We start from the raw sequence: 122,745 nt of genomic DNA, 5'->3' as shown, positions 1-122,745 counted from the left end.
TAAAACATGACGTTAAAATCCTAATAAATGAATACTTAAATGTGCTTAATTTATATATATATATATATATATAAAAAAAGATCATACAAAACATGGATTGTGTCTGTTCAAATACATATGAAGATGAAGACATACTGTATTTACTATAACTACTATAACTATTACTATAACTACAAAAGCAATTTACAATACATGGTCTGTGAAAGAATACACATTTAAACTAAATAGCTCAGGTTTTTTGTAAAACCATTACTATTTATTTAAGAGGGTGTTGTGGACATGGTGCTCAATAATCACAGGTGATTTGTTCATTAGGGTTGGATTCACTGGGTTTGATTTTGGCCTCCACTCCAGTCTGCACTGGCGCCCTCTCCAGAGTGTATTCCTGTCTTGTGCCAGTTGTTTCGGGACCCACCGCGACCCTGAATTGTGTGGAAAATTACATTTACGTTTTCAGCATTTAGCAGACGCTTTTATCCAAAGCGACTTACAGTTGTGACAGTATACAGTCTAAGCAATTGAGGGTTAAGGGCCCAACAGTTGCAACCTGGCAGAGGTGAGGCTTGAACCGACAACCCTCTTATATACTTTATGTGTATCTAGTCCAGTACCTTAACCACTAGGCTATAGCTGCCACAGCTGCCACAAATTAGATGAACATGACAAATAAAGATAACTTTATTAATCCCATAGGGAAAGTCAGTTATTACAGCAGCTCCAGTACATTTACATTTTCAGCAGACACCTTTATCCAAAGCGACTTACATTACAGTATACAGTCTGAGCAATTGAGGGTTAAGGGCCTTGCTCAAGGGCCCAACAGCAGCAACCTGGCAGTGGTGAGGCTTTCTGGTTACTAGTCCAGTACCTTAACCACTAGGCTACTAGTCCAGTACCTTAACCACTAGGCTACGGCTTGCCTTTGGAGTGTGTCTGTGAGGATTTGTGCTTGTTCAGTCCTTTGGAGTGTCTGTGGAGTGTCCAGTACATTAAAGCAAAAAGTATTAAAGTACAGAGAATTAAAGTACAAAAGTATATAAGTACAAAAATATGCATTTGAAATGCTTCAAATATTTCCCACTGCCGGTTAGGGTACTGGACTAGTAAGTAGAAGGTCACTGGTTCAAACCCCACCACTGCCAGGTTGCCACTGTTGGGCCCTTGAGCAACCCTCAATTGCTTAGACTATATACTGTAAGTCGCTTTGGATAACAGCGTCTGCTAAATGCCGAAAATGTAAATGTAAATGTAAATGTAAATGCACGTGCCTGTTTACTAGTGGAACTGGACTGGTTGGCAGCAGGGAGCGCGCGCCACACGTACCCGCCGCCGCCGCGCTCGCCCCTAGCGCGAGTTCTCGCAGGGTACCGGGCGCGCGCTTCAGCGGGGGCGGGGGGCAGCGCGCACCTCTGCAGATGCATACTACTGAATCTGTACAGCCGACCGTGCCTATTGTACTAGAGGCAAAAACAGTGAATGTCCAAATGTGGCTGACAAATCTACACAAATCAGTGATTCTTACCTTCGATTTGCATCGATTCGGATCGTTACTGTAAGCGCGTGGTTCCATGAGCAGAATGGAGATTCACAAAAGCGTGCTATGGGTTAGCCAGTCCAGCTAGCTGTTGTGTCTGAATGGTCTGATCTGATGCGAGCAATAATAGACCTGCTGTGTGTATCCGTGAACGGCGGCCTGATGAGATGAACTGAGATATATTTAGATGACCCGGGCTTAATTATGCCAAGGTAAGCCAGAAATGCAGCATGTTATTGTGCGTTTTAAATGCCTTTCAGTGTATTGCTTATCAAGCCTAGACAGTGATATTTTGTTAGGTTAAATATATGGCAGGCGGGTGATATAAATACTATGCTGTTGCATTTTAGAAATGCATGTTTTGTATTATGCAGGATTGGCATCGCTTGCTTTATATGTTGGCTTGTCTTGCCAGTTCTGGTTGAATGGCTGGATAGATAGAGGGCCTGTGTGCTGCTTTCTAGGTAGACAGCCAGCCTATTGCTCATGCACATAGTAACACAGCTTTATCTTATTCACTAGCTTATCTTTTCATGTTTTGTTTCCCTATTTTCTATTTATCTGTTCGAACATGTTGCACGGTGAATGTTGTATTTAAATGAGCCATATTTATGTGGACTGGTACCTCAGTGTGAATGTGCTGTGTTTATGTGCTCAGCTATGTGACAGACCGAGCGGCCCGCTATCACACCTACTGCTTCATAGAAATACATTTCTCTAGTACCAAGCGGCTCTTTAGCTAAATTTAAACAAGAATATATCAATAATAACAGTGTGTTGTTCTACAAGACGAATTATTTTCGTTTTTACTCGTTTGGCATTTGGCATGACCGCACAATTGTCGCTAGCTATCAGGCTAAATAAATAAATCTGATCTGCTATTCTGATCTGTTTTCTGCCCTGCAGGTAGAAATGAACGCGTGTATAATTCTGTTTAATTTTAATGCACCACATCGTATATAAATGCACACAGTGTTTTCCAGATGATTTAGCTGCTTTTACATGTCTGCCAAGATGAATGCCCGACAGGCTGCCATTTGACTGGGTTTTCTCAACCCACCGTCACTTCCGTTCATTACCAGTTCTTATATATAGATACACAGACTGGTCTACAGATCTAGGTACAATTTTCCAAAACATACATACACTTGATATTTTTTTATTTATTTTTAATGATTCCTGCAATTATTTTTCAATGACTGAATGATTACAACAATAACAATAATATAATAATTTGTGTCTGTTGATGCATGCTCAATGATCCAGGTACACAAATCCACAAAGTTGAATCAGTTCATCTGGACACAAGTTTGTTGTAGTTCTCTAGACATGGGGAGAACATGCAAACTTCACACAGAAAGGACTCAGACCACCCCACCTGGGGATCGAACCCAGGACCTTCTTGCTGTGAGGCAGCAGTGTTACCCACTGAGCCACCGAAAAAAAGCAGGGCCATTTCACTTTTTTCCCCCTACAAGTCAGCATTTAAATCCATGGTATTGTAAAGTTGGTTTAACAGTATGTTAAGTGTGTAATTCATGGCAGACCTATTTTTTGGTGGTTTATGTTTGACTATTCTAGCACAATTGCCATAATTGTACAGCACAACATTAATACTAAGTTGCTTTATGTATATTTTGACCCAGCATATTTTAGAAACCCCACAAAGCAATAAAAAAAAACTCAAAATATATTTTTTCCACCAATCATTCAGTCAGAGAAAGTAGCAGTAAAGTCAGTAGTACAAATATGTATTAACTCCAGTTAGTAATTCAACATATACATATACATTAGAAACCCATAAACCATTCACAATAGAGTATTCCATATTGCTATGGGATAATCATTTAAATAGAAAGGTAACATAGGCCACTATAACGCACTGTTAAAATTCACAACCTAAGTTAGATCTTTGTGGGATTTAATGCATGAACAGCCCTACACAGGTCGTTCCATAGCTTCTCAGTTGGGTTGGTATTCAACCAATGTTTCTTCTATTTAAACCAGCCTAGTGTCTGTAAAGTTGCTATCAGAGAGTGTCCATAGTAAAAAGCACTATAGAAATACATTTGACAAGACTAGTATTGATCAAACCTTGTGTTTTGAGTTGTTGCCTTATTGCATAATAAAACTTCTATTAATGTAGTTAATGTATTCCTTAATGACTGCAAGCGGTTTAGGCAGATTGGCAGATTTTTCTTTAATTGGGCTGATAGATGAGTGCCTCATACACACAGAGCACAGACACTGTGTGTCAGTTGAGAAAACGTAACAAACACCAACACAAATAGCATCCCAACTTTAGTACTGTGTTTACTATATTGAAAAAAAAAATGTGGAGCAGATTATCATGATTCAAATACATTTCTGTTTGAGCTGAATGGTAATAAAATCCTGGTTTAAATCAGACAAAGTGAATGTGTTTATTGATCTCATGAATAGCTGGTCCTCATACTTAATGAGACAGTGGTAGCGTAGTGGGTAGAGCTTTGGGCTATCAACTGGAAGATTGGTGGTTCAAATCCAGGCTCTGCTATGCAGCCACTGTTTGGTCCTCGAGCAAGGCCTGCTTCCAAACAAGCTGGGATATGTGAAGAAAGAATTTCATTGTACTGTATATGTACAGGGGTTGGACAAAATAACTGAAACACCTGTCATTTTAGTGTGGTAGGTTTCATGGCTAAATTGGACCAGTCTGGTGGCCAATCTTCATTAATTGCACATTGCACCAGTAAGAGCAGAGTGTGAAGGTTCAATTAGCAGGGTAAGAGCACAGTTTTGCTCAAAATATTGCAATGCACACAACATTATGGGTGACATACCAGAGTTCAAAAGAGGACAAATTGTTGGTGCACGTCTTGCTGGCGCATCTGTGACCAAGACAGCAAGTCTTTGTGATGTATGAAGAGCCACGGTATCCAGGGTAATGTCAGCATACCACCAAGAAGGACAAACCACATCCAACAGGATTAACTGTGGACGCAAGAGGAAGCTGTCTGAAAGGGATGTTCGGGTGCTAACCTGGATTGTATCCAAAAAACATAAAACCACGGCTGCCCAAATCACGGCAGAATTAAATGTGCACCTCAACTCTCCTGTTTCCACCAGAACTGTCCGTCGGGAGCTCCACAGGGTCAATATACACGGCCGGGCTGCAATAGCCAAACCTTTGGTCACTCGTGCCAATGCCAAACGTCGGTTTCAATGGTGCAAGGAGCGCAAATCTTGGGAACATGTATTGTTCTCTGATGAGTCCACCTTTACTGTTTTCCCCACATCCGGGAGAGTTACGGTGTGGAGAAGCCCCAAAGAAGCGTACCACCCAGACTGTTGCATGCCCAGAGTGAAGCATGGGGGTGGATCAGTGATGGTTTGGGCTGCCATATCATGGCATTCCCTTGGCCCAATACTTGTGCTAGATGGGCGCGTCACTGCCAAGGACTACCGAACCATTCTGGAGGACCATGTGCATCCAATGGCGGTGCCGTGTATCAGGATGACAATGCACCAATACACACAGCAAGACTCGTGAAAGATTGGTTTGATGAACATGAAAGTGAAGTTGAACATCTCCCATGGCCTGTACAGTCACCAGATCTAAATATTATTGAGCCACTTTGGGGTGTTTTGGAGAAGCGAGTCAGGAAACGTTTTCCTCCACCAGCATCACGTAGTGACCTGGCCACTATCCTGCAAGAAGAATGGCTTAAAATCCCTCTGACCACTGTGCAGGACTTGTATATGTCATTTCCAAGACGAATTGACGCTGTATTGGCCGCAAAAGGAGGCCCTACACCATACTAATAAATTATTGTGGTCTAAAACCAGGTGTTTCAGTTATTTTGTCCAACCCCTGTATATATGACAAATAAAGTATATCTTCATCTTATCTTAATTTATTTTAAAATCCTGTTCAAGAATGGTCAAGCAACAGTAGTTATTACAAACAAAAAAGCTAATAGACCAAAAATAACCAAAAATATAGAGAATCATACAGGATCAATCACAGCAAAACTACTTTTAAACACAAGTGATAGTTAAAGATAAGTTTTTTTAAATCTATTTTGGGCATTAGAGAAACAAGAGTTGCTTTTTTCATAATTTACCTCCCAATCTAGTTCTATCCAAATACCCACCACTCCTGACCAAGGATGGCAGTGACTAACACACGCCCCCAACTGCTTCTTTTTACCTGTACGAGGTGAGCTAATATGGAGATCAGTATTGGGTACAGAGAGTCACACACTGATCTTCATTATCTCCTGTATCTGCAGTTATGAGGTATCCACTCCAGCATTCCCACTCTTAGAACAAGCCAATTGTTGTCTGCATAGGCACCCAACCTACCAGTAGAAGTGCTGAAATTCAAACTTTAGATGTTTGAGATGTCAGTTGTGGTATTCTAGCATATTTTACTGCTGTGCCACCTAAGCGGCCACAACATTAGAGTTGCTTAATTCACTACTAGTTTCAGATTGTCTTGGTATAACCTGTGATTCTGTCTCTGATGTGTTCCCAGGTTATTGTCATTATGACATTTGAAGCTGGTTGGAGATTGTTTCTCTGATGAGATACTATGGAGGACGCCCCTTGCTGTGTGAATTTTTCTGATGGTCATCACCTTCTCATAAGACTTTCTCATGTACAAAGCTATGGTTTTGCTAAACGTTAAGCAAATCCATAGTTTCAGCACCAAACTCAACAGCTGGACATCAGCCTGGTAAAGCTTATTTCAGTTATTACTACTGAACATAACACACAAACTGTTTCCTTTTTAATAATCATTTTGTTTTCAGGCTCGACATGATCCTTTCAGCCACACTGAAACCTGCAGGCCCACAGATGGGTTGATGCCTGGTGAGTTTCATAAACCCTATTTCAGCCTGATTTAGTCATTGCCATTTCACGTTTTCCCTCCTAATAGCCTCAACTTTAGTGTTTTACCAAGACTCTTAAAGCCTCCTATTTCATGTGATGTCGTTGGGAAAAGTAGGGTTGAAATGATGATTTGAGCATTCCCATACAGACTTAAAAACCTCATTTTGTTAATTATCATTATTTCGAGTTATCAATAGTGCTAGTTTGGTATTTTTCAAATGGTAAAAAACACTTTGTGTAATTCTTATGTAGGTTTTCCTTGTTAGTTGGGGAACGACTGTAGACCTAAGGAAAGGCTATAGACCTTTAGTCTGTCTTCGTTTAAATGTGAGGTTATGTAGTGTCACTTATATTTTATATCAGCTTCACACCAAGACTGTTAAGGGACCCAAAGTGTTTAATGAATTTCTAAAAAATAATCTGAGGCAGTAGTTGTTGATACAGCGTGGAAAAGTTAAAAAGCTAATTCTAATGCTTTAGGATTTCATTGAACCCCAGTCCGAGTCATTTTCAAATGAAGTAACCTAAATCGGCTGTCCCCAACCTTTTTTGCACCACCTACCGGTTTCATATAAGATCTAATTTCACGGACTGGCGGGGGCAGGAGGATTTAAAATCATTATACGACGAGCATAATAAAATACATAAAGTGCATAACAATACTACTCGCCAATGATAGAAAATCAGTGGAAGCACTGAGCTTTTTTCGCTGCAATGAGACGCTCCCACCTAGGGGTGATAGGAGACAATAACACTCGTAGTGCGTTCCTTATGTCCAGCCTAAATGATTTATTCTTTCTGTACGGCATGGTAATAAATGACCCACGGACTGGTACCTGTCTGTGGCCCAGTGGTTGGGGACCACTGACCTAGATAACACATCCACAGATCTGCAGCTGTCTCAGGCCAGTTGAACTTTTGAGTCTTGAAACTCATTAGACAACAAGGGTGCGGGATTGGGGGGGGGGGGGGGGGGGGGTGTTCCAGCTGCATTAGGACATAGATGATGTGCCATTATTAAGGGAATGGTAAATTTTACTGTTTAAGGACAATTCTTGAGGATAAGTCATGTCCTTGCATTTGCATGTGATTTGTAATCCTTGTTTTCCACAGAAACCAGTTATTGGCAGCTCTGCCCTTCCTCAAAGTCTGATGTGCAAGGCACCCTGAGATCCAGCTCTCCCCCCATCCCGGTGCCTCTGGGCCCCTCTGCTGCTCACCTGCCGGAGGGGGACAACCTGAACTGTCCGCTCGCCCCAAGCACCTCTGTGACGGAACTGTCTTTTCCCGGGCCACCGCCTCCCCCCCCGCCACCCCCCAAACGCCACTGTCGTTCGCTGTCTGTGCCGGAGGACCTCTCGCATTGCCGGTACACCTGGCGGCCAAGTGCCTCCAAGGTCTGGACACCAGTGAACCGCCGATGCCACAGTGGAGGGGGCGCGGGGGGGCCGTGTCCGCTGCGTGCCCCGAGTTCCTCTCTGAATTCCTCTCTGCATTCTTCCTCGAGCCCCACTTTCTTCAGCTTGGCCCTTTCCCCAGATTCCCCGCTGCCATGGAGTTTCCCCTGGGATCCGAGTGACACTGCCGGAGGCGGTGCCTGTTGCTGCTTTTTCCCTTCAGCTTCCTCATGCTCTTCCTCTCCATCCCCTCTTCACCCTCCTCCTCCCCCGCAGCGGCGCTTCTCACTCTCTCCAGTGCTCATTCGCGAAGCTGCAGCCCACTTTCTCCCGCCACCCCAAGTGCCCCTCCAACCTGCTTCCCAGCCTCCAGCTGTGCCCCCTTCACCGTCATCCGCCTGCAGCACTCCATCCTCTGTGCGTCGGGCTCTTCCACCGCAGCTTCCACGCTGTCACTCTCAACCGTGTGACCTGCTCCTGCTCAAGCCTGGTCTGAAGCGGCGCAGGGACCCGGACAGACCATGTGCAAGGCCTGTGCTAGACTTTGCAAAAATGACACAGGTAACTGGTAGATTTATTTTATTTGGTATTGTGTAATAAAAAAATAGGTGGTGCAGTGTGTAGCACTGTCACCTCACAACAAGAAGAGCCTGGGTTTGAGGGCCTGAGGTTTGTATGTTCTCCCTGTGTCTGTGTGGGTTTCCTCTGGGTGCTTTGGTTTTCTCCAACAAGTCCAAAGACATGCAGCAACTGGAGCTACTAAAACTGCCCTAAGTGTGAGGGTATAAGTGGGTTTGAATGTGTGTGTGTCTGCTCTGTGTTGGATTGGTGACCTGTCCAGGGTGTTTTTTTTTTTTACTTTTTACCCAATGAATCAGACCCATCGCGACCCTGACCAGGATAAAGCAGTGGTAAAACAGACAATGAATGAATTAAAATACACCGATCAGCCATAACAGTAAAACCACCTCATTGTTTCTACACTCACTGTCCATTTTATCAGCTCCACTTACCATATAAAAGCACTTTGTAGTTCTACAATTACTGACTGTAGTCCACCTGTTTCTCTGCATGCTTTGTTAGCCCCCTTTCATGCTGTTCTTCAATGGTCAGGACTCTCCCAGGACCACCACAGAGCAGGTATTATTTAGGTGGTGGATCATTCTCAGCACATGGTGGTGGTGTGTTAGTGTGTGTTGTGCTGCTATAAGTGGATCAGACACAGACGCGCTGATGGAGTATTTAAACACCTCACTGTCCCTGCTGGACTGAGAATAGTCCATCAGCCAACAGCGCCCTGTGGGCAGCGTCCTGTGACCACTGATGAAGGTCTAGAAGATGACCAACTCAAACAGCAGCAATAGATGAGCGATCGTCTCTGACTTTACATCTACAAGGTGGAACAACTAGGTAGGAGTGTCTAATAGAGTGGACAGTGAGTGGACAATGTATTTAAAAACTCCAGCAGCGCTGCTGTGTCTGATTAAGAACAGGGTGAAAGCAGGCTAAAAAGGTATGTAGAGAAACAGATGGACTACAGTCAGTAATTGTAGAACTTCAAAGTGCTTCTATATGGTAAGTGGAGCTGATGAAATGGACAGTGAGTGTAGAAACAGGGAGGTGGTTTTAATGTTATGGCTGATCAGTGTATAAAGACTTTATAAAGACATGGTTTAACAAGTTTTGTGTGGAGGAATCTCATTGAGCACCCTTAGGATAAATTAGTCAGTTAACTACAAGCCATTTTCCAACATCAGTGGCTGACCCAGACAGAATGTGCACAAATGCCCACAGCCACACTTCAAAATTTTGTTTAAAGTCTTCTCAGAAGAGTTGCGTCTGTTATTGCTAACTTCATATCAATGAACATTGTTTTGGAACGGGATGTACAACAAGCTCATGGTCAGGCATCCATATACTTCTGACAAGATTGTGTGTGATGGAGAGTTTTGGCCCTGTTGCGCATCCCTCGCTTAACCTCATTATACATTTTAGATTGAAGCACATCAAAGCTAGTATTTCATACCTTGACTTTATCTAACGATATGTTGATATTTCTTTGTAGACCCGAAGCACAGATCCCCTGAGTTGTTTGGACCGTGGTCGACTTGCATGTGGAGGGGACGTCTGCATGGGCCTCGAACCCTTTTTTGGAGACTATAGAGGGTCATGTTCACCCGCCGAAGGCTTAGGAAGGACCAGTATTGGGCCGCTGAGTGAAAGTGATGAGGAAGAGGAGGAGGAGGAGGAGGAGGAACGAGAGGAGGTAGACTCGTCTCGCGACGGTGGACAACAAAGTGTTTTTGAGAGGGATTGTACAGAATTAGACATTACCCTCATCGAGGAGAATTAAACACTGACTAAAAGATGCTTTTTCCCTCACCTGGTTGCCAGCATTCAACACTTTTGTTCACCACCTGCTACCCGACTCTGGCAGGCCTCTCAGGAACACTGCTGCTCTCTCACGAGGTGTGCAGGTGTATAAAATCTCATCCATGCATTATTGAAGACATGTTGACTACTAGCAGTTATTACAGGTGATGCAGTTGGTTGTGGATGTTGAACCAATATCACGTAACATTCCAGAATCACTTGCAAAGAAACTGGTAAGAATGTGAATAGTAGGAATCGTTACGTGCTCACTGAAAAACAAATCACTGGCAGATAGAACTCGAGGGGAACTAATCTTTGGCTTCTTGCTGTCTTTCCTTTTTCATGTTGTTTTCTTTCAACATGTTTCTTAGTAAGGTTAGTCTTTTGTGGATGATAGTTATGAATAACAGTGTTTTTGTTTAGTTTGAATTGAAAAAAAATGGTCAACACGAGAGCTTTACTCTTCAGGCCTTTCTGCTTCCTGAGAAAAGTCCATCTAATTCAGAATTCAGCATAAGCCTTAAGATGCCTTTTCTTTCTCAAAAGACTCTTGAAGGAACTAAATTGTGTATCTGTTGTCCTTCCTATTGTTACTTTTTTGCTGTCTCTTTTTTATCTTAAACTGTACAATGCATTCCTCGAAAACTGAATACATTGAGTGTACATTGAGTTATGCACTGTATTTGAGACAGAAAATGGAAAATAACCCAACCACTGTATTCTGAAGGCACATTGTAATGCTGAATATGTCATATTGTACAGTATTTGTTTGAAACACATTGACTGAAGATGGTACCTTGAAGGGTTAAAGTTTTTTTCCCTGTCTTTTCTGTTATATGTGTAATAAGATTGAAAGTTTTGACTCAGTTTATGCATAAATAAAGTTTATTTGAAATTATTTTACAAAGAAAGAAAAATGCCAGGTGTCTAGTGTGTTCCAGAAGGAAGCTCTGGCATTACACAGTCTTTTCTGTTACAGTTTATTATTATTTTTTTGACTGCACACACGAGTGGATCATTCTGGTCTGCCTACCTGATTCGGCACAGTTTTTATTTTTATCCAGGCTTGGGACTGACACTGAGAGCGCACTTATGAGCGCACCTCCCAAAGGCTAGACTGGTAATTTTTTTCTATATATAGTGACATTTCTTTTGGAATTTTAGCATTAATAGAAACTGCTGAGTTCTACAAAATGATAAAGGAACATGTCCAGCCTAAACCAGCAAGTGTACACTACACAGCAACATGGATCCTGAGATGCTGGGCTCCATCCTAACTTCTTTTCATTGTCTGTAAGGTGCTTCAGCTTAGACATAAACCAAGCCCAGACCAGATTAGACCAGCAGACTATTTTAGGATGTTTTTTATTTCTCATGTATGTGCTGGTTTACCACTTGAAAGTGGCCCAGGTGGAAATAAGTGAATAAATGGGTAAGCATACTTACAAACTTCCTGTCTAGGGTGTGTATCTGATTTATGTCTATTGATTGGTGGCATCTCAATCACCGCGACCATAACCAGGATAGAGTGGTAAGTAACAATGATTTAACGTACAGTATGTTATGTTTAAGCTTGAGTAACGCCCAGTTTTAGGGTAAATATCGCCATCAAGCGGCAATACACGTTTATTACACCACACGAGTAATCAAAACGGTCGCAAATGATTTATTTACTGAAATGTAACAACCAAAATAAGAAATGTAAATTGTGTTCTTAAAAGGGTAAGTAAGTAATTTAATTAAGAACCGACGGTTAGACTTTTGTTTATCTGTTTGTAATTGTGAGCAAATGCTACGTTCAGACTTTAAGCTACTATTTCAACTTTTTGTCGCTAATGGCTGCATCGTTTGTTACTTTACTTTTATTATTGTTACATCAGAAGATAAAGTAGGCTAATTTAAAACACATATGTACCATAAATGACTTAAAAACGTTCTTGTTTATGTTAAACACAAACTAAAAGTACCAAACACGTAACCCCGACAGCACCATACAAGTGACAAGGTCGAGTGTGTTTCTCCCTCTGACGCCACAATAGCTTAAGGTGAGCTGAAGTACTCATGAATTGTATATATTACTTAATTTAAATTAGCAAGATAACTTTACTGTTCCTAAATGGAAATTTATGAAATATTTTGACCCCGACGTGATTTGAACACGCAACCTTCTGATCTGGAGTCAGACGCGCTACCGTTGCGCCACGAGGTCTGTTGTTGTGGTGGTCTTTAGACTATGAAAATAACAGCCTTTTAAGATGTTACTTCTTTTCCAAAAAAGTAAGTATGAATTTAACACATCGTTTAAAGCTCACACAGTTACACCTCTGCTTATCTTACTAATTCCATACAGCAGTTTAGCCCACCCTGTTTGCTCAGTTAAGCAGATGCAGTTTTGTGTTAATCCTTAGGATCACTTACAGCTTGGTGGGAAATGTTTACCTTTTTTGCAGATCTTAGGACTGCAAACTATTACTGTCTTTAAATTTAAAATGAAAACACATGTTCGACCTGGTCTATTGACAGTATGTTAATAAATATACCATTTATTATTTGTTATTGTTAGTTGTTAACTACATGTGTTCATAGGTTTCTACTTTATTGTTTTAGAGTAACTAAGTATTAGTTTTTCAATTGCAATGAACAAATAAGATGAGACAGTTTGTGTATTTATTTATTTATTTATTATTTTACTGACCTGCATATAATTAATATAAAAATAACAATACATGTCAGCTGATTGAAAAACTGAGGCACTCTGAGCACTGTATAACAAATCATTACATTACATTAAGGCAGCAGTTCTTAATTTTGTAGTCATAGAAGACAAAGTTCTCGGCAGATAAATCTAACTTAGGGAGTATACATGTGCAAAACACAATGTGCAAACAATGCAGATCAAAAATATTAATAACATGGTAAGCTATGAAAAACTGATTTTCATTTTCTGTTCGGGGAAGAAAGATAAGTTTTCACTGGTAGTTCTTTTATTTGTTTTTTAGATAGACATAAACAAAACTTGATGCTGACGTTCAGCTTTATTGCACACAGTGACTTGCATTCATTCACAATAATTGTTTTATCCTGGGAAATGATTAAACATTGGTCTTTAAAACCTATGTTATGAATAATATGTTTATTTTAGTTAGTTTTTTTTTTTTTTTTATATGCTGGATCAGATATATACATACACCAACTTAGATCATTTATTTGATTGTGTGGAAAGTGATTTAATGTCAACTCTGTGGCATTAGACCATTAGACTTTTCATTAGTAATTAATTGACTTTGCCTGGTGACTTCTCTTTGTCCATATAAATCAGGCTAGTTTAACTGGACTGTATAAAAAGTTATAGAACAGTGGTCTCTTGCCAGAGTCAAGAACCTGAATTGTTATGTTATGCTAAGACTTTTTTTTAATAGTCCTTTAATCCAAGAACTCCCAAAAAGTGGTGTGCCCTAATTTAGAAGCATCTGATGCTGTTTACAGTTAAGTAATAGTAATATTGCCTTGGGCCTATGGGCTGCCTGGAGAAAAAAGCCACATGCTCCAGCTTTTTAATCAGATTGACCCCATGATGGAAAGGTGTGCAGCACAACTGATGTTACTTTTCTGCAAGATTGATATGTTTTATAGATTTTTAATGAAGCAAATTTATCAAAATGCGTTATTTAGCTTTAGACATAATATATAACATTGGATGTTACATGTAATGTGCGTGTCCCCCTAATGTCGTACTATTGAATTAAACAAATGATATATCATAAGCCTCCTCTTGTGGTGTCTCCACAGGCATGTTTGAATGGAAGACGATGTTAAGCTGGTGTCTGTTTTCCTGTACACTGCTGTTTCCATATTTCCGTCTCAGTTCTAAGAGCAGAGCAAGGAAAATACTTTAGTGCATAGCAAGCAAAGCAACTCATGACTGATCTTTTTCACTTCCACTTTTCCAGAGAGACAGTGTCTGATAGCTAAATTTAGCCTAAAACATTGCACAAGGAATTGTGGCAATTTCCACACAGTTCATCCTGATGAGTGTGGTCAACACAACTCCAGACAAGTGAATTTTCTCCAGTGTAGATTTGTTTGGTTGTATGAAAATATGAGTACCCAGACTGGAAAGGTAACTTGTATAATTTTCCTAAAAGTGCATTAATATAGGCTAGCACTTCCTTGATCTCAGCTGTGCCATTAGTGTATTTGGCTGTTTGAGAGGCCACACAGACATGATGATGGGGGGGACGACCTAGCCATCAAAAGGTGCACTTGTATGTGTGCTCTCAGCGCTGATCCCAAGCCTGGATAAAATCAGGAGGGTTTCAGTAAAACTGTGCCAAAAAAGGTGTGCAGAATGAATGATCCACTGTGGTGACCGCTAAAATTATGAGAGCAGCCGAAAGTAAAAAAATATAGACTAGGATCAATTAGGGATGTGATGTTATTAGCCACTTGTTTTAAAACTAGATGATCCTCTGAAGCTCTACATTTGGTTTTAAGACATTTCTGACATCAGTGTATTGCAATTTAAGGCATATCTAAATATTTGGGGGGGGGGGGGGGGGGGGCCTTGCATTTCATTGTTTATTCAAGTCTCTTAAAAATCTGAATGATGCAATATACTTACTCCATACAAGTGCGATGATTAACCCAGGGATGAATATGACTGCTCCCGCTCGCACTGTTGTTAGGATAAATGTTTCCATGTTATCCTGAAATAAACAAGAGCAACAATAAGTTTTGTTGTATGATGAACTGCTGACCTGTACAGGGTGATTCCTGGACAGATAAAGCAGTGGGAAAACAGACAATGACAAAAATAATGAATGTTGAATTTTAATTTATTAAAAGTGTCGTATGTTTTGAATTATTAAATTCAGTAAAGAAAAAGATATTCATGCAAACCTCGGTATGTAGCAGCTGTGTCACTGAACCAAGTCTGGGCTTCCCAGTGAAATCTGAAATTAGTGCTGAACACATTACTACACACAAATGAATTTATTCACTGCTATTCTATATAAGTTATTCTACATAACATTACTATTAATAGAGCTACCACCAGATCCACAATGTCCATTTCTACTAAAACAGGCCTGCATATTTATTTATTCATTGGTAATCACTGGCCAGCATCACGCTATGTTCAGAGCTTATCATGGGGGAATTATTTCCAGTATAGAAACTCACGCCCACATATTATTCAGTTAAATGTTTCTATGTGGTTCCTAATCATTTCTAGCCAATGTTGGGAAGAAAGTTTAAACTTTTGCATCATACTGAGAGAAAATTTGTCCATGACGATGTTATGTTTCCTATTAGTCTGTGTTTTTTAGAATACATTCAGGCCCATTTGTAGCATAAGGTTAAGACTAATATTAAGGAAATGATATTTAAGACTAAGGTTAAAGTAAATCATATTTATAAGTGCAATTTTAAAAGACAGTTTATGTAAATCTGAAGTAAAGAAATGAAACAGAAGTACATTAAATAGCAAAATCAAAATTGGTTGAATATATTTAAAACTTGGTTTGTCTAGTACACTTATGTTAGGATGGTACCGATAGTGACCTTGTCACTGACCTTGTTCTTTCATCTCTGCAGCAGTGGGGGAAACGTTTGTGTCTGTAACAGTGCTGAATAGGTGTAGTCCTATGTAAAGAAAAAATAGTTTTTTACTTTTTTATTTTATTTTTTATTTTTATTTTTTTACAAACTTTACAATCTGTCATTAGATAATAATTGTTCATGAGCCATAAATCCAATATTATGTTTTTATATTATAACAAGAAAATGTAAAAGAATTTAATGTTTTAAAATGATGTTATAAGTTTAATTACTTGTGTATAATGGCATAGACAGTGACATCACTAACCTTGTGTTTGAATCTCTGCAGAAGTGGGGGAAACATTCTTCTCTGTAAAAATGTTGATTTGGTGTAGGCCTTCATATACTAAAATAAGGAAGTTACACAATTGCAGTAAATTATTTAAATTACTTTTAACTTAATTATTTAAACAGAGGGATATTTGTGGATGACTAAATAAATACATTATGTATTAACTGTGTTAAAACTGTCCACCTTCACCAGTGTGTAGTGTAGGCAAAGGTTCCACTGTGACCTACTTAATAATTATTTAAGCACACTCACCAGTGCTTAGATGATCACACAGCTGAAGACGAAGTTAATTATTCTCCCAACCAGTACATCATTAGCCAAAGGTTAAATAAAATAGAGCAACTCTGACTATTAATTTAATGGAGTAGAAAAATCAACAATGTTATATAACTTTGAGTCCTATTCTCCTGATACATCTTAGTGATTAGGACTGTGACTTCTCTGTGCCCATATAAACATACAAACATTTTCGGCATGTAGCAGACACTTTTATCCAAAGCGACTTACAATTATGACAGAACACAATTTTGAGCAATTGACGGTTAAAGGCCTTGCTCAGGGGCCCAACAATGGCAACTTGGCAGTGGTGGAGCTTGAACTGGCAACCTTCTGATTACTAGTCCAGTACCTAAACCACTGAGCTATCACTGCCCTAAACAGAGTTGGTTAGACTACCCTCTTAAAAAGTACATGGAACACTGGTGTCCATCCATGATCATTTTATTGTGGATGGTGACACCTGCGTTTATGCAGCTTTTAATTCATGGTGGACCTGTTTTTCTGTGGTTCTGACAATCCAGACACTTTACAGCATAATCTTAAAATTAAGGTAAATCATATATTAGTACAAAGTCAGAAGACATTGTGTGTACATTGGAAGTACATTGAACAAAAAAGTATTTGAGTACTTCTCTGCACGTAGGACACTGTGTGTTATGATGGTACTGAGTGACTAACCTGGTGTTTGTGTCTCTGCAGCAGTTGGGGTAACAGTAGTAAACGTAGTAATGTTGAATAGCTGTAGTCCTATGTCAAAACGTACAAAATTTCAAAATTTATCTTAAAAATTATGTTCAATATTTTACAAAATATTTAATGCTGTATATGTTGCATATGTGCTCACCATTTATAATAATCAGGTAAACAGACAAGCTGATGTCATTGAATAATCCAGGTATCTCAACACGGCATATATAAAATCCAGTGTCCTCACTTTGTGCCTGCTTAATGGTGAGTGAAACGTCACCCATGTGGACCTGCCTGGATAAACTGTATCTGTGAGACTTTCTGAAGTTTACACTCAGTCCTTCAGTGGTGATGAGGGTATATTCACAGCTAAACAAAGATTGATCTCTCCCCCAACAAACATTTGATATTCCGAGAGCTGCTACATCATATGTACATGGTAAAGTCACTGTATGACCAACACGTCCAACCACTGTCCGAACAGATCCACAAACTAACCAAACACACAAGGAGAAATTAGTTTGATCATCATGAAAAAATTTATTATACAGTTTGTACATGTAAAAATACAGTACTTACATCCAACCAGTGCACCTGACGTGATTATAAGAATAAAAATAAGCATTCTCAGCTTGAGTTCTATGTCTTAGATGAGCTGCTTGGGTATGAATAGATCAGTGGATAGAAATGTTTTACTACTTCTGTTTTTCATGAGTGTAAATCTTACCAACAGGAAACAGAAGATTTTCCTTAATCACTCGCTGTAAAATAAGACAGATCCAATTTAATAAATTTTCTGAGATAAAAAATAACTCATGGAAAAAACATTATTCATAACTAAACCATGTACCACAATTATTGGCACCCTGCGTGACAACAGTGTTCCACGTTGCCTTGATTTTGTGTTCAGTAAGCAATGTCTTTGTTGATCTGGATATTCAGTGTACCAATTTTTTGTTTCTTTAAGAGGCAGACTTATATTGTCCTGGTTTATCCTAATACCATGTACCCAACAAGATTCCCAGAGCAACTGAAGGAAAACAGTGGACATAAGCTTTTTGTCAGTGTGATCTTTTTACACCAAACCCTTGAAACCTTGAAACAAAAGGCTCAATTTTCATTTCATCTGACCATAGAACCTGGTTCTAGTCAAAGTCCCAGTGATGTTTAGCAAACTCCAGGCACTTATGTTTGTGGTTAGATAACAGGAAAAATACCTGGCAAGACTTCCAAGTAATCTGTTAACATGAAGGAGGTGTCTGATAGTAGCTTTGGAGACTTGGTGCCCCCAAAATGTATTTTTCTTTAACTTGTATTATTAGTATTGTTCTAATGATTTAGTCATAAAAGAAATTACAGTTGCAAAAATCATCAAAACTCCAGTAAAATATACGTACCTCACAAGTATACATAAAAGTTTTACTTCAAGTGTGCAGCATTTTCTTTAACTAAATACAAGCAGCAGAATATAATTTGCATTACGTTCCACTAGGTGGTGCTGCTGGACCCTCAGCACACCCTTATGCAAGTGCGTTATTATTAGAAACCTTGACCAAACCAGACTGTTTAGAGTTGATATATTTCAGAATGAAAAGAGCACTGAACACTGCTAAAACAGCTATTAGTTCTTTTAAACACTTCAATCGTATTCGTTTTATTTGGGAGATTAATTTCCTTCAAGTCATTTATCTCAGACTTCTGTAGGAATTCCTGCAGTTTCTGATGTAACATTTGGTTTGTTTAGTTCAAGGTTTTTAGTGACTGTTTTTGTGACAAAACATAGTTTGGAGACCAGACAGACTCATCAGCGATTTCTTCTGGTGAAAGATCATGTAATGTGTGACCCCCTATCGCTCATGCATAGCACTTTAGGCAAATGCTAACATTGTCATTGTATGGGTGACTTGCATATGTGTGTAGGTAATATCAATGCGTTGGCATATATTAGGATTTTAGTGAGATGTATGCTACCCTTGGCAATGTCTTTTTCAAAGACAATGGACAGTCCATGTTTGCATATGCCACCAACAGCATGGCTTCCCAAAGGGCATGTGCAGGTGGTGAAAATGTGTTACGCAACGTAATAAATGTATTATGTTGTCCCAACTTTAATGGAAATGGGGTTATTTTACAGATATAATGAACAGTGATGCAGAACAGTTTAATTTTGGTACTGTACTTCTATGATAACTTATTGTTTGGCAATAAAAGTACATTAAATGCAGCCAAATATGAATGATACTGTCAAACACATTGATGTCCATAATAGAAGTAAATGCTGAATAAGGTTGGAGTTTTGTGTACAAAATGTACAAAACCAAAATAGCTGGATAACCTTTTCTCATTTTCCTCTCTTCTTTCTAATATTAGGATACTTCACGTAATAAAATAAAGTTCCTAGCATCCTTCTAAATGAGTCACGGATATGATTGAATGCACTCTCAGACAGACCTTTGTATTTTCAATGCTACCGTCACATGCTTTGTTGTCCCTGTTTAAAATTCTTAACAGTAACCCAGTTGCACTACATTTATTTTATTAAAAAGCACCTTGAATTGTAAATATCTTGTCTTTGCCAAATAGTGGATTTGTTGCTGTTGGCACATGTAATCAGCTCTGGAATTATTTGCACCCTGCGTAAAGATGAGGTAAAAAAGTGAGCAAAAGTCTCTGTGGTCAGTGAGCTCAGTCTTATATTAAAAATACACTATATGGCCAAAAGTGTGTGGACACAAATACTAAATGAATGGGTATTAATATGAAGTTGGCACATATGGCAAACCATGTGTAACAATGAGATCCCCTGCAATGTCTCAATAAACAGAATTGTTTAGTGTTTATGAACTTTTAAGCTGTCACCCAAGAGTTCCTGTTTTACTAGTGTATAAATAAAAGGTTTGCAGATTTTCTGCTACATTAGGTGCCACATTCATGCAAACAGCCTATTTGTAGTAAATGCCCAAAGAATGACTTGTCTTAAATGTAAATGCCTGGAGTTAAATAGATGCAAGTGCAATTTCACTATAAACCAGGATTATTGTCAGTTTTATAGCAACAAACAAAACTGATCTGGTGTTAAAAGAGGATTTCTAAATCCCAGTGTTTAGTGTGGTGGAGGATCTGTAATGGTTTTGATCTGTATATTTGATACAAATATAGTACATAGCATCATAGACACTAAAGTACAGGGAGATTTTGCTGTCAGTTTGCTGTCTTGGTGAAATGTTAGTTTACTAAAGATGTCTGAGTTCTTTGGATGTTTCTTCTGGGTAGATTTACCACATTTTAGGTTTTCTTCTAATGGTTCTCACTGTGCTTTGGTGAAGTCATCAGGCCTTAAAATGGATTTGTGGATATTTCCTGACTACTATATTAGCTTTTTTAAATTAGATCATGACATAGTGCTTCTGTAAAAAGATGACTTATTGATTTTTATTTAAATTAGCTTAATTACTTTTTAATTGGAATTTTGTAAAATGCTTTGTTCATGTTAATGTTTTTGCGATGTGCTTCAGACCCACAGTAACCCTGATTAGAATAAATCAGTTACTAAAAGTGACTGAATACATTCATTAATTGATATGTGAATGAGTAAGTAAAATTGTCACCTACGCTTCATTATCGTAACCTTTGCTTTAGTATGTGATTATTAAACATGCAGTGTCAGTGCTCATGTGACACAATGTTCTGTTCCACCTCTTACAAATCTTATTCTTTTTTAAACGATTTTGTGTCACTATCTGTCTGGTACATCATACAGTGGGGCCAAAAAGTATTTAGTCAGCCACTGATTGTGCAAGTTCTCCTACTTAAAAAGATGAGAGAGGTCTGTAATTTTCATCATAGGTACACTTCAACTATCAGAGACAAAATGAGAAAAAAAATCCAGGAAATCACATTGTAGGATTTTTAAAGAATTTATTTGTAAATTATGGTGGAAAATAAGTATTTGGTCAATAACAAACAAGCAAGATTTCTGGCTCTCACAGACCTGTAACTTCTTCTTTAAGAAGCTCTTCTGTCCTCCACTCGTTACCTGTATTAATGGCACCTGTTTGACATTGTTATCTGTATAAAAAACACCTGTCCACAGCCTCAAACAGTCAGACTCCAAACTCAACCATAGCCAAGACCAAAGAGCTGTTGAAGGACACCAGGAAGAAAATTGTAGACCTGCACCAGGCTGGGAAGAGTGAATCTACAATAGGCAAGCAGGTTGGTGTGAATAAATCAACTGTGGGAGCAATTGTAAGAAAATGAAAGACATACAAGACCATTGATAATCTTCCTTGGGGTCAAGATCTCATCCCGTGGGGTCAAAATGATCATGAGAACGGTGAGCAAAAATCCCAGAACTACACGGAGGGACCTGATGAATAACCTGCAGAGAGCTGGGGCAAAAGTAACAAAGGGACCATCAGTATACACACTACGCCGAGAGGGACTCAAATCCTGCAGTGCCAGGCGTGTCCCCCTGCTTAAGCCAGTACATGTCCAGGCTCGTCTGAAGTTTGCCAGAGAGCATATGGATGATCCAGAAGAGGATTGGGAGAATATCATGTGGTCAGATGAAACCAAAATGGAACTTTTTGGTAAAAACTCAACTCGTCGTGTTTGGAGGAAGAAGAACATCCCAAGAACACCATACCTACTGTGAAGCATGGGGGTGGAAACATCATGCTTTGGGGCTGTTTTTCTGCAAAGGGGACAGGACGACTGATCTGTGTTAAGGGAAGAATGAACGGGGCCATGTATCGTGAGATTTTAAGCCAAAACCTCCTTCCATCAGTGAGAGCATTGAAGATGGAACATGGCTGACTTTTTAGCGCGTGCAATTGCCAGATTGCGTCACACTTCCTCTCCACTAATGCTGACCCCCGCTCTGATTTGAGGAGAACGAAGCTAACCCACGCCCCCTCCGACACGTGGGCAGCATCCGTATGCATTTTGTCACCCACACTAGGCGAGTGCATATGTGCGAATTAGCCTTGTGTATGGAGAGACACACCCTGATCAACGCACTCTTTCCCCGCCTCTGTGCAGACGCCATCAATCAGCCAGCAGAGGTTGTAGTGTATCAGTTACGAAGAGTCGCTATCCGGCTCAATACCCCATCCCTATATAAACAACAGGCTAATCATTGTTCATGTGGCCGCTCAGCCCAGCCGGATGGCAGAGCTGAGATTTGATACAATGTATTCAGAATCCCAGCTCTGGTGCGCTATCGTGTGTTTTTACCGCTGCACCACCTAAGCGGCCCTTAATGTGTTAATTAATGTTACAAATCATTACATTTATTTTTGGGCTAGCAAGATTCACACTTAATAGCTGTGTTCTATACTGTAAATTACTTTAGAACTATAACACGCACAATGTACATTTAGTACAGTGTTCCCTGTAATCGTAGTAATGCATGGTTCTGATGCAGTTGACTGCTGTAGTAGTATTGTTGTGATATGAGTGACTGATCACATGATCACTATGGTGATACATTTTTATCCTGTTGGGAGTGACAGTCACAAAACCCTCATCCATGAGGCACTGTGAGTCACTGAATGGATTAATAATGTAAATCATATTATATTACCTTCACAGTCAGCAGATCCAAACCCATTTCATCACCTAGGGAGGATTTAGGTAGATGTGTTAGACTGACTCACTACCATAATAATCAAAACACCAACCACAGGTAAATCATCTAGAAAATCATGCTTTATCGTTTCAGGTTAGTTTCCTAGACATGCTAAGGCACATGTAAACTGTTCTGGCAGCTTGTGGAGGCTCAACTCTTAACTAAGATATGTCATGACATTTTTTTGTATGTCACATATAATAGTGATTTAAACTGAGACACTCCAACATTCTTTCTCAGAAGATCCCCTTTAATGTAAGAGATCATCTTTTAATATTCAATTAAGTTTATCTGACATTCCAGGACCAACAGCAGAATACCTGTTAAGGAAGAAAAAGCTTGGTAACAGCCTGGTCTTCTACAGACAAGAGAAAAGATTAGTGGAGCTGACAGGCAAAATGAAACTAATCTGCTCAAGGGGCTATTCAACTGTCCTGCCAATTGTATTAGAATGCATTAATGTGTGTGTGTGTGTGTGTGTGTGTGTGTGTGTGTGTGTGTGTGTGTTGGGGTGTGTGAGTGTTTAGGGTATGGCTTTGGCAGAAAATTGACTTGATTATTCTCTTAAAGTGAATTTATTATTACATTGATATAACTCCAAACTATTTTATGTACTGTTTAACCTTTAGATGATGTGTGCTTTTACATTTATCCTAGTTTTAGTTTTTTCATGTTTTACCTTCAATTTATTCTTTGTCAGAGTCAGATATATTTTTACTAACTGATTGCTAACTGAATTGCCGTAGGTTTGCTAGGATCGCCTCATAGGGCAATTTAACCAGTAAACGTAAGGCACTTGAATGCTACGCAAATGAAAAATGTTAAATCAATAAACACAATAGTGATAACAATAAATGTGAAATTTTACAGCAACTTGCATATTACATGGGAAAAGGCTCATTTCACAGTTTGTGAAATAAATTAGACCGTGAATTAGGTAGGGCCTTAAGTATAAGGAGTGGTTAGTGTCTTTACACTACATCTTATTTACTATCGAGGCTAGCCATTCCCATGTCCATGAATCTCTTGGTATCTCTTGACATGGCAATGCATACTAATTCTGTTTGCATAAAAAGACATTGAAACAGAATGGAAGTGAAGTGTTCTTTACTGGAAGCAGAATGAGGCTGAATTAATAGGCAGTTAAAATAATGAATAGTTATTGATTCAACAAGGTTATGTTTACTCTCTGAGGTGACCTTGAGCACACAGGCGCAGAAACCTCGCCTTAAGGATGTCTATAATCATCTCAGTCCTAATTCTACTCCTGCAGTGGGCCAGATTTAGGCTTAGGGGCTCAGGAGAGAGGGATACTATCTGTCAAGAAGGAGGTCAATAAATTACTTTATACATACAGGAGAGGGACAGTTTATTTGTAAAATCAAAATAAAAATGTGTTTATCTATCTATATATCCATCCATCCATTTAAACATTTATCTATTTATCTAACTATATAAAATTCCAGTTTTACATAGGTGTAGTGTTTTATACATTTGTTACTACTACAAATCAAATTTGAAAAAGTTGGAAGAGAGTGTAATTAAAACAGTACAAAGACAAGACATTTCATCACTCAGCTTTTCAACTTTGTTTTTGAATATATGTGCTCATTCAGAATTTGATGGCTGCAACATGTTCCAACTGATTTCCACACTTTACCACTGTTACATCACATTTTCTTTAACTATAGACACCAAATTGTAGTTAAGAAAGTAAATTATTTTTCATTCCTGCTCAAAGATGTGCCAGCATGAGGTGTATAAAATTATAACAACACTTCAGTCCATGTTCAAATCAGTACGAGAAAAGTGTAATCTGGGAACATTTGACAGTAGTATGACTGTTAGTGCCAGACAGGCTGGATTAAGACTTTTCTGAGATGAGTAGAAAAGCTCATGTGAAAACCTGTGTAAACCTTGAGAAGGTTGGGTATTTTCCCCATTTCTTTGTCTGGACATTTCTAACTCCTTGAGAAAAATTAAATTTTCTGTACACTGACCAAACCAGGTTTCAAAGCTTCCAGCACTGAGCAGCACCCACACTATCTGCTGGTTTACTGTTCCCTTTATAGCTCACCAGTATACATAAAAATTCAATATGGTACAATATTCAACATTTGATGATTAGAATCTTATTGGTAAGTTTCTGGATTTCTGGATTCAGTATTTTTATCACTGAGTGTGATATTGAGCTTCTGAAGCTGCTGATGTGCTGACCACTGGGCAGTCTGGCATAAATTCAGTTCCCATTAATGTCTGCCTTAAGAATGGAGAAAAGGAGAAAGCTAATTTATTACTGTTCATCTGAAAGACTCAGTACCTTTGATCTAATTAAGGTAATATTTAGAACACAGCGGGGTAAAGCTTTTCTTCATTATTGATGGAGCACGGGTCCATCAAGTACATTGTTTTGTGTTTGGTTCATTTATGTGTTTCTGATTTTCACAGTTCTTCTCCTGTTTGCATTTGATGAGACATGTTGTTTATGGAACATGTTTTAACCACATCAGCAGTCTAAAGTCTAATTAAATTACTAAACCCAATTTAACAGACTGTTCTCTGAGGCCCTGATTGTGTGCATTATGCACTCTCATGTACCTGAATTAATTACCCCATTCTTGAGAATGAGCACCTACTGTGTCCACCTGAATAACATGCTGAAAAGGTTTTTGACTAGTAATTTTCCAGACAGATTACTTATTTAAAGCATAGAGAAAACCATAGAAAATATTTCTCACTTGGGTTTGCATGACTTGGGTTTGCATCTATCCATGCTGCAAAACTAATAAGCCCTATGTTATACTGTGCCCTAAAAAGTATTAACATTAGTAGTATTTAGCCCCTTTAGTTTTGAAGGTCTTTAAACTTAATGACATGTGGTCCAAAACCATTTTCAGTATTTATATTCACCAATACTTTAACCTAACTGTGTCAGTATACACTATATGGCCAATTTTTTTTTTCAATTTTTCTCTCAATCTAGTGGTATCCAATTACCCGATTGCATTGAGCTTCCTCTCTACTGATGCTGCACAAGGCGAGTTCATATGTGGATCAGCTTTGTGTATGGAGAGCCACACCCTGATCAACACATTTTTCCCCGACTCTGTGCAGGCACCATCAATCAGCCAGCAGAGGTCGTAATTGCATCAGTTATGAAGTCCCTTTCCGGCTCCCACCCTGTATGAACAACAAGCCAATCGTTGTTCATGTAGCCGTCCAGCCCAGTTGGATGGCAGAGCTGAGTTTCAAACTGACGAGTTTGAAATGGCAGCTCTGGTGTGCTAGCGTGTTTTACCGTTGCGGCACCTGAGTGGCTCAAAGTTTTTAGACACTTCTTTTAACTCCTAAACCTTTGGGATGAATTAAAATGTCCAGTGTAAGCCAGGCCTCGTCCACCCACCATTAGTGCCTGACCTCACAAATGCTCTAATGACTAAATCGGCATCAATTCCCTGTAAACACACTTCAGGATATAGTGGCCTTTGGGATGAAGAATCCAGAAGAGTGGAAGCTGTTAAAGCTGCAAGTGCATACCAGTGTAATATTAATGCCAGTAAGGAATAAGATGTCCTTATCGTCATTAAGCTTATGGTTAGGCGTCCACATACTTTTGGCAATATAGTGTAAGCTGGGCTAGATTGTCTGCACCCATTGCCAAAGTTAGAAAAACAAACTGTCAACTTTTGCTGAGAGGAAATTGTTTGATTGGTCAGATTAAATCCTGAATGTCATGAACTAAAAGCTGGCGAAACATGAGCTTAAAATTACTCTAGGGTTGAGACCACAATGCACTTTATAAAACTATTGTATCTGTAAACATGGTAGTCAGTTACTTTTTGCAGTTATCTGATTATTCATGTAAACACTTACTTACGAATTACTAATTATGCTGATGAATAAATATTATGCTGACGAATAACTACATTTCTAAGAACATGGTATCAGAAACTAGCAGGTGCATGATTCATGCAACAACAGACTTAAATTCATCTCCTTCTTTCTCCATGCTCTATTTCTCTATAGTTTCTAAATAGTTTACAAGTTTAATATTTTAAGTGGAATTAAAAATCAAAGCATCCATCTACTGTATTTCTCTACATATTTTTAGCCTGCTTTCACCCTGTTCTTCAATGGTTAGGACCCCCACAAAGCAGGTATTATTTAGGTGGTGGATGATTCTCAGCACTGCAGTGACACTGACATGGTGGTGGTGTGTTAGTGTGTGTTGTGCTGGTATGAGTGGATCAGACACAGCAGTGCTGCTGGAGTTTTTAAATACTTTGTCCCCTTGCTGTCCACTCTATTAGACACTCCTACTAGTTGGTCCACCTTGTAGATGTAAAGTCAGAGACGATCACTCATCTATTGCTGGTTATTGAGTTGGTCATCTTCTAGACCTTCATCAGTGGTCACAGTGGACTATTCTCAGTCCAGCAGTGACAGTGAGGTGTTTAAAAACTCCATCAGCATTTCTGTCTTATCCATTCATACCAGCACAACACACACTAACACACCACCACCATGTCAGCGTCACCGCAGTGCTGAGAATTACCCACCACCCAAATAATACCTGCTATGTGGTGATCATGGGAGAGTCCTGATCATTGAAGAACAGCATGAAAGGGTGCTAACAAAGCATGCAGAGAAACAGATGGACTACAGTCAGTAATTGTAGAACTACAGAGTGCTTCTCTATGGTAAGTGGGCTGATAAAATGGACAGTGAGTGTAGAAACAAGGAGGTGGTCATAATCTTATGCCTGATAGGTGTATATGTTCCAAAATTAGCGTTTGAAAACATTTGTTATTGGAAAAGACTTTCCATTCTAATGTTTATTGGCTTTATTCTTCAGCTGCATTAGAGCTAAAATAAGCTGCTTTAATAGCTTCATTAGCACCACTTTAAACCCCTCTCACTCCGTGAACAGGGATGAGTGTGGAGAAACTACAAACCCTCATAAAATATCCCACACTGTCCCACAGGCTCATAACCATAAAGCAGGCAGATTACAAAGTGATGAACAGAAAATGTTTTGTGTCATTTTACCAATAATTATTATTTTGCAGCGATTATTCGGCCTTTTCTAGTTTATTGGTCATTATCTGATGGCAGGAGTTTAAAAAATGTCTAAGCAGACCACAACAGTAAGACATTTTGTTAGGTCTTAAAAGATTTCCCTTTTTAAATCTGATTTAACATTACATAATAAATCTCAAGTAGTCAGCTTTTGATCAATTGTTTAATAAAGTGCTTCCATAAACATCATATGGTTAGATACATCATAAAGCATTTTATTCAGTTTGTGTTCAAGATGCTGTACAAAGCAATTCTAGAGCAATTTAGCAAGACCATTTTAGCTTCATGTCTACATAGAACACAACACACAAAATCTTCTTTACCTTCACATTAGAATTTCCAACCTATTAAACTGGCCTGAGGACTCAACTAGCTTCAGGCATTAAATGGAACACATGAGTCGATTTCAATAATATTGGACACGACTACAAAAAACTTTCTGTGTTTATCATAGTCTGTTGTTTAAACCAGCTGTGTGTGTATTTGATAAACCATTATACATCCTAATGTAAAAGATTCATGGTGAAAATAAAAAATTTAAACTCGCTGTAACTAAAATATGCAGCATACACAGCTCCACTTACCATATAGAAGCACTTTGAAGTTCTACAATTACTGATTATAGTCCATCTGTTTTTCTACATGCTTTTTTAGCCCCCTTTCATGCTGTTCTTCAATGGTCAGGACCCCCACAGGACCACCACAGAGCAGGTATTATTTATTTCTATAAATACCTTGTCCCCTCACTGTCCACTGTTATTAGACACTCCTACCTAGTTGGTCCACCTTGTAGATGTAAAGTCAGAGACGATTGCTCATCTATTGCTGCTGTTTGAGTTGGTCATCTTCTAGACCTTCATTGGTGGTCACAGGACGCTGCCCACAGGGCACTGTTGGCTGGATATATTTTTGGTTGGTGGACTGTTCTCAGTCCAGCAGGGACAATAAAGTGTTTAAAAACTCCATCAGTGCTGCTGTGTCTGATCTACTCATACCAGCACAACACACACTAACACACCACCACAATGTCATTGTCACTGCAGTGCTAAGAATCATCCACCACCTAAATAATACCTGCTCTGTAGTGGTCAAGTGGGAATCCTGACCATGAAAGGGGGCTAACAAAGCATGCAGAGAAATAGATGGACTACAGTCAGTAATTGTAGAACTACTTCTATATGGTAAGTGTAGCTGATAACATGGACAGTGAGTGTAGAAACAAGGAGGTGGTTTTAATGTTATGGCTGATCGGTGTATATGTTCCACCAACAGTGTCTACAGCTCTGTAATACAGTCAGTAATGTTTAATATCACCTCTACAAGTGAGATTCTCTACTGTTCCTCAGCACCACACTGTATGAGGTGGTGTTTAATGTGCATCATCTCTGTAAAGTTTGCTGACACACTGGGATGTATAATTCAGGAACTTTGTGACTGACAGTAAGTCAATATCCTCACCATGAAGCATTATGTTTGGCCTTTAACGACTTTCAAATTTACATCTGTTACAGGATACTGAAATAAATTACAAATAGGCTAGATTGCTGCCAGTTATATTGTATGGCCAAAAGTATGTGGACACCTTGTTAAAATATTGAGTTCAGGTCTTTCAGCCAAACCCATTGCCAACAGATCAATCAATTATTTAATTTTAATGTGTACTAATTGGGGCTGCTTTTTTGTAAGATGGGTTGGCACAGTGTGCCACACAGCAATTTGGGTCCTATGGAGATGGGTTAGACCCATGTCTCCACTCACTGTCTCAGAGACTTGTGTCTGTGTAGGTTTCCTGTGATGTTTTTAATAATTACACTCAATATATGCTATAATCCATGTCACAATCCTTGTGTAGATATTGGACACCCAAGCTCAGACAATTCTGTAGTTTCGAATCAGAAAGGGTGATGAAAGGAGTTTGTCTGTCAGGTTTTTTGTTTATCAGTGCTAGAAATGAATAACAGTGCTGACTGGAGATGCTTGAAGGACGTGCAGGTCTGATTTTGTCTGGCAACAGTGTCGGTTGCCACGCTGATGATTAAACCCCATAACATGCACCTGCATTTTAATGAAGAATTCTGCTTCAGTGAAGAGCCATTCCAATTACAGTCAGATTTCAAACACATACTCAGTGGAAACAAAGGATTTTAGCTTTATCTTTTTTTGCCTGCAATACAGACCAGATAAGGAAAATTGTATGTGCTTGATTGAGAATGAACTTGATCAGCTCAATCACACAAATTCAAACTCGAAATTTAAATAAGTAGCTTTTTCAAAGCTAAAAGTAAAAAATGATTGTCAGTTGCAAAGCTTGGGATATTTTCACCTACGACTATCAGCAAACGTGTTTTGTTGAGGTAGAAAGGAAACCAGAGAACCTCTTCAAACCCACTTGGACATGGCAAAAATATGCCAGACTCACTGTTCCAAGGCAAGGTTTGAACCCAGGTCCCCAGTTCCCATGCTACCTGCTGCATTACTGTACCACCAAATTTTGCATATAGAAATCAAATGGACCATTTATAATTTGTATGCAGTTTTAATGGATTTTAATAAATGATGACTGTTATATATTAACACGCATTATAAATAATACTACTAATAATAATAGTAATAATAAAAGTAATCATAATTTGTAACACTATTTTTATGTAAACCACTTGAGACTGAACTCAACAGAAAAATGCTACTATTTTACTACATCGATAATAATAATAACAAGACCATGGTTCTTTGTCCAAAATTTTTTTTACAAATTTTAAAAAACAAAACCTGCTCGGTACTAGGTTAAACATTAATTTGGTGAAGTAAAAACGTCTGTCATTTAACTTTGTGGCATATCCTCCTAATTCCTTAGTGATTAAGATTGACTAGAGCTGTTGACTTTTCTGTGCCTATGAAAACAGAACTAGTTTGACTGCACTTATTACAGGAAACAGTGGTCGTCTGTCAAGATCTGGGCTTTTTTTCTTGCATGGCATCCTCTAAACCAGGGTTGCCAAACTCATTTTCCCCGAGGGCCACATCTGCATAATGGTGGCCCTCAAAGAGCCGATTGTTACGTATCCTGCTGTGATTGCAGTCTGTCTTTTAAGTCTTGGATAATTTGTTGTTTTTCTTGGAGGCTAAATTCTGTTTGGTGTCAAAATGGCAAATTTATACTGTATATTTATAATGTATATCTGCATTTATATTGTTTTCCTTTACCACTGACACAGCCTCATAACACAAGAGACGTACTGGTTTTTCTTCTTGAAGTACAAACTTGTTTTCACTTTCCCATCTTTCATTAAATTTCCTCCTTCTGCTTCAATTTTCTCTTCTTCTACATTTTGGGATTATTTGTAAATATTTTTCAACATCACTTGTGGGAAAACTGAGTCTCAGTTAAACGCTGATGTGGAAACACTGCCATCTAGTGGTCTCTTTGCGGGTCACAAAATCTGCATGCATTGTGGGAGATGCAGTTTATGTACGATTTTACAGTGTATTTTAAGACAATCATACGTCTTTTAAGCTCTTGTGGGCCACATAAAATGACGTGGGTGGATTTGGCCCGCGGGCCCTGAGTTTGACACATGCTCTAAATTTATGGCAATGTAAAGCTTGCCTGGTTATATGTACTGTATATGTATATTGTTATGTATCAATTGCCTGATTATATTATTATGTATAACTTGCATGACAGTTTTTTATGTTTCAGCAGCTTCAGGTTCTTGTCAAATCTGTTTATGTCGGTTTTTTAATTGCCTCTGAAGATCTGGACAAATTTCCCTTCAGTGTAAGTTTCTGTCTTTGTTAGGAGACCACTGTTCTACAAACTATTTAACTGGTGCAGCCAAACTAGTATTTGTAACTAATTTAAAAGCCCTGCCACAAAATTAAATGATAATGATAAAACTTTCCACACCAAAAGGTGAATCATCTGGTATGCTGCATTTATAATTAACACTGCATTTTTTAGAAGACCAGTAGTTTTTTAAGCAGTAGTAAACTCTTGTCTGTAGAAGATTTACTGTGATTACTGACCCAACACCAGCCCACCACTTATAATGTCTATTAGTATTGGGATTAAATCCAGTTAGAAATTTTGTAAGTGTAAATGCATCCTGCAGCCAAACTGTATGTGAGTCTAAATACTTTTGTGTTTAATGCACATCTGAGAATCAAAACCCTTCCAATAAATTAAATAATTAAAACTCTTTACAAAACATGTAATTACAATAATGCTCAGGTTAATGCATGTAAAAATTCGAACATTCTTACACATAAACAACTGTAAACAAGAAAAAAGAAATAGAACCTGAAATTAGTCTGAGGTGCAGAAATCTATTCTTTTAAATAATGCCTTTAGCAGAACTCTAACAAATATGTGGCTACATTTAAAATGTTTTCACTTGCTAATATAGCAGTTTTACAGTCCACACAGACTTCAGAAAAATGCTAGGAAGGAAAAAGAGGGTTGTATTATTTATATCTGTCGGGGAAGAAGACTAGGTGAAATATATTTAGAGCCCTGAGATGTTCATCAGTAATGTAAACAGAGTAATTAGGGTGCCCATGTTTCTTTTACATAAGTTGCTTCTGGTTCCACCTGGATGAGAGCCAATACATTGTTGATGTCATGGGAATTAAAAGAGTCTCCTTGGCCTGTCTGCACTTGGCCTCCCTGTGGTCTCATTCTCATGGTAACACTTGGTCACAGTGGTCCGTCAGCTGTCAACATTTCCTGTATAAGAACCATTTTCTTATCCCAATGAATAACAGTCATTTATGAATGCATTTATCAAGATCTTGATTCTTACGGAAACTGATTTATTACAACAATGAAAGAGATTCTAAGTACAGATTGTGCTTGTGTGGGTTTGTTCCAGCTGGAATACGTATTAACTCTGTGTATATTTTAATATAGAAATAGTAAAGTGTGGGAGGCAGAAGTAAACGCATAAAGCATCATGATCATATTGTTATAATATTTTTCATTATACTTTGTACTTTATTACTCTTTAGGAAAACACCAAACCAAACCTAGTTGCTTTAGTAGTATCTAAACTAAAAGTCCTTGTTAAAACATCATAAAGGTTTTTATAACCAACAGTATTTAAAAATACCTATTGTAAACAGAATTCAATTGCTTGCATGGTTTATTCATTTTATTAAGTCATCTTTTATGCATACATACTGTATATTGTCTCATATCTCTAACTGGAAATTATTTTTAAATAATTCTTGGATTATTTGACCTATTTCTAGACATTTGTTACAAATTTTGTGGATATAAAAATGCTGGCAAAAGTTTCTAGTGTGTTTGGTGTATTTTTACCCTGGTAAATGTAATGTTCAGTATGTTTATTTCTTTTAATGTATAAAATATTAGAACATTGTCTGTTTTACCACTGCTGTATCTTGGTCAGGGTTGCGGTGGGTCTGATTCATTGGTCGAAGGGTAGGAAAAACCAAGTCACCAGTCTATTTATACACATACACTCACAATGGATCTAGTTTATAGTAGCTGCAATTACTTTGACTGCATGGCCACCAGTCCAGGGAATCAAACCCAGGCTGTAAGCCACTGTGCCACCGTACCACCCTTGATACGTAACACCCTTTTTTTTTTACATTTACTCCTTTTCTCTGAGTTTAGTCATCTGAGCTTAGTTACAATTCTGGCTGAGAAGGGTGACAGGGTAGCACCTTCCCCGTTCAGCATGTCTGAAGTCTCCAAAATAGCACTTTAATACCAAGCATGTTTGTATAAAGAGTCTAATATGTCTTTATGTAAAACTGCACAACATTTCTGGTCCTAAATTGTCCCCTCTAATCTCACTTAAATTGCTCCATCTCTAAATTTTAGAACATATGTCTACAGTAAAACATGTGCACTGTCTTAGTTTAAATACAGGTTATATGGTAAATTTTTAATCCAAAATAAAAGGAAAGAGTGATAATAAACCTGACATTAAATAACATAAACAACAAACAACACAAATACAAGACACTCTCAAAGGCATATAAACCTTTATACAGATAATCATTATTTACTAACCTCAAGTTTTAGATACATAGCTGGATGAACCAAACAATCCCAATTCAGATCCTTCTGTTTTCCTGCCTGCGGCTTTTATTGATGTTCTGATGTCCTTCATCGGGTTTAACGTTTGTAGTTGTTGATAAGTATATGCGGTGGGTTCTTGGACCCCTAGTACTGAGATCTTTAATTGTTTTTGTGCCCAAAGCACACTTGAGTCCTTTCAGTGACCCAGACACGTTTTCACTGCACACTGTGCCTGAGTCATCAGCCAATGCTTCTTTGGTCTAAAGTAATCAGGCCAAGTACAGCAGCCTTTTTCTTTTTTATATGACAGATTACTTGATAAATTATCATTCTTAAAGCAGCTCACACTGTAGGCATTATGACGTCATGTCTGTGGTAAGTAGAGCACTTGTAAGATATATATATATATATATACAGCCATTAATTTCTAAACCACCGGCAACAAAAGTGAGTACACCCCTTAGTGAAAGTTCCTGAAGTGTCAATATTTTGTGTGGCCACCATTATTTCCCAGAACTGCCTTAACTCTCCTGGGCATGGAGTTTACCAGAGCTTCACAGGTTGCCACTGGAATGCTTTTCCACTCCTCCATGACGATATCACGGAGCTGGCGGATATTCGAGACTTTGCGCTCCTCCACCTTCCGCTTGAGGATGCCCCAAAGATGTTCTATTGGGTTTAGGTCTGGAGACATGCTTGGCCAGTCCATCACCTTTACCCTCAGCCTCTTCAATAAAGCAGTGGTCGTCTTAGAGGTGTGTTTGGGGTCATTATCATGCTGGAACACTGCCCTGCGACCCAGTTTCCGGAGGGAGGGGATCATGCTCTGCTTCAGTATTTCACAGTACATATTGGAGTTCATGTGTCCCTCAGTGAAATGTAACTCCCCAACACCTGCTGCACTCATGCAGCCCCAGACCATGGCATTCCCACCACCATGCTTGACTGTAGGCATGACACACTTATCTTTGTACTCCTCACCTGATTGCCGCCACACATGCTTAAGACCATCTGAACCAAACAAATTAATCTTGGTCTCATCAGACCATAGGACATGGTTCCAGTAATCCATGTCCTTTGTTGACATGTCTTCAGCAAACTGTTTGCGGGCTTTCTTGTGTAGAGACTTCAGAAGAGGCTTCCTTCTGGGGTGACAGCCATGCAGACCAATTTGATGTAGTGTGCGGCGTATGGTCTGAGCACTCACAGGCTGACCCCCCACCTTTTCAATCTCTGCAGCAATGCTGACAGCACTCCTGCGCCTATCTTTCAAAGACAGCAGTTGGATGTGACGCTGAGCACGTGCACTCAGCTTCTTTGGACGACCAACGCGAGGTCTGTTCTGAGTGGACCCTGCTCTTTTAAAATGCTGGATGATCTTGGCCACTGTGCTGCAGCTCAGTTTCAGGGTGTTGGCAATCTTCTTGCAGCCTTGGCCATCGTCATGTAGCGCAACAATTCGTCTTTTAAGATCCTCAGAGAGTTCTTTGCCATGAGGTGCCATGTTGGAACTTTCAGTGACCAGTATGAGAGCGTGTGAGAGCTGTACTACTAAATTGAACACGCCTGCTCCCTATGCACACCTGAGACCTAGTAACACTAACGAGTCACATGACATTTTGGAGGGAAAATTACAAGCAGTGCTCAATTTGGACATTTAGGGGTGTAGTCTCTTAGGGGTGTACTCACTTTTGTTGCCGGTGGTTTAGACATTAATGGCTGTATATTGAGTTATTTTGAGGGAAGAATAAATGTACACTGTTATATAAGCTGCACACAGACTACTTTTCATTGTGTCAAAGTGTCATTTTGTCAGTGTTGTCCCATGAAAAGATATACTTAAATATCTGCAGAAATGTGAGGGGTGTACTCACTTTTGTGATACACTGTATGTATATATATATATTAGGGCTGTCAAACGATTAAAAATTTTAATCGCGATTAATCTCAGAATTTCATATAGTTAATCGCGATTAATCGCATTAAATAAAATCTGTGTAAATGTTATAGAAAACAAGGTTTTTTAAGTGAAATGTGAAAAGTGGACGTTTCTACACGAAGTGAGTGTGTTTTGACCCTTTTGGGGCTTCCATAGTTCATGGACTAGCGTGCTTGACTCCGGTATTCAGTGCCGTAACAGATTAAGTTAATAAAGTGTTTTGCTCCCGACAACTTGTGAATATACCGTGTATTTATTTCTTTATTATGCAAGTGCATCCCTACGACGCTCGGTTATATTATTTTAACAAACCGCAAATGAACAACGGTGGCAAGTCCGACATTAAAACGTTGGTTCTACCAGTCAAGTCTCAACATGAACTAGAATTTGAGTTAACGGCACTATTTTTTTTAATCGCGTTAAATTGAGATTGCGTTAATGCGTTATTATCGCGTTAACTTCGACAGCCCTAATATATACAGTGTATCACAAAAGTGAGTGCACCCCTCACATTTCTGCAAATATTTTATTATATCTTTTCATGGGACAACACTATAGACATGAAACTTGGATATAACTTAGAGTAGTCAGTGTACAGCTTGTATAGCAGTGTAGATTTACTGTCTTCTGAAAATAACTCAACACACAGCCATTAATGTCTAAATAGCTGGCAACATAAGTGAGTACACCCCACAGTGAACATGTCCAAATTGTGCCCAAATGTGTCGTCGTCCCTCCCTGGTGTCATGTGTCAAGGTCCCAGGTGTAAATGGGGAGCAGGGCTGTTAAATTTGGTGTTTTGGGTACAATTCTCTCATACTGGCCACTGGATATTCAACATGGCACCTCATGGCAAAGAACTCTCTGAGGATGTGAGTAATAGAATTGTTGCTCTCCACAAAGATGGCCTGGGCTATAAGAAGATTGCTAACACCCTGAAACTGAGCTACAGCATGGTGGCCAAGGTCATACAGCGGTTTTCCAGGACAGGTTCCACTCGGAACAGGCTTCGCCAGGGTCGACCGAAGAAGTCGAGTCCACGTGTTCGGCGTCATATCCAGAGGTTGGCTTTAAAAAATAGACACATGAGTGCTGCCAGCATTGCTGCAGAGGTTGAAGACGTGGGAGGTCGGCCTGTCAGTGCTCAGACCATACACCGCACACTGCATCGACTCGGTCTGCATGGTCGTCATCCCAGAAGGAAGCTGACGCACAAGAAAGCCCGCAAACAGTTTGCTGAAGACAAGCAGTCCAAGAACATGGATTACTGGAACGCCCTGTGGTCTGACGAGACCAAGATAAACTTGTTTGGCTCAGATGGTGTCCAGCATGTGTGGCGGCGCCCTGGTGAGAAGTACCAAGACAACTGTATCTTGCCTACAGTCAAGCATGGTGGTGGTAGCATCATGGTCTTGAGCTGCATGAGTGTTGCTGGCACTGGGGAGCTGCAGTTCATTGAGGGAAACATGAATTCCAACATGTACTGTGACATTCTGAAACAGAGCATGATCCCCTCCCTTCGAAAACTGGGCCTCATGGCAGTTTTCCAACAGGATAACGACCCCAAACACAACCTCCAAGATGACAACTGCCTTGCTGAGGAAGCTGAAGGTAAAGGTGATGGACTAAACCCAATTGAGCACCTGTGGCACATCCTCAAGTGGAAGGTGGAGGAGTTCAAGGTGTCTAACATCCACCAGCTCCGTGATGTCATCATGGAGGAGTGGAAGAGGATTCCAGTAGCAACCTGTGCAGCTCTGGTGAATTCCATGCCCAGGAGGGTTAAGGCAGTGCTGGATAATAATGGTGCTCACACAAAATATTGACACTTGGGGCACAATTTGGACATGTTCACTGTGGGGTGTACTCACTTATGTTGCCAGCTATTTAGACATTAATGGCTGTGTGTTGAGTTATTTTCAGAAGACAGTAAATCTACACTGCTATACAAGTTGTACACTGACTACTCTAAGTTATATCCAAGTTTTATTTCTATAGTGTTGTCCCATGAAAAGATATAATAAAATATTTGCAGAAATGTGAGGGGTGTACTCACTTTTGTGATACACTGTATATATCTGTCTGTGGTGAAGTGATAAATAAGCTTGCTCCAAAGGATCATTGTGATATGAAACATGACATTATTAAGATAATGAATGACCAAAATTAAGCGATGATTAGCTCTGGAGGCAGTTCATTCTAGACTGTGTTAAGACTAAAATGTAAATGCTTACTGTCAAAATGTTTTGCAGAAAACAGTAAACTTAAAGATTATTGGCAGTCTTGTAAAAATTTGTTATCGTGGTAAATCAGCTCAAGCTTACATTTAAATGCATTTAGGTACCTTGTGCAACCTGATTTTGCAATAAATCTGGGAGCACTTAATCGTACCAGATACTACATGCTCCTAGGTCCTCTTTTGTGGAGTCTTCTCTTTAGCTAGCCCCACAAATTCTTAATAAAGTTTAGGTCAAGTGACAGGGATGGTCATGCTCAAACCTCCAGGTCTCAGGGTCTCTTGTTGTGAATTTCACCTTCAGAATTTTTTATTTTTTGATATATTATTGATAAGAATCTTGGAACTAAACTCTGTTCTATGAACTAATTAAAAGCATGTTTTTGTGTTCTTTTGTTACGTAATGTGAAAGCCATCAAACATTTAGAAAAAAAAAACACACAAAGAAGTGTCACATTGTAGATTTATGACAGGATTTTCATTATTACATCAGACGAAGAAGCCATCAAAGTGTCAGCTGTATTGTTGATCATTCATTTTTAATGAATGGTGAGAAACTTGACAAGTAATTGGCTGGTTTTGAACAAATCAAACAAATCATGTTAATAATGTATGTTTTTTTTTTTTATCTCTTCTTTATTATCCTGGATCCTTTTTGAATAATAAGTAATTATGTTTTTTTACAAAGCACTGTTAAAATCAGTACATCAGGAATACATCAGATGCTTTGGTTTAAACAATGAAGATAACACAAACTGTTACAGTCAATGGTGAAAAGCTGACAGGTATGTGTAAGTTGCATTAAAACAGAGAAACCAAGAGACTGTGTGTTGTTTTGTGGAAAAGCAATCAGAAAAACTGTTTTCTTCTTTTAAGTAGCAGTAAAACAAATTATATACGTTTCCTTTTTAAGCTAGCTAAGCACAATTAGAGTTGTTTTCTGTGCCAACATCTAGTTTAATTTACTGAGGTTACATAATAAATCTAAATCAAAGAAATGACAAGTTTTCAAGTTGCCACTGAGTTAGCATTTAAAGATGCTCTTCAGCTCCTAAACATACATACTAAATAGCATGGTGCTCACCCAGTAGTGTCATTGCTATTTTGACAGACTCTTTGGAACTGTCTTATTCTGTTTGCAACATGCCAACATTTCAGTTTTTACATTAGAAAATATAATGCTTTTGAAATAAGCATGAGAGATATACAATGTCCAAAAGAAATATCAGATACATAAATTAATTTCTGAAATCACTAAAAATAAAGAGAACAAACACTACCCCAATGTTTCATGGTGTTTTTATCACCTCCTTATTTGCCTCTGGTTTTGCATTATTTACCACACTGAATAATTTTATGGCAATACAAAAGAGGTTAGCAAGAAAGAAACATTTGTTCGATTTGCAGAAAGCACCTAGAGGGGTTCTAGGAACCTCTTCTGAAGCAAATAGAGCATTTTAAAGTCAAAACAAGGCATTTATAGTGTGACAATATGTGGCTTATTTCCTGCATCTGGTCCTGGACAGTTGTATGTTATTGTGGGTTTGACCTTCAGAATTTCACCTTTAGATTTCAGAATTTCACCTCCTTATTTTTTATACAGTGGTACCTTGTAACTCAACGACCCCTAAACTCAAAATCTTTGAAACTCCATGGCCTTCATCAAGAAATTTGTACCCTTAAACTCAACGTGTTTTTTTTGTTTTTTAAAAAATGTATTCATTTAATTTTAAATTAACAATAAACAGTCACTTTGTTCAGCGCTCAGCTTGAGCGGTGTGGTAAATTGCCATCACGTGTGCATATGAGACGAATCTGCATTTGTGTGAAATGACTGTCAAATCCACTCTGGATCTGGATTTATCCGGATTTTCCTCACTGTTTCACTTTTAAACTTGTGTTACAGCTCTGGGTTCTGAGAATTGTAAGAAGCTTTTTATTTCAGTGTTTTTATATTATATTTGTGTTATTTATATAAGTGTCAAAAACAACCTTATTATTTTACATAAGACTAAAATATATGCATGTCCACTGGACCATAGAACACATTAACAGGTTTCCCCATACATTCTTATGGGAAAAAATACCTTGAAACTCAACGTCTTTTAAACTCAATGCCACTTCCAGAACCAATTGACGTTGAGTTTCAAGGTACCGCTGTATGTTGTTATACTATTTATATTATATATATATTATTCATATTATATTCTATATGGTCTTACTTGGTAACCGGTAGGCATGTGTATGCCGGGAGGTGTGTATGTCAAAATTGAGTTAGTCTTCTTAGCTAATTTCAGAACGTTAAACTAAATTTACAAAAAAATCCCTCTCAAATTCAACATTAGCCATAGCTAACCAGCTAAATCAGGCCTAAATTGCTCACTGGACTATAATAGAGCACTACTTATGTCCTCAGTAGTTATTCCAGCTTGTATGTGTGTATCCTGCTGTGTTGAATCTTTGTGTCTCCCGGTGCTTAATACAAAATTTACTGTGGTGTTTTGAAACACATTTTCCAAATGGATAATAAAAGCACATGAATGAAAATGACAAAATATTAGCCTCCCTGTGCAGTGCGCAAAAAACTTAAATGATTAAATTTAATTTCATGCTATTGCTGTTTGACCTGTGTGTGTGTGTGTGTGTTTGAGTGTGTGTGTGTGTGTGCATGTTTTTTCCATCTTTTTTTCCATCTTGTTTACACTTCAACCACAAATTACATGATACACCATCCCCACTAAAAAGCCCAAAAGCAAAAGTCTGTATACATATTCAGTGCTTTCTTTCTTCTCAGATGAAAGCGTTATACCTTTAGGGCCTACAAAATACAAATGGTCACACAGCGGGTAGCAAAAAAAAAAGAACCATGTACTGTGCTTAACTTTTCTGTGCTCAGATGTGAGAAAAAGTGTTTCTTAACCCTTTGATGCACAACCTGGGTCAAAAGTGACCCAACTGAGTTTTTATTTTCTATATCTTTGCAATTAATTAATTTCGTCATTCAAGCTTCCATGAATTTTTCAATTAACTTGTTTTTGATCATCACAAATCATCACACTACCCTCCTAATGCACAACATGGGTCAAAAATGACCCTTATGTATTTACTATGGAATTTGACAGAAACTACTGACATTTGTAAGTGTTTGTAGTCAAAAACATATTTACTGATCTTTTGAAAGACAACCAAAGATTAGGCTCTTGAATCTCGAATATGTCCAATACTATTTGCTTGCTAGCTGTTTACATATTCTAGTATAGATAGCTTTTATTAGCTAAGACAGCAAATACATGAATAACTGACAAATGTGCATATGAAAATATTCTTGAATGGATGAATATGGGTCATTTTTGACCCATGTTGTACATAAGAAGGGGTTTGCTTAGCTTGTGCATTAAAGGGTTAAGTGCATTTGTGCTTTGTTGCTTAAACCATAGTACATTTCCAAAACATGACTGCTTTCATTACAGGCTTTAAATTATTAAACCTTTTGTTCAGTTTATTATCTTAGAAATTTTACTGTAGTTGCCAACTGATATTAAAAATCTACATTTATTTTGGCTTTTACACTTTAGTCTTGTGCAGTATGGGTCTTTGTCTTGAGTGAGATGGTCTTGAATATATACTGCTATGTATGATCAGATTAAGCTTAACATACTAACTAATACACAAGCAGAGCATATTGCCTAACCTCCACTGTATAAAACATTGTGTACATGTCAGAAATGATTTGGCCACCCTAGTTAATTTCATTATGTTAAACTGTGTCAAACAATTAATTCTCTGTTGTAAAGTTGGATGTGTGCAAAATGTATCTCTATGATATATGACAAATAGTTGCAGTGGTAGCTCAGCATTTAGGATACTGGATTATTGACTGTAAGGTCCTAGGTTCAAGCCTCACAACCCCCAATTGCACCTGCTGGTCCCCTGAGCAAGGCCATTGACCTCGATTACTTGCACTGCATTCGGTCACATTTAGCTCATTTTTTTCTTGTCATGTTGATTCAGAACTAGATTTGCTCAGTTTTGTATTCATGCTATTAAACAGGGTAGATGAAAATTGGTTTATTGTAATATGCAGCACATCTGTCAGGAAGCATCAGCACTTATCAGGAAGCATTACTTCTCATTTATTCCTTTTGTTTGTACTGAACTGTGTATTCACAATACAAATATGTTTTGCAGTCAGTCCAAGGTACATTGTACTTCATTCAGCCATATGCACATAGTCACAGAGCAGCTCTTTTTCCTACGTCACTTAGCTGTCAAATGCTTTTTTGATCTGTTATTTAAAGGTTGGATGTTCTGCTTATATGAGATGATTTTTTTTTTGCAATATACACACATACATTTGGTTCTTTTGTCATATAACCTTTCATTTCATTTCATGTTCATGTTTTACGACTGCTTTATCCTGATCAGGATCACAGTGGGTCTGGTTTCTCTGTACTGGGCATAATGCAGAAACACATCCTAAAAAGGATGCCAATCCATCACAGGGCCACTGGCATCCCATCCAAACATATCCAATCAAGCCTGTATGTAGATGCCTGAGTGGCTGATAGCACTGGATTAAACCCTGGATTCCAGCGTTAGTGGGTTAGTGTAGTTTTCTGTTGCACAACCTGAGCACTTTTGTATAAATATAATGTGCCAAAATATAAATGAATGTATGATGTTGTTGGTCTGTGAACTGGTCTACTAAATCTAATTTATGACAGTATTTTTTAATAACTATAATAACAGATTTATTTAAGATAGATAAATTATTTGATATTACTTGTAAACTGGCCTTGTTTTATGGACCATTGCACATTTTGTGCTTTTTTAAAGGTTACTGCCAAAATTTTACAGCCTTTCCAATTCCAAGCATTCTGTGATGCATTTATTATGTTCTGTAATGTGCCACTCATATTTCATCTCATAAACAATTTAACATTAATGTTTTTGTAATTTATTATCCCTCTTTTGGTCATCCTAACACCATGCCATGTTCTCTGTTGATGGGAAATCTCAGTCAGCTCTCAAGTGAAACTTGGCTCCTTTCATTCCACTTTCATTTATCACATTACCAGTTAAAATAAGTTCAGTATAATAAAGTTTTACAGTGCAGTTTAAGTTTGTTGACACAAATGCACTGTTCCTCCCTGGACCCTTTAGACCCCTCCATCCTCCAAAGTCTATTTTAAATCTATAGTGAATAAAACACTTACGTTATTTATCATAATTAAATATCTTACAAAATATAATGATTGTGTATTTAGTATTAGATTTAGCATTAATTACTTTTATGTATTTTGTCCAGACATGTTTACCTCTGTTATGAATCAGGATTCTTTAAATCACTGTAAATAATGAACCATGTGGGTTATCAGAGACAGTCTTTATTTAGCAACATGCTCTGCATACTGATCTGTGGATAAAGTTCAGCCAGTTACATTAGCAGTTTAAGGTTTCGATGCTGAGTTTATTCAGGATGTTTTTTTTAGAAAAGGTCAGTGTGGAACTTCTTGCACTAGAATATCAGCAAGCATAACATTTACTATACAGTACATTGTTTACTATTGAAGCTGAAATATTCAGTATCCTCAATGCTCCTTAAACTGAAATGAACAGCTTTGATATTCGCTTGCACTAGCATGTTAGCTTAGCTCAGCTGTTCTTAACATTTTTTTTCTTGCTAAGCAAAACAGTGGCTAAAAGCAAGTCTTGCAAGTTACAAACAATCATTAATCATCCGTCTATGTTAAGTTACTTGGTCAGGGACTAGGACTGTCACAGGGACCTGTCACAGGGCATCACACACTTACACCTATAGTGTGTGAGCAAAAGTACAGAGACACCTGAACATGAGCTTGTCGGACAACCGGACTAGGTATTAATATGTACACTTATTTAGCTATAACAGTCTCTACTCATTTGGAAATACTTTTGTAACATGTATGTTGGAAGTTGTGCCCAATCAGTGAAAAGAGCATTAGTGTGGTAAGACACTGACGTATGATGTATGACTAGGTCTTGCTCGCAATCAACATTCCAGTTTATTCCACATGAGTTCAATAGAGTTAAAATCAGGTCTCTGTACAAGCCACACCAAACCCACCCAAGTCAGGTTAAAATCAGAAGGACCTGCCTCAAACTGTTGCCACAGTTAGACACATACTGTATTATTTTTTATCAATTTTATACACCTGTTAGCAATGGGTGTGGCTACTGCACCTAAGATCAATAATTAGAAGTGGCGTCCATATACTTCTGACCATTTAGTTTACAACACATTACAGGAAGTTTTTTCTGATGGAGGCATTTGCCAAATTATGTAACTATGAGGACATTATTCAAATCTTTAATTCATATAAACCTACTTTTGCGCAGTCAACATGTGCAAATGGTATTAGATACATCGAACATAGAACACATATCCCAAATCTAAAATGTATTATGAAGGTCCAGATGGCTGTTGGCTGTATTTGTGAATTCTCTGGACTGAGAGCTGCCAGCAACTGGGAACAGCAAACAGACCCTCATGACATTTAATTTTTTCTCCACAAATATTTCTCATGCCTTTCTCCCACGGCGATTTAGGATTATCCTCAAAGCCCCAGTAATAAAATTACTAATTGAATTGCTTTGGAACAATAACATTTGTAAATCACAAAACAAGGAAATGTACTTGCCCTTTCAAAGTGAAAATATGAAAAGATCTTTTACAACTCGGCTGTAAGACATGTGAAGACAGCCAATCGTCTTTGGATAGGAATATTGGTATTTATTCATCTATCTTTGGTAGCCACTTGGTGAGGGCTGCACTTGACCTGTCCTGAAAACACTGGGTAAAATAAAATGGAAATACACTTTGAATAGGAAAATCCACAGACACATACATCTATCTATATACATATCAGTGGCGGCTGCTGGTCTTTCAAAGAGGGGAAGCTCATTGTCGGCTTACATCATAAAATTTGTCAATTTATTTACACATAAATTCTGCCCTCTGTTCCTTTTACAAGAAAATGGCCTGAAATGGGTTGCAGTTTGTCTTTCGACTTCACTCGCAAAATCCGCGATGGGACTGAAGCTCCTAGTGATTAAGTGACTAATGAAGTGTATTGCTTTGGCAATACGAATGTCCCTATTTGTCATGCCAATAAAGCTTCTTTTGAGTTTGAGTTTGAGAAGTGACGGTGTAGCGCTCAAACGAGCTGTCAATCAAAACGGGATTCAGCCTTTCCACTGATCCTCCAATCATCTTGCAGAAGCTCAGCGTCCACACTTAACTATATACACAGTGTACACTATATACACAGCTCCATTCACCCCCAGAGACGCTCAGCGTCCAGGGGCGGGACAAAATCGAGGCATTTATCCAATGACCGGCGAGTTTCGGAGCATTTAAAAAAAAAACCTCAACGCAGTCCCATAGAAGTGAAGAGACGCTCAGCTTCTGCGGGCAAATGCATTGACGCTACGGGAATGTATGAGTTAAGTTAAGAAAATCGAGTCGATTTGTGATAATTAGCTGATTCTGAACGAACTCGTCTTCGAGATATACGTGTTCTAACGCATTTGTAGTCAATGAAATGTTAACACAACTGTACATATTTGACCATTTAATTTTGGACATTTTAGGGGAAGCTGAGCTTCTCTTGCAGTCTTAGAGAAATCGCCACTGATACATATGTATTTAATGGTAAACTATAACTTAATAATAATAACTTAATAATATTAACTTAAGTCTATGATCAGTCCTTCAATAGTAACATTTTTTGGGCTTTGGGTTCTGTATATGTTCAGATTTCACATATTAAAATTTATTTAATCATCCCTTTTATAAAAACAGTGACATTCCAAGGCTATGCAACACTTTAGTTAGTCATAAACTAATGATGTATCTTTCTTCAAGTTTTAGCAGATAAGTAAACCTGACAACCATTTAATTACACCATGGTTCCTATCTGTTCTCTCTTCCAATAACAAATGTGCTGAAGCTGTTGTTTTTTTACCTCTTGTTTTGATTAATTATATATTATCACCCTGGTAAAAGAATAAGAAAATTAAAGAATGCAGTCATCAGTGAGGAAAGGCCATAAATCCTGAAAAGCAATAGTGGTATATTTTACATGATCCAACGCTTGGCATGGGTTCCCTTGTTTCCCTTGCTTCCCTTGCTTGCTGAATGTGTGTGGTATTAATGAGAATTGATACTTTATTATCACCCAGGCACAGTCTTGGCAACACCGTTTATACTGCTGAGACCAGAAGATTACAATCCAGGCTCGTAATGAGCAAACCAAAGGTATTAGTGGCAAGTTAACACTCTCTAAAAAATAAATCCTAATTGAAACCTGACCTAAATAGAAAGCTTTATTGTTCTGGGCAACACTGGACAACAGGGATTAAATATTTAGATCATGGTGACAGTATAATAATGTCTTCCAGTTCTGACTGTGTTAAAAATAAGTTAGAGGTGAATTATTAGCATTAATAATGATTTTCATCACTGCTTACTAATGCTATGAAAACAGCTAATGAAATAACATGACAAGGTCTAATGTTGCTGCTTTCTGCGAATAATCTGGATTTACAGAGATGGCACTACTCCACTGCTGTGAAGAATTGGAACAGCAGAGTTAGATACTAACCACAGTTAGACAGCCAATGGAGCCTGAGCTCAGGTGCATTGGAGCTTAACAGCTTTGTGAGTCTGCATTTTTCTTTATTAGTTGAGCCACAAATGGAGTGTCCTAAGTTATACTTGGTGTATCGCTGAAATTTCTTTGGGGCATCCCTGACATTTATCTAAAAATGAAACATTTCTAAAGGTGCTGGGTTATAATTAACATAAGTTAGAGTCAGAAAGGTTTATACATAACATAGACACTGTGATAGGATACCATCTTATCAAGAAGGAAGTTATTTCTGCTCTGCTAGAGCTGCCCGAGTGCTGTTTTTGTAAATTTTATACAAAAAGACCCATATAACAAACAAATAGTCTGGCTTATTTGAACACTGAGTTTCAAATTGCACCTTGAAGCAAGTCAGCAAAAAGAAGTTATCTAGAATTGTATGGATCGTATTTTCTAGCTCAGCAGCCTAAGCCTAAGATTATCACACACATTGACAAATGTTGACCTTTGTGGTCTTCTTCGATCTGTTTAAATTCAACATCACTGGACTCAGTAGTGGAAACGTACCAACTTGAAATAGTGCCACATGCTCTCTGTACTGTGCCAACTGAAGAAATTGGCAGTAATGTAATGGTTTAACGGTATAATGGTAGAAAGTTTTGGGTGACTGCTTGACTTTGATGAGAAGTGAGACTTTTATTTCACATGACTGGCTAAAATCAAGCCTGGCTGTTTTCAATGAGCTTAATTTACCGTTAACATTGCTTATGGCTCATTTATTTATAATGTCCTGAGGAACAAGCTTGTTATTTTGAGGGCATCAGAGTAATTAATTTAATTAATTCTTTTGGATTGGGGAAGAATTGTAGGTTAGATTGGCCTCTGTGTAGTAAAGAGAGCTGAGAATCATTGTAGGAAAAATGAATACTTCAAATAAAAACTCCACTTCTATGCAAACTGAAGATTAACTGCCATTAGAGGACTGTCTGATGGCAGTTCATCTTCAATTCTCGACTGGCTTATTTGAAGTGTGAGTATAATCATTATTTTTTAAGGCTAATTTTTTCCATTATTCCAGTTATTTTTATTACTGAGGCAAGAATTTTATATTCTATCTCTGACAAGTGTTCTAAGAATTTTGGGTTAAATCTAAAATCAGATGCATTTTATGCATTTTCTCCCCATTTTCCTCTCGATTTAGCGCACTCAATTTTGTTTTCCGCTGCTGAGAGATACCAGATTGCATCCAAGGAGAGCACGTCGCTGTACACGCCTCTTCTGACACATGTACAGCCCTTTTCTTCTCGCCCCTGCATTCTGCACAGGAGTCTCTTCCGCCAATCAGGGTCCTTACACAGCATATAAAGACCCACACACACACCCACACACACACACACACACCCACACACACACACACACACACACCCACACACACACACACACACACACCCACACACACACACACACACACACACACACACACACACACACACACCCACACACCCACACATAATCCGGCCCCCACCCTGCAGATACCGTGGCCAATTAGTATCTGCTGCACACACTGCCAATTATGCCCGCCAGATGGCACCCAGCCGACCGGTGGCAACACCGAGTTTCGAATTGAGGGGTTCAGAATCTCGGTGCTGGTGTGCTACAGGAATATCCCACTGCGCCACCTGGGTGCCTCATGAACTCTGTTTTTAATCAGACATAATTGTTCATAATAATAAGCAAAAGTCAGAAACTACTGTTATACTTAAATTGTTTGTAACAGGTAAATAATTGTAATCTTAATCTGAAGGGTTTATAAGTATTTAACCCAGCTAATGTAGTACTTTGTTTAGCTTTGGCAGCTGTTAGTCTTTTTAAACAAATGATTAAGCATTATTCTTTTACTATTGTGTGTAAACGTTTGACTGTATGTCTTGCTAAATGAGAGGCTATTTAATTTATTTTAAACTAAGACCAGCAGTGCTTCACAAAAGAAAAGGTTTATGGCAGCATACAGTAGGACCTTTTATGGGAAACATATTAAGTGATGTTTAAATCACTGTCCATAAACTAAGCTACATTCAGCCGCAGTGAAGGAGGAATTTACTATTAACTGCATTTAAATCATGATTTTCCCATGCATTTCCAAGAGCGGACGTTTGCCAGAGGGAGAATTTAAAAAACCATCATCAAGCACAAGCTCAGTGAAGAGAATAAAACCAATCATAGCAGATCAGCAGCAAAATCCCTCCATATTAGGTCGACTGTTTAGCTTACTGTAGAATCTTCATTAGAGTATATTGCTGCTGTACCCCTGGCACCAGTCCAGTCAGATAAATTATGATGACTTTTATCTAGATTCCATTACAGGGGAATCTTAGAAAGCTAAAAATACTATAAAATTCCATAACAGTCACATGAATATTTTTAGAAAAGATTTGCCGCTCTGAACTTAGTTATTCAGTTATAAATTATGCATGATTGGTTGTTAATTTCATGTTATATTAATGTAAATGGCAAATATAGGTGTTAAAATTATTGCTAATACCAAAACTACTTAGTTTTACAGAAGTACTTTAGAATCTCCTTGTAGATATACATAATATGGCCAAAAGTATGTGGACACATATTTCAGGGGGGGCGGCACGGTGGCTCGGTGGCTCGGTGGGTAGCACTGTCGCCTCACAGAAGCGGGTCCTGTGTTCGATACCCAGGTGGGGCGGTCCGGGTTCTTTCTGTGTGGAGTTTGCATGTTCTTCCCGTGTCTGTGTGGGTTTCCTCCGGGAGCTCCGGTTTCCTCCCACAGTCCAAAGACATGCAAGTGAGGTGAATTGGAGATATAAAATTGTCCTGGACTGTGTTTGATATAACCTTGTAAACTGATGAACCTTGTGTAATGAGTAACTACCGTTCCTGTCATGAATGTAATCAAAGTGTGAAACATGACGTTAAAGTCCTAATAAACAAACAAGTATTTTAGGTATTCCCGCCACATTGATTTCTACCAGCTGTATTTTTATTAGTTATAAAATATAAAGAATATGCTATGAGTGTATGCACAAAGCAAGGTACATGTAGGAATACAGATGTAATGTGAAGAAACTATAACCTATCTGCACAAAACCATAAATATGGTACAATTAAACACGTTTGGAATGAGCTGAACATCAGGTCTGAGCCAGGCACACTTCAAAATCGTGTGTAAAGCCTTCTTAGAGGGCAAAGGGGAAACCTACTCTATGTTAATGCTTATAGTTTTGGAATAAGATGTCCAACAAGCTTATGGTCAGTTGTCCACATACTTTTGGCCATACAGTGTACAATAGATACTTTTCAGGCTTATTTGTGCACATATTGAACTCTACAACAGATCCCTGATTGCTTTCATGTCAAGATGAACATTTTAACATGTTTGGTAGAGTGGGTGTAGTACAGCAACACTGGTTCATGGGTTCACAACTTTTGTTTTGTGGAGTTTCATCAGAGTATACCCACCACCTTCCAAAAATATACAAAAGTTGTTCTGCCATGAGCTAGAAGCTAGAGGCTTTACACCTCCATTGGATTGATGACTAATATGCAGAAACAAAACTTCTTTTCCAAAATCATCACCTTTAAACTCAGCTAAGAATTGTTGCTCATCACATGAACAAAGAAAAGCAGAAGCAAGAGTTTTATACGGCATCGTAGTTTTTAAGCCCATGCTGATTAAAAGCTCACTTGGCTGTGAACAGTGTCACATGTGTTTCTAATTAATGGCATAAATCAATGGATTGATCTTCCATGACATACATAACACATGTTTGTAAAGTTTTAACTTCAATTGTATACTTTTATAGAAGGCACACTACCACAAGGCTGGGTGCCACACAGTAACATGGGTTTTAGGGACCTGGGTTTAATCCTTCTCCTTGGTTGTTGTCAGTGAGGAGCTTTCACATTTCCTTCCATGACTATGTAAGTTTCCCAGGGTGCTTAGTTTCCTTCCACCTCCCATACAGAGAGTGGACGGACTGCTCTAATTTGGCCCTTGGGTGTGAGAGAGGAAGGGAGGAAGTGAAAAAGTGAGTGAAGGATGGACAGAGGGAGTAATTATTTGTAAGTGTGTGATGCCCAGTAACAGATCGATAGCATCCAGGGGAAAGATTCACTGCTACCCAGATCCAGAAGCAGTTGAAAATGAATAAATGCGTAAAATTTATGTGATGTCAGTAAAAGAAAATTGTAGTTTTAAAAAGCAATAAAAAGTGCAAGTCTAATAAAATCACCTGTAATAGAACAGCATGTGTTAAAGCTTTTTAATTTGATTTGCATCCATAAGATGTGTTCTGGGTGACTGTTTTTGAGCATGGAACTCAACATTTGCATCTCCAGCTATACTGCACAACTGCTGGCACAAATCTACTACTGTGTTTTCTTAATTGATTTAGAAAGGAAAATTAACAGATGTTTTACAGTATTATGAATGTTATATTTATTTTACCTAGGCAGTAATTAACCTGCTCTTCTGTTGAAATGCTGAAATGTGGTGTATTCTTTTAAAAAATTAATAGACAAAACACAATTACTTACAACCAAATCTGCCTAATGTGCAATAGCTGTCAAATTTATCATTGGAGTATCTTTAGGTTTAAATTCATGACTGATCTAAGTGCATGTATAATTGTATTAGTTCAATAACCCAGAAAAGCTTTATTTGTATTAAACAGTAGTGAACCCTGACTCTTAAACCTCTGCTGTCTAAAAAACACAGCCTAGTTTACTGTCTTCTTCTGCAAAGTACTGCAAAAGTTAAAAAAACAAAAATTAAAAATTAAGATGACAGTTTAGCCTTAGAAATGAACTGAGCAAACAGCACAGAGAGGGTTAATCACCTAAACATAACAGTGCATTCCTTAAGTAAAATAAAAATCCTCCTTTTATATAATTGTATAAATATTCAAGCTCCATGTGCAGTGCGCCTGTGTACCTACAGTGGGCAGAACCTGTCATAAAGTTACATACATAACAAAGTCACATTTGGGGAAGTGGATATGACTAGAAAAATATGGACATCAAATAAGAACATCAAGAGGAAGCTACATCACTGCCCTGTAAAAATTGCTGGATGTCTCGTTATCAAACAACCACCTGAATCTTTTGTAATGCTGGACAGTGTTCTTTGAACAGATCAGGGTTGCAGTGGGTCCTGTGTTACCTGGAATGCACCATGAGCAACAGTGACTGCAAAGCAATAATATACTCTGGATAGGTGCCAGTCTATCACAAGGCAACACTCACTCCCTCCCTCACTCACACACTCACTCACACTCTCACTCACTCACTCTCTCACTTACACACTCTCTGACTCACTCTCTTACTCACTCTCTTACTCTCTCACACACTCTCTTACTTATTCATTCACTCTCTTACTCTCTCACACACTCTCTGACTCACTCACTTTCTTACTTTCTCACTCACTCACTCTCTCACTCACTTCCTCCCTCACTCACTCACTCTATTACTCACAGTCTCACTCACACACTCACACACACTCACACACTTACTCTCGCCCATTCACTCACTCACTCACTCACACATTCACTCACTCACTCTCTTACTCTCTCATTCTTACACACTCCCTCACTCATTCACTCTCTGACTCACTCTCTTACTCACTCAGTCACTCACTCGCTCACTTACTCACTACTCTCTCACATCTAGAGGCAATTCAAACAGCCAAAAATTTCCTGAATGTTTTTTTTTTTTGGTTGGACAAAATTCCTTATAGACAGTGAATTAAGGTAAAGATGGCACTCAGGACCCTAAAGACTATGTTGCCTAAATAAAGTAATACTTTTTGGCAACTTGTTTGTCTGATAATTCAGAAAAAGAACCTCCTTAAATAAGCGTAGTTCAATGACATAGGAAACATTACCTTAACAGCCGTATCTAACAGCAAATATATATTATTTTTTATGTTCTCAAATTAGCTGCTCTTAATTCAGCGGTAATATAGAAATCCTTCAAGCTGCTCAGACAAATTCTCTCTTATCTGTCCTGCGTGTGACAAATGTACAGTGGTTCCGGATGCAAAACTCCTGGTTGAGTACCTTATATATCTCCCAGCACATTTCCTCCATTCATTAGTCCTATCAGGGCGAGCTGCAAGCACTTCAATTTACCTAAAGTGTAGAGTGGAGATTAGAGTTGACTGGATTTTGTTTATGTGTGTAGTGACTGTGTCGTGTGTGTGTGTGAGAGACGGTGTGCAAGCGGTTGTGTGCATTTGTGTGAAATGTATTTATTGGGACTATCCAAAACAGTGCTATAAATCTTTGTTCTGCTAAGCTCGTCCACCATCTGTTATGTCAAAATGTACCAGTGGTGCTGGCAGCCAGGCATTCGGCCACAACTGATTTAACCTTCCACTCTAATCACATGCCCAGCTATCTCAAATTACTCTCACACAGTCAGGTAATAATAATAATAATCCTTATTTATATAGTGCTTTTTATTTTGAGACCAAAATCTTAACATAAATTTTCATTTACAGTGAATGCAAATAATTATGCATGTTAATTAAACAATTCACTATGATATATGATAAATAGTGTGTTTAATGATGGGTTATAATTGTGCCATGTTGAACATGTATGTTTTATCTAGATTTAAAGGGAGTTATGAAGCTTGTGTTCCTGATGACCAGCTGTAAATGGGCCATGTTGATTGCCATTTCATCTGGAACACTGATCCCACTATAATGAGAAAAACACCTTCCACCAGATAAGCTCTAACCTGAACGAAGTGATCGTGATGGGCTATTCCGCTTAAGGAGATTAGCAATATATTCAGAAGCTAAACTGTTTAGAGCTTCAAAGGTCATCAGCTGGACTTTGTGGTCAATGTGGGATTTTAAAGGCAGCCAGTTAAACAGAATAAGACCGGGCCAATATGATTAGATGCTCTTTTTCTTGAAAGAACATGAGCTCTGGAATTCCAAACAAACAAAACCAGTCAGAAACACATTTATGCTATGTTTAATAAATGATAATAGACTGTTTTAGAAATGGTACTTATTTAAAATCAGATAATAAAGTAGGATTGCCTTGAACTGCTGTAAAAACTCACTAAGCTGTAGGAGCTTAGCATTTAGTATCTAAAATTGCACAGTTGGCAGTAAGTATGTAAGAGTGTTAAAGTGTATTTTTAAAATGTATATTAGAACTGGTTGTAACAGCACATAGAATAAAATTTTGACTTCAATGCTTACCAGGTGATCTACAGCAGCAGATTGTGATTTACCCTGCAATTACTTTCATAGAGATTTTAGCAATTTAACATGGAAGTTTGCCATGGAAATCTGCCAGATGTGGTGAATTTAAGGGCATTCTGACTGGAACTGGACTGAAATTTTCCAGATGATGGTTCCTCAATTTCAATCTTTCATCACATTGTTTAAACGTTTGTGTTTTACAGAGTGCTTCAGATATTTCCACCATGTTTAATATAGTTAAAACAAATACATTATTTAACTGTTCAAAATACTGGTCAATAATATGTCTATATTAATATTTCTTTATTCATTATATTCATGTTTTATTATATTAATTCCTTTTGTAATATTAATTATATTCATTTATTTTTATATTCATTTTTACCAACGGTTTCATGCCAGTCAGGTTCAAAGTGAGCCCCTGAGTGCCAATCTATCACAGGGTACCCAAAAAGGAAAGTGAGCCTAGCAACTCAGGACCTCAGGAACTGATACTTTGTAGTACCCACTATACCATCTGTGCCACTGTGCTGTCTATTGATCAGAAAAGGTAGCAATATCTTTTAAATTAAAATAACCTAAATATGTGTTAAAACTCTTAACTTATACTAAATTATTATACCATGGTTTAAAAATGACTTTGTGTTATCTATGTCCGGATATTTGGATGATATTGAACTTCAGCAGCACAGTCCGCCCAGGCTCTGCCACTCATTTTCTAATTTGGCATGTCAGTTTAACAAACCCATCTGTCAAAAAATGCTGCATACAATCCATAACATATTCCATATTTGATTCCTTTCCTCCTTTTGTGTAAAAACAGATTTTAATTATTTTCTCACTGCAATCAGTGTGGCAGTTAAGAGGTTTAATATGAGTCTTCAACAGTTCTTTCTGTGATCGAGCTTTTGGAAAATATGCTAAAAAAAAATCCAACAAACATGAATTTAAATTTGATACTGAAATCTCAATTGTTTAAACTCATGATCAGTGCTAGTAGCATTTAGTTTGCTGGCTTTTAGTAATCTGTTTTTGCTTTCCAATGAGGCTGAATGAAGGCAGAAATATGGAAAAAGATTCTGGAAACTTTAGCCACTGATTCATATTTTCGACATCCTCTCGGCCTTAACAAAATATTTTGTTCCTCTTGAAAATGTGCAAATGACATGCACTCTTTCCTCTAAGCCTCAGTCAGTATTGGAATAGATTTGAAAAATGATTCACTGCCTGCATTTTTTAACTAAATGTTTTATGAGGACAAGTTAAATTGAAGCTATGCCTGACATCAAACTAATTACAATTTTATGAAGGGGTCGGCACGGTGGCTAAGTGTTTAGCACTGCCGCCTCACAGCAAGAAGGTCCTGGGTTTGACCCCCAGGTGTGGCGGTCCGGGTCCTTTCTGTTTGGAGTTTGCATGTTCTCCCCGTGTCTGTGTGGGTTTCCTCCGGGTGCTTTGGTTTCCTCCCACAGTCCAAAGACATGCAAGTGAGGTGAATTGGAGATACAAAATTGTCTATGACTGTGTTCAATATAAACTTGTGAACTGATGAATCTTGTGTAATGAGTAACTATCGTTCCTGTTATGAATGTAACCAAAAGTGTAAAACATGATGTTAAAATCCTAATAAACATTATAAACAAACAAACAATTTTATGAAATGCAAAAAATAAGCATTTCATGTAAATGCTTGTCCAAGATTAATGATCTCCACTATTTCAAAAAAAAAATTAAGAAATTAGACTGTGTAATTGTTTGAACTGTGTGACTTTTTGAGCTGTGTGAATGAGTGAGTAAATGTGTGATGCACGGCAATATGGAGCCACTTTGTCCTAGGTGTATTCCTGCTTTACGGGACCCTGATTAGGATAAAGTGGGTGTAGACATCATCTTGCAGATGAAGTTTAGACAAACAATTGCTGGCACCGACATCATCCTCCAAAAAACATCCATCAAGCACCCCCACCCCATGATCCCTGCCAAAATTCTTTGCCACCCCTTTGAAACTATATATAAAACAAGGTCTGCTACAGCCTGTACAACTGAGCCTTTTTATGTAGTTTAGGTCCTACCTGTGAATGAAGTGCTTGTAGGAAAGAAGGTCGTAGAATTAGTCAGAACTGCGCTGTAATCACTGCATAAAGCTATGCCCAGTAAAAAAGCACCTTATGATGTCATTTGTAACTGTGTTTGTATGGATCTGTGGAAATCGGATTTGATGCGAGTGCTTGTGTAACTCGCACGTCAGTCTCAACATAAGAACTCAACAGGGGGGTTATTGTTCTTGTGTCCGTAAGCTAAAGCGAAAATGGATCTAAGAATAGTGCCGTTGACAGACATATTTGCAGAGTTTGCAGTTGTATTAGATTACCATTAAGCATACCATGGGGCAAAAGCAGACAGCCTCTGGGTGACAGTATGAGCTCTTGCCATAATAATCCTAACAAATGAGTATAGCAGGAAAAAAAATGACTGAGCAGAGTCTGCTGACATTCTGTATTCACCCACAGTTTGGAGCAACTCCAAACCAGAAGCTCTGCTTTTAATAGAGAGAATATTGGAAAAGGAGGACAGTTAGACTTTATTACACCATATGGCTGATAGTGACACTCCTCCTAATGATCGAGTTCAAGTGTTTTAGCCTGATTCTTCACTAACAGGTGTATAAAGCAGTCCTTTAAAATGAATTATATACTTTCAGCTTTGTGGCCATAGTAAGGCTCTTTTTCATTCCAGTGACTTATTTCGTTTCAGTGCGGACAGTCATGCGGTTGGTGTGTTGCTGGTGGTTTTTGTATTACATCAGACAGTCCAGACCATTTTCCTCTCAGCATAAAGTGATTTAACAATTTACAAACCCCATTTTCAGAAAAGCTGGGACATTTTGTAAACTGCATTAAATTGAATCTGTGTTTTGCTTTTTCTATTCTAACTTTTTTAGGAAATAGGAGTGAAAGTAAACAAAATTTTATTTTTTCACAATACGCTTGTGAACTGGTAACAGGTGAGGGATCATGAATAGGAGTATAATAGGAGAATCCCACAAAAACTGATTGTACCCTACCTCATTTGAAAATTGTCAATCAGTTTTATATGAAATTTAGGTCTTTTATCATCTACTGTACATAACATTGTGAAAAGACTCAGCGAATCCCAATTTAATCTCAGATGGACTGAAAGACAGTGGAAATGTGTGCTGTGGTTAGATGAGTCCATACTTTAGATTATTTTGAGGAAAAACGGATGTGGTCTTCTCCATGCAAAGACAACATGGACCATCATTATCAGTGATGCAAAAGCCAACATCTGTCATTAATTCCATTTCTGTTGCAGGCATCAAATTCTAAATTTTTTTATATTAAAAAAAAAAAATACAATTCAGTTGGTCTTTAAAAATAGAAGAAATCTTTTGTTTGTGCTTTTGTTAGTTTAATGAATAAAAAAAAAAATTCACAACTTTTCTGGAAAAGGTGCACTTCCCAACCTTGACCAAAAGACCATTGTTTGTACAAACATATGCTACTGAATCTGTTCAGCTTCACTGAACCCATTGTCATGGCAATGGACACAGTTTGGGATGACTGTGTGTTATTATACATGGTGCACCATCATATTGGAAATAGTATGATAATGATAATAAGATCAGTAAATTGTTGTCATGAAGTAATGCACAAAGTCAGCAACAATAGTTATATGAAATGGTTTATAGTCTGTATTTGTGTATTTGTATTTGTGTGTCAGGAAAAAAAATCCCTACACCATTTCACCACAAGACAGGCCAATGGTTAATACAAGGCAGGTTGTATCTACAGATTTGTATGTTCACACCCATTTGTAACCCGACCATCTGCATGATACAGCAGGAATTCCTGTTTTGGCTGTTTTGGCACAGTAGTGGAATTTAATGCAGTCTTCTGCTACTGTAGATCACTCCAACATTGAAAATGCTCTCCTCTGATTGATCTAATTGATCAGTCATTTCTGTTTGCAAAACTAATACTCACTGGATGTTTTTCTTTGTTGATTTTGCACCATATAGTGTAAACTCTAAAGAGTTTTGTTCATGAAAGTTTCAGAAGTTTTGTTGGTTCTGAAAAACTCAAATTAGCAAATCCGGCAACAACGAACATGTCAGGGACAAATTCAGATAATGTGAACATAAACTGAAGCTCTTTACGCATATATGTGTGTGTTGGATGCTCTTAATGTGGTGCTTAACCCTCGTACATGCATGCAAGTCTTTTTGGATAAAAAACGTCTGTTAAATTCTGTAAATAAAAATGTAATCATGTAGAAAGCTGTTTGACATGGTATGTTTTAAATAATTTATAACATTAGAATAAGCGAGGGCACAGCAAAAAAGGTCCTGGGTTTGATCCCCAGGTGGTGTGGTCTGGGTCCATTTTGTGTGGAGTTTGCATGTTCTCCCTGTGTCTGTGTGGGTTTCCTCCGGGAGCTCCGGTTTCCTCCCACAGTCCAAGGACATGCAAGTTAGGTTAATTGAAGACTGTGTTTGACCTTGTGAACTGCTGAATCTTGTGTAACGAATAACTACCATTTCTGTCATGAATGTAACCAAAGTGTGTAAAACATGACGTTAAAATCCTAATAAATAAATAAATAAATAAATAGAATAAACTGAACCAGACTGGAATAAAAACCTTTTGCTCAGTAGAAACTTGTGCGTTTTTAACGTTTGATTTCAGTGGTGAGAGCGCAGTGGAGCTTTTTGGGCGGAGGGGGAGAGGGGCGGGGATGCGAGCACATGGATGACCGAGTGGAGCGGAGCGATGCTGCTGCTGCAGCTGCTGCGTTATAGCACTGCGGAGCTCCAGCAAGCCTCTGTGGAACTGACCAGCTACTGCAACTGCAATGACTGTAAACAACTTGAATCGCATTTCCAGCACGGACATGTCGTAAGTAAAGTGTAGAGTTTACTCCGGACTCGACGTTCTTTTAATGAAGTTCACTTAACGGAGATGCTCGATCCTGCGCTATTTACGCAAAAGTCCTTTCGTAGCGCGATGAACCAAATTCCACAGTCAGGCGGCATTGGTGCGTAAAACGAGCTTATGGAGACACTCAAATGTCGAGATGGAATCTGACCTCGAGGATGCCGCAAACTTCTGGAATAACGCGTCATTGGACCCGCGTTTCCACGCGTCTTCAAACAGCACCAACTCGAGCGGGCCTGGCAGTGCACAGCTCAACCTGAGCCGGGCGCTTCCGGTGGGCATTATCCTGGGCGCTTTTATACTCTTCGCGATCGTTGGCAACATCTTGGTTATTTTATCTGTGGTGTGCAACAGGCACCTCCGCATTCCCACCAACTACTTCATCATCAATCTTGCCATCGCGGACCTGTTACTGGGCACCACCGTGCTGCCAGTTTCTGCCACGTTGGAGATTCTTAACTACTGGGTATTCGGGAGGATCTTTTGTGACATTTGGGCTGCAGTAGATGTCCTGTGTTGCACCGCGTCCATCATGAGCCTGTGCGTAATTTCTATAGACCGGTACATTGGGGTCCGCTATCCTTTGCAGTACCCGAGCATAGTGACAGAGAAGAGAGCGATCCTGGCCATGCTCGGGGTTTGGATCCTGGCTCTGATCATTTCCATCGGACCTTTGCTTGGATGGAAAGAGCCGCCGTCTGAAGATGAGACCATCTGCCCGATAACAGAGGAACCGTTTTATGCGCTCTTCTCCTCTCTGGGTTCGTTCTACATCCCACTAGCAGTGATTCTGGCCATGTACTGTCGGGTTTACATCGTCGCCAAAAGGACCACTAGGAATTTAGAAGCAGGGGTAATGAGGGAGCGCAGTGACTCCAGTGAGCTCACGTTACGAGTGCATTACCGAGGGTCTCAGATTCAGGAGGACTGTAGCGGAATCAGCAAAGGCCAAATGAGGAGTTCACTTAGTGTCAAACTACTCAAGTTTTCCAGAGAGAAGAAAGCTGCCAAAACTCTCGGGGTGGTAGTGGGCATGTTCATCTTGTGCTGGTTACCATTTTTCCTCGTACTACCCATCGGTAGGTGTTTCACCATCCAGCTTTTAAAAAAATTCATGTATTATTTTTCACCTCAAGTAATGAATGACAGTCACTTGACAAAAGAGCATTTGGCAGGTTGTTGCAATAAGCTTCACTGAAAATGTGTTCATTGTGCACAATACTAATTTACATTAGAAACACAGTTTCAAATCTATCACATATAAATTTAACATTATACATTTAAAAATGCATTTATTTTTTTCTTTTGCAATAACCTCTCCATCCTGGTCTGGGTCGCAGTGTGTCCGGTTTCCCCGGGAAACACTAGCCATAAGGCAGGTATACCCCTCACACCCCAGACCAATCATGTCTGTGTGGACACCTGACTGGCCGATAGCACAGCTGAGATTCAAAGCATTGAGTGGGTTAATTTTTTATTTGTATTTTTTGCATTTTTTTTTATAGAAAATAAAGGGCAGTTGTAGCCTAGTGGTTAAGGTGCTGGACTAGTGATCAAAAGGTTGCTGGTTCAAGGCCCACCACTGCCAGGTTGGCACTGTTGGGCCCTTGAGCAAGGCACTTAATCCTCAATTGCTTAGACAAAAAAAAACGCAGTACTGTAAGTCGCTTTGGATAAAAGCGTCTGCTAAATGCCAAAAATGAAAATGTAAATGTAAAAAAACAAAGAGGATTTACAATGATGATCAGAAATAATTTTATTTTCCACTATTTAAAGTTAAAGGAATAGTGGAATTAAATATTACTAACTGTTGTCAGGTTGTTAACAATATATAAATATCTAGTTGATATTTATTAAGATTTCATAGACCATTGAAATGCTGTTTACTGCACTTTTTGTCAAGCAATAGAAAAAAGTAAAGTATGGTGGAGACCTATATTGCATTTGTGTGGCACAGAGGTAAAATACTCTAGCCCACTACCGCTGAGACCCAGGGTTCAAATTGCATAGATGCTATCGGCTGGTTGGACATTCTTTACAGACATGCTTGTCTATGTCTGTGTATGAGGGGGTGGGAACGCTGAACAGCTTAGCCATTGGGAGGTGCCCTTGTCAGTGAGTGCCGGTCCAAAGCCCAGATAAAAATAGAAGCATTGCGTCAGGAGGCCATCTCACTGTGCCAGATCAGGTATGAGGACCAGAATGATCTGCTGTGGCAACCTCTAAATTACAGGAGCAGTCAAAAGAGAAACAAATGGCAGAGACCTATACAGGGCTAGGCTACAAATTCTGGGCTGTTTAGAATGAGCCCTCAGTCGGCGCCACTTTATCAGTCTATTATAATACAGATATTTCAGGACCCATCTAGCTTTGGTCACATAAATCATAAATCATTCAGAGCTGTTTTAATTGTAAAAACGTGTATTTGGAAACATTCTGGAACGAAACTATAAATACAGGTAATTGATTTAATAGTGGTAGAACTGATTGTTCTAGATCTTTTGTTCATTTTGGAGTAGCAAATAACACTATAATAACGTCCACTGACAGGTTTTGTATTGTACCTGTACATCAGATCTTGTTTGGTACCTTTTGAAGCAGTATTGATTTATAAAGCTTTAAGGTGTCTTAAAAAAGAGTGCCCTTCACAACTGATTAGATTGCAGATTGCTTTCTTGCAGCTGCAAAAAAAAGTCACATTTTATCTAAACTGATACCACACACACATTTGTTTTTTTTATTCTATTTAACTAATAAAATTTAAGTTTAGGTCATTCTAAAACATCTTCCATGAACAGCCACTTCACTTCAGGTCTTCTAACTTGAGTTTAGGCTATAGATTTATCTGTAAAAATCAATACAGTTTCAATGTGTTCTTTTCTTAATGCAAGCAATTCAGTTCCCAGATCTTGACACTTCCTCCACCATGCTTTACAGTTAGTTTAGGGATTTGTTGTTGGTGTACAGTGCTCTTTTACAGCTCAGTTTTAGACATTTTTGGCAAATCACAGTATTCTTTCAGCAAGCATTGTGAGACATGTAAATGGTCTTCACAAACTCAATATTTTGAAGAAATTGTTACTCTTAGGATTGCACAAATTTTCTTTTTGTCCTGTGCCAACAGTGCAATGCTTTAATCATACACACACTTAAAAAAGTGTAATCTGAGTGACTCCACAGTAAAGAAAGTGTTATATACACCGATCAGCCATAACATTAAAACCACCTCCTTGTTTCTACACTCACTGTCCATTTTATCAGTGCCACTTACCATATAGAAGCACTTTGTAGTTCTTCAATAACTGAATCCATCTGTTTCCCTGTATGCTTTGTTAGCCCCCTTTTATGCTGTTCTTCAATGGTCAGAACTCTCCCAGTACCACTACAGAGCAGGTATTATTTGGGTGGTGGATCATTCTCAGCACTGCCCTGACACTGACATGGTGGTGGTGTGTTAGTGTGTGTTGTGCTGGTATGAGTGGATCAGACACAGCAGTGCTGCTGGAGTTTTTAAACACCTCACTGTGACTGCTGGACTGAGAATAGTCCACCAACTAAAACATCCAGCCAACAGCTCCCCGTGGGCAGCTTCCTGTGACCACTGATGAAGGTCTAAAAGATGACCAACTCAAACAGCAGCAATAGATGAGCGATCATCTCTGACTTTACATCTACAAGGTGGACCAACTAGGTAGGAGTATCTAACAGAGTGGACAGTGAATGGACACGGTATTTAAAAACTCCAGCAGCGCTGCTGTGTCTGATCCACTCATACCAGCACAACACACACTAACACACCACCACCATGTCAGTGTCACTGCAGTGCTGAGAATGATCCACCACCCAAATAATACCTGCTCTGTAGTGGTCCTGTGAGTGTCCTGACCGTTAAAGAACAGGGTGAAAGCAGGCTAAAAAGCATGCAGAGAAACAGATGGACTACAGTCAGTAATTGTAGAACTACAAAGTGCTTCTATATGGTAAGTGGAGCTGATAAAATGGGCAGTGAGTGTAGAAACAAGGAGGTGGTTTTAATGTTATGGCTGATCAGTGTAGTTGTTGGTGCAAGACGGGCTGGTTTGAGTATGTCAGAAATTACTTACCTGCTGTGATTTTTACCACAACAATTTTCAGAATGTACAAAAATGTTGTCCAGTGAATCAGGTCAGTTGAAGATTGCCAGACAGGAAGGTTATGGTAACTGTGATGAGAAAATCTGAAAACCATGGTGAGCAGAAAAGTATTTAGGAATGTACAACATGTCAAACTATTGAGCTGGAACAGAAGTCCACATCGGGTTCTGATCCTGTTCTGACGAACATGCTGTTTATGCTGATTTTTGATTCTAGAATTTGCAACTCACAGGTAAAACAAAATCCACAGTGATCAGCAGTTTCTGACATCCAGCCTGTCCACCACTCATTCTATTTTAATGCTGATACTATTGATGCTTTTGAGCCGTGCTGTATAATTTGAATGCATTGTGCTGCTGTCACATGACTGGCTGATTGAACAATAACATGAATGTGCAGGTGTAAAGATGTTCCCAATAAAGTGGCTGGTGAGTGTATGCATTATTCAGTCTATGTTTTACATATGAATAATGGCAATGGGCATGTGTGTGTAAATGTGTGCAGGTGTATATGAGCGAGGGGGTGTTCATCAGGACATCAGAGGTTACTGAATTGTTGAATGTTTGGAAACCAATGCTCTACAAATTAAACCATCCACCATCTGCTCAGACACCTTAGGATCCATGTTTTGTTTTAAGCCCCTGAAGTGTTTAGAACCATGGCCGGCCAAACAGCATTTCTTACACTGGAAAAACCTCAGATCTTTTTTCATGATACATATTGAGGTGTGAAAATCTACCTCAAGCTTCTGAGTCTTTTATTGAGTGTGCTGTTAATGGATGAGCAATTAGTATTAGGTTTACTTCTTTCTAATTCAGTGTTTTATTATCAGATTTATTAGGTGTGATACAGCAGGGAAATTGAATCAGCAGACTCCACTGGACTGTAGCCATCCTAAGTGTAATTGATGACCTCTGCTTTACATTATATAGAAAATACAAAGTTAGTTGGCACAGTTTCAGTCTTAGACATTTGCACTATGTTGCTATAAGTTTGTAGGCACTTGGCCATGAGCTTGTTAAAAGCATAGGTATTACAGTTTTTAACAACTGTTTACACACATTTTCAAAACCCTGTGTCTATTTTTCAAAACTCTACACACAAAACCCACAATTGCTCTCACAAAATGCAAAATGCCTCAAATCTCCAGAAAAATGACACACAACATTCAAAATGTCAAAAACACATCTCAAAAGCAAGCAGTGACCTCATTGCAAACACCTTTCTCATAAAATGACATTTTGGATACATCATGTACACACTGTTGTTTAAAATCTAAAGCTCTTCTGTCTTTCATGGGATTCTAAGTTTAATTCCATACAAACGTGCAGAGAAAAGGTGAAATATACTCACAACACACAGAAGCAGTATTGAAACCAAAAATATTTATTTTTTCCAAATCATTTGCTGCTCTGAATACAATATTTGTACAGCACATAAGAAGAAAAAAATCCAACCACCACATGTAGTTGGACAGAAACCAAACACATCTATGAAAAAGCTGATTTCAAACAAATAATTGTATTTTTTACCAAAAAATTAATTGTGTGTGTGTTGGTTGGGGGGAGGGGAGGGGTTGGGGGGTTGGGTGTGTGTCTAGGCTACATCTCTCCTTCGGGCTGGCTTCTCCGGGCTCGAACCCGAACTCCTTGTGGTCTGCCTATACCTCCAACTCTCCTGGCTCTCTCTGCGTTGTCATTCATTGTTCAAAACAGACATCTTGACATGTGACCTATGCTAAGCCAATGATTCGTTGGTGTTCAATAAAGTAATGAGTGTTTGCACATGTGAGGAGTGAGAGTGAAGCTCTGGTGATTTAGTATGACATTTTGATAGGTTGTGTTTGAAAAAGGAAATCATGTTACTTCCTGTTTGATTTTTGTGTATTAGGTAGAAAATTGTGTGTGGAGTTTTGCAAAATGTGTTTTAGGAAATTGAAAACTTGGCCAGTGATAGCTTGGTGGTTAAGGTACTGGACTAGTAAGCAGAAGGTTGCCGGTTCAAGCCCCGCCACCACCAAGTTGCCACTGTTGGGTCCCTGAGCAAGGCCCTTAACCCTCAATTGCTCATCGTGTTCCGCTCATTGTGTAAGTCGCTTTGGATAAAAGCGTCTGCTAAATGCTGAAAATGTAAATGTAAAAATGAAAACTAAGTCAGACACTGAGAATTAGTGTATGGTTTTGCAGATTTGGTGTGGGGTTATGGTGTTTGAAGGACATGTTTAGAAAGTTGTGTGACAAGCAAATATTTTGTGTGTAAGCAGCTGAAAAAAACTGTAATATGAAGCCCCCCCCCCCCCCCCCCACCACCACCACCACCACGACATCTACAACTGCTATTAGACAAAAAGACCACAAATAATGTTTGAATTCATCCCAAATGTGTTTAGTGTTATTAAGATCAAGGATCTGTGCACACCACTGCAGTTTTTCCATATTAAACCTGTCAAACCTTGTTTTGTGCACAGGGGCACAGTCAAGAAAGGAAGTATATAATCTATTTTATATAAAGTATTTTAAACACCTGTTAACAATAAGTACAGATAAAACACTGAAACTTTATAATTAGGTAGTGTCCTCATACTTATGACTATAAAGTGTCTCACTGGCACATCATCTATTAGCATAACTGTAGTCCTCCAAAGTGTAATTGATGACGTCTGCTTTACATTAAATAGAAAATACAAAGTTAGTTGGCACAGTTTTAGTCTTAGATATTTGCTCTATGTTGCTATATGTTTGTGGGCACCTGGCCATGAGCTTGTCAAAAGCATAGAATTAATATGAAGTCCCCCACTACCATGGCTGGATTACTGACCGGGCCAGTGGGGCCAGTGCCCAGGGGCCCTTGAGGTCAGGGGGCCCCGGGGGGCCCTGGCCCAAAACATTTTGCGATGCCTATCAACATTTATGATACAATATATTTTTATTTTAATATTACTATTAGGGGTCCTAGGAAAGAGGGGGGCATATTTTTAGAGGGTCCTGGTTATGAGAGCCCCTACCAGGGGGCCCTAGAGAAGAGCAGGGCATACCATTAGAGGGCCCTTGATCACGAGGGCCCCTGCTATGGGGCCCTTGACTTCCATAGAAGTCGTTTACCATGGCTCCTTGACTTTCTAGGGACCTACAAATTGCCAGGCAAGCTACCATATTTCATAACAGACGTTTTGTTGCAAATATGCGATTCAGGCCCTTACTTAATGTTTCTGAATTTGTATTTTTTCAAAATTATTATGTTCAATTTCTCTTAAGCGCAAAGACACAAATTAATTTAGCAATTTTGCAATTATTTAAATTTAAGACAAGCAATTTCAAGCCCAGGGGCCCAGACTATCCTTAATCCGTCCTTGCCCACTACCACCACATCTACAACTGCTATTAGACAAAAAGGCCGCACACAACATTTGAATTCATCCCAAATGTGTTCAGCGTTATTAAGATCAAGGATCTGAGCACACCACTGCAGTTTTTCCATGCCAAACTTGTCAAACCATGTCTTCATGCACAGAGGCACAGTCATACAGAAAAAAGGGCACTCCCCAAACTGTTTTTACAAAGTTGGAAGCATATAATCTATTTTATATAATGTATTTTAAACACCTGTTAAGAATGAGCGCCGATAAAACACAGAAACTTCATAATTAGGTAGTGTCCTCATACTTATGACCATAAAGTGTCTCACTGCCACATCATTTATTAGCCTAGCTTATCAAGAAACAAATAATAATTAATTAAAACGTTTTTGCATTGTCTTAACTTGGGCATTTTTAACTTTCCTCTTCGCTCTGGTGAGCTCTGATGGTTGCGTGACATTATAGTTGACCAGAAAGGGCTGCAGGCTAGCACATGCTTTCTCTTTATGATGCCACAGACCAAAGAAAATCCTTCCTGATAAATATCATTTTTTTTGTGACAGCATCAAACCATCAAAGGTTGTTTAATGATCCACACATGGTTCTCCAACAGCAGTTAAGTTATGGTATATAATACCACCTGTAATCAAACTAATACAGTCAGGTTCCACCTTTACTCACACATACACTTATTCACAGTAGGCCTTTATGTGCAGTAAGCACTTTTTATTTTATTATAAGTGGTGAGCCTATTCAGGATAATTGTAATGGTTTCGCCACCCTGTCAGTGAAACCCAAAATAAAAACATATGTTTTATCATCTTGTAGACATTTTCTATGCTTGCTAACAGTGCTGCTTGTGTTGAGATTAACATAAAATGTGGCATGGACATTAGTTTGTAAATGGGAATTTAATTTGTGTGGTATTATATCTTATCAAGAGACTGAGAAACATTGTGTGTGATGTAAGGTTGTAGTAAAGTTTGGTGTCTACACAGTGTTTTATGTCTTTTGGCTGTTCTTGTTTTTAATGGACACCACAGCAGATCATTCTGGTTTACATACCTGATTTTGCACAGATTTTTTACTGGATGCTTTTTCTGACGCAACCCTCCTTTTTTCAGGCCTGGGACCGGAGTAAACTGTCAGGTGTATCTTCCATAGGCTGGGCTGTTTAGCCAGTCCCCCCTCAGACATAGCCAATCATATCTGTGTAGAAGCCCTGGATAGCACTGCTGAGATTCAAACACAGATCTCAGCGATTGTGGGTTAGCGTATTTCACCACTGCACCTGAGAGCCTACACAATATTTTTTTATTAAACAAACTAATTTTATGCAATTACCAATACATGTAGTAAATATGTCAATTACAGATAAAAAATACATATATTTTAAATTGTTGTGCACTTTGCTCAGAGCAAATGAAGTTCCACCTGGAGTTCCACCTAAAAGAGTTTTAAATAACACCAGTTGTACTGTACATTTACCAGCTTAAGAACAACTGTTCTGTCATTGCCATTAAGAATTTTTTCTGACACTAAGTCATAACTGCTAGCATTTTCAGAACATATGTGGGTAATATTTCAGTCAAGAACCATTTTTATGAGCCATATCTTTAGCCACAGGGCCTTTAGCCCTGGTACTCTATATTCATAACATCATATGCCCTTTAAATATATGGGGCATGATGATGGATTATACGTCCCAAAGTCAGTGCCCATGTAAATCCTTCATCTGACTACTATAGATCAGAATTAATCTGCCTAGTATTAATCTGGTGGTGGTAGAAGCGTTCCAGCAGGATCCTGTCAGTCCTTAAATCTTGTAAGGGTCTGTTGGAGGAATGCGGAGGAAATGCAAATTTCTTCTATGGGCGCTCTTATTCCCAGGCTTTCTGCTCTTTCAGGCTGATAGGTGTGGGAATATAGATGTATAGATATGTGGAGCTTAGATGGTGTTCCAATCACATATACACCCAAACAGATTAAGAACGGAGCATCTTCGTGCTTTCCTATAGCTGACAACCTTGTACTAAGCTTCAGCTGTTTTTGGCCTGCAGGGACAGTTTTGGAAAGAACATTTTTCACGTGTCTGACCTTTGAGATGTTAATCTTCTTTTTGGTGCCCTTTGTCTTTACATGTCATGTTTTTATAATTTAGCTGAAATCAGTATGCAAATACTTATAGGAGAAAAATAACGTAAGGAAGCAATAATACATTCAAATTCAGGCCCCTTCAAGGCCCTAGACATGCTGTAAGTCCAAAAAATGACTAACTATACAGTAGAAAATGTACTTGTTGGTGCCTTGTCACAGTTATTTTTACTTGGTGGGAAGCATCCGAAGGGTCAGAATTGTAGAAGGTTTAAGGTCAGTAGTTAATAGGGTGACCCTGGCTTACTGAGCTGTGTTGAAGAGTTGAATAATATGTGCACACAGGGTCACAATAAAAGCTTTATAGCAGCACAAATGTTTCACATCATATATTCATTTTAACTTCACACACCATATGCTCTGACAATTATTTAAAACAAAGATAATTAAAACAAAAGTCGAATTAAAAATATTTGGACATCACAAACTACATTGATAAATTATGTGCAACTCTGTGGCAAATAAATTGTTGGCAGATTTGAGTTAGGACATTTCAATTCCTACAGCTTTTTAATTGATTTCTGCCTTTTTATGGTCCATTATTTATTGTTCTATAAATCAGACTTGTACCAGTTGGACTGACAGAAATGCTTCTTGTGTTTGATAGATAGCATTTATGTGTTATTCAGTCTGTCCATGAGTAATGTTGGAATCTCCTTTATGTGCTACTTATTCTGTAAAATCTTTCTAATTAAACTAGATGCATCTGCTGCGACACTGTCCAGTATAAAAAGGCTGAAAAAAATGCAATATAAATATTTATATTATATCAACATTGTGGCAACTGTTATAGAAAGGCCCGTTCCTGTTTCAGAATGACTGTGCTGCAGTGCACAAAGCAAGGCCTATAAAGACATGGTTTGACAAGCTGATATGTAGGTGTGGTGGAAACTTCATATTAATGCTCATTGTTTTAGAATGGAATGTCTAACAAGCTCAGTTTTAGGTGTCCACATACTTTTGTTCACAATTTTTGTTGCTGAACTAAAAATCCTCATTCTTGTTATTCTGGTGGAAGTTAATTACACTGCTGTTAGTGTTCTTGATATGAAACTTCTCTCTAGCATAGGATTGAAAGTATTGAAAGTAATTAAAAGAAGGATTAGTCGGCTTAATTTAATGTCAAAATGTCGCCAGGTCAATAGGAGCAGTCTATCCATTTGTGAGAGGTTTTGTCTGAGGTGTGCTAACGATTCTTCGTTATTTCACCTCACAGATTAGCTCTGAACCCCCCGATGCTCAATAATTAATCTGAGAGCATGAAAAGAGCCAAGTGCTCAATAGTCAGTCTGAGCATTAGAGAGCCAAGTGGCAGTGTTATTGTAAGATAATAGAAAACTGTGATTGAAATATAAGGCACAGAGTAACACAGCGTTAGTAAACCTCTCGGGTAAATAGACTTATTTCTGTACTGTCAGTTCCTATAACTGATTTACGGGTTTCTAAAAATTATGGTACAATAACTCTAGGAGCAAAAGGCCATAAAAGGCTATGTGATGCGCAGAATTCTGGATTAAACTTGTCTTAGAAAGATAAATTCCTGTGGGAGGGGTGAGATAGTGAATGAAGGAGCAGAGATAGTCAATTGGGAGAAGTTAGAATATGCCCAAAGGATTCTCATGACCTTTATATTATGGTAAATATCCAAAAAAACATTCATTTTCATATTTCAATCTCTCAAAACACCTTTCAATTTCTGCAATATTCTGGTATTCCTTTTCTTAATTATTTTTTTAATTGCATAGTTTTGTATTGCATTTACAATTTTTTATGCATCGCCACATTAAAAGGAAATGACCAACGTTTAAAAAGAATCTTAAAAATATAAAAGAATAGGCAGATGAAGTTCTGTCATGCAAAACCTTACCTTACCAACTCACTTAATTTTATAAAGGTCATAGCCTGAATAACTGTGGATCAGCTGTTTTTAGTTATTTATATAAAATATAAAATAAAAGCACCTCTCTTTGTCTTCATAATATTTACACTTATATGCAAACTTTTACGTAGATTAATTAGAAATTAAATAATGTTTTGTATACTGTGGATTTTCTGACAATGTGGCAAAATCTGCTGGTTTAAATATGTTTACACTACCCCTGATATTTGGGTATGTCTCTCTTTTTTTACCTTAATCTGTACAGAAGATTAATCCTAGTTGCCTGGTAAAGCCCCACGTCTTCAAGAACGTTAATGAATAATGTGGCCAAAGTAACAAATGAAAACTACACACATTTCCGCAGCCAGCAACAAAGAAAGTGGATAGAGCAAGGATTTGTGCAGACCTGAGAACCAGTTATAGGGACCACTAATACAAGCCAGGGGATGGTAAAACACCTGCGGTAAGCCCATTACCATCAAGTTATGAATTTGCCAAAATGAGAGATTTTTGGGGTGATCCACTAACTGTGTATACATTTATCATTAATTTGTCTTGGAGTTCACAGTGGGTCCAGAGCCTATCCCTGAAACAAGGTAATCACAGACCAAAACTAGTTGATCACAGGGCATCACACACTCAATCATTTACACACATCCAATCTATCTTGTTGCATGTTTTGGAAAGTTAGAGAAAACTGTAGTACCTTAAGGAAAGTAATGAGAGTAGATACCAAACTTTGCATAGACAATAACATAATAGAAGGACGTCCCAAGCATCAACTACCAGCTGCACTACCATGTCACTCACTGTGAATACTGTAACGAAAGCTCATATTTGACACTATTTTGTTTTGGAGGCAAAGGTAACACAATAATTGGTGCCATCAGGTCCCTAGCTTGATCTTAAGCTCTGGTTTCTGTCAGGGTTTCCTCTCCAAATCACTTCAAAATTGTTAGTGAGTGGTTTCTCTAAATTGACCTTTTATAGGCGTAAATGACTGTAAATGACTTAGTAACTGCATAATGTCTGATGTCCGTGTGTGTTCTTTTCCTGTACCCAATGCTGTCAGGATAGGCTCTGGAACTCAAATGTGTCTGATCTGGATAGTGTACTTATTAACTGTTATTAATTGTTAGTGAATTATTTGTTAGTTAAATGATTTAAAACTCTTTTTCTATGATTAAGAAAAGCAGCATTAGATCAAACTTCTTGTTAGGTAAACTCTGCCATCTATTGGCTAAGAAAAACTTTGATCACACCATAAATATGTGGTTAACATTGATTCTGCACTTCTATTTTTCAGGTTCTTTCAACACCAATCTGCGGCCTCCAGAGACGTTTTTTAAGGTGATCTTCTGGCTTGGCTACTTCAACAGCTGCCTGAACCCCATCATTTACCCATGCTACAGCCGTGAGTTTAAACAGGGCTTCATTCGCATCCTGCGTTGTCAATGTCACCAGAGAAAAGGCTGGAGACCCTACAACTACCGAACCCATATAGGCTTTGCCATGGACAACAGCTCGCTTTGCATGAATGGCCATAATGCCTCTCCTAACCCACAAGGTCAGAGCAGAGGCACCGGCTACCGTACGTCATCAGGGCTCTTACCGGGCTGGAGTTCCTCCTCCAACACATCTCTGTCTAGCAGCAGTTTTCCAGGTAATTACAGAGGAAGCCATGCAGGCATGTGCCAGGTTTTAAACAAACAGAGCAAGATGACTCTGCTCGTCCATGATGGAGCTTTAACAAAAGGACCACGGCATATCAATGGACAGAACTGTAAAGAAGAGGTGGGACCAAGTGGAAATACTAAATCTGCACCTGAAAGTACAATGTAATCCACCACACCTATGCCCACTTATTGTTTCTCTGCATTGACTGTATTTTAATACAGCGATTTGACTAACATGAGTGCCATAAAAAGAGTAAGGTAAGAATGATTCTGAGTAGATGGGATGCCAAGTTGACTTCCTGGTGGAAGAGTTGTCCGGTGGGTTATTCTATGATGGAGGAGAATCCTAATCCATTTTAAATTATTTTTTTAAATATTGGATTTACTTATCTGGTACCATAATCAACCATGGTTGGAAGTCCAAGAGAGCATAGCTGTTTAAGCTTTATGAGTGGGAAGTTCTCCCTTTTCATTTATTTGTAAATGTATTTGTATGCAGGTGGGTATTTAGGACTAACTTAGTTCTCTGAAAAAGGAAAGATAGGGAAACCAAACACAAGCCAGGGGTTTGTGAAACACAAGTGGTAAGCCCATTACCATCAAGTTATAAATTTGCCAAACATATTGGATTTTGGATAGCTGTCTTTGCTTTATGATTGGGAAGGTCTCCCTTTTTATTTATTTGTGAATGTATTTGAATGCAGGTGGGTATTTAAGACTTCCTTAAGCCTGATGTTTAAAGTAAGTACAGCACATGTTAGCCCCCATCATTCCAGGCTGATGAATGTTTGGTCATTTTCTATATTATGTTTTCAGAAATCACAAGTTTGAAGATTATGTGTACAAGTGGTGATCATGCCATTATTGTCCTTATAGAAGGGAGGGTTGGATGAAGTTCCAGTCTCTCTTATTGCTCAGATCAGCACTAGTCAGTCTGGAACATCTGTACAAAAGGAGGCAGATAAAATCTTCTTCAGTGTGCCTAATGAAGCTGTGATGTTGCTGTATAGTCAACGTCTGCGTTGTTTGCGCTGTATGTTAACATCATTATCTTATTAGATTATATTAGATTATTTAAATTAAAAGACAAATTCCTTTGTATATACTGAGCCATATTTATAACAAGGTAAATTCTGCACAGTTATTGTTCAGATGATTAAAATAAAAAAGGACAAAGGGATTGTTATAAAGACGTTAAATTTCCTGGCTTTGTGGTGTTGGTGTTTGTAAAGAAAGAAATCTTCAGTTTAAGAAGATTTGTGATTCAAAATATGCTTTCAGGTATCAATATATGTCATCATTCCAAATGCTAAAGGGTTTTATTTTTTCACGTAGAGCAGCAAGCTGTTTTTAGAGCCTTTCTTGAATGATCAGAGGTGAACTTCAGCGCACAGAGGGTGTTCATAATAACATTTATTTTATTTATTTTCTTGCTATTTTATTAAGGTCGAGATGAATCTGGTGCCACTGGGAAAAACTAGGCACGAGGCGGGAATAGAGTACACAACATACAGTATATAAATTTACACCCATAGGCAGTCCAAAATTATTATTTAAATGATTATATTATTGACAAATGATATAAGCTGTTTTGAAGGTAAAGCTCTGATCCGGCTTTTATTAGTTTTTTTTATATAATGTATTGTTTGTATGTATTGAGTTTCTATAGTTTTGTCCATCACTTGTACTTTATAACTTTGTACCCTTTCACATACACTGATGAGCCAAAACATTAGGACCACCTGTCTCAAAAGGTAAGCTGTCTGTAACTTTCTGTTCACTGTTTTGTGATATCTGGTACCAGGACATCACCCTGGTACTGCACCCTGGTACAGTTTCTTCTCCATGTAAACAACGCACATATGTGTGGTCCTAATGTTTTGGCTCATCAGTATAAATTTTTTTTACATCTAGTATTTTGGCCATGTAACCGATTAACTTCTTTTGACATTTCAACCTTTGAATGGCCTGATTTACTTGAAATGACTTTTTGTTCTGTTGTTGAGCCAACTTTAAATGTAAATGGAACGTGTGGTATCAACATGAAAGCTTTTGTAAACTCAGTAGTGCATGAAGTCATGATGGAAATACACAGAGCCACAGAACCACTAAGCAGCCAGCTGTTCAGTAGTAAAATTGTGGATGGTGAATACAAACAATCTGTACATGGTTCATTTGAAATGAATGTACAAAGCCTTGAATAAAAGCTACTTTACTGCATCAAAAAACAGTGATCTTCTAATTTCCTACTTATATCCCACCTGTAGATATTTACGTTGTTTAAGTATCTTACTGCTGTAAATGTAAAGCTTTTGAAAACAATGTGTTTATTAAATTTATTGTGTAATCATCTACAGTCCAGGCTGGAAAACATAGGAACATTATTTAATAACAATAGAAATTCCGTGTACAGCCACAATGTGTTGTTTGTCTGTCGTTTCACCTGTCTCACATAAACAGCCTGCTTCAGGCCATTCCACATCTTCTTAGTTAAGTAGGAGGTGCACTCTTAATGCTGGATTTCTTCAAAGGTGTTTAATTGGGTTTCTTCACATCAAACTCATTAAACATTTACATTTACATGTAAATTTACAATAAACACTGTCCAATTGGACCCTGATTTGTTCCCAGGATCATGGACCTGCTGGCCTTCCTCTACTGTTGCCACTATTTTACAAGAATATACTTTATTTCTTATTATTAAAGTTTTGTCCACAAACTTTTGCCCATATAGAAAAGCACAGAAACGACGGTTTGTACCGTATGGTCACAGCCCATGTACATCAACACAACCAGGAGTGCTAATCTTACTGCTCATCAATAAAGCAGTGTCTTCTTAGTGTTTTAAAGAAGAAGAAGGATATCTCCATTGTTTGGTCCTTGTAAAGACTGCTCAGCTTTGAACAACATTAAGACTAAATTAAAAAATTGTTATGACAATACAGTCTTTGCTTCTGGGGGATGTGCTGAGGTTAGAATGTGTCAGCCCTTAATTTTTTCATCTGGTATGGGAAGTTTCACCATGTATTTTGAGCTGCCCACTCTGTTCTGAAGAAATGAAAAAGTAAATGTACGTAGACTAGTAGCAATGCATTCATTTTAGGGAACATTCTGTGATTAAGAAAAATCAAAAAGAATGAGTCTATCAATAGTTAATCAGTTAGTGTTACCTGGACAAAAGCTCCCTGGATGAACACACATGCATTTTACATTTACAACAATGCTTTAATTTTTCCTGCGACTCCCGCTGACAGTGGATCTACAATGGAGAAATAAGAAATGACCAGAATGGGTAAAAACACCAAGAAAGTAAATAAATAAATAAAGTCTAATGCCTTATCATTACCAACGTTAGTGGACTTCAATTTCTTTGAAAAAGAAAGTTGCTGAGTGTAGCCGTTCTGTTGCTCTGTACACTTTGTTTCCAGCCTGTACAGTATTTATCAATCAAACAGGACCCAATAGGAAACTCACTGGCAGGATATTATTTGTGTAGTGGAGCATTCTCTGCATTGCATTAACACTATCGTGGTAATGACAAGGTTGTGTGTGCTGTACAAGTGTAGCAGCTGAAGCAGTGTTAGTGTCAGTGTTGGGAAGGGAACTGTACTTCTACTTCTACACATTCTACCATTTCATTACCATGATTTTGGTCGACCACCCAAATATCAACTGCACTGAGGGTCTTATGGGGAGCCCTTTCAACTTACAAATGGGGTGTGGGGTGAATAAGCATACAGGGCACCAGATGTGGTATAGTCTGTAATTATATACAAAGTTGATCTGTTTGGTGGGTGTAGTTTATACAATAAACAATGACCGTACGTACAAGATAAGTGTACCCAATAAAATGATTGATAAATATAAACTGTATCGCTCAGGTGGCGCAGCGGTAAAAAGAGACGCGCTGCAAACAGGGCTGGATTCTGAGAATGTGGTATCGAATCCAGCCTTGCTTTACCGGTTCGAAGCTGAGTGGCTATATGAGCAACGATTGGCCGGTTGCTCATGTGGGGGGGTGGGACAAAGAACCGGATGTGGGTCTCTCTCTGTCAGAATGCGATTGCGTTCTCTGCCGGCTGATTGGAGGCGCTTACACAGAGATGGGAGAGGGTGCCCTTAGGGTGTGTCTCTCCGCATGCAACGCTGGGTGGCGCCAAACTCGTCAATGTGTGGGTGGCAAAGATGCATCTGGCTGCTGCTCGTGTTTCGGAGGGGATATGGGTTAGCTTCAATCACCTCCGTCAGGGCAGGGTTCGGCATAGACAGAGAGGAAGCACGATGCTAATTGAACAATTGGGTGTGCTAAAAGGGGAGAAAAAGGGGTAAAAAAAAAAATATATATATATATACAGTGTATCACAAAAGTGAGTACACCCCTCACATTTCTGCAAATATTTCATTATATCTTTTCATGGTACAACACTATAGACATGAAACTTGTATATAACTTAGAGTAGTCAGTGTACAGCTTGTATAGCAGTGTAGATTTACTGTCTTCTGAAAATAACTCAACACACAGCCATTAATGTCTAAATAGCTGGCAACATAAGTGAGTACACCACACAGTGAACATGTCCAAATTGTGCCCAAATGTGTCGTTGTCCCTCCCTGGTGTCATGTGTCAAGGTCCCAGGTGTAAATGGGGAGCAGGGCTGTTAAATTTGGTGTTTTGGGTACAATTCTCTCATACTGGGCACTGGATATTCAACATGGCACCTCATGGCAAAGAACTCTCTGAGGATGTGAGAAATAGAATTGTTGCTCTCCACAAAGATGGCCTGGGCTATAAGAAGATTGCTAACACCCTGAAACTGAGCTACAGCATGGTGGCCAAGGTCATACAGCGGTTTTCCAGGACAGGTTCCACTCGGAACAGGCTTCGCCAGGGTCGACCAAAGAAGTTGAGTCCACGTGTTCGGCGTCATATCCAGAGGTTGGCTTTAAAAAATAGACACATGAGTGCTGCCAGCATTGCTGCAGAGGTTGAAGACGTGGGAGGTCAGCCTGTCAGTGCTCAGACCATACGCCGCACACTGCATCAACTGCATGGTCGTCATCCCAGAAGGAAGCTGACGCACAAGAAAGCCAGCAAACAGTTTGCTGAAGACAAGCAGTCCAAGAACATGGATTACTGGAATGCCCTGTGGTCTGACGAGACAAGATAAACTTGTTTGGCTCAGATGGTGTCCAGCATGTGTGGCGGCGCCCTGGTGAGAAGTACCAAGACAACTGTATCTTGCCTACAGTCAAGCATGGTGGTGGTAGCATCATGGTCTTGGGCTGCATGAGTGTTGCTGGCACTGGGGAGCTGCGGTTCATTGAGGGAAACATGAATTCCAACATGTACTGTGACATTCTGAAACAGAGCATGATCCCCTCCTTTCGAAAACTGGGCCTCATGGCAGTTTTCCAACAGGATAACGACCCCAAACACAACCTCCAAGATGACAACTGCCTTGCTGAGGAAGCTGAAGGTAAAGGTGATGGACTAAACCCAATTGAGCACCTGTGGCGCATCCTCAAGTGGAAGGTGGAGGAGTTCAAGGTGTCTAACATCCACCAGCTCCGTGATGTCATCATGGAGGAGTGGAAGAGGATTCCAGTAGCAACCTGTGCAGCTCTGGTGAATTCCATGCCCAGGAGGGTTAAGGCAGTGCTGGATAATAATGGTGGTCACACAAAATATTGACACTTTGGGCACAATTTGGACATGTTCACTGTGGGGTGTACTCACTTATGTTGCCAGCCATTTAGACATTAATGGCTGTGTGTTGAGTTATTTTCAGAAGACAGTAAATCTACACTGCTATACAAGTTGTACACTGACTACTCTAAGTTATATCCAAGTTTCATGTCTATAGTGTTGTCCCATGAAAAGATATAATGAAATATTTGCAGAAATGTGAGGGGTGTACTCACTTTTGTGATACACTGTATATATAAACTGTATGCAGACTTTTGACCATACCGTGCATATGTTCATAAATAATAGATTGCAATAGATTTGTGTTTTCATAATTCACTGACAAAAGAAAAATAGCTGCAGACATCCTTAAAACCAAGAATGTTATATACAATGCAACTGGTAGAAAGTGGAAACATTTATCTAAAATATTTAAAAAATATATATTTTCATTGATCCATTGTCTGTTTTACCACCACTTAATCTTATTCAGGGTTGCGGTGGGTCCAATTCACTGGGCGAAAGGTAAGAAAGGTAAGAAAGATCCCAGACAGGGCGACAGTCCATTAAAGGGCAAACACACACACACACACAACTCAACTCAACTCAACTCAAAAGAAGCTTTATTGGCATGACAAATAAGGACATTCGTATTGCCAAAGCTCAGTTCCTGAGAAATAATAAAAATAACAATAAGAACAAATATATACAAAACTATAAAATATAAACAAAAATATTAAATAGAATAAAATAATAATATAAACAGTGCAAATAATAACAATAAAAACAATAATAAACGTTTGTTGTGTCCGTGTGTGTGTATGTTTGTGTGTATGTGTATATGAGACTTGGTCACCCACTGTCCCTCACCTGGTGGCAGGTGTGTGTATAGAGTGCTGCACTCACACTCACTCTCCAGTTAACCTGACTGTATGGCTTTGGACTGTGAGACACAGAGAGAACATACTTCACACACTGCGCCGCCCTAATATATATATATTAAAGTGTATAAAACAGGAGCTGTAGTCGCGTTAATCTGAAATCGGACTTCATATCCCACAATGCACTACACTCATGCGTCACGAGGGCTCGCGCATACACAGGAAGAAGTAGCATGTCTTACAGAAAGCAGCTCTGAGCTGTAACGAGTTCGCGTTTAATAACAGGTGAGCATTAATATATATCAGTTTTTGCATATTTTAAAGTACTGTTTCAAAACTTCATAGTTAATTTAGTTAATTATAAAATTCAGGCACGTTTGCAGTAGAAAATCACGCGGAATGGGGCGAAACAAGCATGCTAGCGAGCTAGCTATGAGACAGCAACTCAAGAGTTCTTTATTTATATTGTTTCTCATTTTAATATAATCGGAATGTATATGTAACGTTATACTAATATATTATTTGTAAGTGTTGGTAAAACGTTGAATTTGTTAAGCTATCGTTTGAATTACCATTATACTATTATATTCTGAAAATATAAATAATTAATATAGTGCTTTGAATTATGACGTCACGCCCTGGCTGGCCGCTGTATGCCCTGCAACATTTGATTGTCTAAAAGTATGTGGACACCCTGTAACAAAACCATGGATTGAAAACCCATGGTTTTGAAGTGTGACTGTGGGAATTTGTGCACATTCACTAAACTGAATTGATGTTCCAGTTTGTCTCAGGTTTGTTCTGAAGAAACTCCACCTATCAAACCCTAAAAGCCTTTAGAGAACTGGCTTTAACAGAAAACAGAAACAGTCTTGCTAGAACTAGAAAGGGTCACTTAGCTGGAAGTAAATGTCATTTTATATCATTTTTAATACTTCTGTCAGCAATGGGTGTGACTGAACTTTCTAATATAATAAGATTATGAGAGCATTTGGCCATATAGTGTACTTAACAGACATTTAAAAAAAAAAGCTGAAAGCATTTGGTGTCCCTATTATAAAATTCATGTTTGTAAATGAATATAGTCCAAATGGAGCAATCAGTGGACAGATGTGTTTAGTTTCATTTTACAGACTGTCCAAAACTAACATGAGCAACAGAGTGTACAGATCTACAGTGTACTTTAATACTTTTATTTATCTGCATGCTATTTTCTCTTTACATTTTCATGTTAAATAAGCATGAACTTTCCCATGTTTAGTTTGAATTTGTTAAAATGACAAAAATTGTAGTAGGTTGTTGTGTGTTTGTCTTTCATTATTGTTTGGAATGTCCACATGAATGCAGCCTGAAGGGTTTGGTTTCTGGCCTGCCAGAATACATTGTACTGTACTGAATATTTTATGTTTGTGGTTTTGTAATACAATGTATATGTTGATAAAGGTCAGACTGATAAGTATGTATCATTGACAGTTAATTTTTTAAAACATGTCCAGGGAGAATAAAAGTCAGAGCTGCTGATGGAAAGCAAAGCTGAGTCACTCCTGGCAGCAATGACAGATTCTTTAAAGGTCTTGGACACCGGCGGACATCCAGATGGCTCGACCATGATGAAACAGCAGGAGGACCAGTTCTACGACTGCGAGGAATCACTTCAAACAGAGACAAAGTCGCTGGCAGAACAGACATCCATAAATCCCACAAAGACGTCACATAGTATAAATCCAGATCAGGAGGCAGGAGAGAGACAGCACACAGAATTAACTACGGAATATCCAAAGCATCCAGTGGACACAGAAAAACCAGATGTGGATAAAGATTCAAGTGGAGAAAGCAGTGATGAAGTGCACCAAGAGCCACTAATGGACAATAGTGTGCCAGAAGATGATGAGTATGAAAGTGTGATGAGGGAGGAGGAAAAAAGGACTGACTTTGATTCAGAAATAAAGGAAGAATCAGCAGAGACCGCTGAGTTTGATGATGAGTACCTGCGAGAAGCAGAGAAGAACCTAACAGAGGAAGAGAAAGAGGTGAGCATGTTTTACACAGACTGGTCTCATTGTGAACAAATGGAAATGTCATTTTTGAATCTCTTTTGCTAATTGTTTGTTTTTTGTCTGTGTAGAGCAGAAGAGCAGAGAGTATGGTACTAAAGGAGAAGGGAAATGCACAGTTCAAGAATCAGGGTAAGAGAGAAGTTTTTTTCCTACTTATTTACTCTTTGCAGGAAGCAAGAGCAGCTTTAACGGGAGGCAAAACTGGGTAGTGCTGTAGAAACCACAAGTGAGACCAGTTTAAATTATATTTGATACTGGATTGGAGCCCTGTCTAGATTATACCTATCCTGCACCCAGTAAAGTACTTCACTGATCAGAACTCCGATCAGAAATCATGGCTGTGTAGAGTCAGAGACTAGAGCTGTTTTCAGCTTGACGTTGAAATGTTTGCAATCCCAACAACACTGCTGCACCAGACGCATACCAGCACAACACTACAGTGCTATGGGTGGTCCACCTCCCAAACATTACTGCATAGGGGTCCCTTGCAGTTAATAAATGGGGAATATAAGGTGAAAGTATACAGAGCAACACATTGGCTACATTCATCATTGCAAAGTTCACCTGTATAGTAGTTGCAGCTTATGCATGTATCACCAAATAGGTGTACCACATGAAGTGTGTAGTGAGTGTATTTGACTGCACTGAAAACTAAATCTGTATCACATGAACACTTTGTTCACAAAAAAAAAACAATATTATACAATATATAAACTGCCCAAATCCAGTTTTACAGAGCTTGTGAAGACATATTCAAGAAGACTTGCAGCTGTAATTGGGGCTCTCACCAAGTGTTTCATAAAGGTTTTTTTTTTAATTGTTAAACAAAACTGTGAAAACTTTGGCTGATTAAGTGTTGATGGTTGTGTGTTGGGTAAAAATGAGAAATGCATTCATCCAAATCCAATTCATAACACCGAGTGCCAAAAAATAAATTAAGGGTCCACATACTTTCTGACTCCACTGTTATTTTAGGCACACATGCAAATGTGTTGTGATATTTTTTGCTTTTACCCTGTACCTTCCCAACCTGATTTTATCCTTTAGATCTCTATTTTAATATGATTCACTTTTGATAATACATGACTCATGACTGATTTATTGGTTTGATTTAATCAGCATCTCTGTGTAGAATCTGATCTGACCTCACAGACGCATGTACTGTATCTGTTTTTTTTTCCCCCCCAGAGTATTCAGAAGCGTATCAATCCTACACTGATGCGCTGCAGATCTGTCCTGTGTGTTACAGCAAAGAGAGGTCCATCCTCTTCTCCAACCGAGCTGCAGCAAGAATGCATCTGGTACAGTCTCACTGATCATCACAGTGTCTAATGAAATCTTCGACACATCTTTTTTTTCCTGATGTTTGCTTGACTTGCCTGAAAATATTCAATGATTGTTACATGCATACTAACAGTCCAATTTAAACCCCAATATTTCATTATTTACTTGGTTATACAAACTGCATTAACCAAAAACTTCATTTAGCATTGAAAATAAAAAAGCGTTTTGAAACAATTTAACCTAGAATGCAATACATGAGAGGTACTAAAGTCAAAAACCTACAGAAAGATTAAAGACCAGGGGTAACCACAGTAACCACAGGCAATTCTGTAACTACAGCTATTGTTTATTGTCAGGGTTGTGTGGAAATACACTGCAAGGTACCATGCAATGGGAAAGGGGCATAAATGTTGCTGTAGCTCACATTATACCTGGTAGAACAGTATTACTAAGTTCAGGTGTATGAAGTCAGTTATATAAAATGTATTAAACCTCTAACTCTGTGGCAACAGTTTGAGGGAGGCACCTTTTAGTTTTTGTGTATATGTTCAAAGTTAGGAGCAGTATACGAACTATTGATAAAGCATGTTACGTTTTGCTAATCTGTGCACCCAGCTTTAAAAAAAGAAATAAAAGCCATTTGGGTGAAATGATAAATGCTTATTTTACATAATTTATGTTCCAATGTTTATTTTTCTGTTTTGTGGTTTCTCATTTAGGATCAGAAACCGGAAGCTATCACTGACTGCTCTAAAGGTGAGACCAGCTATTTTTACTACTTGTTGCTTTTCAGCGTAAATATACCTAATTTTACTGCTGTTTGAAAACATAACCTACAGATTCTTCTACAAAGAATGTACAGACTTCAATTTTGTCAGAGAACAAAAAGTCTGGCTCTGAGAGACACAGTAGCACGCTCTGAAAAGCAAATGCTGGAGGTCTGATACATGTTGATAGAAGGACCTACATATGTACATAGTATACAGTGTATCACAAAAGTGAGTACACCCCTCACATTTCTGCAAATATTTCATTATATCTTTTCATGGGACAACACTATAGACATGAAACTTGGATATAACTTAGAGTAGTCAGTGTACAGCTTGTATAGCAGTGAAGATTTACTGTCTTCTGAAAATAACTCAACACACAGCCATTAATGTTTAAATAGCTGGCAACATAAGTGAGTACACCCTACAGTGAACATGTCCAAATTGTGCCCAAATGTGTCGTTGTCCCTCCCTGGTGTCATGTGTCAAGGTCCCAGGTGTAAATGGGGAGCAGGGCTGTTAAATTTGGTGTTTTGGGTACAATTCTCTCATACTGGCCACTGGATATTCAACATGGCACCTCATGGCAAAGAACTCTCTGAGGATGTGAGAAATAGAATTGTTGCTCTCCACAAAGATGGCCTGGGCTATAAGAAGATTGCTAACACCCTGAAACTGAGCTACAGCATGGTGGCCAAGGTCATACATCGGTTTTCCAGGACAGGTTCCACTCGGAACAGGCTTCGCCAGGGTCAACCAAAGAAGTTGAGTCCACGTGTTCGGCGTCATATCCAGAGATTGGCTTTAAAAAATAGACACATGAGTGCTGCCAGCATTGCTGCAGAGGTTGAAGACGTGGGAGGTCAGCCTGTCAGTGCTCAGACCATACGCCGCACACTGCATCAACTCGGTCTGCATGGTCGTCATCCCAGAAGGAAGCTGACGCACAAGAAAGCCCGCAAACAGTTTGCTGAAGACAAACAGTCCAAGAACATGGATTACGGGAATGCCCTGTGGTCTGACGAGACCAAGATAAACTTGTTTGGCTCAGATGGTGTCCAGCATTTGTGGCGGCGCCCTGGTGAGAAGTACCAAGACAACTGTATCTTGCCTACAGTCAAGCATGGTTGTGGTAGCATCATGGTCTTGGGCTGCATGAGTGTTGCTGGCACTGGGGAGCTGCAGTTCATTGAGGGAAACATGAATTCCAACATGTACTGTGACATTCTGAAACAGAGCATGATCCCCTCCCTTCGAAAACTGGGCCTCATGGCAGTTTTCCAACAGGATAACGACCCCAAACACAACCTCCAAGATGACAACTGCCTTGCTGAGGAAGCTGAAGGTAAAGGTGATGGACTAAACCCAATTGAGCACCTGTGGCGCATCCTCAAGTGGAAGGTGGAGGAGTTCAAGGTGTCTAACATCCACCAGCTCCGTGATGTCATCATGGAGGAGTGGAAGAGGATTCCAGTAGCAACCTGTGCAGCTCTGGTGAATTCCATGCCCAGGAGGGTTAAGGCAGTGCTGGATAATAATGGTAATCACACAAAATATTGACACTTTGGGCACAATTTGGACATGTTCACTGTGGGGTGTACTCACTTATGTTGCCAGCTATTTAGACATTAATGGCTGTGTGTTGAGCTATTTTCAGAAGACAGTAAATCTACACTGCTATACAAGCTGTACACTGACTACTCTAAGTTATATCCAAGTTTCATGTCTATAGTGTTGTCCCATGAAAAGATATAATGAAATATTTGCAGAAATGTGAGGGGTGTACTCACTTTTGTGATACACTGTATATACATACATTCTGGTGTTTTTTTATTAAGATTCAGATCCAAGGCCCGGTTTATTTATTTATTTTAGACATTCTGCGAAAAACGATTGAAATTTAGCAGTGCCTAGTCTTTTGTTTTAAAGATGCTTGTTAAATCTGTACTGTATCTCTCTTGCAGCCATAGAGCTGAACCCAGACTATGTGCGTGCTATTCTCCGGAGAGCTGAGCTGTATGAGAAAACAGACAAGCTAGATGAAGCTCTGGAGGACTACAAGAATGTGCTAGAGAAGGAACCAGGCAACCCAACAGCAAGAGAGGCATGCTTTGTGAGTGATTTTGCTCCCTCTCAACATGGAACTTGATGTATTTATTATGTTTATGTTTGTTTTTAACTGATTGAAGTCTGTTAAAAATATCTGTTTTATATCATGGTAAAATCGATGTTTTTACACTCCATTCATTTGTTTTTGAGCTATCTGTTTGGTTTGGCTTCATGTAGTGCTTCTCTGATTTGCCAGAGAATGGTCAAGGTACAGGACTATTGATCAGAAGCTCAGTAGTACCAGCCCCACCACTGCTAAGCTTGCAGTTGCTTGCATCATGTTCAGTCACAATTGTAAGCTCTTTGAAATGCTTTAAATGGAAATTTGTGTACAAGGTAGGTGTGCCCAATAAAATAGACGCTATATATCTGTGTGGACCATACAGGGCAGGGTTTTGGTATCAGAATCAGGACTGTCATGCCCTGTCATTCTTTTATTTTTTCCTCCTGTTTTGCAGAGATTACCTCAGCAGATTCAGGAACGAAATGAGAAGCTGAAAGAAGAGATGCTTGGTAAGTTTATATGATTTTTGTGGCATGTGTTTTGAATGTTGAAAAGTACTGGGCTTTTTTTCTGTCTCTTCTCTGGTGGCAAAAAATATTTTATGTTTATGTTTTCTTGTTTTTCCTCAGCTTTGTGCATCTAATCTGTGAGCTCATGGTTAGGCTGCCATTACATGCTGCTGTTTCTAGAATACAGCACTTTAAACAGACAAATAACTACATTATTAAAGCTCCAGATCCGGAGAGCACAAAAGCAAACTGGTCATGAAATATTTTATACCCAGCACACTCGTAAATACTCGTTTTAAATATTGACACTTCATATATCCATAGTCCTACATTATGAGGCCAAAAGTTTGTGAGCACAAAAGCAAAAGAACAAAAGCATGTTGGACATCCTATTTCAAAACTTCACTTCTGTGAAGATTTCCACAAGAATTTGGAGCATGTCTGTGGGAATTTTTAGCCATTCAGTCACTACAGCACTTGTGAGGTCAGACACTGTAATTGGATTAGAAGGCCTGGCTTACAGTTGATGTCCCAGTTCATTTTAAGTGGTCAGTGGCATACTCTTGGCCATACAGTATATGTTTATTTGCTGTGGGTAGCTCATAGAATGACCAACAAATGTATGTAAAGCAGGTGTACCATCACATTATATAAACAGACACTTAAAGTAGATTGGCAGCTTTAATGGACACTTCTAAAAAAATTGTTTTAACATCAGCTAATTAAATCTAAGCTCTTTAAAGTTTTTAATTATCTGAGAACACCAAAGAATTAGGATCATGATTAAAGTCTAATTGATTTTTGCAGCACTAATATCAGCTATGAACACCCCTTTTTGCTGCTTTATTAATTATTAGTTCAGTTGTCCAACAGGAGACTGAAGAGGGTTCTAAAGAAGAGTCTCTATGATTCAACATCAGCTCAACAAAACAGTCATTTCAGATTATTTTTGCAGAAACAGTTTCAGTCCACAAAACTTTATAACACCAGGAAGATCCTGTCAGCAGTACTGATTGTTACACCCAGTTAACTCTGCTGTAGATACTTTTATGACTGTCTAAAGAAAGTAATTTTATTTGGCCATAAGAGTTGACATTTGCCTTTGGGCTTTTATTTTATTAAACATTTGTGCCAAAGCGTGTTACACAGAGACAGTCGGGTATGGATTTCTTAATGCAAAGTTCTACAGAACCTCGCTTGTGACATCCTGTATAAATAAAAATAATTCCTGGCAGTGACGAGATATGCAAGAATGATAAACCCTGGTTTGGGTTAAATCTGGAGCATAATCTTATATAAAGCTGGGCTTACCTTTTTTGGCCTCTCATACTTAAATCCCCCAAGAGAAAATATCTGGTTCTGTATGCTTTATGTTAGCTGTGTCCAAAATAAAAGGCTCTTGTTACCACACCTTACCTTGCTAAGTCACAGTTACAACTCAGTAATCTCATTCCCATGCCTTACTAAGTAGTGACCTCGCTTTATGGTCTCGTTCTCCTGCCGTACGTAAGTCATGGCATGGAGTTATTTTTATTTATGAGGTATGTCACCAGTGGGGATCTGTGGGGAGCTCAAACAGGGGTGTTATCTTTTAATATTGATCAGGGTGCAGTCATATTTTCTGGTCAGAAATACATAATGTATAATGTAAGTTCAAAACAGTCAGCTACTCCATATGGCCAAATGTACAGTATGTGGGCACCCCTCCTAATTATTAGTTTTAGGTGTTTTACCTGCATTTGTTACCTATCGTAAGTCTATAAACTCTATAATACTGCGCATGGTTTAAAATGAGACAAACTGAAGGTTTGGTATCCACATATTTTTGGCTTCTCTACCACGTTCTCTACTACGTTCTTCTCTACCCAGCAAGTTACTAATAGATGTATAAAGTAAACCTGTATGTGTGAAATGAATGATTGCTTCATAATTGTGTTTAACTAAGCTGCAGTGTGTCATGATGAATTTCTGACACGAATTTGGTAATTGCTTTCTATTTTTATTGTCTCAGGTAAACTGAAGGACTTGGGCAACATGGTCTTGCGTCCTTTTGGCCTCTCCACAGCCAACTTCCAGGTTAATCAGGATGAAAACACAGGATCCTACTCTATTAACTTTGTTCAGAAGCCTAACAACAACAGATAGCACGAAGTCTGACAGTGCTCATACAGCTAACATCACAATGCTGCTTTTCCACTGCACAATACCACATGTTGTGATTACAGGTCCATGTACCCCAACAAGCCAAATGACTTGTACTGTTCAGTTATTATTTTTCTCTTTTCTGGGTATCGAGAGTAACAAACAAGGATAGCAGATTGAGAAAGAAACAGCGCAGAGCATTTCCAAAACACCACTTAAGTCATGTCATGCTGTCCTGTAGAAAAGTCATGCCAGTTCTGTCAGCCAAAGTTTGTTCCTCTTTCTAAATGTTATTTTTGTGGTGACATTAGAAAAACAATAATGCTGGTTTGAAATAGGGTTTGTTTTCATTTGTGAACCCTGCATGAAATACGTCTCACACTTGATACCAAATCGCATATTTATTATATTATTACACATACTACTTAGAGTATAATATATTACGCATCATGTTAAATTTACTACACTAACCCACTACCGCTGAGAATCAGGTTCGGTGCTATTGGATTGCTATGGTTTGTAGTCCTGTCCAGCATATTCCTGCCTTTTGCTCAGTGTATCCTGGTGGAGCCGGACCCACTGCGACCCTGACTAGGATACAGCAACTGATGAGATGTGGTGATTTCTAAGTTAATGAGAATTTTAGTTTCAACTCCTTATAATTTTTTGTCTTTTTTATTATTTTACACTAAACATTTTATTCTGAATTATTGACTGCCAAATTTGGTTTTCTTTGATCGTTTGATACCTTTTTGATACAGAGCGTCTGTATTACAACTGATAATAGCCTAAAACGCTAGTTCAGTGCCAGGACTAGAGACTTGGACTTAAGATATTTTCTATTCATTAAAGTATTATATCTTGAATGCATGTGATATTGACTGACACAACACAGACCATCTTAGTTACTGTGAATTTGACTAAATCAGTTGATTATTAGTCAATATTCATAACTTGGGTAAAGAGGTTATATTAGAATGTTTAAAAATGGGATTAGGACATTCCAGGATACTTTAGATTAATAGCACGACCCAAACGTACTGAACTGTCTGGTGGAAAAGCAGCATTAAAGACTTGTACAACAGTGGCATCATCTTCATTCATTTTTATTAATAAACTCTAGTGGAGTGTAAAACTGCATAACAGTAGTTTACGTGAAGATGAGAAATGTGGCTTTTCCTCAAAATTACAATAGGGAAAATGTAACTTGTGGCTTTAACTGTGGCATGGTGGTTGGTGCAAGATGGGCTGGTTTACGTATCTCAGTAACTTCTGATCCCTTGAGTTTACACACAGAATTCTACACACACATAAGTCAGAAGAGAAGGGCAAGACTGGTTCAAGCTGACAGGAATCGCTATGTTAATTTAAAAAAGATTTTTAGCTCGCGTCGCATGTTAAACCTTGAAACGACTGAGCCTCAAGCAGGCAACTACACTCCTGTCGGGTTCCACTCCTGTCAGCCAAAAAAAGAAAACTCAGGCTACAGTAAGCACAAACACGCCAACACTAAACAGTTCAACATTGCCCGGTCTAAAAAATATTGATTTTCAAAAAATGGAGTCTAAATAATTGTGTCCTTACGAAGGTATTTTAAACAATTTAAATCTTTCCAACCTTTAATCAACATACGTGCATTATTACCATCTTTTATCATCTGTAGTAAACTATAATATAAAATGTTATTTTTGAGCCTTCTGTCTCAGTATAAGCCTTGTTATTTAATAACGCTACAAGTTTTAATTTATACCATTAGATTTATCAAGTTTAAAGCTATGAAAGCTTTAAACTCACCTAAAATTAGTAATAGAAAGACAAAACAAAAAGCTCAGCTTTCATTTTTTACTAATGTTTTTGAAGGGTTAATTGAAAACAAAATCTCTGCAACGTTCCACACACGTTCTCGCCAACTAATTCACAATCTCAATTCAATTTATGCTGTATGTATTAAGTATATGTAGATTAACACATTTTTTTACAACATTTATTTTTCTGCATTTGCCCAAGTGCCCAATGGTTTCGCAGAAGCCGAACCCACCACCAGGATAAATCGGTGGTAAAACATGATAATGAAATAAACAATTATGTATAATTAAGGGTCTTGATTGTAATAAAGAGCTTACAAACATTCTACAGCGAGAATCTGTGTGTGTTGGAGAGTTTTATTCAGTCTGCTCACCTTAGGTGACCATGAGGCAGTAAAGAAAGCTTGTGGTTTTCAGGGACAAACAGGAAATTCAGAGAAACTGCAATGTAAAAGGGCCTGAGAGACACTGGCTGACATCAGATATCATGGGTGAAGGTAAGATGGATTGGCACAGTTTATTAGAAACTACAAACTGTTGTGTGCTTTAAAGATTTATGGTAAATGTCTGACTTGGATTGAGGAGGGATTGACTAAAAGTATTGATTGCAATTTATCATGACAGCTGCATGTTTTTTACAGAGATAACCTACTAACATAACAATGATTAATATATATGATTTTTGCATTAAGCACAGGGCTTTTTAACCACGGCTTATACAGTGGTGTTCAAAAAAATTGCAGTCCAACACCATTAACCTGATAAATCACTGTTTTTAGTAGAAATGCTATTTCTACATAGCAAACAATTTACTTGATAGTGTAGTAGAGTAATGAAAACAAAACAAACCCAACAATTAGGACATGCATGCCACTCATTCTGAGTAATTGAAGCATTGATTGAAAGGGGCTTGTTCAAAATAATAGCAGTGAGGAGTTCAATTGGTGAAATCATTCATTCTGCAGAAGAACGTGTGTCAAATTTGGCCCTTATTTAATTTAGGAGGGTGGCAAATGTTGCACAGCTTGGTAATAGCGCGTTTCCTTCTGAAATACTGGGTAAAATGGGTTGTTCCAGACATTGTTCTGATGAACAGCGTACTTTGATTAAAAAGTTGATAGTAGAGGGAAAAACATACAGAGAAGTGCAGCAAATTATTGGTTGCTCAGCTAAAATGATCTCAAATGCCTTGAAGTGACAACCAACACCTGAAAGACGCAGAAGGAAGCGTGGAACTACTGTTCGAATGGATACTTAGCCAATGATCACCTCCAGAAAGATCAAGGAACATCTGAAGTTATCAGTGAGTACAGAAGATGATTAAGTGAAGCCAATTTACCAGCAAGAACTCCTGCAAAGTCCCGTTGTTAAGAAAAAGACAAGTCCTGAATGGGTTAACATTTGCCAAGAACACATTTACTGGTCCAAAGAGAAACGGCTCAACATTTTGTGGACTGGTGAAAGCAAAATTGTTCTTTTTGGGTCTAGTGGCTGTAGACAGTATGTCAGACGACCATCGAGGACTGAATTCAAGCCAAAGTTCACTGTGAAGACAGTAAAGCATGGTGGTACAAAATGTTCGAAGAAGAAAATTCCTTAAAATGGGTGTTTCAACATGACAATGACCCAAAACATCTTGGTTACAGACAAACAAGATTGAGGTAATAGAGTGACCAGCCCAATCCCCTGACTTCAATCCCATAGAGAACTTGTGGGCTGATATCTGAAGCGCGTTTTTTTGAGGCAAAACCCAAAAATGCAGAAGAACTGTGGAATGTCGTCTAATCATCCTGGTCTGGATACCTGTTCAGAGGTGCCAGAAGTTGATAAACTCCATGCAACACAGATCTCAGAAACAATTGTTTTGCCACTAAATATAATTTTTTTGAGTTTTTAATGAAAAATGCTGGCACTGCTATTTTTTTGAACAGCCTAATATTCATTTTTCTTAACTTTCTGTAAAGGATGAACACAAACTGGCAACATTTTGTTAATGTTTTGATTTAGAATTGAAGGTGTAGTATTTTCAGTGCATTTGCATTTATGGAAATAAAAGTTATTATGATGATTTTGTGCTTTATTCACTTTTTTTAAATCACTGCTATTTTTTTGAACACTACTGTATTTTGAATAGAGACAAAACAGTTTTGGAACGATTTTACCATAATTGATATAAAAGGCTTAGAGCTTTTGCTTTTCAGTACTTTGCATTAAGATTATCATTCATGAATATGTCTCCAGTTTTTCTCCTCTGTGAAGGTTCAACATTTTCAACAAAAGGAACACAAAGTTGTGGAGAAACACTGGTTTATTCATCACTTCAGCACAGTAATACCAGTTCACTGTAGCTGAACTGTAAAGCATAGCACATGCAGCATGAATTCACCTTCCCATAAAATACTTCCCTTCTTTCTGATTTCTTCATTTTTGTATCAGACAGACAAAACACACTTACAAAGCTGCAACACTGTGTGTATTCACACCACACGAAACAGGAATAGTCATATCAGATCTGTGCCAGTCAGTATTGCAGATGTCCTTCCTCAAACATGCTGGGACTGTGAACGCACCAAGAGGGAAAATCCTGTTTTGAAGAGTATTCAGCATGACGGATTAAGCAGGAAGTGGACAGTCTTTATTTCAGTTATATAAATATATAATTACACTTAAATAAAAATTGTTTCCCTATTACACCTGGTACTTTCTGTGTGGACAGCTCCTCCCATTCCACTAGCTCTTGTCCAATGGCAGTGTCCTGTAACTGACCAATCAGCATCCCTTCAATGTTGCTGCACTGAAAGAGAGCAAACAACAGAGCAGGTCAGAGCTTCATCTTAGAAACAAGAACCACCACTGCTGCACTTTCCATCAGCTACATTTAAATACAATCAGAGCTTCTGTCCTCATAAACCGTTGCTATAAAATGATATAAATCATGAATGAAAACACATATATAGTATACACTACCTGGCCAAAAGTATGTGGACATCCTGTGTATAACTGAGTTTAAGAGGTTCAGCAACATCTATTACTAACAGGTGTTTAAAATTGATTATGTTAATAAATATACGCTTTGCATGTTTGATGAATTCAGTGTGAAGGAAACCTAATGACCTGGTACAGATCCCTTACCAAAACACAATTGAGATGAATAGAAAATGAGCATTGGCCAATTTTAGACCTGTTTGTATTGTATATTATATTTGAGATGCTTTCTCTTGCCTAGTGGGTAGAGCTCTGGGCTACCAGTAGGAATATATATATAATAACAAATTAATGCGTTCCATCTGTGCCTAGATTAAGACCTGCTTTACCATCTTGCTTCTTTATTGTCTGTAGAATATAAATTGTCTTTTAGGAGCATGTGGTTATTTAGCTAGACTTCTTTGGCTTAATCTCAAAAATCTATATCATGCACAAATTACCCAAATGGTTTTCTCTTACTCTAAATACTCACATCATGAGGTACACTAAGTCTTAATTTAATGCCTGCAACACATTTTAGTAAAGTTCATAAAACTTTGCACAGGTGATGCCATCATAATTGGGTTTAGTAGGAACAGTAACTGAAAGGCTCAGTCATTTATGAGCTAAGGATAGGTCAAGGTCAAGAAAAAACGTAAACAATAAGCCAATAATTGAGGAAAAACATCTTTCAACGCATGATTGCAAGGAATTTAGGGAATGTAACACATACAACCCATAACCCATAATCTATCACCCTTACCCCCTCAGACAGCATTGCATTAAAAACTAACATACCTCTTTAAAGTAGAACCACATGGGCTTAGAAAAAATTATTCAGACGCACAACCCTCCATGCTGCAAACATGACAAGCAACATTATTGTGAAAGACGTTCTTTTTTGTTTTACTGGCTCATTGTTCTGATCAGTCTTAATTATCATGTGCACGGTTTAGATTCTCATCTGTGCTGTTTTGTAAGCGGAGGAGTTTTACATGGTGGAACTGTCAATTCAGCTCTTTTAATGTCATCAAGCATCTGCTGGCTTCTCTTCTACCTTATCAACATTCTGAGAGAACACTTAAGATTTTGTGTGGTGGACCTGTACCAGGAACATTTCAGGTTGCATGAACTTTCTGTTTGTCAGGTACAAACCAACTGCACTGACAGCCTAACGTGTTTGCTGTGACTGTATTTTTTTTCCATTTAGGTCTTGTTTAATAATGAACTTAAGAAAGCTTCTTCACTTTCACTATGATTGATAGTTAGATAAGTTTAGTTGTGGTTGTTACTCCAAAAGTTACTGCACAACCAGTTATTAGGTTTACTGGGGCAATTACATTTTGTACATGCATAAATATAAATGACACATGGTCACTCCATGTTCTGGTTATGCTACATTTTGTTTACAGATCTAAAACCATTTGTTGTAGCAAATATGCAAAATAAATCAGGCCAATTGAACCTGTTTTCACTGCACACTGTACATCCTGGAACACAATGTGCCAGTGAGCAAACCCTATTTAAATAATCGTCCTCCAATGTCCTACAAGCAAATTAAGTCTTGAAAAATGAAGGCAGTCATGCCAAAATAATATTTAAATCCATTACTAATAATACTACCTGTTCATGTTCTTTCTATATGATAATGAATTAGATCTACATTAGAACTGATTAGTTATAAATATTTAGATTTTTTTTTTCTTAAAATGTACATTATTAAAATGCACTTCAGTTATATTTTATTGTGTAATCTTATAACACTTGATTTCACCTAAAGGACTACTGATCAGCTAGTTTTATTTTGATTAAGTGTTTATTGTTGATTAAGTTTTTTCAGAGTGTATTACTCAGGGTAATAAGATTTTATTCATTTGTAAAGTCTGTAAAGTCATTCTCTCAAATGCCATTGTGGACAAGGTTTACTGCTTAAAAGTTCTCATTATCCGGTTTAAAACTGGAATTTAATTCATGTAAAAATCTGTTTTACAAAATTGCATTTATGTATGTATTTATTGTGGTAATTACTGTTACTGATTGTACTTTGACATCAGTACTTATTGTCTCTAATAATACACATCATGTTACATTTCTTCATTATTAATACACATATTGAGATTGCTTATTATAATACCTAATGTCATGTAATGCGTAAGACAACCAGCTCTTTTCAAGCAGTTAATTGGTTTGAGGTAATGAAGAGCTGGGACAGGGCGAGCACAGTGAAGAATTCACACTGACATTTACCATTAGCTTTGACTCGACTAATTCTCAGAGCACTGACATTGGTATCGTATGAAAATATAAAATAGGAGCATCATCTATAGTCCACTCTGATCTTATCTGTTTGCAGGCAAGAAAATCTTTTTTCTTTGGGGTTTAATTGAGCTCATTTTGCTAATGCATTCGGTGTTAAAGTGAGAGCCAGGATTTAAGATCAAATACTTTTTGTTTCTGATTATTTCTGAGCTTGTAAAGAACTTTAAGACTTGTTTTATCTGTAGATAAAAACAGTTTTACAAAATGTGCACATCGCTAGCTAACCTGAATGAATACATTCAATTGAAAATTCAGTCAGGGAAGATACAAAAAAAGGACCACTTGGTAAAATTTTTGAAGTTCACAATTTTATTTATATACTCTTAAAACATCAGAAAACATGTACACAATATTTTCCATTGTATTTTTTTTCCAATGGTTTTACAGCATTCTCTGACCTGCAAACAGATAGAAATCATAAACGTACAAAATAAAAGACTGAAATGAAACAAAGCCAACCACCAAAATAAATACCATTTGCTCTGTTTTGTTGTTTGTCAGTCAGTGTGGTCTACCAAGCAAAGTGTTTTTATCTCAAGCCCCTGATCTCTGCTCAAGTGACTAGCGTAGTTGTAAAGACCAGGATATCTTACAGTATATATTTTTTCTCAGGTAGGGAAAAACAGTTCTGAATGCTAAACTGGTATGCAAGTGAAGGACAGCCATGGTTACAGAACGATTACACATGTTTCTCTTAACACAACTCTCACTTGCTTCATACAAACTTAAAAACATTTGTTTTCAGTTATGAAATGCTCGTCATTCTCCAACCTATCCCTCTGGTAAAATACATTTTAAATACTGTATATACAACCGTGTATTCCAGATCATCAGCCCTATGATCCAAGAAGTGAAATGACACAAAATAAAGTTTAGGCACAACAAATAATCACATTAAAATGCATTTCTTGGCTTAGACAGCCGAGAGACAAACACTAGAATTAGAGAAATCACTGAACTACTGAATTAACTAGAAATACTAACTCAATTGTGGTTGAACAAAAGTAGAACTGCTGTCTTGTGTTTAGTGCTCTCAGCAAGACAGTATTAACAGTCTTCTTTTAATGCTGATGGATTAACAAGAAAGTGTCTTCAGATTCAAAACATCGGATAAACAACAACCTCAAATAAGATGCTTCTTATTCTAATAGTTTAAAATAAAGGTTTTCCGCAAAAACAAGGAGAAATGATATTTTAGCTAAGAAAGAAAATTTCGAGTTGAACCAGATACATAAAAAAGTGGAAGACGAAGACATGGCTAAAGACTTTGAGAGAGACAAGAGAAAAGTTTGAAGTGACAATGGACAAAAGGTAAACGAAGCAGATGTAGCTGGAAGGGGAGGGAATCACATGCTCACTTCAGCTGGCAGCTCTGACTAAGACATGAACAGGGCCTCTGCTCACTCCTTTCACTGGCACTTGAGATGACTTTGGCTTGTAGACACCTCCATCAGAACCTCAACTAAACATGCCTGCAAAGCCTCAGCTGGCCTCCTTGGAGCGGAGGGCTGAGATCCAGCATTGAATTACGACTGATTAGAAAGGAGGAGCAGCACCAACCAGGTCTCATCATCTACCTGAGTAAGAGACTTTGTACCCACCAGGAACCTTTTGTGTGTCTTTCTAGAGTTTTAAAATAAGGGATCTAGCGAAGTGGTTTTACCGCATTGTTGCCATCAAAACACACACAGCCCTTTCCATATGTGCATGTAGATGCAAACTAAAATAATAAAGATGCCTCTAAGAGGTCATAACCTGGTCCAATATTTACACATCCCTGAAAGAAGGGTTCCAAATTCCAGCTTTTATGTCTAAAAACAAGTCTAATTAAATAAAGATTAAAAAAATTGGGAGTAATACAAATTTACCCCTTTTTATAGCTGGGAGGGTGTGATCATCCTGGCATCATAATACAGCAATGCACTGATTAAAAACATCAGTGAAAAAAACTAAAGATTCTATGTGGCATATGGGCTCAAGAAAAATTACACATAAGAAAATCCCAACTTCACTTAAATGAAGACAACACTTTCCTATCATCATCATTATCCAGCATTTTAAACTTTCAACACCATTTAGCTCCCCGGAGTCCTGGATGACTGGCCTGACGTTTTTTTGGGTTTGTCTCTGCGAAGTGGCTGGGTATGGTAAAGGTTGGAGAGCTTTTCTGGAAGGATGCGGGGCAAAAGCGGGTGGCAGCCTTGCCTACCTTTCGAAGGCACACAGACTCACGTCTCAAATTGCGTAAGCAAGGCGCGAACCTCTGGAGTGAGCTGTTTGGCCGCCTTGGCAGCCTCAGTAATGGCTTTACGGTACAGCCCCTTTCTCTTCTTGTCAAAGCGAGACTGGAAGTTTTCTAGAAAGGGGGAAAGCTGAGTAATAGCCAGGAAGGAAGTGGTAGGCGACCCGAACCAGGAGACACGTGCCTCCTGCCTTACTAAGAGCCCATTATCTTTGCGGCTGATTGTGATGGTTAGGATCCGGGCCGGCCACCAAGGAAAGCCAAGGATTTTGGCCCACACAATATCCCCTACGCAAATGGTACTGCCATTCAGAGCAACACACTTTGAGACATTTTTGGAAAAAACTGCAGCTTTAAGGGATTTACTGCGCTTTTTTTCCTGCTTGGGAGCTGTGGGAGAAGCAGAGGCAAAAGTGGAAGATGTGCCAGGGGCAGTTGCCGATCGAAAATCACCAGGAGGGGGGAAGTCAAGGGTTTCAGTTGAGCTACACTCTGAGTTTGATGACTTTAAGTCATCCGCACTATCCAGACTGCACATGGATGTGCTAGAGGAGTCAAGCTGGCTGGGATTAAGGGTCATGTAGACTACTAGGTTCCCAGCCTTGCTCCCACTCATTTCTTGCCCTTCCTGTTCCTCTGGCTCAGGCTGGGAGTTGCTTTGTTCCGGGGCTGTTTGGGGTTGCAACTGGGGTTTGGGTCGTGGCTGCCTCAATTGGGGTTCCAGAGCTGTATCTGGCCCCTGAGATTCTGCACTGGCGGTGGCCTGTCCTGCAGGGCAGGAGGAAGAATAGGAGGAGCGTGTGGAGGAGCTACGTGATGTGGCTAGCTTGGGCAGCGCTAAACGCCCCCCTCCCACCACTTTTTCCAAGCAAGGTGGTTTACATGAGGAAGAATCATTTTCTTCATTACGGTACCTTTGAGGTTTGATGCGCATCCTGGGTGGCAGCGGATTGGACAAAGTTGGACCACCCACACTGATCTGCTGCAGTCGTCGGGTGTGGTGGACCTTCTGGTGTGCCTCCTGAAGAGCTGTGGCCCTCGTTCTGCCCTTGTTGTTACCGCTGCTGCCGCCGACGGTCTCCCTCTGTCTCTTCTGAGCTTTGGCCATTTTCAGCACTTCACGTGCCTTTGAGTGATCAACGTTTTTGCTCTGCAGCACTTTCTTGGCATTGAGCTGGACTCGTGAGCTACTGTTGGCTGAGGACAACGCTGTGCTCGATACACCTTTTATTATTCGATTCCCTGCAGCCGCTCCCTTCACTTGGCCCAGAGCTGTCGAGGTTGAGGAAGAAGTGACCCGTATTGCTGCAGTTTGCCGCTTGGGCGCATCAACACTGCGACTCCTGTCCTCTGAGCGTGCATCACTGCGTGGCCGCTTCCCAGCAGTCGTAGCTGCACTGTTATTGCGCCGGCGCTTTGCATCGTCCCTCTGGCAGTCTGAAATAGGGCCTCTGCGTGTCTCTCGCTTATCCCCTTGTACCACAGCCTCTTTGCATTTATCACAGAGCACTTGTCTTGGTCGAAGCTTAATGGCGTTCATAATAGAGGTGGGCTCCTCTCTGTAAAGCCTGCGCTTCGGCCGTTTAATCTTGCGAGGTGGAGGCTGAGGTAAAGACTGGCTGTAGGTGTCCCTGATGAACAGCGGAGGTGGGTAAGCAGCTCCCTCCTGAAACAAAGGGGGTGGTTTTGAGGTCCAAGGGTTGGGCTCAGGCTTAGGATTGGCTTGGGCCTCCGAGGAGCCCTGCGCAACATCCTTAGAAAGGACATCAGGAGTTTCTTGAATGATACCCTTTTCAGACTGGAATGGTTCTGCCTTAAGCTGCATAGATTCTGGTTTGTCTTTGTATTCTCTCTTGGGAAACACAGTTATTGGAATTCCATAAGGACCAAACCTGAGGAAAGAGTACAGAAACATTACAAAGCTGAAATGAAGAGAACATTGCTGTTTTCTTTTACAGTCTTTTCTAGATCACACACACAGAGAAGAATGATAGTAAGCAACACTCTGCCAAGAAAAATGACAACCACTCTTTAGGTTTAACAGCAGCTCTGGAAACAATTAACAGACCACTGCAGAATGATCAGATTCTTTGGTTTTACGATTTATAGGTATGAGTTAGAATAAAATGATAATTTTTTTTTTCTTTTTTTTTTTTTTTTTAATAAACTACTTACAACATTTCTTCCCATTTACACATAAAAATTGGCATTCAGAGCATTTTCTTACAAAAAAATAAAAACCGGTACAAATAAAAAAATATGTTTTCAGACCAATCACTCAACACTCATACAATCAATATTTGGTAAAACAACCATGATTTTTAAACAAAGGTTTTATGCATCTTTGTATCCTCATTCGTGTTTCTATGGAATTACTTCATGCCCCTCTTGATGCAAAACAAAATCAAGCAGTTCGACTTTATTTGATGGCCTGTGACCATGCATTTTCCTCTTGTTTACATTCCAGAGGTTTTCAATAGGGCTCAAGTTTGGAGATTGACCGAGTCATCCATCCACACCTTGATTGACATGGCTGTGTGACATCATGCACTGCCTTGCTGGAAAAACCAAACCTCAGCTTTGCTTAAGCCTCCCCTCATTTCCCAGATCCTTAACTAAATTTCATACTGGGTGTGACACACTGGTTTAAAGTCCTCTCCAGAAGGACAGAGCTTCAGAGCTTTTCTTGGCATATTAGGCAGTGGTCATAATGTTTTGGATCAGTGTATGTAACAGTAGCAGTCCAATAACATATTGCAATTTTAACCTGTTATATGTATCCTAATTATTGGGACATCTTTATACTAAAGATAGAACCTTAATTTACTGGCTCAGACTGGATCATCTGTTCTCTGCACAGAATATTGTAAATGCACCGAGATTTAAGACAAACCCATAAACCTGTCCATCTGCCACTGCTACCCTAAATTATTAACCATTACTGCAATGTTGAAATAATGCTTCTGAAACACACTGATATCGGCCTTTTATCGTGCACAGGATTTGAGTGTTTAGAAATGGCAGCAGAAGTTTGATTTAGGGATTAAAGCTTTGCCATTTTAGCAGGTTTTGCAGCATACACACAAACCTCTGCCTGTATTATAAAGATGTAAAGCTGCATTTAAATATTTTTTATATATAATGGTATACAAAATTGTATTTAAAAACACTCCTAGTAAATGCCCCCAATGTCCTACAAGGTGAAGTACAAGTTTGTTTATTCTAACAGCTTACACAGCTATTTGGAAAATGCATCAATGGAAGTGATGTCATCGGTATTCACTTTGCATATGTGAAACCTACTCTTACTTTAGAGCCATGACATTAAAGTGAGAAAATATTGAAAAGGCTTGATGCTGGATGTGTGTGTGTGTGCTGGATATTTGCTGTATCTGCTGTATATTAGTAAACAGGGCTGTGCAAATTCCATATTTTTATAAGTATGAGTTGTGGCTTGCTGAAATAGCTAAGCTGCAATACTACACCAAATTCATTTTTCATTGTTGATACAATACTGACATTAAAGCTTGAAATCCAATATGGAACCGATACTCACATTTTTGTTTTGTTGAGAAATTCACTCTTTTGAAATTGAGGTTCAGTGTCAGGGCTGACACTGGCCTAAAAAATAAAACCTGCATTGGACTGGATTTATCATTCTTCCCTAATTTAATCACCCTAAAGCATTTATGCTGTAAATGTATGTAAAATATTTACAAAATACAGATGTTCAATGTGGCCGCAGAATACAATTAATGTTATACCAAGTCACCATCATACCTTCGTAGCATGCAGCATTTTGGACCAGCAATGGCACATTATCAAGACTACTGACTCAATCAGTGAATTCAATCAGTTTTTCTTACTTGTATTTCTTACAGTATTTCTTACTATTTTTCCATTTTAATACAATACTTACATCAAAGCTATGCATATAGGTCGATGTCTAATACTGATCTGATACGATGCTGATGTCCTAACAGTAAATAAGTAGCCTACCCACAACCAAGCAAAATTTTAAGAGCTGTGATGATGTAATGTTCCACTGATGCTATTTACATTTTCACAGAGATAATCTGTGCTACATCAATCAACGCCACACACATTTACACCTTTAAATCCATTACTGCATGAAGCCTTCTGGATCATTTCATGTCTCAGCTCAGATCAGATCCTGGATTTTAGGTCAGAATCTGCCAAATATAGATACTGGATCTTTGAATATCAAAGCATAAATGCTTTAGATTAGATATGTTTTATTTACTCCCCCTCTTATTAAAAAAGCAATTTTACCATTAAACATTACACACACTGATAGTGTAAAATACACCAAATAATTGAACTGAAGAAATGTGTAACATCAAGTCCAAATCCATTCGAAATTATTTAGGCCAATATTGACAAACTGTAAATGATCTGTGCACCCCTGGTGCTAATCCCCTTTATATTAACTATACTTTTTGTTACCGCTGCTAAATCAGATCACAAACTTGCCATCTATATTTGTATACGTTGTAGACTGTCAATTGTACACTTTGTATACATTATAGACTGGCAACTGTACACTTATGTGGGCATATTTAGTTATTTAAAGCCTTTTTACTGATTAAAGCCTTTTTACTGGAATTCATTTTCTATTTTCAATCAGATTTTCATACCAAAGCGCTAAGCAATACCAATACCCATACCATACTAAGCTGATATTGACATCCTCATAATAGACACATCTGTAAAACATCATAGATAATAATATGTTTTTTTTTGTAGTTTGTGCTAAGTTAGTGGATCAGCCTTTAAAAAGAATTTACAATCTGATTTATACCAGTCCAGCATTTTAGGCCAGCTTGCACCCTGACATCCCTATGCCATATCAATATCAAAGTAGGACTGGGTGGCATGACAACATATACAATCTGATGCTCATTGTGTCTATTGATTCAGCTCTACTTTTTAGCTGTGGTATAGACAAATTAAACAGATTCAATTTTTCTAAAAGGAAAATATATTCAGGCTATAAACTGTTTCCATTGTACACCATAGTAGAATGTTTTTGGGATTATCAACCTATATTAATCACTGTGTAAGCACTGCTCAGTAACAGATATACCAAAATTCACTTTGATGATCTGAATATTGGCTTATAGTGTACCAGCCTCAGGCTGTGCTGGTCACATTTTAAAAATGCAATATTGATATCATTGATATATTGATCTGTCCATCAACCAAATCACCACATAAAATTTACAACAGTGCCAGATTTGATCCAATACTGGTCCAGAATTTCAAGTCAACACTTTTCTTTTAACTGTACCTGTTAGGGATAACAGACAGAAGTGCATAAGCCACTTTCACATGTGGAGTGGGGTGTAAGGGGGCAGGAACTATTCATTCACACCAAAAAGGTAAACACGTTGACAATGCATCTCAAGACTGAGCATGTGTTCTCTGTACCCAGGGCCCTAGTGGTGTTTGTTTACCTTTTGGAAACGTCCATGAGCACGCCGGAGAAGATCTTTTCTCCTAAATGAAACGACACAACGAGTGCATCGTCGATGATGTGATCCAGTGAGACTCGGACTTCGGAGCCGGGTACGAGTCCGTGAATCGGTTCGAGCTGACTGTCTGCAGGTTCTGCACAACCTTGCTGTACTTTCTGCTCGGATATCTGTGTGTCTGCAAGTCCATCGGTCAACCTAGAGCCATGTGCATGCACGTGTGTATCCTCCGGTTCCGACGAGGTGAGCGGCTCGGCTGGTTCGGAGTCCTTTGAAGAGTCACTCGTGCAACTTTGTGCAACCGATTCACCGAGCGAGACCTCTGATTCAGGAGGATCCGAGGACTCGTGGAAAGCATCCACGGGCGGATTAAATATAGAATCTGGTGCAATGGTTGCAGCCTCTGGCTCTGAGTTTGATCGCGGGCTCGAAACCAAGAGGTCCCGCTCTAGTTCAGGAACCGATTCGAGATTGTCGTGGCTCGGCTCGGGAGTCGGTTCAGTGAGGTACAACCCGGTGTCGGGTTCCTCGGCGGCGGGTGCTGCAGGGTCTGACCCGGTACTAGGCGGTAAAAAGCGGACACTGGAGCCGGATTCATGCGGACTGACCTGGTTAAAAGAAAACGGCTCTTTTAAGCGCTCCTCCGCGGCCTCGGTGTGTGTCTGTGTAGAGTCCGTGAGCATGTGCTCGTCCGCCGTGGCCGTGGCCGTGTCCGTGTCCGTGGGTCCATCCTGAGTTTGGACACACTCCGGTTTTCCCGCGACTCGGACCTCCGGCCTGCTCATCTCCACTTGGACCTGGCTGCATTCCTCAGCTGCATCCGCACTCTCTGCCTGCTGTCCACAAACCTCCATTTCTGGAGCGAACACCGCCGTGGGCTCGGGCTCTAAGTCGGCCACATGCTCGCCGGGCTCTGCTGCGTACACCAGCCCGTCCCCCGCTGCGGTTGTTGATGCACCAGCAGCAGCAGCTCCTGGCTCCGCAGCCACGGCCGCCATTTTCTTTCCGCTTTGCTACTACTACTTGGCCCTCTCCTACTGATAAGCCGAGAGCCCGCCCATGACGAAATACGCTCACTCGAGATTGGCTGAGTCGGCGCAAAGCAGTATTTGATTGGCTATAGCTGTTGTCGTTTAAAGCGATCCGCTTGAAACGCGTCTGTGATTGGTTCATGTTTTGTCAATATCGCGTTCTTATTTAAAACAATACAAGTTGTGTACCACAAGGGGCGGTGTTGGGTTGGTTTTGTGTGGTGAGGCCTCCTCTAAGTTGGCATCTTTTAAGATCCTTTATGTATTCATCTTCCTCAACTGCTTCTTTGTGATCAGGGTTGCGGTGGGTCTGGCAGTGCAAGGCAGGAATACACACAAGAATACCCAGGGGAACCTCACACAGGCATAAGAACATGCAAAACTACACACAGCCGATGACCGATATATTTGTTTTTATTTTATTGTGTGTTTATTTTCAGCATTTATCAAACACTTCTATCCAAAGCGATTTACACTTATGACTGAACAAAATTTTGAGCAATCGAGGGTTCAAGGCCTTGCTTAGGGGCTCAACAGTGGCAACTTGGTGGTGGGGCTTAAACCAGCAACTTTCTGATTATTAGTCCAGTACCTCAACCACTGAGCTATCACTGCCCTGAGAGCTTTCTTACATAAAAAAAACACAGTTGATCTCGTATCAAACAATGAAATTACAATCAGTAATTTTAATTTACAGTGACGTGTGATTAAAAACGTAATTTTTTCACTTATTTAGAGACAGTATGGATTAAAGACTCTTGTTCCAGGACCAGATTCTGGAGCAATGGATTAATACATTCAGACAGACAAACTCATATGACATCTTTTATTAAAGTTTGGTGCATTATATTAGCAGAGCTAGGATAACATCTATTAACTAATATGTTAACTAATTTGTCAATCCATGATTCTGATACAGGCTGTACAAGGTCACTGTTTTAAATAGAACCATTAGGGCGGCACGGTGGCTCAGTGGGTAGCACTGTCAACTCACAGCAAGAAGGTCCTGGTTTGATACACAGGTGGGGCGGTCTGGGTCCTTTCTGTGTGGAGTTTGCATGTTCTCCCCGTGTCTGCGTGGGTTTCCTCTGGGAGCTTCGGTTTCCTCCCACAGTCCAAAGACATGCAGTCAGGTTAACTGGAGATACAAAATTGTCCAAGACTGTGTTTGAAATTAAACTTGTGAACTGATTAATCTGATTAATAAAGTAACTACCGTTTCTGTCATGAGTGTAAACCATGATGTTAAAATCCTAATAAATAAATAGAACTATTAAAATTCATAAATTATTCTAAGTGAGCACTTGTTAACATTACTGATACGCAGTCTATGTCGCACAAGCTCTGAAGCTTGCAGGTGTGTAAAGAGAGCAATTTGGAATCAAACCTCCAGCACTGCATGAACATTAAACTACTCAGAAACTACTCAGTTCCCTATAATGCTCTGTTAAAAAATACATTCATCAATAAAACAGTGTTAATATAAAATACTAACCACATTTATATAAATAAAATGTTTAGCAGGGAAGGTTTATAGTACAATAGTGATCACACGAATAAATACATACCGAGTTTCTTGTCTTCTAGGCAAATATAAATAAAAGAACACTGCTATCCTGGACACAAAACTTGCTTGTCCTGGGCACCTGACGTGGATAGGGGAGTCTTAAAAGTTTCCTAGAGGATACACACAGTAAGGAGGAGCTATAGGAACAAATGATGGGCATGCCAGTTATAAAATATCGATATCACACTTTTATCTGTTTAAACATGTACTATTAAACTATTATTTGTTCTTTTTTCATGTATGCATTTTTTGCATATTTTATATATTATATGAAGTAATGTTTTACACTGATTCTGCTACAAGTAGTGCACAGTACAGTTCATAGTTCAGAACATCTATCTAGCAATATTTAATTGCTGAATATTTTACACATTAACTATAACAAGGTCACAAATTAACCAGTAAAATTTGTTAAAATGATGTGTCCTTAAAACAGATTTCATCACCCTGAAGAATGGCTTGACAGTACTGTAAAAGTTTATGTTTTACTATGGTTTACATTCATCAGACTGTTGTGCAGATGAGATTGGCCTTGCAAAGAACAATAGTTAAACAGTCATATTGTCACGCCACCTGAAATACAACTTTGGTCTTTGTGATCTTGGCACAACTTGAGTAGTCAGGTGTGTCATGGGTCAATGACACATGATATGACCTCTATGGCCTAAAATATATAGACACCCCTCATTGTTTTTTGTTTTTGTTTTAATTTAGGAGTTTCAGCCACTTACTGCTAATATTAAGTATATACAATCATTTATATAAAATACACTATGTGGCAAGCATGTGGGAAAAGTTTTTTTCTGTTCCAGCACGAGTATGCCCTTGAATACAGTAAGGTCTAGAAGGTTTGGTGTGGAGACAAACAACAAATGCATCATTTAGTATTGTGATTAGCAAATAAGGTATTTCACAGTAAGATCCAACATCATACTAACGGTCAAGCATGTCAGTAGTAGTGTAATAGTGTTGCTTTGTATGTGTCAGGAACTGGACAACTTGTCATTATAGAGGAACACATAACATCCACTTTCTAACAGAAATCTAAGCATGACTGATTACAGGATCTGTAAGCCAAAGCTGGTGCATAGTTGGGATATGCAGCAGGGCAATGATCCAACATCCAAAAGCACATTCTTATCATGACGGTTAAAAATAAACAGAATCAAAGTTTTAGAGTGGCCTAGTTAAAGCCCTGAATCTGCTTTTAACAGAGCGTGCAAGAGTGAATGCAAATGCATCAATGGCAGCCCTAATAAAATTATAAATTATTCAAAGGTCACAAAAACAGAACTTTTCCAATGTAAAGACTTAGATTTACAATGCTATGTATGTAAAGCTGCATAATATTCGAACATGTCTGTTCTTATTTCAGCTTTCCATTGTGTACACATCAGTAAATTCCTGTCCTGATAGTGCTGTCTCATGATAGGTCAACCTACTAATTATAGTTCTTGATCAATGGCCTTTTATGATTCAGTATCTAAGCTCAAATTATCAACACACTGTAGCCAATTATTTAATCTTATTCAAGCAGAGTCGATGTAGGCAATTAGAAGACTTCTGCAGAACCTGTATGGTGTTTTTCTCCTGAACCCTGGTTCATTAGTGGTTACAGTTCTGATTTTCTCATCTATGATTAAGACCTCATAAAGAAAACATAATGCAGTCTGAACAAAAAATAAGGAACAATAAAAACAGTGTAACAGTCTATACTCACCGTGCCCTAAAGCAGAATGAAGGCAATTTTAGTAAAAACAAGACATTCTGTAAAACACAATTTCTTTTACTTAACAGACAAACACTCATATAATCCCTGTAAATGTGTTATTGCCATCTTTAAGGAATTAAGCTCACTCTGCATCGCAGAACGGCTCAGACATGCTGCTAGGTAATTAGCAGATATTAAATGCTAGGAATTAAATGCTATTTCTATTTGCTATTACTTTGACTAGGTGTCTGTAAATCTTTAATTCTCCTACTTTCTGCATATAATTATACACAATAAAGATTATGTACACAATTCATGTTTGCAGTGTGTCAAGGAAATTCCATCCTGTTACCCAATATTTTATCCTTCACCCTGATGTTTGCCTAATTTTTTTTTACAATGACAAGACCAACATTGGCCAAGGTTAAAAGCTGGCAACCACTGATGATTCCAGTCAACCCAACCATTTTTACCCATTCATGCTAAATGTACAAGTGAAGTTATTTTAATGACGTTTTATAACACATAAAGCTATTTTATTTACTGTTAAATGGTAATAATAGAAAAACAGAACCTTGAGTTTAGAAACAGTGTGAAATGTTTCACCAAATCGTCACTTTTACCCTTTAATGGTCTGCTTAACCATTTGGTTGAGCTTACTTTGAGTCTAAATACTTGGGTAAAAATAAGCTGTATTTAAATAATTATGTTTGGGCCATGTCTACTCCTTGGTTGACATGTTAAACTCATAAAATATTGGTAGATGGTTTTAAGAAAACAGCCTGTTTAACCTATTTGTAAACTTGAAGCTAGCAGCTGGAAAATCATCCATGAAAGTTGCTGTTTGGTAGAGGCTCAATAAATACTGTGTGCACAAGGGAAAAAATATTAGTTGTTTGTTTTTGGTATAGTCGCTATAGTAAAATGTTTCTATAGTCTAATTTTAAACATTATTTTCTTGGTAAGACCAATAAATGTTATATAATACCCATATAATCATAAGAGCGACTTGTAGAAATTACTTTTTTTTTTTTTTTTTTACCATTTGCTGTAATAGGACATGCAAAACTGTTAAATAATATCTGTAGCTATTAATAATATCTCTTTGCTTATTTGTCCCTCAGCTTACCCACTGGAGGTTGATATGCTTAGTTTGAAAATTAAATGTCGTTTGTACATTATAACCTGGAGCATAAAATGTAGCTGGTTCTAAAACATATTAAACATATTCTTGTACAGTATTTTATGCATGTTTGAAATTATATAACCAGGTTAAACCTCATTGTGAGCTTTGCAATGTCCTGAAACACACAGATTATCCTCATTCAGTCCTCCATGTAAAGAGCTTAGCGTTTGCCCACATGCAAAAACTCAGGGCATCATCAACAGCTGCGGTCAGGATATTCAGCTGCAGTGACATTTAATAGTTAAAATGTTAGGATTGGAGGAAAAAAGAAAATATGAGGCTTCAGGCTACAAATTTATCTAAAAATGCTGCTTCACATATTTGTTAAAATTCTAGCTGCAGTATGCAGGATTATAGGATTAAAAACTGAAAATAAAAGGTTCAGTCTACAAAAATGTATTCCTGAGCTGATGTGTGTTACCCTGAAAAACCTGTGAAACGAATTCATAATCTTAATCATTAGATCAGCTTTAGCAGCTTTCAGTCATATACTGTCACACTCCAGTTTTTTTAAAGGAAAAATCTATCCATTAATTAATCAATATTAATAATTATCTGTTTTTTATTAACACGTTGGTATATTTTCCTTCAGATTATAACTTACTGTTGTCTGCTAATCGATTGTAAGGCTTTGGCCACTCCATTCTCAGACATAGCCAATAATGTCTATGTAGATGCCCATCTTATTTTTACATGGAATTGATTTCTTTATTTAAATAGCACTGTTTTTACGTACCAATCATAAAGAAATGTTCCATAAACATTTGAAAGACGTTTTTCTTTGGGCAGATTCAGCTAACTAGCTAGCTTGCTACTGAAATGAAAGTCAGGTCCTGTCACGCTTGGAGCCTCAGGGTGATCCTGTGCTCCAGTGTGCCACGCCCTTCTCTCCCCAGTCTCCAGCCAGCCTCCCTCTCCTGATTGGTTAGCTGGGGCTAATTAGCCCCAGCTGCTACTATTTAGGAGAGGCTCAGGGAAAGGCTGGTTGGAGATTATTTCAGAGTAACTCAGTCTGTTTGCTCCTGGTCACTCTGTCTGTTTGCTCCTGGTCACTCTGTCTGTCTGTTTGCTCCTGGTCACTCTGTCTGTCTGTTTGCTCCTGGTCACTCTGTCTGTCTGTTTGCTCCTGGTCACTCTGTCTGTCTGTTTGCTCCTGGTCACTCTGTCTGTTTGCTCCTGGTCACTCTGTCTGTTTGCTCCTGGTCACTCTGTCTGTTTGCTCTGGTGACTGTTGGCTCCTTGCTCCTTGCTCCTTGCTCCTTGCCGTTTCATCCGGTCTGTTTAGCCTGTCCGTTAGCCTGTTTAGTCTGTTTGGTCAGTTTAGTCTGTTTAGTCCTGTTTAGTCTTTGTTTAACCTGTTTAGTCTGTTTAGCCTGTGTAGCTTTGTTAGCCTGTTTAGTTTAGTCACTGTTCAGCCCCTGTCTGTTAGCTTAGTCCTTGTTTGTTAGCCTGTGTGTATTAGCCTGTCCGTTAGCCTGTTTAGTCTGTTTAGTTCTGTTTAGTCTGTTTAGTCCTTAATCCTGTTAGTCTGTTTAGTCCTGTTAATCTGTTTAGTCCTGTTAGTCTGTTTAATCCTGTTAGTCTGTTTAGCCTGTTAGTCTGTTTAGTCCTGTCCAGTCTGTTTAGTCCTGTTAGTCTGTTTAATCCTGTTGGTCTGTTTAGCCTGTTAGTCTGTTTAGTCCTGTTAATCTGTTTAGTCCTGTTAGTCTGTTTAGTCCTGTTTAGTCTTTGTTTAGCCTTGTTAGCCTTGTTAGCTTTGTTAGTCCTCTTAGCGTGGTATGTCCTGTCTTTTGTTATATTAAATCTGTTGTTTACACATCTCTGCGTTTGTGTCCGCCCCTCCTGTCCGTCTAGCCCACTCACCGTTACAGAATAATCTCCCTCATAACATAGGACACAGCGAGATGTCATTTGTTCAGGTGTTCCCTGATTTTGACTCCATGGGCTTCCCTCAGACCTTCCCGCTTAGTAGGCCAGCTCCATATGATGGAAGCGACTCATTTGTCGGAGGCTTCCTTCTTCAGAGCCAGCTCTACCTGCAGAACCTTCTGGACCCCCAGCCAGCTGAAACAGACAAGGTTCTGTTCATGATGTCTAGACTGAGGGGTGCTGCTCGTGAGTGGGCTAAGCAGCTTTGGTCTGACAGGGGAGTTGTGCTGAACACGGTTAAGGAGTTTGAGGGCCTCATGAGAGTCAAATTTTCTGGTAGAAACCCTTACGGGTTTGGTGTAGGGAGGTTTTCCCAACCTCCTGTACACATTGGTGACGCTCCACGCAGCAAAGCGCCCACTGTAGCTAATGCCCGGCATCCAGTGCCTGCTGGGGAACCTCAATTTTCCCCAGTGCCCACTGCAGATGTGGTCCGGGTGCCAGTGCCTGCTCCTATTGCTCGTGACCGTCCCAAGTTCTGGTTAGGAGCCAGCCAAAATTATTTAGGTCCTGTTTCCGGTTTTGACCCCAAGGGCTCCGGGGGTCCTTCTGTTGGTTCGCCGGCTCCAGTCCCGTGTACTCAGGTTCAGCTGAGTCCAGTTTCTCCAGGGTCCAAACAGCTGACTTTTGACGCCTCTCCAGGGTCCAAGCAGCTGATTTCGGATGCCTCTCCAGTGTTGTCGCAGCTGAGTCCAGTTTCTCCAGGGTCCAAACAGCTGACTTTTGACGCCTCTCCAGGGTCCAAGCAGCTGATTTCGGATGCCTCTCCAGTGTTTTCGCAGCTGAGTCCAGTTTCTCCAGGGTCCAAACAGCTGGCTTTTGACGCATATTCAGGGTCCAAGCAGCTGATTTCGGACGCCTCTCCAGTGTTTTCTCAGCTGAGTGACGTTTCTCCAGTGTTTTTGCAGCTGACTTTGGACGCCTCTCCAGGGTCCTCGCAGCTGAATGACGTTTTTCCAGTGTTTTCGCTAGTGACTTCGGACGCCTCTTCAGGGTCCTCACAGCTGTTTCAAGGAGTTTCTCAAGGATTTTCGCAGCTGACTCCCGAAGCCTCTTCGCCAGGCTCACCGCAGCTGACTCCCGAAGCCTCTTCGCCAGGCTCACCGCAGCTGACTCCCGAAGCCTCTTCGCCAGGCTCACCGCAGCTGACTCCCGAAGCCTCTTCGCCAGGCTCACCGCAGCTGACTCCCGAAGCCTCTTCGCCAGGCTCACCGCAGCTGACTCCCGAAGCCTCTTCGCCAGGCTCACCGCAGCTGACTCCCGAAGCCTCTTCGCCAGGCTCACCGCAGCTGACTCCCGAAGCCTCTTCGCCAGGCTCATCGCAGCTGACGCCCGAAGCCTCTTCGCCAGGCTCACCGCAGCTGACTCCCGAGGCCTCTTCGCCAGGCTCACCGCAGCTGACTCCCGAAGCCTCTTCGCCAGGCTCACCGCAGCTGACTCCCGAAGCCTCTTCGCCAGGCTCACCGCAGCTGACTCCCGAAGCCTCTTCGCCAGGCTCACGGCAGCTGACTCCCGAAACCTCTTCGCCAGGCTCCACGCAGCTGGCTCCTGTTCCCGAGTTGGCGCATCCCGATGGCGCTCCTGTTCCCGAGTTGGCGCATCCCGATGGCGCTCCTGTTCCCGAGTTGGCGCATCCCGATGGCGCTCCTGTTCCCGAGTTGGCGCATCCCGATGGCGCTCCTGTTCCCGAGTTGGCGCATCCCGATGGCGCTCCTGTTCCCGAGTTGGCGCATACCGACGGCACTTCTGTTCCTGAGTTGGTGTCCTCCGACGGCACTTCTGTTCCTGAGTTGGTGTCCTCCGACGGCACTTCTGTTCCTGAGTTGGCGCCCCCTGATGGCGCTCCTGTTCCAGAGTTGGTGTCCTCCGACGGCACTCCTGTTCCTGAGTTGGCGCCCCCTGATGGCGCTCCTGTTCCAGAGTTGGTGTCCTTCGAAGGTGCTTCTGTTTCCTCGTTGGCACTCCCAGATGGCGCTCCTGTTTCCGAGATGACGCCCCCAGATGGCGCTCCTGTTTCTGTGTTGGCGCCCTCCGATGGTACTTCTGTTCCGGCGATGGCGCCCCCCGACGGCGCTTTTGAACTCTCGTCGGCGCTCCCCGACAGCGCTTCTGGTCTCCTATCATGCCTACCGCAAGGCATATTAAATTACTTCAAATATGCCCCTCAGGGTCCAGGACCTCCTTTTTGTTTTTGTTTTTTTTATTTGGGCACGCCAGGAGTCGTGCCTTCAGGGAGGGGCCTACTGTCACGCTTGGAGCCTCAGGGTGATCCTGTGCTCCAGTGTGCCACGCCCTTCTCTCCCCAGTCTCCAGCCAGCCTCCCTCTCCTGATTGGTTAGCTGGGGCTAATTAGCCCCAGCTGCTACTATTTAGGAGAGGCTCAGGGAAAGGCTGGTTGGAGATTATTTCAGAGTAACTCAGTCTGTTTGCTCCTGGTCACTCTGTCTGTTTGCTCCTGGTCACTCTGTCTGTCTGTTTGCTCCTGGTCACTCTGTCTGTTTGCTCCTGGTCACTCTGTCTGTTTGCTCTGGTGACTGTTGGCTCCTTGCTCCTTGCTCCTTGCTCCTTGCTCCTTGCCGTTTCATCCGGTCTGTTTAGCCTGTCCGTTAGCCTGTTTAGTCTGTTTGGTCAGTTTAGTCTGTTTAGTCCTGTTTAGTCTTTGTTTAACCTGTTTAGTCTGTTTAGCCTGTGTAGCTTTGTTAGCCTGTTTAGTTTAGTCACTGTTCAGCCCCTGTCTGTTAGCTTAGTCCTTGTTTGTTAGCCTGTGTGTATTAGCCTGTCCGTTAGCCTGTTTAGTCTGTTTAGTTCTGTTTAGTCTGTTTAGTCCTTAATCCTGTTAGTCTGTTTAGCCTGTTAGTCTGTTTAGTCCTGTTAATCTGTTTAGTCCTGTTAGTCTGTTTAATCCTGTTAGTCTGTTTAGCCTGTTAGTCTGTTTAGTCCTGTCCAGTCTGTTTAGTCCTGTTAGTCTGTTTAATCCTGTTGGTCTGTTTAGCCTGTTAGTCTGTTTAGTCCTGTTAATCTGTTTAGTCCTGTTAGTCTGTTTAGTCCTGTTTAGTCTTTGTTTAGCCTTGTTAGCTTTGTTAGTCCTCTTAGCGTGGTATGTCCTGTCTTTTGTTATATTAAATCTGTTGTTTACACATCTCTGCGTTTGTGTCCGCCCCTCCTGTCCGTCTAGCCCACTCACCGTTACAGGTCCTTTAATTTGCTTGAACTAAATAGCTAAGATTTGCTAATTAGCTAGATATCAGTGTGTGTTTGTTAATCAGCTAAACTGGCCTAAAATCATCCTGACCATCTCAAAATTAAAGCTGGTTTGAGCTGGAGTGGGTTTTTTTTCTGCAGCATGCTAAATCAGACTGAAATAAGCTGTTTTCATCTCAGTATATGTGGATATTACACAACATTTAAATATACTGTAAAACATAAACATGAATGCCTAAAAATAAGAAAAATCATATGTTGGCATACAGCCTTTTTTTATATATGTTATGTTAATAAAATTGCATAAATAAATGAAATATTTATGCAAACATACAGTATATGGATACAACATATAGTACCATATAAAAAATTATCCAATAGATATGCAATACATACACACATTTTATTATGGGCATTTCATATATGTTTCTTATATCTACATATATTACATATATCCAGAGGATACATGTACGTCATAATAATATTTGCCCTTACATGTAACATATGTGGAAAAACCATTAAAAAGTTTAAAAATGAAAATAATAAAATAATTTTTAAAAAGCCAAAGAAGTCTGTTTCCTTCTAATCTGCTACATTAAACTATCTAACATTAGCTGACTGGCAGCACTTGATAAATGCTGTAAAGCCACTGGGTTGCAGGGTAAGAGTAGTCGTTTTTAAAAGGCCCCTTTTCCAGCCCAGCAGCTAAAACTAGAACAGAGAAGTTATTGTTTATATTTTTATGACACATAGTATTATGGCTGTACATTAAAGACTGAATGAGGTCACTTTTATACCCATTTTGTCTGCAGGTGAGCAACCTCACGGTCAAACTCATTTAACGACTTGCCGTTTTACCGTTCTACCATTATACCTGTTTATGACCTGGTTGTGATGGGGATGTGCTCACTGTGTAATAAAGAGGCTGAGTCAGCAGAACCATGGTGTATTTAAGCAGAACTCATTCATTCCCTTTCTTCAACACCAGGCCTTTATCTGACACCTCATCGTCTCTCTGATCAACACCTTCCTCATTTCACCATGGCTTTCTCTGGCAAGTGGGAGACTGAATCTCAGCAGGGATACGACGAGTTCTGCAAACTTATTGGTGAGTGAAATTTCAGAAGATCAAAAAATATTTTTTCTGCTGTGTGCTGTGAATTAGTTGCATTTAGGTTTGTATATGATCTTTTTAGTTAAACGTTTGTTATGTATTTTTATACACTGCTGTTGGTCGTTCAATTTGTGGGGTATTTTCACTGTAGCTAAATAATTCCTTTTTCAGACTTTTCTCTAATTTCTTTATGGCATGGGTTTTTCCTGCCACCTCCCAAATATGCACTAGGTGGATTGGCTGCTCTAAATTGACTTTGTGTGAGTAAGTAAATGAGTGGGTGTATGATGCCCTGAGATGGAGTGGTACCCTAACTGCTCCAGGCCCATCAAGACCCTGATTAAGATGAATCAGTTACTGACAGTGTATGACTAAAATGATTTTTAAAACACAAAGGTAAATGAATTGCATCTTTTGTTCACCAGGTATCCCTGATGAAATCATTGAAAAAGGTCGGGACTACAAGATGGTCACCGAGGTGGTCCAGAATGGTAACGAGATTTCATGGACTCAGCACTACCCCGCCAACCACAGCGTCACCAACAAATTCGTCCTTGGCAAGGAATGCGATATGGAGACCATCGGAAAGAAGAAGTTTAAGGTAAAAATGAGATTCTTTGAACAATAAAGAAGAAAACAAATAGACTAATGTTGGAACTCATGGCAGCACAGTCTCAGGAAAAAAAAAACTGGAACTGAGTTACCATTATTGTATTGGATTTTCACAGAATTTCTGAATGCTTAGATTTGATAGGTGGTTCTAGTAAAAATTAAGTTAAGAATTTGCATCTAAACTGATTTTGCAGATTCAAAGAGTGACAGAGTGGTTCCTTAAATAGCTCGCCATTGACATTCCCCTTTACTTTATAATTAACCTTTTCCCTGCACCATTACTTGTTTAAAGTCAAATTTTGCTGCAGTGCTTAGTACTGTACAATATGTACAATGCTCTATTGCTCCACAGTCCCACTGTATTGTACAGGGCTGGACAAAATATTGGAAATGGTTTGTAATATATTCATATTAATGAGCGAATAAGGATTAGCACAAAAATTTGCTTATAGAACTGAGCTGATCTTTCCCCAAATTCTGCCATACAAGTCCTGAATGTTTTGTGTTGGGGTGTTAAACCATTATTTTACAGAATAATAATTAGTTTCTTTTATGGTAAAGAAGGTGAGGATCTACTTGGCAAGCTTTAGCTTTTGCAAACTTTAGAACTTTATTCTTTGAATCTGATTGATATATTGATTGACTTAATAAGCAATAACTGGATCAATTTCCCACTGTAGCAGACAGGTAGCAGACATATATTGGCTTCCTTTAAACATCAAGTTTCCTAATGTTAGTTCTGTCATGAATTGTAGCTTCGAGAAGCCCACAACATACACCTTGTGACCGTGTGTCAGAGAGGCACTGATTCAATTCTGTGTTTTTGTGTGGTGTAATTTAGCAACTATCATTTTCACTCACAATCACTGTTCTCTGCTGAGGCCATTTGTCCATGTTTGACCGTGACCTTATTTATAACATCTCTGCTGCTGTAACTGATCTTTCTGAAATGTAAGCACCTATTTGTCCCAAAAAGACATGCTGACCTGTCCAAAAAGACAAAGTTTAACAAGTACAGTGTGGACAAACTCCAGTGACCTGAACAAAGCCTTGATCTCAACCCCACTGAATACCCTGAGATGAATTGGAATACTGATTTATACATACATACTGAGGCTTTTTTGCTCAACATCAGTGCACAATTTTACTTAAAATAATCTTTTGGCTAAAAAGGCACAAATTAAGACAGACACACTCTTGTGGAAAGCCTTTCTAGCAGAGTGACTATAGTCACAAAAGAGAACCACTATCTTGGCTTTGGAATAGGATGTCCAACAAGCTCATGGTTAGTTGTCCCAATACTTTTGGCCATATGTTGTGCATCACTGGTGTTACTGTGTTTTTAAGTACATAATTTATTACAAAAATGCTTAATTACTTTTATATCACATTACCAGGCCACTGTCAATCTGGAAGGGGACAAACTGACAACACAGTTCCCAAACTACTACCACACCGTTGAGATCAGTGGAGGCAAACTGGTCGAGGTGAGTCACAGAGGAAAAATTGACAGTTTTAAGACATGACATAAGACATAAGTGACATAAGTGCCTTATATATTTACCTCTTTGTTTCACAGACCTCCTCAGCTACCTCAGCAAAAGGTCAAGTGGTCCTGATCCGCACCAGCAAGAAAATCTAAACACATCACTTGTGTAAAATTTTAGACTTGCATCAATAAACTGCTAAATAAACAATAAAAATTTATCTCACATTTCTTAAATCTGTATTTACTTTTTGTCAAGTAGAAAATGTGAACAAATCATTGCTGACTACCATGGAACCAGTCCACTGAGGACATCACACATTCACTTACTGACACCTATTGTCACTCCTGGCATTAATAGAGGTCTGAATTACTATATCAATGCATCTGACATGGCATGACTATCATGGTAAGGCTTAAAGGAAATAATCTAGGGCAGATGGGATGCCTTTACTTGTCATAAATATACATACTCACTTACTGTGTCCCTGGAGCTTAGAAGGTTAGGGGCCTTGTTTAAGAGCCCAACAGTGGCTGCAAACTCACAACCTTCCAGTTGGTAACCTACAGCCCTACCCACCAGGCTTCCACTGTCCTTAAATGAGCCCAGAGCGAGGCTCAAACCAGGAGTACAGAGTGTGAACACACAGCGCTCTGCCAACTTAAACCCAATATTTTATACAAACTCATTTGAAAACTGAAATAAAACATACTTAAATTATGTTAAAAAAATAAGTAAAAATATTTAAGATTAGGCACACAAAAACTGAATATGATGAATAAAATGTACTTAAATTAGGTTTAGAAAATAAGCAAAAATAAAAGTGATTACTAAAATACAATGAATAATTAGTTAAATAAATGGAATAAATAAATGGAATCAATTCAATATTTCTAATAAAATAATAATGGGACAGTGGTAGCCTAGTTGGTAGAACTTCAATTCAACAGACTATCAATTGAAAGGTTGAGAGTTCGAATCCCAGCTCTGCCATGCAGCCACTGTTGGGCCCTTGAGCAAGGCCCTTAACCCTCTCTGCTCCCGGGGTGCCGTACAATGGTTGACCCTGCGCTCTGACCTTGGTCGTTGTACTGTACACCTGTTCATGTATACAACCTCTGGCAAAAATTATGGAATCACCACTCTTGGAAGATGTTCTTTCAATTGTTTAATTTTGTAGAAAAAAAAAAAATCACAGACATGCCACAAAACTATCATTTCTCAAACTGTCAACCCTCTGGCATTAAGAAACAATAAAAAAAGAAACAAATATAATAGTTGTGGTCAGTCACAATTGCTTTTTTTTAGATCAAGTAGAGGAAAAAAATATGGAATCACTCAAATCTGAGGAAAAAATTATGGAATCATTAGAAAACACTGCACCATTATTACTTTGTTGCACCACCTCTGGCTTTTATAATGGTTTAAACTCTCTGAGGCATGGAGTTAACTAATGACAAACAGTATTCTTCATCAATCTGCCTTCAACTGTCTCTTGCTGTTGCCAGATCAGCTTTGCAGGTTGGAACCTTGTCATTGACCATTTTCTTCAATTTCCACCAGAGATTTTCAAATGGATTGAGATCCGGACTATTTGCAGGCCATGCCATTGACATTATATGTTTTCTTGAAGGAAAGTTTTCACGTCCTTTGCCCTATGGCAAGATGCATTATCATCTTGAAAAATGAAGTCATCATCACCAAACATCCTTTCAACTGATGGAATAAGAAAAGCGTCCAAAATTTCAATGTGGACTTTGGCATTTATTGAAGACCATCTCCCCTGTGCCTTTACCCGACATGCAGGCCCATATCATCAACAACTGTGGAAATTAACATGTTTTCTTTAGGCAGTTATCTTCATAAATTTCATTGGACAGACACCAAACAAAAGTTCCAGCATCATCACCTTGCCCAATGCAGATTCGCGATTCATCACTGAAGATCACTTTTATCCAGTCACCCACAGTCCACGATTGCTTTTCTTTAGCCTACTTTAACCTTGTTCTTTTCTTTTTAGGTGTTAATGATGGCTTTTGTTTGGCTTTTCTGTATGTAAATCCCATTTCTTTTAGGTGATTTCTTACAGTTCAGTCACAGACATTGACTCCACTTTCCGGCCACTTGTTTCTCATTTGTTTTGTTGTGCATTTTTTTGTTTTCAAGACATATTGCTTAAGTTTTCTATCTTGATGCTTTGATGTCTTACTTGGTCTACCAGTATGCTTCCCTTTTACAACCTTCCCATTTTGTTTGTACTTGGTCCAGATTTTAAAAACAGCTTACTGGGAACAACCAACATCTTTTGCGACATTCCACAATGATTTATCTTCTTGAAGGAGTTTTATAATCCTCTCATTTGTTTCAACTGACATATCTTGTGTTGGAACCATGATTCATGACAATCTGCTTTGTGCAACAGCTCTCCGAGGTGTGAGCACTCTTTTTAAACTGAAGAATAATTAGCAAATCTAATCTGCTGCAGATTTTTTATTTTTAAACTGCAAATTACAGAATGATTCCATAATTTTTTCCTCAGATTTGAGTGATTCCATATTTTTTTCCTCTACTTGATCTAAAAAAAGCAATTGTGACTGACCACAACTATTATATTTGTTTCTTTTTTTTATTGTTTCTTAATGCCAGAAGGTTGACATTTTGAAAAATGATAGTTTTGTGGCATGTGATTTATTTTTTTTCTACAAAATTAAACAATTGACAGAACATCTTCCAAGAGTGGTGATTCCATAATTTTTGCCAGGGGTTGTATATGGCAAAAAAGACATTCTAAACAATATAAAATAGAAGAACACTGCTGCATGGCCACCACTAGAGGGCAGTGAGTGTTAGAAATGTGCCGCTTGCCCGGGTGCAGGCTGGACCTCTGTAACAGGGCCTGGCAGTTCTTTGTTAAACGAGCTGTGAGGACAACAGTGGTGCAGCTTCTGAATCCTGACAACAGGATCAGTTCTAGCAGAAGGAGAAAGAAAGATTTGACTTTTATTCTATGACTAAAAGAAAAAGTATAATCCGGCGTTATATTCTGACTTTATTAATGTTCTACATTCACGTTACACTTTAATACTGTGTAACAATGTCCTACATGTTCCGAATGCCTGTTTAGAACCTCATGCTGTCCACCAGCTACACCCTGTGCAGTAAAACAATACCTGACTGATAGAAATGTTGCCGTTTGGAAGTAGCCCCTTCTGATAATTAAAAGTGTGCCAGCCCTTCCCCCTCACTGCTTTGCAAACAAAGGTTGTGAAAATGATCCATTACCCAACTGCCCCCCTCCCATCCTTTCTTCACACTGGCTCAGACATGTGGTGTGCCTCCCTGGGCCTGCACATGTGCCCCCAACAGAGCACTAGCACAATGGAGGCTTCCTTTACCCCTCCTCTTCCCCCCAGTATCTTTAATTACTCAAGATAAGACTGCTCTCTCAACGGGCCTACTAATCCAGCACAAAATGCAACCCGGTGCTAAAGCACTTATCAGATGGTTTATCACCTCACTGCACAAACATGCTTTTATTATTATTATTATTATTATTAATAAAACTATATTACAGTTTGATCGTACAGGTATTTTCACCTACGTCTCTACATTTAATACAGCTGGAATAACTTTACATACAGACCTAACAGTCATAACACAGAAACTGTCACTAAGAACGTACCCGATATTTTCTCATTAAACGCTGGTGAATTTAAATTCCAGCTGTCACTTTACAAATACTGCACATCAGAGCTTTTATTTGTTGTTTTTATTTTTATTCACCTTTGACATTGTCATTCTCTATGCGATTTTTTTTGTCTTGCAGTTTCTCTCATCACACAACCCTCTTTTATTTTTGATTTATCTTAGCCTTTAAGATTATCTAAGAATTTACGTTTTTATTCTTTCTTGCTATTTTTTTTTCTGAGTGTGTATCCCCTTGTATAAATCTGCATTGATTCTTATTCAGTGCATTATTAATTAACAGTTGGAAAGTAAAAAATAATAAGCCAAATATTTTCACATAAGACCTTTAAGACTTCCTGGCTGAACCTTTTTGTCAAAAAAGACTAACCCAGAGTTTTGGTTTTGGGCTCTCTGATCTTTGAATAAAACAAACCACAGTCTCAACTGTTTGCTCTTTATTTGCTTAATGCTGTTTGGTGACAGGAAAGAGAGTCACACCGAGCAGGAATCTCCTCCATTGTCTCGGGTGCAGCATAAGAAGGAGGGGGAGAAAGAGGGAGTGAGAACAAGAGAGGGAGGGCAAGGCTAAGCCTCCCCCCCCAAACCACCAAGCCATACCCTTACACACCAACCTTTCATGTGCAACGACTCCCCACATGTATATGAGTCACCTCCCAACGTGAAAAAGTTCACAAATTTTAGTGTTTATAGAGATTTACAGTATAGAGATTAAAAAAAAAAAGCACAAACTTCTCAAAGTCAGATGTTTTTTTGTGTTTTCATTTTATTTTTGAGGATTTTATCCAAATCATGTTCTTCCCCATCATCCCTCTCCTACACAAATACAGGCTTTTAAATAAAACCATAGATCACTGAATGAACTCTTACAGGTCTACCAAATTCAACATTAGCAGACTTTGGTTGCAATGTGCAACATTATCTTGGTGGAAAATCAAAATCACTGCCGCCAGACAGTAATAGTTCCTTAGAAAAACACTAACGTTAGGTAAAAAGAAAAAGCAGTGGTAAAAATGTTATCTAAAGTAACAGATGAAACTAATGGTTACATATTGCACACACAAAGAAGCTTCACTTTACAACTGAAATACAAAACAGTGCCTACATCTGTTACAGCCAACAATTCATCTACCTACCTACATAAACAGGACTTCAACAGAAAATACATAAAATAGCAATAAAAAGTGAAGTTAAAAAAACAACATGGAACTGGAAAGAATCTAATGGAAAAAATTAAGTCTTGCAGAATCAACACATATTGAGGTAGTTCAAAGTTCAGGACTATCACAGGATGATTTTAATCCAAAGCCCAGTAAAGTGGTTAAAAAGCTTTTTGTTTAGCAGGACATCAAGAGCAGACACTTTGGTACTGGACTGGTAATAAGAGAGTTGTCAGTTTATGCCAAATTAGTGTCAAGATGTCACTGTTGGGCCCCTGAGCAAGGCCCTTAACCCTCAAATTGTATCCAGTCAGAATTAGAAGTTGCTTTGGATAGAAGTGTCTGTTAAACGTCACAGATGTAAATGGTCTTGGTGCTGGTTGACATTTTTGTTTGTGTAGTTTTCACTGAAACCTGAGAGAATCTGAACACGTCGAGTTACTAGTAGTGTAATCTAGTCTGCTTTATGAATACACTGTTTTACCAAGTTAACTATTTAAGTTTAAAAGATTAGACCTTGTGTTTACTTTTCTTAAGTTTGGAATAAAACTGTTTTTGGTCCAAACCAACTGAGTGTTGATGTGCATAAGAAAGAAATCAGCAAAAAATGGTGAACTTTAATTACTTAATAAAGGAAAGCATGAGTTACAGTATTTCCTCCAGTAGCATGTAGTGAAGCTAGTAGGGTAATTCATGTATATGTTTAATCTATCAGGCTCAGTATGTTTTCCCCAAAATACTAAATTTTTTGTGATTACAGCTTCAAGTCACTTGACCAAAATAAACTTTTTAAAAGAATTTCAGTGGAAACTACACATAATGCTGGTCATGCTTCATTGCTCTTAGTTGACCTGTGATTAAACTTATTGAATAGTGACGTCTTAATCGGAAAGATTAGTATTATGGTTGTTCGAGGAAAAAGCAGCTTTTTCAAGTGCTGTGTTCATGCTGTATTGTATTCATGCTGCTATATTATGGTTATTTGTTAATGCTTGTGGCTTAGTGCAATCATCGGTTTGTGTTAATAACAAGGCAAGAACTGGTTGCTGGTGAAACATGACATATGTGAATAAAAATGTGTTTTAAAAAAATAAAAGCACATATAAAAACTTAGTCTGGTCTTTTGGAATAACTGGCATTACAGGTAAGTTATAGTAAAAAGAAGCACAATGAAATGAAACACTGCAATAATCAGATGACTTTCAAAAGCTGGTAACTACATAGTGTTTCTCCATCCACCTCTTTTAGTCCAGAAACAGAAAAGTGAAATATTTCCAAACGCTTTTATGTTTATCTGGGCTGAAATGTTTACAGAACTATAAAAATAAAATGCACACAAGAGGTGAGTACAGTTTTTAGGAATGAATAAATATGAAGCTGTGCAGTGGTCATCCAGTAAATGTATCAAAAGGGATAAAGCATTAGTTTCAGTTAAAATGCCCCTGTATCTAACTGATTGAGGAAAGGAAGAAGTCCAGTACCTGCCAGCTACCTTTAAATCACAGTGTTCCTGAAAGTGGGTGCCCCCCAATTGGCTAAAAGTATGAAATGGCTTAATAAGTAAAGGATTAATCACCAAGTTTTAAAAACAAAATACAACAAATGTTTCTTCAACAATGGTATATTCAGCGTGTCTAGAATTTGGTGGTGTGTTTATTTCCTTTATGACCAGAATTTTGCATAACAGCAATTAATAAAAAAAAGTTTTACCACTGTGAAAGATATTACAACTTTTTGGTTAGAACTCAGCTAATATTGACATTATTGT

At 38.8% G+C, this 122,745-nt stretch overlaps 6 protein-coding genes and 1 non-coding gene across 11 annotated transcripts; 4 read left to right on the top strand and 3 right to left on the bottom strand.

Annotated features, from left to right (window-relative positions):
* Positions 1-1,431: 1,431 nt before the first annotated feature.
* fam53c (family with sequence similarity 53 member C) lies at positions 1,432-11,640 on the top strand. Its single transcript, XM_063011255.1, has 5 exons — positions 1,432-1,746; positions 6,054-6,254; positions 6,331-6,391; positions 7,526-8,370; positions 9,875-11,640. Exons 3-5 carry the CDS (start codon positions 6,385-6,387, stop codon positions 10,160-10,162), a joined length of 1,140 nt encoding a protein of 379 aa, XP_062867325.1. The 5' UTR covers positions 1,432-1,746; positions 6,054-6,254; positions 6,331-6,384; the 3' UTR covers positions 10,163-11,640.
* A 679-nt stretch (positions 11,641-12,319) lies between these two features.
* On the bottom strand, positions 12,320-12,391 carry trnaw-cca (transfer RNA tryptophan (anticodon CCA)). The gene has a single exon. It is a non-coding gene; the product is annotated as a tRNA-Trp (tRNA).
* Positions 12,392-12,919: 528 nt separating this feature from the next.
* havcr2 (hepatitis A virus cellular receptor 2) lies at positions 12,920-58,768 on the bottom strand. Its single transcript, XM_063012151.1, has 8 exons — positions 58,630-58,768; positions 17,196-17,531; positions 17,030-17,098; positions 16,049-16,126; positions 15,757-15,825; positions 15,082-15,134; positions 14,804-14,888; positions 12,920-14,049 (listed from the first exon to the last, which is right to left on the bottom strand). The coding sequence occupies exons 1-8, from the start codon at positions 58,766-58,768 to the stop codon at positions 13,925-13,927; spliced, it is 954 nt and encodes a 317-aa protein (XP_062868221.1). The 3' UTR covers positions 12,920-13,924.
* A 181-nt stretch (positions 58,769-58,949) lies between these two features.
* On the top strand, positions 58,950-72,173 carry LOC134330581 (alpha-1A adrenergic receptor-like). Its single transcript, XM_063011770.1, has 2 exons — positions 58,950-59,889; positions 71,638-72,173. The coding sequence occupies exons 1-2, from the start codon at positions 58,950-58,952 to the stop codon at positions 72,171-72,173; spliced, it is 1,476 nt and encodes a 491-aa protein (XP_062867840.1).
* A 6,610-nt stretch (positions 72,174-78,783) lies between these two features.
* On the top strand, positions 78,784-88,536 carry ttc1 (tetratricopeptide repeat domain 1). The gene is made up of 8 exons (XM_063011572.1): positions 78,784-78,859; positions 80,071-80,604; positions 80,700-80,760; positions 81,820-81,932; positions 82,635-82,671; positions 84,650-84,798; positions 85,253-85,307; positions 87,319-88,536. The coding sequence occupies exons 2-8, from the start codon at positions 80,095-80,097 to the stop codon at positions 87,450-87,452; spliced, it is 1,059 nt and encodes a 352-aa protein (XP_062867642.1). The 5' UTR covers positions 78,784-78,859; positions 80,071-80,094; the 3' UTR covers positions 87,453-88,536.
* A 6,287-nt stretch (positions 88,537-94,823) lies between these two features.
* On the bottom strand, positions 94,824-103,427 carry pwwp2a (PWWP domain containing 2A). 2 transcript variants are annotated; one of them, XM_063011229.1, is made up of 3 exons: positions 102,257-103,420; positions 97,694-98,671; positions 94,824-94,935 (listed from the first exon to the last, which is right to left on the bottom strand). In XM_063011229.1, the coding sequence occupies exons 1-3, from the start codon at positions 103,270-103,272 to the stop codon at positions 94,869-94,871; spliced, it is 2,061 nt and encodes a 686-aa protein (XP_062867299.1). In that variant the 5' UTR covers positions 103,273-103,420; the 3' UTR covers positions 94,824-94,868. The 2 variants fall into 2 exon arrangements, with proteins under 2 accessions (XP_062867299.1, XP_062867298.1); XM_063011228.1 differs by having other exon boundaries at positions 94,824-98,671; positions 102,257-103,427.
* Positions 102,293-116,332, top strand: fabp6 (fatty acid binding protein 6, ileal (gastrotropin)). Of its 4 annotated transcripts, none has more exons than XM_063011232.1 (5): positions 102,293-102,368; positions 113,888-114,007; positions 114,439-114,614; positions 116,023-116,112; positions 116,205-116,332. In XM_063011232.1, the coding sequence occupies exons 2-5, from the start codon at positions 113,941-113,943 to the stop codon at positions 116,265-116,267; spliced, it is 396 nt and encodes a 131-aa protein (XP_062867302.1). In that variant the 5' UTR covers positions 102,293-102,368; positions 113,888-113,940; the 3' UTR covers positions 116,268-116,332. The 4 variants fall into 4 exon arrangements, with proteins under 4 accessions (XP_062867302.1, XP_062867301.1, XP_062867304.1 ...); XM_063011231.1 differs by lacking the exon at positions 102,293-102,368 and adding an exon at positions 103,599-103,669; XM_063011234.1 differs by lacking the exon at positions 102,293-102,368 and adding an exon at positions 104,881-104,998.
* Positions 116,333-122,745: the final 6,413 nt, after the last annotated feature.

Source organism: Trichomycterus rosablanca, chromosome 16 (genome assembly GCF_030014385.1).
Source record: "Trichomycterus rosablanca isolate fTriRos1 chromosome 16, fTriRos1.hap1, whole genome shotgun sequence".
NCBI lineage: Eukaryota > Metazoa > Chordata > Actinopteri > Siluriformes > Trichomycteridae > Trichomycterus > Trichomycterus rosablanca.
The sequence above is the reverse complement of the archived record's forward strand: the minus strand, read 5'-3'. Positions and strand labels throughout refer to the sequence as shown.

What these genes read in the sequence shown, in the direction of transcription:
- fam53c (XM_063011255.1), top strand. An exon ending in ACTTTGCAAAAATGACACAG is followed by an intron (nt 8,371 to 9,874) that starts GTAACTGGTAGA and finishes ATTTCTTTGTAG; the next exon opens with ACCCGAAGCACAGATCCCCT.
- havcr2 (XM_063012151.1), bottom strand. Translation starts at nt 58,768, where the DNA reads ATGTCCGTGCTGGAAATGCGATTCAAGTTGTTTACAGTCATTGCAGTT. An exon ending in TGCAGAGATTCAAACACAAG is followed by an intron (nt 15,826 to 16,048) that starts GTTAGTGATGTC and finishes TTCTTTACATAG; the next exon opens with GACTACACCTATTCAGCACT. An exon ending in CACAGCTGCTACATACCGAG is followed by an intron (nt 14,889 to 15,081) that starts GTTTGCATGAAT and finishes TGTTTATTTCAG; the next exon opens with GATAACATGGAAACATTTAT.
- LOC134330581 (XM_063011770.1), top strand. Translation starts at nt 58,950, where the DNA reads ATGGAATCTGACCTCGAGGATGCCGCAAACTTCTGGAATAACGCGTCA. An exon ending in TTTCCTCGTACTACCCATCG is followed by an intron (nt 59,890 to 71,637) that starts GTAGGTGTTTCA and finishes TCTATTTTTCAG; the next exon opens with GTTCTTTCAACACCAATCTG.
- ttc1 (XM_063011572.1), top strand. Translation starts at nt 80,095, where the DNA reads ATGGAAAGCAAAGCTGAGTCACTCCTGGCAGCAATGACAGATTCTTTA. An exon ending in CTGCAGCAAGAATGCATCTG is followed by an intron (nt 81,933 to 82,634) that starts GTACAGTCTCAC and finishes TTTCTCATTTAG; the next exon opens with GATCAGAAACCGGAAGCTAT. An exon ending in TATCACTGACTGCTCTAAAG is followed by an intron (nt 82,672 to 84,649) that starts GTGAGACCAGCT and finishes TCTCTCTTGCAG; the next exon opens with CCATAGAGCTGAACCCAGAC.
- pwwp2a (XM_063011228.1), bottom strand. Translation starts at nt 103,272, where the DNA reads ATGGCGGCCGTGGCTGCGGAGCCAGGAGCTGCTGCTGCTGGTGCATCA. An exon ending in CTCATGGACGTTTCCAAAAG is followed by an intron (nt 98,672 to 102,256) that starts GTAAACAAACAC and finishes CTCTTTCCTCAG; the next exon opens with GTTTGGTCCTTATGGAATTC.
- fabp6 (XM_063011232.1), top strand. Translation starts at nt 113,941, where the DNA reads ATGGCTTTCTCTGGCAAGTGGGAGACTGAATCTCAGCAGGGATACGAC. An exon ending in CGAGTTCTGCAAACTTATTG is followed by an intron (nt 114,008 to 114,438) that starts GTGAGTGAAATT and finishes TTTGTTCACCAG; the next exon opens with GTATCCCTGATGAAATCATT. An exon ending in GTGGAGGCAAACTGGTCGAG is followed by an intron (nt 116,113 to 116,204) that starts GTGAGTCACAGA and finishes TTTGTTTCACAG; the next exon opens with ACCTCCTCAGCTACCTCAGC.